The 113,714-nt window shown below is 45.3% G+C and overlaps 2 protein-coding genes across 5 annotated transcripts; both read left to right on the top strand.

Annotated features, from left to right (window-relative positions):
* The first annotated feature begins 13,071 nt into the window (after positions 1 to 13,071).
* Positions 13,072 to 92,586, top strand: PEX7 (peroxisomal biogenesis factor 7). Of its 4 annotated transcripts, XM_074990485.1 has the most exons (11): positions 13,072 to 13,332; positions 18,839 to 18,896; positions 22,319 to 22,469; positions 26,236 to 26,313; positions 27,546 to 27,654; positions 37,614 to 37,720; positions 38,101 to 38,214; positions 42,598 to 42,653; positions 67,958 to 68,057; positions 79,773 to 79,841; positions 88,557 to 92,586. In XM_074990485.1, the coding sequence occupies exons 1-11, from the start codon at positions 13,206 to 13,208 to the stop codon at positions 88,623 to 88,625; spliced, it is 1,038 nt and encodes a 345-aa protein (XP_074846586.1). In that variant the 5' UTR covers positions 13,072 to 13,205; the 3' UTR covers positions 88,626 to 92,586. The 4 variants fall into 4 exon arrangements, with proteins under 4 accessions (XP_074846586.1, XP_074846588.1, XP_074846589.1 ...); XM_074990487.1 differs by lacking the exon at positions 79,773 to 79,841 and having other exon boundaries at positions 13,074 to 13,332; positions 67,958 to 68,052; XM_074990486.1 differs by lacking the exon at positions 79,773 to 79,841 and having other exon boundaries at positions 13,077 to 13,332; positions 88,557 to 92,584.
* A 9,011-nt stretch (positions 92,587 to 101,597) lies between these two features.
* SLC35D3 (solute carrier family 35 member D3) lies at positions 101,598 to 104,491 on the top strand. The gene is made up of 2 exons (XM_074988742.1): positions 101,598 to 102,122; positions 103,533 to 104,491. The coding sequence occupies exons 1-2, from the start codon at positions 101,687 to 101,689 to the stop codon at positions 104,354 to 104,356; spliced, it is 1,260 nt and encodes a 419-aa protein (XP_074844843.1). The 5' UTR covers positions 101,598 to 101,686; the 3' UTR covers positions 104,357 to 104,491.
* Positions 104,492 to 113,714: the final 9,223 nt, after the last annotated feature.

Here is a 113,714-nt window from a genome sequence, read left to right as displayed (position 1 = left end):
CTAAGGGGCTGGGGTAGGTTAAATTAAAAAAAAAAAAACCAAATAAATTCAGGGCTTGTGCCCCTGTGAGGGCAAGGGACTGAACTCAATGTCAAGGATCCCTTCTGGTTGCATGAGACTTTGTATCTCTCTGTTTCAAACTATGTGAAATGCTGAATTGTGGAGATAAAATTTAGTAATCTGTTTACAAGACTTGCTTGAAGAGGCAGGTATCTAAGTCTCAGGCTTGGTGGTTTACAAATATTCTACCAGAAGCTAAATGGTAATATGGCTTAAATAAAAGAAAATCCTGTTGAGAAATGGATCTATATGTGGAGGTGTGCATTTCCCACTTTCCAGCCCCTTAACACTCAAGTGTTGAGACAACTAGTGTAAGAGAACCAGGCACTGAAGCTGACTATAACAGAAAGTGAAACTATTTAGTCTGTTTTCACTGCTCACATTGAATGGTCAACAAAAAGTAAACAAACAAAACGAACAGTGCCAATGATACTTTTCAGTTAAAACAATTTTCACTGTCTATACAAGTAAAATAAATTTCCAGATAGATACTCTTGGGTTATTGGTAAACCCCCATAAGCCTTATATTCTGCTTAATGGCATTTGTCTGTGTGTAATGCAGTCACTTCTGAACATTACATCTCATCAATTTAAAATTTCAGGGAATGTTTGAGGCCTCAAAGGGCAAGCAACTAACAGCTGTTTAGTACAGTCCCCAGCACCATCTCTACAACTGTCTCTAGATCAAAGCAGAGCTGACCGACAAATATAATAGTGTTGGGAGCATGGCTGAGCTTGAAGATGCCCGAGTCCTGCAAACATTTAAGAATGAGCTTACCTGCAAGGGCAACAAGTAATGTAGGCATGGAAAGGCACTGCTTTCCCAAAAGACAGTGGTAGCCCTGCTTTTCAGCTGGATGATCGAGAAGTCTGGGGCAGCAGCTGCTCAAGAAGCTGGAGTGGAGACTGGGGCCACGGTTAGGGGTAGGGATAGAATATCTGCCTGGCTCCTACGTGGGAGGTGGGGCCACATTGCTGCCAGGTTGCAGTGGGGAAGTTGGGGCTACACAGTAGCCAGCTGCTCTGAAGAGAGGCGCTAACCTCAGGCAGCAGCCAGTAGTCACAATGGGGAGAGCTGGGGCTTCTGGCCAGGGGCTAAGCAGCCGCAACGGGAGCTGGTTTCTGGTGGGCATCTGGTGAGTATCATTATTGAGGCAGAGCCTTGGGCAGAAAGGGCAACAGTGAGGCTTCCCTCCTCAAACCAGTGGTCACCCACTACCCAGACTTACCTATACTCAACTGAGGCCTCATCCTGTACATTGAAGTCAACAGATACCTTACTATTGATGCCTGTTGCCTCAGGAGCAGGCTTCTGACTACTCATGTGAGTAAAGATAAACATTTGCAGCATGGGGTTTTTGTTATTTCTGCATGTAGGTTTTAGATTATATTTATTAGAAATCTTTATTTTTTGCAGCCTGACATATTTGAACACTTGGGCTTTGTAAGCTAGTCTTAAAATGACTGCTACCAAGCAGCTTTTTAATACTGTAGGCACAGTTTTGATTCATTTTCATATTTCGAAGTGTGCAGCAAAATAATGGTTAATATCCAAGACATAATACTCATATGTAGAAATAACCCAGAAAGTGAGACACTTTGGTAAGCCTGTTTGCTCTTTGTGGCTCAACCGTTTTTTGGCAAACATTTGCGTGGCAGGGATTTCACCCAATAGCACAAACGTACAAGAAATGGAAGGAAAATAAAGTAGAGAGGGAATAAAGGAAAAACATTAATCTAGAGCATAAAATTTATTAATGATCTGGATGACAGTCAAAACCAACAAATTATCTTTAAAAGGAACAAAGCATTTTTTTCTACAATATGCTGAGCTGTCATGCAGAATCACAAGTGAAAACACATTTGTCAAATATAAATGAAAATCATTGACCAAAAGAAGAAAAATACATGAAGGGTTCTTTGTACAATGCTGGACATAGGGGAGCCCTGAATCTTGAACATGGCCCTTGTGGACGAGTGTAATGCAAATAAATAATATTTTCAAATTATTTTCTTAATTTTTCTTGCAATTGACAATCTTTTTGAAGTAAGCACAGTATGCTGGCAAGCCACTCAAGAGCCCGTATTAGTGTAATTTATTCAATTATATAATCCCAACACTACAATATAAAACAGCAACATTTTAAAAAAGTCACCCTGAAAGGACTAGACTCTAAAATACTGACATAATAGATAGTTAATAAAGTTCTTATTCTACAATGGGGTCCTAAGCATCCTGCAATCTGCACTGAGAATTGATCAAGAATGATAATTTTGTCTAAACTTTATAATGTTAAAATATGTCAGGGCAGATGTTATTAGTTCAGTAAAGAAGTATAATTTTATGTATGGAAAACAACGTTTATGACAGAAACCACAGACACAATTTATCTGTCAAAGCCAGTAGTTATCAGCTAGGAGTCAAATAAGAGGTATTTCACACTTTAGTGCCCTGAAACATAGATGCAAAACCAAAAATTTGAAACCTAGTTACAGTACATACCCCTAATTACATATTCAATACATTTTGGACAGCAAAGTTCCCAATTTCAAGTACAGCACTAAAAGATAAAATATTCAAGACAAAAAAATGATGTTCGGTTTCCCTGAGTTCACAGTTCAGGAAATTAATGACTCTAAACCTTTCCTTCCAAGCTTCAGGTTCTAAAGTTGACTCAAATCTCATTTGCACGTTAATCCAAGGACCTCTTAATTAGGTCAGGTTTTCAAAGTGTTGCTAGCATAGCTGTTGTTACTGATTGGGGGAAGAATCACACTCCTACCCACATTAGCTATGCCAGCAAAAGTATTAATATAGATACATACATACCAGCAAAATAAATAAATTAAATAATTGAAGAAATCCTCTTACCAGTCTGCATAGTTTATTTTGTTCAGGGAACGACTATACAACATACTAGCAAAAATTCTTGCCAGTGTGAACTGTATCTCCTTAAGAAGGGTTTGCTATACTAGCAAAACCTTTCAGTTTAGACAAGGTCTTAGAATATGATACTGTATAAATCTGAGAGTAGAGATTTTAGTGCAAAGTCTTCTCTCATAAGCAGCAAAATGGAGTGTGCAAAAGTGGAGTTCATTTTGACCCACCTAAACAAAAATCAGAAATGTACAGATATGGAAATCAGGAAGACTGGGTAACTTTGAAAGATGTACACAAGGGACTTTTCCAATCTTACCTCAACAGGTTTTGGATCAGGTCTCAAAACAGTAAAGACAATTAATTAAACAAGAATACTCAATTAGTCCATAAAAATGAAATATATTAATATTTTTCCACACTAAAATCTACAGTCAGTAGGTCCCTGATGATGGGGCTTAGCAGAATTTGATTTTTATTGTTTTATAATTTTAACAGATAATAATCAGATCAATCTTTTTAACTTATTTGTATCTATTTAAATTTTCAGTTTCAGAAAATTCTCAGGGTCAGGCAACAGTTTATTTGGTCAATTATAGTAGATGCTGAGATTCAAAGAGATAAAGCTTTATAACTCTAAAAAACAAACAAGTTATCAACATAAGATGTCAAAACATACAAAGTCACCTTTGCCCAGTATATCCTTGTTTGCCCCTCCACAAATTTTAGTCAATGCCACATCATTCTGTTTTGTTGCCATCATGTTCTTTCCATTTCCACACAGTTTTGTCACAGGATTGATGTTTTCAGTCTGCACAGTGGCTGCTTTTGGTCTCTGGGGTTCCAGTCACTAATGCAGGTTGTCCACCTATGGTCTTACCTACAGAGAAGATAACCTGCCCATTTCCCCTTTGCATTGTTTGTTGCATGCTCTACATCAGTCATCTCTGTACGCCTTCTATCTCCTCATTCAGCACGTGATCAGAGTACAATGGAAAGGCGAAAGTGCTAGAAATATACAAACTAAATATCTTTAAACCAAATAAATTTTCAAGCAGCATTTTACTTACTAAGAAATTTACAGCTAAGCAATTATTGATGGGAATATTTTTCATTAATTTATGTGACTATGCATCAGAGAGGTAGCTGTGTTAGTCTGTGTCTTCAAAAACAACAGGTCCTGTGGCACCTTATAAACTAAGATATTTTGGAGCATAAGCTTTTGTGGGCAAAGACCTGCTTCATCAGATGCATCTGATGAAGCAGATTTTTGTCCATGAAGTTTATGGTCCAAAATATCTGTTAGTCTACAAGGTGCCATAGGACTTCTTGTTGTATGTGAATATGGTAAAATTCATTTATACCATAATTCATTAATAAGCTATTCCTTCCAGCCCTACTTGTAATCAATAAAAGAGAAGAACTTATTTTATGAGAATGTGCCAACTGTCACAGGGAGCCCTGTGTATCAAGAGGCCCCATCCCCATTGACCCAGTACAGAGATAGTACATTCCATGATTGTATCATCAGGACTCCCCACTAAATCAGGACATTTTAAAGAGGGGAATTCAGGATCCCTGGCAGGGCCCAGCAAATGCTCAGTCTATGCCTCATAAGCTTCCTGACTGGGGCAAATAATAACAGTTGAAGGCTCTAACCCTCTGGGCAAGGCAAAGCAAACAGTCCATCTGTGCCTGAAGCCAACAGCCGCCACGCCTAGTGGCAAATACAATTGAGGGAGAAGGAGGGGGACCGCCCTTCTCCACTGGGCTCCAAGCCAGGGTCCTATGAAGCCAGGAAATTCCCAGTTAAAGGTTCAAACATTGGCTTCTAATACATTTATGGTTCACTTCCTAGTAGAAAGCTCCTCTCTACAGCTAGCAGCAGCACATCATCCCCATCAGCCTCTGAGGATGGCTGATACTCTGCAATGAAGTCAAGGTCCACAGCTCCCACTGCTTAGAGATTCACACACACCTTTATAAGAGCTTGCAAAATACATTCTTTCTCCTCCTCATCCAGCCCAGACTGAGTTGGTCTGCCACGTCTTTATAACACCCTTCCACCAGGAGCAGTACAGCATGGATGAGTGGTGATGGCGCCTGGGGCCCACATTGATAGGTCAGGCCCTGTTGGCTCAGGGTGAGGTTGGTACATCCTAGTACACTAATTCCAAAGCCTTTAGAGGGACACCAAGCAAAGGATTAGACCAAATACTCAATCAGTGTTTAAGTACAGAACAGAGGTCAAAGAAAGACAGACCGTCATTTTATGTTCTTTAGGGATGCAACTAAACAGTTTAAGCAACATGACAACAATGGGTACTGTGATACTGTGGCACCTGGAAAACTAGCTCCTCAGACCTCAGTAGGGAGTTTAAATCTTTTCAGAAGAATAAATACAAGATCACTTTTCTACTCAAATAAATCTTACAAACATATGATGGAGCCTTTGAAATCTTAAAATAATAACATCTACATGGAAACATCAGCAATTCCTGTAACAGATGAGGAAATGATAGCTGGTTAAATATATATGATCAAAGAAAGGGATCTAAAATTCATTATAATATATCAATGACTGGCCTGGCACCAATGGCTCTACCGTTAATGTTGTATTAATCATTAACCAGCACACTACACTAGATTGAGAAAACTGAATTAAGGCTTATGTATTAAATTGTACATACCTGACCTCAGTTATTCATCTATTCTTCATTACATGCTAAGTCTCACACCTCTTCCCAAATTCCTCCTTTCTTTCTCTTCCCGTAAGAAACCATACAATCTTCTCATAACTTTATGCACCTTAAATGCTCCCCTCTGCCACCCCACAAACCAGACCATTCTAATTCCTCACACTTTCCATCTGATAGTTACATTGCTTCCTCCTCCCCATATTCCTACCCCATCCCCAACTTTTTGCTGCTGCCTACTTAGTTCCAGCTAGCTGCTATCCACTCCTAGTCTCTACTGGTTACTTCCAGACACCAAGTGTTGCAAATTCTTGTGATTTTATCATAAGCCATGTGACATACACTGCTTTGTTTAGTCTTATGATTACATGAGAACCCCAGCTTGAATTACAAAAAGGAAGTTTCTAAGCTTCTACTAATAAAAGGGTTAAAATCTAGAAGGTAAATAAAAGATCATCATAGTATCTGAGTGCCTCACAACACTCCTGTGAGGTAGGGACTTACTATTATCCCCTAGGCCAAGAGAAATTAATTTATTTGTCAAAGATCACAGGGGAAGTCTGTGGTGGAGAGCCCAGAACTGAATCCAGAAGTCTAATCTCACCTTCCACTCTGAGCTCACTTAATATATAGTGCCATCAGTTCTTAGCCAATTGTTGGTCAAAACCCTCTAGCAGGTCACACTGGGGGCTGTAATTCAAAGAAGAGGAATCCTAAAGTTCTCCGCTTCCCTTGCAGCTGGAAGTTTTCTTCCTGGACTAAAAATCCTTACTTGTTATTCTTGCAATCAGCCTGAGAGCTAGCCAGTGTTCTAAGGATTAAATGTTACCTAGTTAGGCCATGAATCTGTGGAAGTGGGGTTATGTTAAGTAGCAGGGGGCATTATCAAGCTACTATTAGTGTTTGTGATCATAAACAAATTTTTCAATGTTGCTTGGAAGTTTTTCCTGGAACACCAGAATTTTACATATTCTATGGCTAGTTGGAACTTAGCTGCCACCTACTGGTCATTTCTGATGTGTTTTTTTTTTTTGTTTGTTTGGTTTTTTTGGTTGGTTGGTTAATTTTTGTTTTAGTTTTTGGTTCATATACTGTACTCATAGAATTCTAGGGCTGGAAGGGACCTCAGTAGGTCATCTAATCCAGCCCCCTGCCTAAAGCAGGATCAACACCAAGTAAATCATCCCCGCCAGGACTATGCCAAGCTGGGACTTAAAAACCTCTCGGGATAGAGATTCCACCACCTCTCTTGGTAATGCAATCCAGTGCTTCACCAGCCTCCTAGTGAAGTAGTATTTCCTAATATCCAACCTACATCTCTTCCTCTGTAACTTCATCCTATTGCTCCTTGTTCTGCCATCTCTTACTACTGAGAATAGTCTCTCTCCATCCTCTTTATAGCACCCTTTTCCCTTTTCGGAAAGTTGAAGGCTGCTATCAAATTGTCCCTCAGTCTTCTCTTCTGCAAACTAAATAAACCCAAATTTCTCAGCCTCTCCTCATACATCATGTGCTCCAGCCCCTTGGTTGGTTATTTGGTTTGCTTGATTTTGTTGTTGAAACACTGCTGAATTCAACAGCCTGTCCATAAAGAAAAGGTCTCACTTTGGCTTCCATCAGCCTAGTGACACTTTGCATGGTGACACACAAAGCCCTTTTGGTCCCAAGTCTCCCTAAATTTATCCATCCCAACCTCTTAATTACTAAATAGTAGGACTTTTACCCTCTTGCTTATCACCATCAAAGGCATGAAACTAGTCCCACAGACATCAACCTACTTTGGCACACACACTCTACACAGTGTGTACACCAGACACCCACTTGGGCTAAAAGTAAACTAAAAGTTTATATAATAGAAAAACTGTATTCAAAGATGACATGGTAAGGGGAAACATACATGTACAATTTAAACTGAAAATAAACATAAAATACACAGCCTTCATCTTTATACTTTCTTTCAAATTAGATAAAAATCCCTTTTTTAACAGAAGTTACCTATTGCCTTTGAAATGTTATCCAGTGTACTCTCTAACTGTAGGGAGGAAACCAGCATTTCATAACAAGTTAGATACTGTCTCTCAACTTCTGGGTAGAATTTACTTCAAAAGGAGTTTGCCATTTTTCCCTCTCAGTCTACAGTGTCATCAGAGCAAATTTCCTTTCCACTTGATAGCCAGTGTGTCTCAATATCTCATCTTCTCTTTCTGTAAGGCTATGTCTACTTTAGCCCCTTCCTTTCAAAAGGGACATCATGGTAATGAGCGAGGTCAGAATATGCTATGAGGCGCTACCATGAATATGCAGTACCTCATTAGCATAACAGCAGCCGTGGCAATTCGAAAGGAATAAGGGGCGTTCGAAGATTGGGGAGTCCTTTTGAAAGGCCCCTGTCTACACGGGTGGCACATGATTTGAAAGTGGCACTTTCAAATTGCTGCAGCCACCATTATGCTAATGAGGTACTGCATATTCATGAAAGCACCTCATTAGCATCTTCTAACCTCACTCACTACTATCTCCCTTTCGAAAGGAAGGGGCTAGTGGAGACGCTGCTTAAGGGTCCATCATCTGTCCTTCCTGGATTATACAATGCTAGGCACTCAGAGTCGACCTTGTCCAGTTCATGAAGCAGCCACTCCCTTCCTGACTGTCTACTGGGAGATGGAGCTAAATGACAGAACTGGAAAAATGTAGGATAAGAAGGCACCTTAAATACATCTAAACTAGTTTCTTACATGGTGGCAGGACAAAATATTATGTAGACCATCCTTGACAGGTATCTTTCAACCCTGTTCTTAAAAATTCTCCAATGATCGAGATTCTACAGCCTCCCTAGGTAATCTGTTCCAGTGCTTAACTACCTTGACAGGAAGTTTTTCTTGCTGTCTAGCATAAATTTCAAATCCACTGTTTCTTATCCTATCATCACTGGATAACAACAATTTATCACTTTCCTCCTCATAAAAACTTTGTGCGTACCTGAAGACTGTTATCATGTCCCCACCTCAATATTCTCTTCTCCAGATTAAACAAACTCAGTTGTTGTTTTTTTTTGTTTGTTTTTTGTTTTTTAATCTTTCCTTGTAGGTCATGTTTTCTAGACATTTCATAATTTTTGTTATTCTACTCTGGACTTTCTCCAATTTGTCCACATCTTTCCTAACATGTAATGCCCAGGAGTGAACACTAAGGCTCAACTTAGTTCTCATCAGTGCTGAGTAGGACAGAAGAGTTACTTCTCATGTCTTCCTTACAGCACTCCTTTAATACATCCCAGAATGATGTTCGCTTTTCTTGAAAGTAGTATTGTACTGGTGACCTGTTTAGTTTATGATCCCCTATAACTCACAGATCTTTTTCTGCAGTGCTGCTTCCCAAGAAATCATTTGTGCAATTGATTATTTCTTCTTAAGTGTAGTGCTTTGCATGTCCTTAAGGAATTTCATTCTATTGATTTCAGACCATTTCTTCCATTTGTCATGATGATTTTTTAATTCTAATCCTGTCCTCCAAAGCAATTGAAAATGGTCCCCAGGACTTATCCCAATTTTTGCCTCAGATCCTAAACCATTTACACTGATTTTCCTTATGTTACTCATGCAAAGACTGCTAAGCTTTTTGGTGAAAACTAGAACAAAAAAAGCATTTAACACTGGTCATTTCTGCATTTTCTCTTATTGTTTTTCCTCCATATTGAGAAAATACTGTACTGCAGAGAAATTATGGCCATAGTTTTATATATACACAAAGACATAAATTCATAACCACAGTCTGAACACATTTCTCATAATGATCATCAACTTAAGAACATTAAAAACTTTCAGAGAAGACTTTACTTGGTGTACGTTTATACAGCAGTAACATTGCATATAATCAGTTGAATCAACTGCTTATTTTTGGGGGTGGCTGGGATCTTGACTGTCACACCAGTTAGAGGACATGCCTAATATAACAAAGATACACACCTTTTGTGATTGCTTACTGTTTGTGCAATGTCTCTGCAGAACTTTATCATTCATATTCATCTTTCTATCAAGTATGCAAAAATCAGCTGATGAGAGTTCTTCAACTCTTTGATGTGCCAGTAGTAAGCTGTCCATGGAGTAATGTGCAAATTGCTATAGCACAATAAATAAATGTTAACTTACGCTTTTGCATGGTATTGCTCTGATTCTAAGCTCAGTGTTGCAAGCAGAGTACAGTTTTTCTTTTTGTGAAGAATTTTTCAGTCATTGATGGGGCTACCTGACAAAACATCCACCAATTTCTGATATGATTTACCTATTAAACAAACCCACTGACAAACTGGGAGTCTCCATGCTCCCTCTTGCAGTCCAGGAGGGCACTAGAGGTGAGCCCCACTTTATTCCCTAATTAGAATAGGTTTGCTTTAACAGCTTGAGGCCAGGAGAAGTGAAAACACACTAGCAAAGTACCATGTCCCTTTTTAACAGAGTTTCACAAAAAAAGCAATTACAATAAATAGTTGATGAGGTCCTCACCTCAGGACCCCACATTCAAAGTTCTCATAGCTAAGAGTGCACAAAACAGAGACTCTGAGGCTACATCTACACTACAGTGATCTTTTGACAGAAGAGATCTTCTGGAAAAACTTTTGTCAACAGATCATGTCCACTCACAAAAGCAGATCGAAACAGCAGTCCACGCTGTTGACAGAAAGCGGCCAAGCTGCCCAGACGCAGTCTCAACAGAATGGCCAACTAGAAGCATAGCAGACAGGCCTGCCTGGTGAACTGGAAGCCCTGTCTATATACAGCGGGACCCTCAGAGCATCAACATCACTTTTATGTTGACAGGAAGCTGTCAACAAAGGCATTATTCCTCAACATGAAGAGGTATAACGCTGCCAGTGGATGTGCTGGGGTTCATTGACAGTGTGTTGACAAAGTGCATTTTGTGTGTAGATGCACTCCTTTCTTTTTTTGCTCAGAAAAACCTTCTCGTGTAGACGTAGCCCATGGGTATAGCTGCACTGCACCTGAGAGAGGTGTGATTCCTAGAATGGGTAGAAAGGTTGACACACTATCTCCAAATACAATAGTTTACTACATATAGCAGCGTGAACATTGTGCTCAGGCTCAGCCAAAGAGTTTGCAGGGCCCAAGGTAGCATGCTGACAGCAGGACCCGACCAATGGTAGATGGGCGGTAATCAGCTGGAGCCCAGGGCCCTGAGGGCACAGTAAGGTTACCATGTTAGACCTTTTGAAAAAGAGGAGACCCCTTAGAGGAATCATAGAATGCTAGGACTGGAAGGGACCTTGAGAGGTCATCGAGTCCAGCCCCCTGCCCTCATGACAGGATCAAGTGCTGTCTAGACCAACCCTGACAGACATTTATCCAACCTGTTCTTAAATATCTCCAGAGATGGAGATTTGACAACCTCCCTTGGCAATTTATTCCAGTGTTTGACCACCCTGACAGTTACGAACTTTTCCCTAATGTCCAACCTAAACCTCTCTTTCTGCAGTTTAAGCCCATTGCTTTTTGTTCTAGCCTCAGAGGCCAAGAACAAGTTTACTCCCTCCTCCTTATGACACCCTTTTAGATACCTGAAAACCACTATCATGTCCTCCCTTCAATCTTCTTTTTTAAGCCCAATTCTTTCAGCCTTTCGTCATAGGTCATGTTCTCCAGACCTTTGATCGTTCTTGTTGCTCTTTTCTGGACCCTTTCCAATTTCTCCACATCTTTCTTGAAATGCAGTGCCCAGAACTGGACACAATAGTCCAACTGAGGCCTAACCAGCACAGAGCAGAGCGGAAGAACGACTTCTCGTGTCTTGTTCACAACACACCTGTTAATGCATCCCAGAATCATGTTTGCTTTTTTTGCAACAGCATCACACTGTTGACTCATATTTAACTTGTGGTCCACTATAACCCCTAGATCCCTTTCTGCCATACTCCTTCCTTGACAGTCACTTTCCATTCTGTATGTGCGAAACTGATTGTTCCTTCCTAAGTGGAGCACTTTGCATTTGTCTCTATTAAACTTCATCCTGTTCACTTCAGACCATTTCTCCAATTTTTCCAGATCATTTTGAATTTTGACCCTATCCTCCAAAGCAGTTGCAACCCCTCCTTCCTTGGTATCATCTGCAAACTTAATAAGCATACTTTCTATGCCAATATCTAAATTGTTGGTGAAGTTATTGAACAGAACCGGTCCCAATGCAGACCCGGCGGAATCCCACTTGTTATACCTTTCCAGCAGGATTGAGAACCATTAATAACTACTCTCAGAGTATGGTTATCCAGCCAGTTTTGCACCCACCTTACAGTAGCCCCATCTAAGTTGTATTTGTCTAGTTTATGTGTGTCAATATCTACCAACTCACATATTAATGTGTCATATATACTATACCACATTAATACAGTGTGAGTCGGTAGATTCTGATACAGATACACTCCCTCGCAGAAGTGTCCTCTTTTTTATATGGTAACCCTAGATCTGTACAGGGACCAAGACAACCAATTTGCTTACCTTGCCCTGAGACTGTGCCTGGTTGAGACACCAGCAGGAACTTGGGCTGAAAACATAGCAGTGTAAAGCAAAAGGCTTTAAAAGAGACTGATTTTGAAAAGATTTTATTGCTACCCTGCATACTCTGAATGATGCCTATCAGTCGCTGAGCCTGTATACAAGAAGACAGATCCTTAGCCAGTGCACTGTATGTATGTACACTGGCACAGCTCTAGTGAAGTCAATGAAGTAGGGCTCATTTTACACCAGCTGACAGAATATGAAGGAGAAGTAGATTCATAGGTGTTAAGGCTGAGTCTTGTAGTCTGACCACTTGCTTACCACAGGGCATCCCCTAGGGAGGCTGAAGTTTTCACTTCAATGACTATCTGATGAAGGGGAACCTCAGTATTTGTAGGGCAGGACCCAAACCAGAGCTGGCTGCAGAGGGGTGCGTGCACTGCTCCTCCCACCTGGGCTTGAAGCAGCATGGAGAGAATGGGCTGTGGGCCAGGAGGGCACAGGGGGTGGACACTGGAACAGAGAACACAACACAGGCGGGCAGCAAAGGGCAAGGGGCACTGGCAATACCCCCCATACGCACACACACACCCCACAGCTGTGGAGCAGAGAACACAACACCGGCGGGCAGCAAAGGGCAAGGGGCACTAGCAGTACCCCCCCCACACACACACACCAGCAGGTAGCTCCAGGCCGGTGGGGGACAGCCCCCCTCTCCACCCACCCACGCTTCATCCTAGTGAGGACCGGACGGGGACCCCCGACCTCAGGCTCCCGCTTTGCCCCCGCCTAGCCGCAGTGGCTGGGTGACGTCGGTGCGTGGTGAAGGTCAACCCCCGCGCCGGGGGCGGGGCCGAGACTTGCCTGTTGCCCCGACAACAGCCCGCCCTCGGGGACCCCAGGAGGAGGAGCTGTGCTGCAGCGTCTCGCGCGAGCTAAAGATAGCTGCGGCGCCGTACGCGCGCCCGGGCCCGCCCCTTTGTTTGGCGCTTCCGGAGCGGCCCACGTGCTCCGGTGGGGAAAGGGGACTCGCTTCCCCCAATCGGCCTGCCCGGCCCTGCAGCCATGAGCGGGGCCGCTGGGCGCGTCCGGGCCTTTCGGTTGCCGGGGCGACACGGCTACGCGGCGGAGTTCTCGCCCTACCTGCCCGGGCGCCTGGCCTGCGCCGCCGCACAGTACTACGGGATCGCCGGTGAGGGCGGGGCCGCGATTCCCCCTGTGGCGGGGCTGCAGCCCGCCCGCTCCTGAGCCTACAATGAGCCGGGGGGCCCGGGAGATGCGCGGCCGTAGCTAACTCCGAGGCCCCCGCCTGCCAGCCCCTGCTCCCCCTTCCAGTGCTACAGCGCAGCGGGGCTGCCGCCGCTGCTTCCTGGCGCCTCAGTTGTCCGACCCTCTCTTTGAGACGTGGGGCAGCTGAGACTCCTGAGGCGCCTGGAAGGTTCTTTCCGCCTCTTGGTGCTGCTTCCACAGGCGGCGCTGCTGGACATAGCTTGCGGCTACTGACTTGGTTCGCTGGCCTAGTCAGTTATTCTGCTGGGTGGGTTCCCCCATCGCCATAGCGTGGAGAGAAAGGAGTGCGCAGCTGGCTCACGCTCCATAGTGTGTGAAATATGCACGGGGCTCTTTTGACCTGTCAGGTGTTTAGCCTCGGAGTTGTAGCACAATCTCCCTGTGTTCCAGGTTCACATTTTCTTTTTAGAGAAAGCAAAGTTGTCGCCTCACACGGGCTACACGTTTTAAACCCATGCAAAATGTTAATGCTTGCTTGACTGAGTATGCCTTTCAAAGTCGGGCTGCTTGTCAAGTCCTGGCACTCACATGCAGGAAATGTCTTCTGCCATTATTTTTGGGGCTTTTCAAACATTGTCTAGTGGTTAAATTGTGTTCCGAGCTGTTCATCTAGCTTAATAAATTTATGGTTACTGTTTGTGGGCGTCCCACAAATGGTAATTTGCAATGTCTAGTAAAAATGGATAATTTTAAAACACTATTTATGAAACATGTAGGATAAATCTACAGTAGCAAATTCTTTCTTGGGAGTGGAGGTAGGGACTTTTCCAAAAGAACCCATGGAGTGTCTACACACACAAAGCTCTCTTTCTCTTTGAAATCAAAAGAATGCGGCACTTTTTCTGGCAGCCCTCTTTCTCTCCTAGATGAGGAAGAGAGCCTTTTTCTGAAAGATTCTTTTGGGAAAAAACGTATAGACACCCTGGGGGCTTTTTTTTTTTTTTTTTTTTTTTGGAAATAGCAATCCTCATGGCTTCAGATTTTTTGATCTCTTGCCTGCCCTTTCAAGAGTGGGGGCTGTATGGGTGCTTTCTATTGGAAGAGTGGATAGATTTTTTTGATCCCCTTTTTTGTGTGTGTGGACGCACTGTTTCAAAAGAAGCTTTTTTTTTTTTGGAAGAGGTCTTCTGAAAGAATTTCTTTCAAAAGATGGGTATAGTGGAGGCATAGCCATAGTGTTTTCAGTACAATAGGTACAGAAATATATCATTGTTAAAATATAATAAAAATAAAATATTGCTTGTTTTCATCACATGAGCCCATAACCTCCATTAGATACAGAAGGAATACATCCACAATAAGCCAGCCTAGACCTCCAATCATGCAGATATTTAGGGGTATGCATCCCTTTAGTCACATAACTGGGCCTACATGTGCATGGGGTATTAAAATCATCTGATGTTTTGCCATTTCATTAAAATGAAAAAAGTGGGCTCTTTTGCCTGCAGAAGAAAGAAAAAAAGACTGTTGGCTAAAGCTCCTGAGATGTAAAAGCTGCACAGCAGAGAAAGGAATACTGTTTTTATAGTACTTTAGTGTCCAGTGGTTGGTTAGAGTTTGGTCTTATTTCAGTTGCTGTGTTTAGTTTAGGGGTGCTGGGTAGTCAAGAGGTCAGATTTGATGGTCTGGTCTTAAACATTAATGCTTTAATTCTAAACTTATCTTCTGGAAATGAAACAAGGTAGACTACTGGAAAAAATACAAACACTGAGTTGTTGAGTGGAGGTAGATGAATGACCCATTAACACTTGCAGTAACATGCAAAAACTTAGAAATACATATTTAAAATAAAGTATGTTGTGTGGCCAACTAGTGTTTAGCAAATCATAGGACCTGCTTTTGAGAGAAAATTTATTCAAGTAATAAAGACATTGATGTCAGCCTTATGTAAGTTTTTTTTAAAGTTGATTTTGATGTCAAAAAATGTGACCAGCCTTCTTGCATATTCACATGGCTGGAGCTAATGCATTTTTATATGCAAATTGGGCATTATGTTTCTAACTAAGCATTTAGATAACACAAACCAGCAGTCATGTACCACTTTAAAGACTAAAAAAAATAATTTATGAAGTGATGAGCTTTCGTAGGACAGACCCACTTCTTCATCACCTAATAAATTATTTTGTTAGTCTTTAAAGTGCTACATGACTGCGGGGCCATATCTACGCTAGAGGAAAACTTTGAAATGTCCATGCCAATGGCCAAGTGGGAGAATACTAAAGAGAGGCTGAAATGAATATTCAGTGCCTCATTAGTGTGCTGGTGGCCACGGCACAGCTGATAGGAATAAGGGGATTTCAACATTTGCAGGGTCCTTTTGAAAAGGACCCCCATGTAGACAAGCCACGTGCAAGCGAAACATGGCCCTTTTGAAGTGCCATGGCTGGCAGCATGCTAATGAGGTGCTGAATATTCATTTCAGTGCCTCATTAGTATTTTCCAATTTGGCCATTAGCATGGCCTTTTCGAAGTTTTCCCCTAGTGTAGACGTAGACCTTGTGGATCCCAGACTGGAACATGCCTGCAGGAGTCAGGCACCTTAGGGCAAGACAACACTAGGGGACAAAATTGATGCAAGATACAAATTGCATAGCTGGACTCAACATACTTTGCATCGATTTTTCTGTTCCATCCCCATAGCAAGAGGACGACGGGAGCAACTCTCGTGTTGACTTCCCTTATTCCTTCTGACTGTGAGAAGTACTGGGATCGATGGCAGATCTCTTAGCTTTTGATTTAGTATGGCTCTACTGTGTGTGCTAAATCGAATCCCAGAAGATTGACTACCAGCACACTGACCTAGCTGTAAGTGTCTACAAACCCTTAGACACCCCTTGTAAAATTAATTAGATGTCTGCCTTGCTCCATTTGGAACACTGCTTTGACTCTGAGCTAAAGGAAATTCTTATGTGGGGCTTCTTCAGCAGTGTCTCTTGTCAAAGTTGTTCCGCTGTAGATAAATCACTAAATAATCTTTGGGTATAGAGGGAGAGATTGTGAATGATTCCTTAGCTTGGTGATTAGGGAGGGCACCCATCTGGGAAGTGGGACACCCAGGTTCAGTCCCACAGCTTCCAGTAATTCTTCCATTATTAATCCACAGTGGAACAGCTTCAATAGGTGATACTGAAGTTTAGGGCCAGTTTAAGTGGAAGTAAGGGAAGCAGCATTTTATTTTTATAATCTACAAAGTACCCTGATTAATCACTGTACATTATTTGTAGTACCTCCTGCCTGCAAAATGTAACAATAACATTATTGAGGCAGATGAGCATTAAGAATGTAATTTAATCACTAAACAGAGTAAAGCCTAAAAAGTCCAAAGTGTAATGCCAGCAGATACTTTTGCATGGGAGTGACCAGACTCATACAAGCAGCTCATCTGAGTTATACGTGTTGTATCAGACTGTCCCATAGCTTGGCAGTTAAAACACCTTTCTGAGTAGTTCAGTCTTTTCTCCTGGTTCCAATCTTTTCTCTCCCCCAATCCCCCAAAAGGCTGTGTCTACACTACAAGACAAATTTGAATTTAAGGCAGTTAGCTTGATATTACCACGACTGTCTTCAGTGAGAATGCCATTAGCTTGATTTACGGAGCACTAATCTCAAGATTACAAAATTGCAGTTACCTGACGGGTATAGCATCAAGCTCAGATTCAGAAGTTTGATTAAAGGCAAGAGTGGAATGCCACGTCTTAAAATGAATTTATTAGCCTCCAGAAGTGTCCCCATCTATCCCATAAAGCTATGGGCGCTGCACCTAGCTCCCAGCTACTAGCAGGAACTGGGAAACTGACCAGGCTGCTGCACTGCTGTGGGAGGGGCCAGGCACCCTGCTGCCGGGCTGTTTGAGATGCATGTGGGGCTAGGCACCCATCCACCGGGCTGCTGGAGCTGCACGCGGGGCCAGGCATCGCACTGCCAGGCACCTCAAGTTGCATGTGGGGCCAAGCACCCTGCCAACAGGCTGCTTAAGCCGCTCAGGGCCAGACACCCATGGGCAGGTGCCCATCCTGCAAGTGTCCTTGGCCACCTGCAACCAGGCGCCCCCAGTGGGGTCCAGCACCTCTTCCACCAGAGCCAGTGAGTGGAAGGGGTTTGGGTTTTTTTTGAAGAAGGTTCTTTTTTGGGGGGTGGGTGTTTTTGGGGGGTTGGTTTCGGGAGGCTTTTTGAGGAAAGTTGGGGAGGGACTGGGGCTGGGAAAGCCTGTGGGGGGTGGGAGTAAACCCTCACATTTAACAGACTATGGGGAAGAACGGATGGCCCTGTTAGTCCATTAAATGGAGGGTTTACGGTACTATTGGGAGCCAGGAAATTGACCAGAGCTGTTGTGCTCTCAGTTTCCCGCATCCCCAAAGCTGTCGGATCTGGGAAACTGATAGTGCTGCTGCTCCTGGCTCAGTATGCGGGGCTGAGGGAATGCTGGGATAGGTTCCCACAAGGCACTGCTGCAACAGTCGATGTTTGGTGATTTCAGCATGGAAGCAGTATGTTGAATTTGTTGGGAGCCTGTGGAAAGTGAGAATAGTCAAAATCGAATTTAGAAAAACTGGCATTATAACATCGATTTCAATAAATTCAAATTTATCTTGTAATGTAGACATAACCAAAGAGAGTGAATTTAACTGGGGTGTCTCACATGAGGTGAATGCTTTAACCACTGATTTAAAAGTTATAATGAAGGTGAGTTCCAGCAACATCATCATTGCCTCCAGCCAGGTTTTGAATGGGCTACTAATTTATGGTCATGCCAGAGCAGGCCCCACAGATGATTATAGATGGCTAAATGGTATCTTCCACCAGTTGTGATTCACTGCAGAGCTTAGGCAGATGTCAAATGTCTAGGCATCTAGGGTAAGACAGCAGTGCTTGTGCTCCTGGACAGAAACTGAGGCACATGGGAACAATTTTATGTGAAAACATAGGTGTCAAGTGAGTTTAGGAGCCTGTAGGGCTCAGTGGGAGTTGTGTGCATCACAGTGGAACCAAAACTGGGGCTTCGGCCCCTACACCTGAGGTTTAGGGGTTTTAAGTATCTTTGTGAATTCCATCTGTCACATCAGCCAATCGCAGCATGCAATGCATAATATTCTAAATATTTTTTTGGTCTGTAAGTGCACTACCTCTGTTCCTCAGCCTTTGTATTTAACTTTTCCTTCTTAGTAAAAGCCACTCATTTTTTGGATTCATGGGTGCAACGTGGTTGTATTAGAGTTTAGCCTATTGTTGTTTTATTGTTTGTAACATATCATAAAGGAAAATGATATACAGAATGAGTTTCAAAAGCCACGAGGGGTCTTGTGGCACCTTATAGACTAACAGAAATGAATGAGCATAAGCTTACGTGGGCAAAGACCCACTTTGTCAGATGCAGAATGAGTTTCAGGTGATCTTATTGTAATTCTCAGGTTGTGGAACTCTTGCTGTGCTTGAACAAAATGAAGCTGGGATTTGTCTTTTCAGGAGGTAACGTTACCACTTTTTAAGGCAAAGTATTTGTTATAGAAGCTTTTGGTGAAAGAGTCCAAGTTGGATATTTTGGTATTTCTGTTAATGATAAATAATTGCCTTAATATTATTTTGAATGCACACATCCCTATTTGGGTACAAAGAGTTGTTTGCATTATCTGGTTTATAATATTAAGTAATATTTTTAATGTTAAATTGATACCATCAGCATAAACCATTGAGGGGCAGCAGAGTAATGCAAGTTAAAAGCTCTCTCTCTGCCCTATCTTGCTAATGAACTTTGAGTCTTGCTGCCTTTGCATTCTTGCTTGAACTCAACACCTTTCCCTGCACGAGTTTGAATGAATGAATGAGCTCCCTGCTGCTCACAATTTTGACTCACATTATTGCAAGAAATGCATAAGTCAAAATCGTGTACGTCAGGGGCCTACTGTGGAAAGCTGATAATTTGGACTTCTCTGAGACAAGAGTTTAAAAAGAAATGTAATGAATTACCTTACTCTTGGACACAGGTAGATATTTTTCACTTTGTAATTAAGTAGCGAGTTATTTATAGAAGTTAAATATAAATATATAAAATAAATACAGAAGTTAAATATAGCGTATTGCTACTTCTGGGAACAATATACAGCAAACCCTCGATATAACAGACTAATGGGTGGGGGTTGTCCGCTATTCCTGCAAGTTCGTTATGTGCAAGGATTTACTGCCCACCCACCCCTGCCAGACTCCCCCAGCCCCAGCCTCCCCCCTGCCCAAAATCAAACCCTGCCACTCACCGGAGCCACCGCCACTGACGGAGCTGTTGGACCCTGCCTCATCACTGGAGGCACCTGGCCGTGCAGCTGGAGCTGCCTCACTACACGTGGCTGGAGGGCCAGCGCACGGCCTGGAGGAGCCACTGCCAGAGCCGCCACGTACACATGCAGACATCCATTGTTCCTGAAGTCCACTAAATCAGGGTCCATAAGATCGATTGCTTAGTGTAATAATAAATAAGTATTACGGATTGAGGAACGAAAGTACTTTCTGTCCCCGTCATTGTTTGTTGTGGGAGGTCCACTGCTCCTTGTAAGCTGAGTGCTTGAGTGGCCACCTAAGAGAGATTCAAATGCCACCCAGCTGATTAGCACAGCTCCCACAGTGCCTCCAGCCTGGAGGATGTGTTTTACGAGTGGTGCACATCCACACATGCTTTGGTGCGGAAAACAAAATGTATTCCATGCTTGGATGGAAGAATTAGAGGGAACACTGGGGATGTCCTGTGTGTCTTTGTTAGACCCATGGGGACTATTCCACTTTTATCACTTCCACCCAGGGGGCTCCGAATTATGATTATTATCCTTATGGAGAAGGGGGACAGGATGGGGCTTTTCTAAGCACTTAATGATGTTTCTGTGTCAACCACAGTGGTTGCTATAGATCGGGGTGGGGAGCCTACATCCTGCAGGCTGCATCTGGCCTGCAGCTTATTTTAATCCAGCCCCTAAAGCTCAGGATTCACCCCCTGCCACCTGCACCAGTGCTCCAGCCGCGCAGGAAGCAGTAGCACCGCGGCTGAAGCACCAGTGCAGGCAAGCTGGGACTGGATCTGGGTGGCTGGCTCTGAGTGGTGCGTGGGAGGAAGTGAATCCTGTGTGCTTCAGGGAACTGCTCCCCACCCTGTCACTCTCATTGGCTGGTTGTGGCCAGTGAGAAGGGGGGCAGGGGGCAGTCCCAGCAGGAGCTGGTTCCTTCCAGTGCTCGGATCCCTCCTCTGCCCCACGAAGCTGTGTCGGTGGGCGTCCCCATCCCCTGCTCCCTCCCACTCATCCACAGTCCGTTCCTACACCTTCCCTTCCAGACCCCATACCTCCATCCCCAGCCCCTTCTGCCTTCTCCCGCCCACTGAGACCCACACTATTACCAGGCTCTTGCACCTCCTTCCAGATCTCTGACCCCAAACCCACTCCTGCACCTTAACTCCCACCCAAACCCTGCACCCCATGTTCTGCCCAGACCCCATACCTTCATTCTCAGCCCACTCCTGCACCCTACCTCCTGCCCAGACCCACATCCCCACCCCATCCACTCCCTGGCACCCCCCTCCCTTGCACTGAACCACTCATTTTTTGCCATATCCCACAGCCGAGGAGGGACCACAGAATCTTGTAGACCTGGTCCTCTAGGCTCTGGAGTGGAGTTTGAGGGTAGTGAGGTGAAAGTTTTTTCTGCTTCTCAGTTGATGGCCATATCTGCAAGGTCTTAGCAATTTTTTTTCTCCTCACTTGGAGTCGGGGGGAGGGGGGGTGGGCAAGTGAGGTGTCTGGGGTTATTTATTTATTTATTTATTTATTTTTGCTGCTCAATTGCATGTGGCCACCAGCTGATTTTTCTGTGGATCAGTGGCCCTGACCCAAAAAAGATTTTCCACCCCGCTATAGATCAATGAGTGCCATGCTGTTCCTTCAGTGCTGTAGAAGTAGAGCTGGGCTCGAATATTTTGATACCACTATTAGTGATAAATAATGGCTTATGATATATCCATGTTGGTACTACTTCTGTAGCGCTTCTGCTCCCATTTGTGTAGGAAGCCTAGGATGGAGATCAGACCTCAGCCTCTATATCAAAGCTGATGGGCTTTTGTTCTCTTGTGCTGACCTCTTCTAACTTAAATCTTTAAAAACTTTTAAGGTATCATCAGAATTTCTTCTAAAAAGATTCTTTAGACCAGGGTTCAGCAACCTTTCTGAGGCAGAGTCCTGGTGATGCTTCTTAAAGTAACTAATAGTCCTACTCACAACAGCTTCACGAATAAATAAAGTAAGATGCTGAGCTTTACTGTTTTGGTCTTTAAATCTTTGTCCGGGCAAGTTTTTTAAATATCTAAAAATGTCCGGGATTTTAATACAGATTGAACCTCTCTTATCCTGGATTCTCTGGTTGGGTAACATCCATGGTCCAGCAATGTCCATGGTCCAGCATGATGACGGATGTTGCTGAATCAGAGAGCCCCAGCCACAGAGGTGGCTAGGGGCTGGGAGCTCAGCTGTTCTAACAGGTAGCCCCCATGGCTGGGAGCAGAGCTGCTGCTGGTCCTGGGCAGGAAACCCAGGCGGCCCATAGTGTGGAGTCATCTGCAGCCTCAGGTGGGGAGCCCCAGTGGCCAGGGACACAGAGCTGCTTCCAGCTTTGGGCAGAGAGCTGTATGTGGGCGAGAGTAAGGGTGGTGCTGTGCTCCCATTGTGTGTCACAGAAGATCAGAGCAGCACACAGGCTGGGGGTTGCTGACCCCTGCTTTAGACAGTCAAACATGCAAAAGTTATTAGGTTCAGAATGTGGTAATTTAAAGAATGTGTTGATTAATCTTTGAATATAAGGAATCTAACCCGCTATACAGTCCTTTTTCACAGATGAATGTTTTGATTCCCCTGTTTTAGTTTTGACTGGAATGATGGCCTCTTTGATGTGACATGGAGTGAGAACAATGAACATGTGCTGGTCACCGCTAGTGGGGATGGCTCTCTGCAGATCTGGGACACCGCTAAACCCACAGGTCCACTGCAGGTCTATAAGGAGCACACTCAGGAGGTAAAACAGGCAAACTTAAAATGTTTTACCAGGCTACTTTTTTGCTGATTGGTTTATCAAAGGGCTCACTTTCAGAATCACTATTGGAAAGTGTTTTTTCTTTGCTGGTGGCTATAGCCAGAATTTGCAGCTTTAAGTCTGTTGAACATGCAGTAAATTGCATATTGTGTTCAGAGTAGGTGACGTGGTCACATAAGTCATATATGTTTTTGGAAATACTTCAAAGACTTTATTCTTGATCCCTCAGAACACAGAGGAGTCATGGTAGCAGTTGGGAGATACGCCACCCTCCTGTACCCGCCACCAATATTTTAATTGCTCAGTGGAATGTGCCCATGTGCCCCTCCCTGCCCCTCTGGATGGCCCTTCCTGCACCCTCTTCCCCTGCAGGCACCAGTCACCCCTGCCTCAGAGACTGGAATAGTCATTCAGTAGAATCCCTCTGGCTACAGGAGGGGTGACAATGAACAGGCCAAGTCTCATCCACAAGGATGGTGTTTGCAGCAGTGGTACCATGAAGAGTGGAAAGTGAGAAATTACACTGAGGATTCTCTTCATATTCCGGGTGGGAAAAGGCAAGAGCCTTGAAGCATCTGTCAGGCTCTAGTCTCTAATTATTTGCACGCTCTAAGCATAATAAAAGAATCCTAAACCTGTGAAAAATAATATGCCTAACCTGAATTTGTACTGGACAGAGTGTGGGGCCCAGAGGAAGTGGCATGGAGGCGAAGGAGTTCCCTTCCAGCCCTATGATTCTATGAGAATGGAAGAGGTCAAGGTGCCCCACTCCTGCTGGAGTTCTTGGGGCAGGATATACCCGGCTGAACTTAAAGGATGACTCTGGGCAATTCCTCTGAAGCAAATGTCATTGCCCTGCTCCCTAGCCAAGCTTCTGGACAGGAGAAATGCCTTCCCAGCTATGTCTTCAACCAGGGCCATCCCAAAGTGGGGTCTGGGGCAATCCTTCTCACATGCCTCAGGCATGGGGGAAGGGAACACACACCCCTGCTGTGCTGCAGGCCCCACCCCCCCCCTTCCCTGAACAACTCTGCCAGGGGATTACAGCAGCAGAGGTATCCCCCAAATCACCACGCAGGTGGCAGGAGCTGGAACAGTGCTCTGCCCAGCCATGCTACTCTTCTCTCTGCACGCAGCTTCTCCATGGCTGCGGGAAGTGGAGCACCCTTGCCCCAGGACACTCTGCTTCCTGCTGCTGTGGAGAAGTGGGGTGCAGCTGGCAGCAGAGCAGAGCAGGCAGTGTGCTTCCCCTGAGGTCAGGAGCAGTGCGTAGGAGCAGCAAGGGGCACAGAGCTACATGCGGCCCTGGGAGTGAAGCACCATGTAAGCGTCCCACCCTGATCTCTCTCACACCCAGACCCTGTAGTGCCCTGTCTGGCCCAGCAAATTCTTTAGTCTGGCATATCCTGTTCCCAGGGTTACTGGATTAAAGAGGTTCAAGTGTACTTGGTACCACAGGAACTGTACTATCATAAATGTCTCTAGTGTAGACAAGACCTAAGAGAAACCAAAGGTGGAAGCCAAGTAGACTCTCCAGCCTGTGTAAAGATCAGTGACCTTAGGAGGTCCAGCTAACATGAAAACATCACCACTCACCTTATGAACAGTCCCCAAAATGAAAAACACTTTGAATGTATTGGTAGATGTCCTCAGTGGAGAGACAAAACTCATGGTCCCTGCACTTGCTCATGGTTCACTTTCAATGTCTGTTCGAGGCCATGCTCCTGATCTTCAGACCCATTAATGGGTTGGGATCCAATGATCAGTGTATATGTGTTAACTTCTGTATCCATTACCCACCAGGACAGCTATGCTTTCCTGGGACAACAGAGCTATCAAAACCCATAATGAAAGATTGAGGTGAAGTATCTTCAATTTAACAAAACAAAAAAGCAGTCATGTAGCACTTTAAAGACTAACAAAATAATGTATGAGGTGATGAGCTTTTTGTGGGCAGACCCACTTCTTCAGATCTATAGAATTTCTAGTCCAGACTCAGTTATATAGCACAGAAGTCTAAAAAATGGCAGTAAAAAACTGACAAATCAAATACATGGAACTGAAGGAGGCAGGAACTGAAGGAGGGGTGGGGGATGTTAAGTGTTTTGCCTGAGATAATTACAAACATCAAAGGAAGGGAGACAGTCCTTGTAATGCATGAGATAACTGCTGTCCCTGTTCATGCCAAGTGTTAATGTGCCAAACTTGAGTATGAACCTCAGTTCACAAATCTCCCTATGTAATCTGCTTTTAAAGTCTCTTTGTTGTAGGACGCATATTCTCGGGTTTTTAACAGAATGGTCCACTGCATTGAAATGCTCCCTGATGGGCTTATGTGTGTTGAGATTTCTAATGTCTGCTCTGTGTCCATTCATTCTTTGGCGAAGTGTTTGTCCTGTTTGTCCAATGTACATAGTAGAGGGGCATTGCTGGTGCATGATGGCGTATGAAACATTGGTTGAGCTACAGGAGAATGAGCCCCTGATCTTGTAATTAACGTGGTTAAGTCCAATAATGGTATCCCCAGAATAAATATCTGGACAAAAGTTGGCAACAGGGTTTGTTGCAAGGAAAAGTTCCAGGGTTAGAATATCTCAGCTGTGGAATAAGCTACCACAAGAGATGAGACCATTTTGGGAGTACATTATTTGTTTTGATTGGCTTTCAGGCAACCGCTACGCTACGAGCAAAGGCTGTGATTCCTTCTTGCATACAGACTGGTACTAACCCCCATTGAGTGTGTATATATAGTAATGTGGCTGTAGTACGGTGGGCAGCGGCGGCATGGTTTAGCTGTGCTGGGTGATTTCAGGTGTGTTGTACTTGGCATGCCAGGGGGTGAGCAAAACTTTCTTGGACAGAGGGATGGAAAAAACTGGAACTGCTTGGCCAAGGACGCTGTTACAAGGCATGTCCACAATGCAGGCAAATTAACGTTGCATTTTCAACCTTAATTGCGGCATTTCCTGATTTTTTGAGAGCTTGAATTTGCAGCTTCAGCATGCTGTTTATATGTTTTTTAATGTAACGTGCGAGAGGAGAATTCTATGTGATGAGTTCAGCTTGTAAATTTCTCTGCAGAACTTACCAATAAGTTTTCAAACAGTCCAACCGTACAGTTGTGTTTTATTTTGTGGATATAAAAATGAGAGATTTTGAGTCATTCAAGGGTTTGGCTGCACTTCAGTTAAAAACCCATTGCTGGCCGGTGTCTGCTGATGTGGGCTTTGGCTGGGGGTGCTTTTTAACTTTGGGGTACACATTCTGGTTTTTGTCCAGGGACCCTAGGAGATGAGGGAGTTCCAGAGACCAAATCAGAATACACGCCAAAGTATCTATCCTGCAATTAAATAACTCCTTAAGCCTGAGCTGTATGGGCCACCTGTGAGTTTTTAATTGTAATGTAGGTATACACTGAGAAGTGATTAATGAATTTTTCCACAGCAGATAAATAACACATCTCAAACTTGTTTGCTCATTCGTCCTAGTTCTAAGAGGAGGAGTTGATGGGTATCTATATGCTGACAAAAAGCAGTACTCATAAAGCAAAACTGTTCTGAGATGTTAAATTGAATTTTGTGCACTGTTAAGTGGCTTCATGGCTGTGCTTTAGTGCCACATGTGCACATGTTCAGCTGATTGTGATTCAGACTAAAAATCCAGGTACACTTTATGAAACTCTGGCTAGGCACAATATCAAAATGGGATGTTTATGCTATTCTAAAATACGTTTCTGTAATATTTATAGGTTTACAGTGTTGACTGGAGCCAAACTAGAGGAGAACAGTTTGTGGTGTCTGGTTCATGGGATCAAACAGCCAAACTGGTATGTCTGCTTTTTACAGCACTGGGGTTCTAGAACATGCAGTTCCTAATCTGTATTGAGAAATACTGTTCTCTTGCATACAGTTTTCTTCCTCTTCTGATTTTTCGAGTTATTTAAACTGATGCAGTCATTTCCTTACTTTTTTTTTATTTGATCTGCTGCATTGCCCCTTCATATTTGTATACATTCAGAACACATGAATTCTTTCAATGATATGTGTTAAAGGGAAGAGCCTCTATTCCACCAAGACATAGAATTCCCAAAGAAATCCCTGGGATGGGATAGGCAACCTGTGGCTCCAGAGCCACATGCATCTCTTTAAGGAGCTGCTTGTCGCAGAACTGCTGCCACCCACTCCTCTTGACACTCTGGAGGCTGCCACCACTTAAACAGAATTTAGTTTTCTTGTTAAGTGGCAGCAACCTCCAGAGCTGCTGAGCAGTCAGCTGGGAGTGGCAGGGTGGGGTTGGGGCTGATGGGGCTTAAACTTGGAGATGTGCGGTGGCGGGGGGAGCGGGTTTGGGGCTGAAGGGGTTAAACCTGGAGGTGGAGGGCTGGTTTGAGGGATTCAGGGTAAAGCTGGGGATGGGAGAAACTTAACTTTCTAACTGGTACAAATCATTGCGTGTCCACTGTTTTTAAAATAGGGGTTACAAAAAGTACGGTTTGACATTGTTTATTAAGGACGATCATGTCATGTGCATTGCGGCTCTTGAAGTATGGATTTTGCAACTGAATTTAAAAAAATGGCTCTTCTTGCTATTTCAGTTGCAGACCCCTGCCCTGGGAGGTTTGGGGTGTAACAGCTTGCAAAATGGGGTCTTTAGATAGAATTTTTTTAATTTTTGTTTCTAGTTACTATAGAAACATGCATGTATGTTCATGCACACACATGCCCATTAGCTCCTAAATATCTAAATAGTAGAAGGACCAAACACATTTCAAAGGAAAATTGAAATATTTTCAGATTTGTTGGATGCCAAGATACCATTTGATGGTCACAGAAAAAAATATTGAGAAAGTCTGGTCTCTTTGCTTATATAAACAATTTTTTAGTTTTTATGTGAATAAATATGTGAAAATCTTTTATTTTTGTTGTACAGAAGCCCCAGCAGAATAGAAGTGTACATTTCTAATAGCCTTTTTGGAAAGTATGTTTAAGCCAAAATAAACAACTGGATTTATATTTTGCTACATTCCACTTGCAGACTTTTGTTTTTCATTTTATATAGTGGGATCCAGCTGTAGGACAGTCATTATGCACTTTTAAAGGCCATGAAGGGATCATTTACAGTACTATATGGTCTCCGCACATCCCAGGCTGTTTTGCATCTGCCTCAGGTAAATACTGCATTAAAATAACATTGGAGTCTAAAGAGTCTGTGTTGTATTGAATTATTTCTCACTTTCTCCAGCAGATGGTGTCGCGCAACATAATTTTTAAAATGGAGAAAGAATAAATAAATTTATAGCCCTGGAATGGATTTGCAGGTTCTATTATGATCCTTAAATCACTTCTCTTGGTTTTTCAACTGGGATCAGCACTTATCTAGTACTTCTGCTAGAGCAGTTTTTCACACTATTGAATTAATATTATTCCCCTTCCCTCACATAATATTTTTTGTGGGCTGCTAAGATGTGCTATATGCTTTCTTGAATTTTCCGACATATTTAAAAGACTGCCTTTGAAACCATGATGGCAGTAGACCATTTGCTTTCTGAAAAACCTGAAGCCTGAGTCATCTATTTAAGATACTGATCTACAAGTATGTATTGCTGTGCCCTGTTCTCAGGAAAGCAAATCAGCAATTTTACTTTTTCTTCTCCTGCAAGTTTTGTACATACTGCTGACTAACACAAAAAGAAAAGAGTTGAGTCTTTTTGAGGCCAAATCATGACTGCAAAGTGATTTGAATAGGGGCTTGGGACTACAGCATATATCTTCACTGCAGCTAAATACTTGGATAACATAGTGGGAGCATTCATACAACCATTAAAAAGGCAAGGTTTTGCCCCTCATAGGCTGTGTCTACACTGCAAAAATAACTTTGAAGTTGCATACTTCGAAGTGCAACTTCAAAGTAAGCAACTTCGAAGTTGAGCATCCACACACACAAAACTTCAAAGTTGAACTTCGAAGTAGGGCACTACTCCATTCCTGGGAATGGAGTAAAGACTTCGAAGTTGGGCTCCCTACATCAAAGTTAACTTCGAAGTAAGGGAAAATGTGTGTAGGCACTCTGCTGGCTATTTCGACGTAGTTCCTAACTTTGAAGTTAGTTCCTAGTGTAGACACACCCTTAAAGTCTGGAGCTTTGTTTATACTGTCATTCACAGGTGGATAAACTCCAGCCCCCTCCCTCATCCCTGAAGGCAAAGGTTTTGCTGCTGCAATTGACAGTGTAAATACTCGTTGTCTGCAAGAGTGCTCTCCTGGCTGCAACAAGAAGAAGTCCTGTGGCACCTTATAGACTAACAGATATTTTGGAGCATAAGCATTCGTGGGCAAAGACCCGCTACATGGGGGGGTAGAAGTACAGATTGAACCTGTCTAGGGTGGCACTTTCTCATCCAGCAACATCTGTAATCCAGTATGATTTTTAGTTAGCCAGATGACCACTTATTGTGGGTGTGGCCAAGTTTCCTGTGATCCCATAAAGTTTCTTTACAACCACCAGTCCTGGCTCTCAGTGTTCTGTGCTGTTATTTAGATGTAATTTACCCATAAATGTGTTCTAAGAGCCCAGTAGGCAGTGGAAGTGTTCGTAATGTGCTGGACAATATTGACTTCCTGTCGTCCAGCAAATTCTCTTGTTCGGAACCGGTTGTGTCCTGAGGGTGCTGGACGAGAGAGCTTCAACCTGTGCATTTGTCAGTAAAAGCAACAACAGACAGCATTTACACTACCCGACACTTATAGATGTGTGGTGCAGAGGAAGCCTGAGAGTGTTTTGATTTTGACCTAAACAAGAGTTGCTTCAGCCCTTAAATTCAACTGCTGAACAAGTAAAAATCTTTCCATTATTTCAATTAGAGATGCAGTCAACATACACATGCATGTTCAGTCTTTCTTCTGAATAGACTAAGAATTTGGACTCTTATAACTAAGTGTATTCTGAAAGCAAGATTTATTCCTCTTGATTCATGCTGGCTGTTTCAGTTTGACTCAGCTTGCAAAGTGGAAGTAGAATTGTCTGTTGATAGTGAATTTCTTATTTGTTCTAATGCACATGAAAACCTAGTATGATCTGTGGAATGCTTCTAGCCGGTTTGCAGAGCCGTTTCTGTCATATCTCGGAAGTGCCCGTCTGTATCTCTTCCAGCAGGGACTGTGTGTGCATCTGTTTACAGGATTGGCCTCTCTCTATTCTGCACAAAACCTTTGAAATGAAACTCTCTGACACAGAACAATCGCAATGGTAGTGTGGGGATTGGAGAAATTTTGGTCTTTAACCTGCCTGATTGCCTGATGTTTATTGAGGCAGCCAGCAGGAGAGCCCTGGGAGCTTGGCTGGAAGTGTGCCACATCTCCTTCTGCAGTGCAGTATCCCAGCCCACCACCTTCTTCTGACTAGGGCAGCACAGTGGAGCACACTGCTTTATTTTCACTTATACTTTATACCACATTGGGAGATGGTATCGGGGTCATCTGCTGTCTACTATGGCACTGGGTTTTCTCCAGTTATGGTGGTGCAGGATAATAGGAGATGAGGATTCTCATTTTATATTTTCAGACTCCTCAAGCTTAATAGCAGAAAATAAATGACTAATAATCTTTGTGTCACTAGGAACTAGTGTTGTCCTGGAAACTTTTCAAACAGAGATTTTGAACAGAGTTTGGGGGAAATAGAATACTTAATCTTCCTCTTCTGCCCATTTGCTGGAACTCTACCCTCTCCCCACCTTCAGCGTTATTCAGTAGAGCGCTGAAATGCTGTAGGTCGGAGGTTATCAGACTGTAGCAACCTGAGGACCTCCATTGTCATTTAAAATTTTTCTGGGACCCCTGTGCCCTCCCACTCAGCCCTTACGCTGCCTCCATCCCTGAGGCCATGTCCCTGCCCTGCTCCCCAGTCATTGGATCCCCTCTCTTTTCCTCCCTCACTTGCTTTCCCCCACTATCACTCCCTTTCAGCAGACTGAGGCAAGGGATTGGGTGCAGAAAGGGATGTCGGCTTCAGGAGGGAGTTTGGGTGCAGGAGTGATGCATGCCCTGGGTTGGGAATCAGAGGGTCAGTGCTAACCTCAGATAGTTCCCAACCAGTATATCCCTCTGCCAGTAGTTCCTAGGCAGGTGGGCCGGGGGGCTGAACATGCTGCCCCTGACCACAGCACAGCCTGTGCAGCTCCCATTGGCTGCAGGTTCTGATCAGTGGGAGCTGCAGAATTAGCTCTCAGGGCGTGGGCAGTGCTTGGTAAACCTTTTGTCCCCGAGGGGCTTCAGAAATATCACATCTGCATCCACAAACAGCACAGATCCAAGGTCCTTGCTCCTTCCACACCCTCTCAGTGGCAGCTTCATGCCTGGAATTCCTTGTTATGAAGGAAGCGCTGATGGTAAGGGGAGGCATGGGGGGGTGGGAATTTCTTAATAGGGCCAATGGACCCGAGGGAGTACCTTTGGAGACCTCCAGTGATCCTTGGACCCCCAGTTTGAGAAATGGTGCTTTAGATATATCATTTGACTGATACACCCACCATTTAAGTCTGAGAATTTTGAACAGCAAAAAGCTGTTCCATATCCTAATGGCTGTTTCTTGTTATCTGTTAGGAAAATGATATCATCTATGGTTAACAATTTGTTTAGTCCACAATTTGGAAAAAAAGTTTAGTCCTGATACAGGCTTAATTAAACGTGAAGTGTTTTTGTTAAGCCTTTCACTCGCCTGTGGGAATAGATGGAGGAAGGAGGAGAGCTGGACTAGTGAATTTTTCAGATGTACCTTGAAAAGCGCTGACTGAGCTGATACTGTTATTTTTTTTTTTGATTCTGAGAATGCTAAATTCATTTTCAGTGTATTACTTTTCTTTTAAGAAAATGGGGACATAGAAGGAAAGAAGGGTGATACCTTCCCATACTAAGCCAAATGGGAAAAGGAAAGAATGCTGCCTGAGAAATATTTAGTTTGATTAAAAGTCCTTAGATTAATAAGTTACGTTGGTGTGGAGCAAGATTCCACTGGTGTGGAATGGTCAAGAGGATGGAGTACGTCTAATATTTCAATTAAATTAACATTTATTTACTAGCTACTACACTCGAATTTCGCATTTTGAAAGATGTGTTTGACATTTCACGGTACTGCTGTTATTGTGTGTAATGATTGTACTCAAACGGGTTACTTGATTGCCTCTTACCTGTTGCTGTTTGAAAATATTAAGAGCCAGAAACTGTCAATTCAGTGTATGTAAATAAATTCTGTTCTGGTGTCAGTAGCGGTTTCCAAGCTGATAAAATGAGCTGGGAGATCAGGTGGACGTGCTGCATCAGCTCAAGGGCCCAATAAATGCGTGGCTACATCGAAAGAGCAGTCGTGTGGAAAATGTGATTAAAGACAAGACATAAATAACAATGGCCTAATGGCTAAAAGGGTTTAATGACTCATTATGTCATTTGTCCAGAAGGTCTCTTTTTCCACCTGAAGAACTAAGTGGTGACTAGTACATAAAGGCGCCAAATGCACACATCTTTGGCTTATGCCAAATGTAAATCAGTTCAGGTCAATGACCCTCATTCATTGCAGAGCTATAGATCTGTGCCTGGTTCTTCTCCTTCACTATGGAATTATCATTTATAGTCAACAAATTCTTATTCATGTTTAAATTTGCCAGCAAGAGGAAATAAAAGGTTGCTTTTTTGTTTTTTTTCTAATTGCATAGCTGTGATGCTATCCAAGTCATGAATGCAGGAGAAAGAAATTGTCTCAAGCAGTATATGCTCTGCAATATTCTCCCTTATTCATCTTGTTTTTAGCATCATTAATTACAGTGTTTGCTCAAAAAGTCACTTTGCAAACGAAGGATGGAAAGTGCTTTACTTTGCAATTTACATTCATTGAGAGAGAAGGTTTGGGACTGCAGCTTTTCTGGTTTATGAGTTAATATAACTGCATACTTTGTAAACTCCTGTATGGGTTAACATAACTGCATACTTCGTGAACTCCTGTATTCAACACACTTTGTGTATGAGATTGACAGCATTATTAACCTTTTATGCCATCTTTGATTGCAGTGGCCTTGTCACAAAAGAGTGGGCCGTGGGGTATCTGCTTGTGTTTGAGATTTACTTGCCTGAAAACGTTAATATCTCTTGCTGGAGTCTTTGAAAACATTTTTTTCTAACTAGATTGTGTAATCCAGGGATTCCCGAAGTCTGGTTTCAGAAAACTGCCTAGTTACATAGCATTGGCTCTTCTCCTTTTCAGAATCTAAGCTAGCAGTAAAAGTTAAAATATGTAAATATATTTCCATGCAAATAATTCATATAGTTTTTGTTAATGATTGCAGAAAGGAGAAGATGAAGTCTCAAGTCAGACAATTTCTCAGTTTGGTTTACATAGTGAATGTTTCTGGTCACGACTGTGTTTTGCTAATCCATCAGACTCTCCTTCTTTCAGGAATTTCTATCAAGAAAGGAACTGTAATAATAACAATGAGATTTTGCTTTATTTTCACTCCAGAAGCGGGTCCCCAAGGCAAAACAACCCTTGGACAATTGCATTTAGACTCCAGGCTATTTGGTTTACCCAGTTTTCGACAAAACCTAAATGTGACTCTGACTCAGATACTTGTGATGGCCAGTGAGGCAGACATAAGTTCCAGCACAGATAACACTGATATACTTAAAATAAATTGGAAAGGCTGTCTTCTGTTCATAAAATTTGTGTTCTTTTTCTTTACTTGCTAGAAGTGCCTCATGCTTATTTATAGGCATTTAATTTGCTAAAGATAAAAACAAAGGACCTTGTACGTTTTTACATATGGTAGTTACTAGTCAGAAAGAACAATAAGTATTTGGACAGTGAAAATTTCTAAGAGGTGGAAAAATAATGTGCATTAATTAGCATGTGTATTTCTGTACATTGCATGCCTTTAAAAACAAAAAATTATCACTTTGCATATATTCAGTGCAATACCGAATGCCTTTTTCTACAAGCTATACATAATTATTTAACACATAATTTACTTGCTTGTTTCTGTCAAATTAAATGTATGTTAGAGAGGTTGGCCTCTTCCTTTGAAATATTATCCAACCACATGTCAGTTTGTGTGGTTGGTGCTAAGTATGCACTTAATGAAATGAAATTCTGATTTTGCAGGCTGTAAGGGAAATACCGTACCATAAATGGATGGCCTTTCAGTAGAGTGTGCCAACCAGAATAAAGGACTAGCTATAGCACTTGGTGGATAGAAAATATTCTTAAGTAAAGAATTATGTAGGAGAGATAAAATAGTGCTGAAAAATAGAGCAGGAAGATGAATTAGCTTTTTCACAGAGGAGCAGTGTACAGTAAGGGACTTGGGAAAGAGCAAAACTACTTTGATGTAATTTAGATTTTTGACATACCTGTAGAACATTTTATCTCAGACTGAAAAAATTAAGTTGTAGACTATGGATTTCTTGCAGTCAGTTGTGTTTAATTGCTTTCTAGTCTTTGTTGTGTGAAAATGGGCCTCAGGCATATATTATTGCCCTGTGGAGTGACCTTAATGAAAGCTATATATACCCTAATTTTTTTTTAATTAACGCATTGCTGGATCATCCATTCAATTTATTTCTTATGATTCAGTAAAACTGATCATTTTAAAAGTCTCTAGAAAGATTATTTTGAGAGTCAGGACCACTTGGATTCTACTCTGTGCTTTATCTTAGGTTTCTTATGTGATTTATGTGTATCTTAACCTCTCTGTTCCTCACTTTCCTCATTTGAAAAAACAAGAATAATGCTTCCCTTTAAGTAGTGTTTTGAGACTAAATTGATGTAAAGCAGTGATCTGCAACACCATAGTAGATGCTCAATTCTGTTTAGATTTTGCTGACATACTGTACATGCATACTGTATTTGTGTTTAAGGTATCTTAGGCAATGTCTACATGGCAGAACTATTTTGGGATAGCTTGGTAACCTGAAGTAGCTACTCTGCATCTTTGAAACACATCCATTATTTTGAAATATTTTTTTCAAAATAACAGGTGCACTATTTTGGCATCCCTGTACTCCTAGTTGCAGGAGGAGTAAGCAATACTTCAAAATACAGTAAACCCTCAAGATAGGTGCAACCAAGTTGCTTGTGTCTCAGGTGACACAATGTGACTAATGTGACTGCCACACCTGACAGGAGCAGGAAACATCTTGAGTCAGGCTGCTGTCCCTGACGGGGGCGGGGAGCTGCTCCTGTCATGGGCAACAGCCTGACTCTTGCCGCCCCTGACAGGAGCAGTTTCCTGTCAGGGGTGGCAGCTGTGAGTCAAAGAATCCAGCACCACCAGGGCTGGTCAGTTTCCTGGCTCCCAAGAGTGGTGGGGAGCCGGGAACCAGGTGAGGAGTTGGGAATCAGGCAGCAGCCTGGCTCCCAGCTCTCCTCCCTTTGCAGGTCCCACAAGTGGTGAGGAGTTGGGAATCAGACCTCAGCCTGGTTCCCGCTCCCCTCAGCTGGCTGGAGCCAGGAAATTGACCAAGGTTACTGCCCTGGTCGGTTTCCTGGCTCTGCAAGGGGAGGGGAGCTGGGAGCCAGGCTGCTGCCTGATTCTCAAAGCCTCGAAGCTTGTGGGATGTGGGACACTGACCAGCTCATGGCTGGTCAGTTTTCTGAGTCCCCTAAGCAGCAGGGAACTGGGAAGCAAGCTGCAGCCTGGTTACTGGGTCCCCGCTCCTCTTGGGAGCCAGGAAACTGATCAGCTTCCCAACTCCTGCAAGCCCCGGGGAGCTAGCTCTTGCCTCAACTTGCGTGAAAATTTGAGTTACGCAGGGGTTGCAGAAACATAACCCCTGCGTAACTCAAGGGTTTACTGTAGCACATTATTTTGACATTTGGCATGGTTTAGACGGTGCCAAATGCTGAAATAGCCAATTTCTAAATAAACTCAAGAGTTCAGGGTGCCATGTAGATGTAGCCTTACGACAATTTCTGCGTTCACTGGATTAAAGCCACTTTCATCCAGTCTGCTCCTTCACAGCAAACAGTTATGGTAGGTTACAATTCCTGGCAGTAATATTTACCAAGTGAGTTTCATTATTTAAGTAAGCACCTTCCAGCTAACAGTATGGAGTTATTTGAAAGCTAATCTGTAGATGCTTTGATTGGGCCCATCTTTGCCGTCAGGGCACGTCATTTTCATTAATCTCTTAAATATCTAGCCTGACTGTATTGTGAGAGTTCTATCTCAGTACACTCTGACATTGATTGCACTAAATTGTTCCTGTCTTTCTGGACTTTATGTAATGTGGTTTATAGGTTTGGGTGAAAAACACCCTTTAGAAAAGAGCCAACATATAAAGCCTGTGCACCATTTAAATCTCATTTCTTTAATTCCTTCCTGGGATTTGTGTGATATATAGGCATTGGGGAGTTCCGTGCCTGGGAATGAATTTTACACTTTGTGAACCCTTTTTAGAAATCTTTCAGTGAGTGCACAGATATTTAATTATCTTCATATTTTATTTTAACGTAGGTATATAAAACTTACAGTGAATCAAGTAGAATTCACAGACAAATCTGTGTTCAATAACCACCCAACAGACCAGTAAATCTGTTGCCTAATAAAGAGTTGTAACTAAAAGTAGAATGAGTACATGTGTTTTTATTGGAAACTTTTGGGGATCTTGGTTTTAGTTTAATATCAGAATGCTAGTTAGAGATGACCCTTAATGAATCTGATTGTACTTGTTATCCTTAAAACAATCTTTAACCCTGTTCTGTCCTGTCAATTTTACAAATGTTTATCAGCCCACTTATCAAAAAGTGATATTTTGTTAGTGATTCCTTCTGTCTACAACTGAACTGGAGAAAGTGGGAACCAGTTTTACCTTTAGAGTTGATTCTTTCATTGGACAGAGGGCTCTGTGGTAAGGTCATTTTGTAATGTATTACACTTCCTCTCTGGAATAGTGCTATCCATTGATAATACTCTTTCTGGCAAGCATAAATGCTGTATGTGTTGCCTGTGTTACCTTTAGATTATTAGGTCAAAAATAAAAATCATATGGTCAGGCGTTATTTTTTAAAACCGGGAAGATTGCATATATTCAGCCAGAGTTGTTGTTGGCTTATTGGACTAGTTTTCCAAGTGTACTTACCTCTAAAGAGGTTTCTTTGATTAACTACAAAGGTAATGGACCAGAGTACACAAGTATTTGTGTATTGTTGCTCTTACAAAAATTTGAAGAGTCTTGTTAAGAAATGTTTTAAGGAGTGTGGGTTGCAAAATGTAAATTGCCTCTTAAATTCCACATTATCTGGATGATAATGTTATTCAAAGATAAAATGGCTATTTTTTTTAAAAGGCAGCTCATTATTCCGTATATGAAACATTTAAAACCCAAAATGAAATGTGTCCCACTACAGCAAATAAAATTAGCAGGGCTTGATGGGGCTACCTGACTGCACAATCTTAAATGAATCTTGTCTTATGTAGTGAGAACCTTGGGTGTCATGTGATCTGAAGAAGTGGGTCTGCCCCACAAAAGCTGATCACCTAATACATTTTGTTAGTTTTTAAAGTGGTACGTGACTGCTTGTTTATGTTCTCTGTAGACAAACTCTCTTAGGCCCTTTTGAAAATTATACCCCGTATCCTTGTAACAAAATATACTCAAGTTGACAAAGCAACAGAGAGTGCTAGTGACAACACAAAGTTAGTTAGGTTTGATTATCTTGCTAATTAAATAATACAATCCAAATCATTTCCTCTGTGTGTTCAATGAATCCTGTGTGTATTCGGTCCTTCTTTGTGGGCGCAGGGGAGGGCAAAGTGGACAATCGCTCCCGGGGCTCTTTGACTTGCTGCAGCAGCTCTGGAGGAGGTGGCGGGGGGAGTACCATGGCCCAGGCAGCACTGAGGGCTGAATGCGCTATGCCCGGCCCCTTCCAAAGCAGCAGGGCCAGGTCCCTCTCCCACCTTGCCACAGGGCCCACAGCAGCTGTCAGCACGACTGCCTGTAAGCGATTCATGCCAGGACCTATGTTTCGTAGACGACCAAGCAAATTTTCACATTTTGTACTGGTAATAGATATGAAGTATTGGAGTTGAAATGAGGAGAACTTGCAATCACAGTTTACTCATCAATGATTCCTTTGTTTCAGGTGATCAGACTTTAAGAATTTGGGATGTGAAGACACCAGGAGTCAAAATAGTGATTCCAGCCCACCAAGCAGAGATCTTGAGCTGTGACTGGTGCAAGTATGATGAGGTATAAGGTGTGCTAATCTACAATAAATATGCCTAAGTGAGCCACTTTCCTTGAAAAGAAAAGGTCTTTTACTACCCCACAATTGTCTTTTCAGCTCTATTGGTGTGGGAGTAATGATCATGGTAGGTTGTTGGCTGTAACAAACAAGGGTTCACATGTCAGAATAAACGTTCCCAGGAATAAGTGACATAGGTAGGACTTAGTCTTTGGTTATACTTTGAGAAGTGCATAGTTTACAAAATTGTTTCTAAAACGTAAACCTCTGTAACTTACGCATCCATTTTATTTTCAGACTGTACACTGTGAATCTCATTTTTATTGTTGCAGTTTAATAGTAACTCTTTTCTTATGTGTGTGTTTGTGTGGTTTTTAATAATTAGAATTTGCTGGTAACCGGTGCAGTTGACTGCAGTTTGAAAGGCTGGGATTTGAGGAACGTCCGGCAGCCAGTATTCACCCTCTTTGGCCATTCCTATGCTGTAAGGAGAGTAAAAGTAAGTTTAGTTCTTTGTCTTATGCTATTGATGGAGTCCAATTTCTATTGAAGTGTCAGTGACGCAAACAGTATTGATGCATTTTAAGAGCTAGAAATAAAGTAAGGCAAATAAGGTCCCCAAGTGTTCTGTTTGATTAATGGTTCCCAGACTAGTTATGCTCAGAGCCACTCCTAATGGTCACACATGCAATATTTTGACATTCAAAACAAGTTGCTGGGGTGTTGTGAGAGACAGTAGCTTCAAGAGATGATACTTTAATTGTAAAGGCCTTCACAGAATGAAGAACTTAAAGAAAATCTGGTCAACGTGAATTCTTCATGTAGTTTCAGATGAAAATAATATATTACTTCATTCGTTTCTTAAATTGTGTTTTATTATTGCTCTGTGCTTTCCACTCTAGAGGTAGCAGTGTTTATATAGAATAAGGCATAGAGCTTGCTGAGTCTGCATTTCTATATATAAAGGGATTTTAGGAGCTGTAGGGGTAAAAGGCAGTACAAAGGAGCAACAAAGCCACCCCAAAATTAAGCTTGCAAACATATAAGCCCAGTTTTTCCTCCCTTTCTTGTCATTTGCCTCAAAATTGGTAGACTAGGACTGTGGCAGAGGTTAAAACTTCCCTGCTCTACCAGTTTGAAGTGAATTCACTTTTAATTTATGGCACCCTAAAAGTGGAAGGGGTCCAGGATTTTCACGTGGCTTTATTGAAACATTCTTCATAGCCTGAGAGTGCATTCAAGGTGTCAGTCCACAGTAAAGTTCGGTAGCCTGCTATATGACTATCTCAAAGGAAATACCTAACGAAACCCTGTCTGCTCCTTAAGGCTGTGTCTAGATTGCACGGTTTTGTCAACAAACCCCACGGAGCATCCAGATTCCCAAGAGTGTTCTGTCTACAGTAAGTTGACAGAGTGCAGCGCTTTTGTTGACAGCCTTACCTCACTCACCACAAGGAAGAACGCCTCTGTTGAGGAAGATCTGTCGACAAAATGCCGGTCTGAATGTTCTGTGGGTGGCCTTCTGTTAACAGAAAAGGCTTCTGGGAGGCTGTGCAGGTGCCCCCATGGACACCTTGTCCATAGCAATCAGCACTCTATGGTTCCGGCTTGTTAAAGCTGCAGGGAGCCTGGGGAACTCTGTGGCAGGAAGCTGAGAATGTGTGAGCAGCAGAGCTACAAGCTGCTCACTGCAGCACCCTCACAGCCACACCCAGCAGCCAGACGCGAAGGCAGAGGCCCCCCAAGATCCCCAAGGATCTGCAAGGGAGCAGCCTGAGGGGTCGCAGGAGCCATCCCAGGAGTCGAAATGCTGTGCTCCCTCCTGGAGCAGGGCAGAAATCCAGGCCCTCCTGGACTTGTGGGCAGAGGAGGAATGCCTACATACCCCAAGGCCTACGGAGCCAGACTTGGAGGCCAGAGGCCTCATCCTCGTCCTGTACCCATCCCCTGCCAACCGGGCCACCTCCTGGGCATTGTTGGAACTGGGCGAAGGTCCCTCTGGTGAGTACCCCGTGTGTCACATACCCCAGGCATTGGAGGCAGGCGCAGACAGCCTGCATCACTTGGCCTGCTCACGTGGGACCTTGCACCACAGTCCCAGCACATGGAACCATGTGCAGTGGTTGTGTGCACCATGCAGACCCAGCGGACAGCCCCCGAGCACAGGTGGCATCCTGCTGCCAGGCTCGTGGGAGGCTGGACAAGACCTGTGCCGCATGGGGTGGAAGGGGCAGGGGGCTGCCAGTGCCTGACATGGCTGGAAGCAGGCTAGCCACAAGGGTGCAGGCCTGATCCCAGACACACCAAGGACTGCGGTACCCAGTACATGGGCAGGCCCGCAGCTGTGAGGTAGCACCCATTCTCAGACCGTGCTGCAAGATGCAGGTGTGTCTGTGGGCCCCAGGCAGGGCTAGGCTGCTCCCAGCCCACCCCCCGACCCATGAGGGCACCCCTGTGCAGCTGGACAACCCCCTTGGCCACTAGCCTGTCAAGCAGGGGGTGTACCACAGCGATCAACACGATCCCAGAGACCCCCCACCCTGTCCCAAGTCCGCCCCCTCCATGTTCTGATTACTGCCACACCCTGTCTCAAGCCCGCTCCCCACTGTACAGTTGTTTGCACATCGCTTTCATTCAAATAGTTACCTACAGAACAGTTTCTTCCTTTTGCACAAGTTATTTTTTGTTCATTAAGACACGGTGATTTCTTCACCACATCTGCATTCCTTCTCATTGTGCGGGGGTTAGGGATGGTTACTGGGGTCCATGGGAGAAGCTCTCCCTCAGGTCTTCCCAGATCCGCAGCCCATCCTGATAGGCCTGGCAGATGGTGGCAGTGCTCAGCTGCTCATAGACACGCCCCTTGCTGCTGGTGTCTGCCCCCCACCTCGGGAGGAATGCTTTCCTTTCTGCTCCACAGTGTTTTGCAGTGCACAAAAAGTCAACACAACTTGGTAGTTGTTGCTCTCCCCCATGTTGTGGTGGGTCAGCAAGGGCCTGAACTATGCCTTGAGGCAGCTGAATGTGCACTTGGCCTGGATCCTGGCATGGTTCAGGCAGACATTCGGTAGTTCCCACCTGGGATCCAGCTGCCCATTATAGGGCTTCATCAGTCTTGGCAGGAGGGGCATCTGCGTGTTCCCAGCCAGCAGCTCATGGTGGAGTATGAATGTGCCCACCTCCAGCCTCAGGCACAGGCTGGAATTGCCGAACATGCAGGCATTGTGTGCTCAGCCCACCCACCCAAAGTAAATGTCTGTGAATTGTCCACGGTGGTCAACCAGGGCCTGCAGCACCAGGGAAAAGTTGATGTATTTGGCTGCAGTGCTGTCCAGGGCACAGATTGGAATGTGGGTCCCGTTGACGGCCTTCACACAGTTTGGAAACCCGAGGACAGCCAATCTGGCCGCAACTTTGTTAAGGTCTTTCAAATGGATGACCCTCCTCAGGAGGATCATGTTGATGGCCATCACTTCCTGCAGAGGGAGGTGATGGAACACACATGATAGGGACTGAAGGAGGGAGTCCCCAGGCCCTGGGGTAGTCCCCAGCTCTCTAGGAGACCCCCATGAGGCTGCTCCCCCCAACAGCAGCGCTGTGTGAGGGTAGGATGGTACGGTCCCCCAGAGATGGGATTTCCCCCTCCATCCTATCTCTACCCTTCACACCCCCAACCCTGCTTCCCAAAGTTTCCCCTTTGGTGACACACACGCATACACCCATACACACCCATGCAGGGACGGCAGCCCGAGAGTTCATTGCTTCCATGAGGAGGGCCCCAGTGGTGGACTGCCCCACACCGAACTGTTTGCCCACTGAGCAGTACCTGTTGGGGGTGGCAAGCTTCCAGAGGGTGACTGCAACCCGCTTCTCCACAGGCATGGGCAGCCTATAGCTGGGTGTTGTGTCTCTGAAGGGTGGGGGCAAGCCAGGCACAGAGCTCCAGGAAGGTGTCCTGCTACAGTGGAAAGTTCTGGAGCCACTGCTGGTCATCCCACTGCTCCATGGCCAGCCAGTCTCACCAGTCCAAACTAGAGCGGTACCTCCAGAGCTGCCTGTGCACTGGGAGTGTGTGTGTGTGTGTGTGTGTGTGTGTGTGTGCATGCACACGCGCGTGCGTGCACGTGTGAATGTCCTGCCAGCGCACCATCCCTGAAGGTGATCTTGGGCTCACCCTCAATGAGGCAGAGGAAGACAGTTGTTAGAAAGTTCAGCAGCTGCTGCAGCATGGTGGTGTTGGGCCACCGCAAGCCCAGGAGCAGTGCTGGTGACATGGCTCCCAGGGACCAGCTGTATTGCCCACAAAGACACAAAGCCCTGTGCTAGCTATACTGTCCCTCGAGGAGGTAGGCACGCCTGCAGCAGAGGCAGGGAACGGGCATCTGAGAGGTCCCTTTAAGTGCACATCTTGGCAGGGCTTCTGGAAGGAGCTGGTGACCTAGAATCCTGGATGACATGGTTCCAGCTGGCTGTTTTGCCGACAGAGTGGCCGGGCGGTCCAGCTACTCTCTGTCGATAGAGCAGATCACTCTTTTGATGCACCTTGGTGTCTGGATGTGATCTCTTGACTGGAGTTTTGTGGCAAGATACCTTCCGACACAAACTTCTGTCGACACAGCCCTGCAATCTAGACATAGCCTAATCTATAATATTGCCACAGGGAACCACTGCAATGAAATGGAATTGTGCCATTGTAGTGCAGTTGATTTTATATTGTTTAAAGCATAGTTGCAAAAGCGCAGTTGTTAAAGTAAGCAGCCTGTTCTGTTGCAGGGTGTTGTCATACTTTGCTAAGCAGTCTTCATAGTTATCGTTATTTATTTCTAGAAAGTTGGTAAACATGTAACTAAGGTTGTTTTAAGTATTTTTTTCTTTCTTGCAGTTTTCACCATTTCATGCAACTTTATTGGCCTCCTGCTCCTATGATTTTACTGTGAGGTACAGTGTATTTTATTACATGAGAATAGGAGGATAAATCTGTTTTTGATTGTGTCTCGTATATTAGAGAGAGGATATGTTTGTTATGCTAAAAGAAGAATGTTCTCAGCTGGACACACTTAAGGGTTTGCTGTCAGGATTATTATTCATGCTTTTCATTAACTGGCTACAAAGGTGTGGATTCTTCTCTATGCAAAGGGTATCTCAGTGGCCAACTATGAATGATATCTGCCCTAACGGATGCTGCTTGTGAACATTTTCCTAGCAGCATGCTGAAAAGGATGTTATGCAGTTGTCATGTGTGTTTTTTTGTTTTTGTTTTTGTTTTTTTGACTAAGAAGGTAGCAGCAGCACTTCATTGAATATATTTAGGTAAGTTATCTTACTTTTTTGGGACTTATTTGTATTTAAACCTGTTGTGAAGTTTCTGCCCGCCACCCCCTTTTTTTTTGAGGACGTTCACTCTTGCATGCCCTTTATCAGTACATGTCTCGAAGTTTGAGACATCACAGGCCACTGGATATGTTGATGTTTCTTGATATTGTAAAGTTTTAACCTTTGGAGTGGTACAGCGCAGTAGAGCTTCAGTAGCTACGCCTTGGCTAAATCAGTAAACCTAGTGGTGCTAATAAAGATTTTATACGAGGACTGTAGAGCACTGTCCTATTATTGAGACTTCTCTTTGTACAAGATAGATTAATTTATGGTATCATACTGTGGCATACCCTGCTAAATATTTAAATTTATTACTCAGCAGTGTGTTTTGAAGCATAATTGATTTTTATGTATAAAGTGCATTGAAAGGGTTAGGTTTAAGAATTAGAACTAAATCTCTTCACCCTTCTTTCAAACACCTTCCTCCACATGCACAAGTAGGGAGCGTCTACACTAGGAACTAACTTCAAAGTTAGGCACTACATCGAAGTAGCCAGCAGAGAGTCTACACTCATTTTCCCTCACTTCTAATTTAGGTAGGGAGCCCAACTTCGAAGTCCTTACTCAGTTCCTGAGAATGTGTAGATGCAACTTTGAAATTGTTTTTGTAGTGTAGACACAGCCATAATGTGTTAGAAATCTCTTTTAATTTTCCAAATTTTCCAAAACTGTTCATAATTTAAGCAATGTTTTAATTCAGATTGCAGGCTGCTTGGGTTATCTATTTTCATTGTAGCCTAGTACAGCGTTTCCCAAAGTGTGGTCTGCGGCCCAGTACTGGTCCTTGGGAAAAAAATACTGGTCCTTCGAAAATATACAAATTATTGCTATGTACTGTTATTAGTATGACTAAATAATAAACAGTGAAAATTTATTCATTTTTCATTCTTTTTTTTACACGCATTTATATTTTGGGGCTGTAAAAAAGGGGACTGAAAAAAAAAACGCATCCCAACTATATACAGTTTGGGAAACCCTGGCCTAGTACGTGAAGGTCACCTGTTACTGTTAGGAGACATCCCAAAAAATAACCATGCTACAGATAAAAGTATTTAATGTTCTATACATCCTGGTTCGGTTTTTCTAAATAATAGCATTAGCCATAGTCAGCTCATTCCACTGGACCCCATTTCTTTACAGTCATTCTTCCTTGTAATCGTATTAATGCAACATTGAAACAGTATTTTGAAAAAGTTGCATCATGAGGCCCAAGTATTCTGGGTACTATACAAATCCAGTACATGCTAACTTTATAGCAAGATCATTTTTTTATACTTGAAATATTGTGGTTTCATGTAGAGTTCTTATATTTTAATACTCTTTAGACTTCTAAATTGACCCTGTCTCTCACATCCTTGGTAAGAACCCTGTGTACTGGGTTAAAACATATAAAAAGGGCAGTGCCACTATCACCACCTTCTCCTCTTGCAAATTTGTGAATCTAACCTTTTTTTGCTTGTTAAAATGGTGCAGGTGCAAAATTAGAGTAAAACAAAGAATTTCATTTGACCTGAGTTTCAGTGCTTTCTAGCATCTTGATTTTTCTGAAAAATCTGCAAAAAAGCATTTTTGGTTTGCCTGAAAATAATTTTTTTTCCAATTTTTGTAATTCCTAGCAAATCAAAAAATCCACTTTTGTCTGGTTCAGTATAGAATAAACTTTGAGATCTTACCAGTAAATGTGATTAAGACCATTTTAAGATTCAGAAATCCAGTGCCCTATGACCTCCTCTGCCTCTAACTGATTACATTACAATCCCAGAGAGCTTAATAAGTGCAGCCCCTACACTTTTGCCCCTCTTTCTATTTTGTACTTATCCGTGATTAACTAAGCTTCCCAAACTTAGAGTAATTTTATTTGCTGGCACTTGCAGACATTCTCATTAATTGGAGTATTTCTCTCTTACTTGAGTCCTTTTTGCAGGTTGCATAAATGTAAGGGAGAAGTGCTGTGTGGTTTTTGTTTCTTTAACACAAGGGAAAATGTATTTATGATTTGCCAGACTATTGCAGGAGACCAGCAGGCACCACCAATTTAGTCAACTTAATGTACACTGGCTATACACACGCACATGATACATCATTTGGAAGTTTATTAGTATGTCTGTTTTAAGATGAGATATTAAGTGGTGCCATTACCATAGAAACAGAGGTAAACAATGACAACAGCAAAATATTAAAACAACTGCTTGGAAATATTTGCATTTGTTTCTGTTACTTTAATTACTGTATATTATTCTAGGACATAGAAGTTGGATTTCTTTGTGATCTCAGAGCATCACAATGACAATATGAAGGCTAAAATAAAATCTCATGAATGTGTATGCTATCACTGAAATGCAATAGCACTGGTGACATTTCTATTCAACATTATCATCTTGTTCATCGTTATAATCTTTGTCAAGAGAGCGTAGGTTGCCACAGTCTTTACATGGCATTTGTGTACTTCTGTGTAGAGAAGATTGTTCTGACTACAGACGTAGTTGATTGTTCAGCATTCCCCACCACTACAGGCACAAATAAGGTGTGTTAGAAGCTCAGATGCCGTTGGGCCCATGAGGAATACAAAAGTTCATCATCCTCATTTTTGCATCCAATAGTGCAGTAGTGGTCCAATATCTGATTTCTCTATGTGTAAAGATATTCAAATCTTTTTGCCAAGGTGCTTTTTTGACATACTCTTCTAAACTATCCTCACATGGGGGGAGTTTGGCCAGTGACTCATCTTTGCTGATGACTAGATTGAATAATTCAGGTCTGTATGGATCCCCTTTTTCTTCTTCGAGTGGTCCCCGTGGGTGCTCCACAACAGGTGTCGGGCTCGCCTGGCGCCACAGATCGGAAATCTTCCAGCAGTTTCTCCTGGATCGCGTATGTGCCGGCGCACACCACTCCCCTGTGCGCCCCCGGCCACGTGCGCAATCCGGTCCCTGCCAGTTCCTTCTCAACCGCCATCAGCTGCAGACGGAATCCACTCAGGCTAAGGCCAGAGTCAGATTAAATAGTGGTTTTCTACGTGTAATTTGTTGTTTTGGTTACTTTAAAAAAAAAAAAAAAAAGAGAGAGTTAGAAAGCAAAGATAAAGAGAATATCAGCCGAAAAGAAAAAAGGAGTGGAGCGGAGAAGAGAAGAGCGGACGTGAAGGCCATTTAGGCTGCCCGCTGCCCCTCAGGCCAGTGATCTCTATTTGGGGTGGAAAGGCACGGATTAAGTGCTAAGTACCCTATTAACAGTAAAGGACTCACTGCAATGGCCGCTTCAGGTTTTAAAAGTGTGAGTCATGCCGCGAAGCTATGCCAGGCTCCGTTGGGCATAGCGAATGCATCCGCTGCATGGGGGAATCACTCACTGTGCTAAGCTCACAGCCAGGGCTAGGAAGGATGGAGAGATGAGGCTTAAAATGCTCTTGTTGATAAGGCTCTCCAGCCGGACTTGCCAGAGAAGCCTCACCCAGAAGGGCCCTCTGGGTTGCAGAAGAGGCAGGCAGCTTCTCTGACTCCCTTGGTGCAGAAACGGAGGAAACTCTCCCTGGCTCGATCCTTGCCGGCGTTTTCAGCGAACAGGACGAGCGGCGCATACAGCCCCCAGCCGCATACTCAGGCAGGCGGCAGCGCACGTGGCAGAGGCTGAGCCTCCGGTTACACAATAGCCGGCATGCGTGGCACCCAGAGCGTCAGCGAGGCAAGCGCTGGACCCGGCGGCACCGGCCCCCGTGGCACCAATGGTGCAGGGGCACCAGGCACAGAGCCTGCAGGTGCCGGAGGAAGCTACCCGCACGGCACCACAGCTGATTGTGCTGAGCGCAGCGCCGACAGCGGGGCCGAGATCCCCGGCACGGGAGGGGGCGGTGCCAGCCCCGCAGGGCAGGGGCAAGGCGAAATCAAAAACCCGGCACTGCAGCCCATCTCCGGACAGGGCTGTACTGCTGTTAGCACCAAGCCCTCCCCCTGTGATACACACGCCACACCGAAGGCCTGTGTCTCCACCGGCTTATCCAGAACCTCCTTCTCCGTTCCTCCAACCAATGTCACCATGGCTTGGGCCACCTTCACCATTCTGGGAGTGGGTCCCCTGGAGCACTCTCACAAGCCAGTTTCACCTCTATCTGTGTCGTCGCGGAGGTCTCGCTCTCCCAGACATCGGGGGTACACACTCCATGGGTGGTCCAGGTCTACATCCCCGGACCTTTGCCCATGCTGCTATGGTCGTCCTCATCATGCTGGATGCAGACACTGCAGGCCTACATCCAGGGGCAGGTTCCCCCCCGCCCCCCGGCCGCTTAATACCCCTGTGGTCACTCTCGATCGGGAGCGGAAACAAAGCTGTCTCAAGGGGAGTTAGTTTTAGAACCCCGAGACTTTCCTTCACAATCCTCCAGGGAGCAAGTGTATCATCAACCGCAGGAACCTGAGGGCTCAAGGGAGGTTTACCCCAGTGGTTCCTCCTCATCCTTTCCAGATGAGGCCATGGCCCCTGGGGATGTCTCCCTGGATGACCTTAAACAATTTCAGGAGCTATTTAAAAGGGTGGCTTTCACTCAAGACATTCAAACAGCAGAGGTGCAGGAGAAACATCACAAACTCCTGAAAAATTTGAGACCTCTGGCTTCATCCAAAACTGCTATTCCGCTGGACGAAGCCATTACGGAGTCAGTCACGACCATATGGCAGACTCTGGCCTCTATCCCGCCTACGAACAAGAGAGCGGATAAGAAGTACTTCGTCCCGGCAAAGAGCATGGAGTTCCTCTTTAGTCATCCACAACCAAATTCCTTGGTGGTCGAATCGTCCCAGCAGAGGTCGAAGGCTTCTCAGTACAAATCGGGGAGATTGGACAAAGATGCTAAGAAGCTAGAGCTGTTTGGCAGGAAGGTGTATTCCTCTTCTACCCTGCTATTGAGAATGGCAAATTATGCGGCACACCTAGCTAAACATAATTTTGATAATTACTCCAGACTTACTCCCCTCATGGATTCACTTCTGGAAGACAAGAAGCCGGTGTTAAAGGTGATTGTTCAAGAGGGCTATGCAGCATCGCGGACGGGAGTCCAGATTGCCCTGGATGTGGCAGACACGGCGGCACGTTCAACGGCTACAGCAGTGGTCATGCATAGAGAATCCTGGCTCCAGACATCTGGTATCCCTAGGGACCTACAGGCGAAGGTCGTGGACCTTCCCTTTGATACACAAAAGCTGTTTGCAGACTCAACCGACTCGGTCCCTCACTCCAGTAAGGACTCGAGAGCTACACTTAGAACCTTGGGCATTTATACTCCCCCATACAGGAGGAAAAAATTTTATCCTCAGCAAAGACGCTACGCTTACAACCACAGCGTGCTCAATATCAATGGGGCTACGGCCAAGGGCACCATCAACAGCAGCAACAGTACAGAACTCCTAGGCGACGTTCTCAACAAAGCCGTACACCCTTGGGGCAGGCCCAAAGACAAGTTTGACGGGTATGTCGGGGGCTGCACTATCAATACCATTGCTCAATGCCACTCTCATCTCATGTTCCATCATCGCCTCAGACCGTTCCACTCCCAATGGCAAAAGATCACCACAGACAAATGGGTGCTGAAGATCATAGCCACGAGTTACATGATCCCCTTCCAGTCACTTCCACCGACGAAGCCTCCCACCAGGCCTCACCTCAGGGGCGCTGCCCATGAGGCGAGGCTCAAGCAGAAGGTGACTCACCTTATGTTCATAGGGGCAGTGGAAAGAGTGCCGGAAGAATTCCAGGGGAAGGTTTTTATTCACGCTACTTCCTAACAGTGAAGAAAACAGGAGGCTGGAGGCCCATCTTAGATCTTCGGGGCCTCAGCCGTTACTTGCGCAAGCAACATTTTTCGAATGATCACAGTTGCCTTGATACTCACGGCACTGGACGATGGAGACTGGGTTGCAGCCCTCGACTTACAAGATGCTTACTTTCATATAACAATCCACCCGGCACACAGACGCTTCCTCCGCTTCACGGTCGGCAAGGAGCACTTCCAATACAGGGTTCTTCCGTTCGGCCTCTCCTCGGCCCCCTGGAGTCTTTACCAAAACCCTGGCAGTGGTGTCAGCCTACCTGCACACACAGGGGGTGTTTATTTTTCCCATATCTGGACGACTGCCTGCTGAAAGGGACCTCGAAGGCAGAGGTCTCACACATGATACGCGTCACAGCGGACACGTTTTCTTCGCTGGGCCTAGTCATCAACCTCGCAAAGTCAAAGACCAAACCCATACAAGTTATAGAGTTCATAGGGGCACGCATACACGCTATCACAGCTAGGGTGTACCTACCCGATGCCCGCTTCCGCGCCATCAGTTCGCTGGTGCAAGTCATCACATACAGCCCCACGGTGCCGGTCTTAACGTGCTTACAGCTGCTGGGCCACATGGCGGCAGCGATGTTTGTGGTACAAAATGCCAGGTTGCACATGCGAAGCCTGCAGCATTGGCTGGCGAGCGTTTACAAACTGGCATCCCACACTGTCCACAGGGTGGTGTTGCCCACAACAGAGGTGCACAGATCCCTGGCATGGTGGGAAAACCCCAAGAATCTGCTAGTGGGGGTGCCCTTTGCACCAACCACAAATTTCTATTTTTCTTACTACCGACGCCTCCCACATAGGATGGGGAGCGCACATCGGTGACAAGGTGACGCAAGGGCTATCGTCCCCTGCAGAACAGACACTGCACATAAACATACTGGAGCTCAGAGCAGTGTTCAACGCCTGCAAACATTTTCGAGATTACCTACATGGCAAAGTAGTCGGGATCAATACCGACAATACCTCCACTATGTTTTACATCAATCGACAAGGAGGAGCACGATCCTGTGCCCTATGTGCGGAAGCAGTCCGATTGTGGAACTGGTGCACCGCCAACAACATAACGTTGAAAGCCTCGTGCTTGCCGGGCGCTCACACTGTGAAAGCAGATCAGCTGAGCAGGCGCTTCGCACTCACGCATGAATAGCAGATCCGCTCCGATCTGCTACGGCACATTTTTCGTATGTGGGGATTTCCCCAGATCGATCTGTTTGCCCCCCAGTACAACAAGAAGTGTCCCCAGTACTGCTCCAGGGCAGGAGTGGGGCGGGGGTCCCTGGGGGACGCATCCATGTTTTCATGGAGGGGCCCCCTACTTTACACGTTTCCCCCCACAGCGCTTATCCACAAGGTCTTGCAGAAAGCCAGAAGGGAGAGAGCTCACATGATACTCATAGTCCTGACTTGGGATTGGCAGCAATGGTTTCCCTTGCTTCTGCGCATGTCGGACTGCCCACCGCTCCCTCTAACGGTGGCGCCGGACTTACTCACGCAGGCTCAGGGGTCCATAGTGCAGCCGCACCCTCAGGGTCTGCGCCTACAAGCATGGCTAATCCATGGCTCAGCTCCTTAGAGAGCACGTGTACGGAGGGAGTACAACAAGTTCTGGAATGTAGCCGAAGGACCTCCACCAGGAGGACTTACAAGCAGAAATGGTCTCGATTCACAGCCTGGTGTTCCGCCAAGCAGTTAGCTCCCCTTGACGTTCCTGTACCTGTAATACTAGAATACTCATTGGACCTCGAGAGAGGTGGGTTTTCTCTATCCTCGCTAAAGGTCCACCTCGCCGCTATATCAGCCTTTCAGCATACAGAGGAAGGGCCCACGGTCTTCGCCCATCCTATCGTTACCAGGTTCTTGAAGGGGCTGGTAAACCTGTACCCGCCTCGGAAACCTCTTCCACCATCGTGGAATTTGGACTTGGTGCTCAGCACGCTATTGGGTCCACCTTTTGAACCATTAGCCACAGTTCCCCTACATCTCCTTGGGATAAAAACAACCTTCCTCCTTGTAATTACGTCAGCCCACAGGGTGAGTGACCTCGCAGCAGCGATGGCAACGCCGCCCTGCACAGTATTCTCAAAGGAGGCGGTAACCTTAAGGCTGCACCTAGCCTTTGTTCCAAAAGTCTCTTCGGAGTTCCATCTTAACGAGCCAATAGTTTTACCCTCGTTTTACCCGAAGCCTCACAGCTCTGGCAAGGAGGCACGCCTGCATCTCCTGGATGTGAGGAGGGCGTTGGCCTTCTTCATAGACAGAACTAAGTCCTTCCGGAAAATGGACAGGCTTCTAGTCTCTCTCGCTCCCAGGTCAACAGGAGAAGGTCTCTCTTCACAGAGACTCTCAAAGCACATTGTGTCCTGTATAAAAATGTGTTACGAGCTTTGAAAGACTCCTTTGCTGGCCCCGCCCAGGCTCACTTCACCAGGGCGGTGGCGGCGTCGGCGTCAACAACCTTCTTCAAGGGCATCGCGTTAAAAGACATCTGTAGAGGGGCGACCTGGTCATCCTACGACACCTTTGCCAAGCATTATGCCCTGCATCCGGTATTCGAAGAGGATACCCGTCTGTCGACAGCAGTCCTCTCGGGGGCAAGCTGCACATAAACCGATTACCCACGTCCTTACTTGGGTTACTGCTGGGTAGTCACCTATTGTGGAGCACCCACGGGGACCACTCGAAGAAGAAAGAGAAGTTACTCACCTGTAGTAACGATGGTTCTTCGAGATGTGTCCCCGTGGGTGCTCCACCACCTGCCCATCCTCCCCGCTTCGGATCTCTGTCTCGTGTTTTTCAGGAGCATCCAAGGCGGTTGGTCAAGGAACTGGCGGGGACCGGATTGCGCACGTGGCCGGGGGCACGCCGGGGAGCGGCACGCGCCGGCGCATGCGTGATCCAGGAGAAACTGCTAGAAGATTTCCGATCTGCGGCACCGGGCGAGCCCGACACCTATTGTGGAGCACCCACGGGGACACATCTCGAAGAACCGTCGTTACTACAGGTGAGTAACTTTTCTTTCTTTCTCATGCTGATTTTACTTCATCTGTTACCAACTCCCTTGTGGCAGAAACTGCGGGTTGTACATCATTCTCTCCCAAAGTGGCAAGATCTCTGAAGTGACAAGTTCCCTTTGACAATATTAAACATATTGGCTTTGGTTACACTCACCTGAACTGCTGGCGGCAGTATGCAAATGGGCAGTCTTGAAAATGCAAATGGCTGCATATTTGCATATTTGCTCACCAGCAGGAAAAAAAAGCAGTGTAAACATGCTTCTTCCAGTGAAATGCCCCCTTTGTTGGCAGCCTTTTATGCCTGTTTTTTTTCCGGGCATAAGAGACTGTCAACAAAGTGGAAGGAGGGGGTGTTTCCACCAGCAGAACCACATTTGCACTGCTTTTCTTTTTGCCAACAGCAGCATCTGCTGATGAGCAAATATGCATTTTCGAGACTGCCCATTTGTATACTGCTGCCATCAGTTCGGTTCAGTGTAACCGTAGCCATTGGGTTTTTTCCAGTACCACGCAAAGGTGACAGATAAGCTATCAATACATGTACAGCAGGACGTATGTTACAGAAGTCAAGAATAAGAGTATAATAAATTGCATGCACAAGTGAAATGAAACTTGTTGGTTGTGTTTCAATCCACATGAGTTATCTGTGTGTTCCTTTTTTGGAAAGTAGTGTACTGGAAGTGCCAAAACATGTGTATCAGATGACTTAGTCACTAGAGTACCATTGACATGAAGAGACCTGAAAGCCTAATTTGCACATACAGCATGGAGAAACATTCTTGTGTCCACTTTCTCTTGATAACTGTACACATTTTTGAGTTTCTTCAATACCTCTACTGGTGCTGAACGCTGCTCTTTCACCATTGGAAAGGCCTCCAGTAAGGAGTGTTTGCGTTGGGTGTGCTTCTTTTCTTGTGTGCATTTTTGAACTGTATATTCAGAGGAATTTTGCAAGTGACTGTATGGATGCCACACTTAGAAACTTTTCCCATGGAGGTCACACAGCATCCCTCAGTCACCTGGTATTTCTCACATCCAAACTTTGATCCTATCTGGCAACCTCTTTCTGCACTTTTGGAAGGAGAAGGTGGATGAGATAATTCCTTTTATTGGACTAACTACTGCTGCTGACAGACAAGCTTTGTAGCCTCACAGAGCTCTTTAAGTCTGGGAAAGGAACTCCCAGAATCATGGCAAAATGCAAGATGGAACAGAAATTATTTCGCATAAGTAGTTATCACATATTGTAAGGGACCATTCAAGACAGAGTGGTCTGTTAACACATCTGGGCTACGTCTACACGTGAAGCCAACATCGAAATAGCTTATTTCGATGTAGCAACATCGAAATAGGCTATTTCGATGAGTAACGTCTTCACATCCTCCAGGGCTGGCAACGTCGATGTTCAACTTCGACGTTGCGCGGCACCACATTGAAATAGGCGCTGCGATGGAACGTCTACACGCCAAAGTAGCACACATCGAAATAAAGGTGCCAGGCACAGCTGCAGACAGGGTCACAGGGCGGACTCAACAGCAAGCCGCTCCCTTAAAGGGCCCCTCCCAGACACAGTTGCACTAAACAACACAAGATACACAGAGCTGACAACTGGTTGCAGACCCTGTGCCTGCAGCATGGATCCCCAGCTGCTGCAGCAGCAGCCAGAAACCCTGGGCTAAGGGCTGCTGCCCACGATGACCATAGAGCCCCGCAGGGGCTGGAGAAAGAGCATCTCTCGACCCCTCAGCTGATGGTCGCCATGGCGGACCCCGCTATTTCAAAGTTGCGGGACGCGCAACGACTACACGGTCCCTACTTCGACGTTGAACGTCGAAGTAGGGCGCTATTCCTATCCCCTCATGGGGTTAGCGACTTCGACGTCTCGCCGCCTAACGTCGAAGTTAACTTCGAAATAGCACCCGGCGCGTGTAGCCGTGACGGGCGCTATTTCTAAGTTAGTGCCGCTACTTCGAAGTAGCGTGCACGTGTAGACACGGCTCTGCAGTCATAGAATAAAAGCAGGGATTCAGTGGGTCACAGAATAAGCTAGAATTTGTGATAAGCCATAAATTGAGTGTGTCTGTTCGCTCACTGAATTGTGTGTGTGTGAGAGAGAGAGAGAGAGAGAGAGAGAGAGAGAGAGAAATTTAAGTCACCAGGATAATCTTTTGAAAGTGTTGTGCAGTTTTCCCATTAGACTGAGAACTGATGGGTCAGATATAGAGTGATCACTTTGTGAAAAGTATTTACCTACAGGTGAATAGGGTGTCTTTGTCTTGTCCTGTGAGTTCATTTGAGAGTATAATGATTGTCTGATTTCAGTCACATTGAGGCTTTGTGCACACCCATGGTGTCCAACCAGTTTTGAAGCAGTAACCACTATAGTGGCTAATGCTGTAGCGAACTAGCCACGTTGTTCTGAAAATATGTTTCTTGTTCAAGCCAATGAGCCAACACACAACCGGCCAAATAGCCACTAGTGACTAGTATGTTGGATACCACGGGTCTTCACTATGCAGCTTTTAGCAACAACGCTGCATAGACACAGACCTCTTGCTGAAAGTTGGCTTGTGTAAATGCTGTTTGTCAGAATTTTTGATGACAGAATACTCCTAGACCCCATAAGCGGCTTTTGATTTGTGAACAGGAGAGCGCTCCTGCCAACAAAACAGAATTTATAGTTGCACGTTCTGCAGCAAAACTTTTTTTGGGGATGCAGGGGTCAAGCACCAATGAATAATGTAAGTTTTATCATTCACTTGCAAGTTAGACATAGACTGAGTGTATCCTCGTCCACTGTTATCTGTAATACTGAGGGCAAAAAAGAATGGAAAAGTCATCAAATCACTCTGAGCCAAATATACAACAACCCTTATGATACCGAATAGTAAGAGAGGTAACTGACAGAGAGATAGCCGTGTTAGTCTGTATTGTCAAAACAAACGTCTGAAGAAGTGGGTCTGTTCCACAAAAGGTCATCACGTAATAAATTATTTTGTTAGTCTTTAAAGTGCTGCATGACTGCTTTTTTTGTTTTGAGAGGTAAACGTGTTAGTTTGGATTCCAACAAAACAAAACAGCAGAAATGTAGCAATTTAAAGACTAACAAAATGACTTATTCGGTTATACGGCCTGCGTGCTCAATAGTAACAGAGAGGTAGCAGTGTTAGTGTGTACTCCATGATATTTATGATACTGAGTTAACCCTGTTTGCACTGTGTCCTTAGCCTCTGTCTGAAGCTGGGAATGGGCAACAGGATTGATCACTTCATCATTATTTGTTCTGTTCACTCCCTCAGGGGCAGCTGGCATTGGCCACTGTTTGAAGACAGGATACTGGGCTAAATGGACTTTTGGTCTGACTCTGTATGACCATTCTTATGCTCGTCAGGTCATCCTCATCATTAAAGGGAGCATATAGTGGAAAGCAAGTGTGTTTTCTCTAATACTCAGCATTTTTCTAAATTCTAATTCTTTTAGAGCCTTAAGGGATATTAAATTAATTTGACAAAACTTCAGTCAGGTATGTCCTGTAGGGGAACCTAGGGACTTACCTTCATCCATGTGGGCTGTCTGCTGTTTGTTTACAGCATCCTCCATCTGATTTTCCTCAATAAGCATCATAGAGGAGAATTTGTATAAAAAAATCTGATCTGCTCGTAGTCAAAATTCGTAAGATGTGGAGAGGGCAAATGGAAATCTGAGCAGGATGATTGCAATAGGATGGGAATAAGTGCTTATAATTAGGACTTACTTCCCTGTGTACCCGTCACTTTGTCATGCAAGTTCTAAAAATAGTTTAAACGTTATTCACTTTATATTTGAACACAGCTTTCATCTTAGCTCTTTGAACCATTTTAAAATCTTTTCAAACTAATTTTTGTCTGAAAGTTTGAAGCAGTCTGAATATTTCAAACCAGGAAGGTTCTCACACTTTTTTTTATATTTTACTTCATGTGGACAAACCACTAAAATCTTCTAGATGCCCTGTTCCTGATGTTTCTTTCAACTAAATTTGTGCTGTATTGATGACCCATACTTTGGGGGATATAGAGTGGCTTTATAAGCTGCATTGGCTTCTAATACATGAAAGTGTTGAGTTTAGTTTGTATATTCTGTAGTTATCCTAAAATAGCTGAGTCCTAAGTATGTCTACACCGCAGTTAGACACCTGTGGCTGGCCTGTGCGAGTTGGCTCAGGCTCGCAGCACTTGGCCTAAGGGGTTGTATAATTGCAGCGTAAATGGTTGGGTCTACACTGCAGACAAACCCGGTCAGCCTCAGCCCCACAAGCTGGGAGCAGCCAGCTGTGGGTTTTTAATGACTGAGTAGACATATGCTTAGTGATTGATTCTCCCTTCTGATACTGCAGTAGTTTTGGTCAGCTGAGACATCCTGACTGACAAGACTGCGTTCCTCAGGAGCTTCCTTTCACTTGGACTTCAGAAGAGGGCGATACATAGGTCAGTGGAGAGATTCTTTAGTGCATTAGGAGTATCTTTTTCAAAAAAGAAAAAAGAGCATTTTAAACTCATAGATTCATAGACCTTGTCTACACTACAGTAAACCCTTGAAATACGCAGCTTTAACTTGTGCATAACGCACTTTAACAGGAGTTAACCACAACTTGAAGCTGCTCTGTGGCTGTCAGCCTGCCTGGCTGCCCACAGCTGTGGGCAGCCAGGCAAGCCAAAAGTCTTCTCCCTGCCTTCCTCCAGTGGTGCCTTTGTCAGGCTGACGGCCTTGCAGCTGGCGGAAGGCAGCGAGAAGCAACCAGGAAACTGACCAGCCCTCGTGGGCTGGTCAGTTTCCCAGGTTCCACAAGTGCGCAAAAATTTGAGTTACGCAGGGGTTGCAGGAACGCAATCCCCACATAACTTGTGGTTTTACTGTACTGTCTTTTTGCCAAAAACTGTCTTTTGGGAACAAAACAGTGAGCACTTACACACTACAGTGTGACTTTTGTTGGGGAAAAATGCCAGTTTTCAGCAACAAGAAACTTCCACCCTATGAGGTCATGTCTAACGTGCCCCTCCCTTTTGGATGGGGCATGTAAATGACACAGATTGGAAGTGGTTAATGAGGTGCTCATAGGATAAGTTGGCCACTCGCGCTTTGAAAGTGCTGCTTTTGAAATGCAAACTGGCCATGTAGACGCAGGTGCTTTGAAATAAACCCCAGACTTGGACATTCCTTTATTCCCAATTGGGTTGGAAGGGGCAGGATCTAGATTCACAGGGACTGGGCAGACAGTGGGAGCAGCTCCGTGTATACTGACCCTTCCCCATCAGGAGCCTGCTGCACCCAGAGCTCGCCACTGAGCTCCCCAGACTTTTATTAAAACTTGAAAAAAGTTGTCTGTAGGCAGTCCTCATGATGTGCTGTAGTTCAGTAATTCAGCCTCATAAGTAGAGAAGGGATCATCAACCAAGTGTGAAAATGAAGTTTCAGTGAATGGCCACTCTAACTATGGAAAAATACAATCCACCATTCTTGTATTTCCTTATTTATATTTATAGTTATATTTTTCTCTTTCCTTAAATATTGTTAATATTTAGGAGATTTTATAAATGAGGTTATTTCTGAACTATATCAACCTCTGAAATAATTTTCTTACGAAAAGTTTATCAAACTTTTACAGACAAAATATTAGGGGTTTTGTTACATCTGTATTTATGAGGTCGATGACTTTAAACCTTTCACTTATGCCTTGTCTGCATTAGGCAAATGATCTTGTTTCAATGAAAGGTAGAACTGGCTTTCTGTAAGGCATGTATGAAAAAATTAGGATTGTTAGCAGGTATAGACTACAGTGTTGTCTGTAGGCCGGGGAGACTCAGCTCTGCAATCTGTTTTATCAGACTTACTCATTTCAGCTGTACCTACACATAGCTCTCTTTGGGGTTAAGTAAGGACTGGGCATAAACCACTGTTGATTTGTTGATGCTCAATCCAGAAAGGCCTACGGTGATTTTGCTATTTTGGGCAGAGACAAAGTATCCCTGAGGTTAAATCCCACATTTATTCACAGGGTCTGCGTCTACACTACAAACTTACTTTGAAGTTAACTTTGAAGTAAGCTGCTGCTTGAAAATAGCAAGCAGAGCATCTACACACACTTTCCTTTACTTTAGTAACAGAGAAGAAGCCGTGCTAGTCTATACACTATCAAAACAAAAAGCAGTCAAGTAGCACTTTAAAGACAAGCAAAATGGTTTATTAGGTGAGCTTTCGTGGGACAGACCCACTTCTTCAGACCATAGCCAGACGAAAGCTCACCTAATAAACATTTTGCTAGTCTTTAAAGTGCTACTTGACTGCTTTTTCCTTTAATTTGAAGTTAACTTTGAAGGAAGGGAGGCTAACTTCGAAGTCACTACTCCATTCCTGGGAATGGAGTAGTGCCTTACTTTGAAGTTAAACTTCAGAGTTAAGTGTGTGGAGACGCTCTGCCCTCCTTACTTCAGTGTAAGGAGCCTACTGATGAGGCAGCCCCCCTGGAGGACAGAGACGCTCTGGCCAGCCCAGGGAGGGATCTGTGGTCCTGGCCAGCCACCTTAAAGGAAACAGCTCCCCGGCAACCCCAGGCAGGAGGCTGAGACTGTCACAAGCAGAGGCAGCATGCACTCCCACTCAGACTGCCCCTGCTTGAAGCACCAGCCTGCCTCTGCACACCCTGGTCCTCATGGCAGCATGCCAAGACCTCCCTGGCCCTTCCAGGGGCCCCGGACAAGGAGTCCGACGGGTCACAGCACCCGGGCAAGGGCTATGCCATGAGGGGACCATCCTGGACTGAGGACGAGCTGAAGGACCTCCTCGCTCTATGGGGGAAGGAGGAGGTCCTTTGGCAAACCAGCACCCAGCAGAGGAGCGCAGTTGACCAGCTGGCCATCAGCCTTGCTGTCAGAGGCCAGCCTGACTGCACTGGCAGTAGTGTGCGGATAAAAGTCAAAGAACTGCACCAGATCTACATCTAAGACTGCGATGCTGCCAGCTGCTTGGAGGCACGGTCCATCCACTGCCCCCACTACCAGGAGCCGCACAGGCTCTTGGGGCCGAGGGAGGCAGCCACCCCAGAGCATGTGGTGGACACTGTCGGTCCCCTCCCCCCCACGGACAGCGAGGATGAGGCAGGCCCCTCCAGCACCACCAGTTTGCTGCACGGGGAACGGCCAACTGAGACCGAAGGTGATGATGAGGGCTCTAGTGATGGGACCCTCATCGTCGCCCTTCCTTCTGGGACACCCAGCAGAGCCTCTTCCAGATGAACCTTGCCAGAGCCCTGGGAGGTCACAGCCGGTATGTGCGGGATGTCACCAGGGACAGGGACAGGAACACCCCCTCCTCCACCACCCCCAGAACAGCCCTGCAGCCCACATGCCTGGGAACAGGGGAAGGGGCAGGAATATGGCTCAACCCTCGTCGGGCGGGAGCCCCTGGTCAACTGGGATCCTTCAGGGCTCACAGGCCATCGGGTGGCAGGTGAGCAGGGTGAGGGCCAGCGGAGCTGGGGCCCCGCCCCCCTAGGGTTGGGACATAAACTAATGGGTCATCCTCTTGTCCCCTTCTGTCTCCATAGGTCCCTCATGGGGAAGGTGCTGTAGCCCACTGGAGTGGGCCACAACTGCAGGGGGCTTGGAAGCTGCCCCATCACCCCAGCCTGCATCCGGCCGCAGCAGGGCCTCCCGCAGACAGCACTGGAGAGACAAGGAGGTCTTCGCCAACTGGGTGGTCATGCGGGAGATGAGCGGGGTGCTCTGGGACTGGCTGGTGATGGAGCAGGGCATGTGGGTGTGTCTGGCTGGCAGCCTGAATGCCATGGCCCAGGCCTTGGCTGCCCACCTCGCCCAACCGCCTGCCCCCTCACCAGCCCAGCCCACAGACAGGTCCCCCCCACCTGTCCGCAGTCGCTTCTCTGGCAGCTGCCCCCTGCAGCCACCCACCTCCCAGAGGACCTGTCACCGTCTGCCCACCTGGAGCTGGCATGGTGGCTGCTGGCCAAGGTGGGCGCACCTGGCCAAGCCCCAGTCCCCCCACTTCCCACACACCCTGCAGAGGCTGAGCCTATGGCACCCCCACCTCAGCCCTATCTCCTTGTAGTCCTGGCCCCATCGCAGCCCCGCTGGGGGCCCCAGACCCAAGGTGGTAGGGGCAGCCATGGCCAGCACAGCTCCCAGCCCCTCACACTCCTGGGCAACTGAGCCTCCCCCCACCTAGCCCCCCTCCCAGTTCAGTACCCACACCTAGTCCCACACCTCCCTCCTGTGGACCATTCCCCCTTGTGCACTGTAAATAGTTTCACATATTGTTCTGTTTCGTTTTGCAAAACTGTTTATTTCCCCAATACTACTAAAGTTCAGTATTCCCACCCTAACCCCATGTCCCTCATGCTTGGTGGGAGAGCGGTGAGGGAGGGAGCATGAGGGATGCGGGACATGGGGGGCCGTGGTGTGGAGAGTGGCTGGGAGGGTCAGGGCAGGCCCTGGGTGAAGGCCTGGCACAAGGCCTCCCAGCCCCTGACCCCATCCCTGTGTGCCTCGCAGCACAGAGCAGCAGGCGGCTGTTCATAGCCAGCTCCCGGGTCTGCAGCCCAGCCCTGGATGAAGGGCTCCCACTGGCCCTCCACACAGTTGTGGAGGGCACAGCAGGTGATGATGACCGAGGGGATGTTTGGGAGGCTGACGTCCAGCCTGAGGAGGCTGCAAAACCTTTGCTTCAGCCTCCCAAATGTCTGCTCGACTGTGCCCCGGCATGGTTGAGGCGACCCTTAAAGGTGTCCTGGGCTGGCATGGAGTATCTGTTGTAGGGCCGCATGACCCATGCGTGCAGGGGGTACGTGATGTTGGCTATGATGCAGGGGGGCATCATGATGTCCACGAGTAGGAGCTCCCATGGGGGGACATACATGCCCTCCTACATCCAGCTTCCCAGTCACAAATTCTGGAACACCTGGGTGTCATGAGCCCTGCGTGGCCACCCCATGCACACGTCCAAGAAATGGTCCCCCAGGGTTAGGACTTGTGGCAGGAATACCCTGTTGATGGCTTGGACAACCTGTGGGCAGGGTGCGGGGGGTGGGAAGGAAGACATGTCCATGAATGCCTGACTTGGAGGGCCTCCTGTCCCCATCCCTACTAGGGACCCCCTACCCCTTGCCCAGTAGCCCTCTCCCCAGGGTGGATCCATGGTGGGGGCCAGAGTTACCTCAATCATCGCCACTCCAACAGTGGCCTTGCCGATGCCGAATTGGTGGCCCACAGACCAGAGGCTGTTGGGGATGGTCACCTTCCACAGGGCAATGGCCACCCTCTTCTGCACCAGGAGTGCTGGCCACATCCGTGTGTCCCCGTGCTGGAGGACTGGGGCAAGCCAGTGCAGAGGTCTTCGAATGTCTGGTGGGTCATTCTGAAGTTGCTCAGCCACCACCAGTCATCCCAGTCCTCCAGCACCAGTCGGTCCCACCACTTGGTGGTGGTGGCAAAGGCCCATCGGGGAAGCCCTGGGGGAGGAGAAGCAGTGCCGTGGCCACAGCCTGCAGGCTGAGTCCCAGGCGCGCGACCCGGCCGTGCCACTGAAAGATCAGGGCAACCAGCATGGCCAGCAGGCTTGGCAAGGTGGAGAGGACCTCATCCTCGGGGAGGGTGAGAGCGGGCATGTTGCTTGGCTGTTCTCCCCGGCACATGCTCTGTTGCTGTTTGCAGCCTGGCAGCCTTGAGCATGTGCACGGTGGGGGAGTTGGGAGGGGCCTTTTAAGGGGTCGGCTGGCTGTGAGCCAGGAAGGTCTTGTCAGCCGTGTGACCTCGTTCCTGCATCATTTCCTGGCCCCTTACTTTGAAGTAGGGGCTGATTGTGTGTAGACACTTAACTTTGAAGTAGGGGGAATCCTACTTCGAAGTAAGAGAGGGTGCATTTTGTGTGTAGATGCTCTACTTTGAAGTTGTTTACTTCGAAGTAAGCAACTTAGAAGTTATTTTGTAGTGTAGACACAGCCAGGGTTATCTGTTATAGTCACACCCACTTGTCTTTTTAACCTGAAACGTTGCAAGAATAAGAAAGTAAGGGAGCTCCATGTACTGGACATATGCAGAGCTTTAACGTTTTCCCTGGGCAGGGCAGGGCAGGGCCCTTTATAAGATTTCAAAGGTTATTTGTCTTCACAGCAGAAAGGATGGAAGAAGCTCTCTCTTTCCAAGGAGTCTCAACTTGGCTTTCTAGTTGCATTCTTTTCTTCTGTATGATGACAGAAGCCCCTCCTCAGTCCATACGGCTCACTCTACCAGAGCTCAGGCTTTCTTGATGGCTTCCTCTCAAGGAATCAGACTTCTGCAGATTTATAGAACTGCGGCTTAGGATTCCAGTCACATGTTTACCAAACAATAGTTCTTCTTCGAGTGATTGCTCATGAGCATTCCAATTTGGGTGTGCGCCAAGCACATGCCCAGTTGCTGGAAGCTTTTTGCCCTAACCGGTAGCCCTATGGTCAGTGCAGTGCCCCCTGCAGTGGTGCCCGTATGGCCGCCCATATATGCACCACCTGACCCGCCACCCGCTCAGTTCCTTCTTGCCGTGCTGTTGGTTGCTGGAGCTCCTCATTGTTGAGAGTTCGTTGGTAGCCTTTATTGTTTTAATTAGTTGTAAATAGTTTAGATAGTTATAGTCATAGGTAAATAATTCCTCTTAGCACCTAGTGAGCCGAGGTGGGTCTTTAACCCCCTCGGTGCCTCTGCGCCCCAGCATTTAAAAACTGTTCCAAATGTGGCAAACGTATGCCCAAAAGCGACCTGCATAGGGCGTGTTTGAGTTGCCTCAGTGAGACTCACCTCTGGGAGCTCTGCTCTATTTGCAAGGCCTTCAAGCCCAGGACTCTAAAAGATAAAGCTCAATGGCTGAAAGTTCTTGTAATGGAATCAGCCTTGCGCCCGGACATTTCCCCAGCAGGAGCTCAGAGCGCCGCATCATTGGTGCAGAGCACTCCGGCACCATCGGTGCTGTCAGAAAGTTCCCAGCACTGAGGGCTGGACTCGGCGCCTAGCGCCACCCGGCGCCACAAGAGCCAGTCTCCGGTGCCTTGTAAAAAGAGAAGATGGGACTGGGGTCGATCCCAGGAGAGAAGAAGGCGAGGACAAGCTTTGGGGGAGTCCGCCAGATTGCACTGTAACCGGGGTCATGAAGTGTGGGTGTCGACTCCAGCGCGAGGCGGGAGCCTGCGCTCTCCCAGGCTGCCCTCGATGCTGGAGACCGTTAGCGCTGCACAAGGTCTCCTGCAAATTACGGTGCCACCACAGACGCTGCACCGGGAGCTTTTATTGCCCCTGTTCCAGGCGCCTGGTCAGAGTCTATGGATCCCGGCACGGTTCCTGACGCTGGTGAGACCCCAGCAAACGGTCGCCTCCTTCGGTCCCGTGCAGACAGTGCAGAGTGCGCAGGAACCGGCGGGAGCTACAGGACCCTTGGCACCACCATGGTCATCGGCGTCAGGGTCCGCATCGGAGTCAGAGTCGGAGTTGGACTCGTTTTACTCCAGCTTGGCTCAGAGCAGGAGTACGAGGTCATCCTGATGCAGCAGGCACTGACACCTCTCCCAGCGCCCTTTAGAAGGGGAGGGGTAAAGGCCCCCCCAAGGGGCACTGCAGTGGCCCTTCTGGACTCCATGGACAATCCACGAGGCACAGGGGCGGGATGCAGGACTCCTGTTCAGGGCGCCTGGCACCCCCAGGTGCCGAGATTGGCACCAACCGCTGCTCTGGGAGCCCCGCCAAGAGAGCAAGAGGAGTCGTCAGCACTGGTACTGGCACCGACGACAGCAACGGCACCGACATCAGCATCGGTGCAGTTGGAGGCGACCCAAGCATGGGCACCGCTCCTTCAAGCACCACGAACTGTGGTGCAGTGGGCACCAGCACCTACAGAACTGGTGCCATCCCAGGTGCAGAGTGGCCCTGTCTTCGTGGCGTTGTACCAGAGACCCCTAGGGGTCCCTTCACCCCAGGTGTCAAGCATGCCACCGCACACCACAGTGCCGGGGACTCAAATGGAAGTGCCAGAACCCCCCACGCCAGTGGGCTTGGAGGGCGTAATGCTCTCATCTTTGTCCTCCCCAGATGAGGCATTAGCTAGATCCTCTGCATCACCGGTGTTGGAGGATGGAGGAGCGTGCCAGCAGCTGTTGAGGAGGGTGGCCCAGAATCTGGGGGTGCAGGTGGAAGAGGTCAGGGATGAAATAGACCCTGTTACAAACATCCTCTCAATCTCTGGACCATCCAGGGTGGCACTGCCCGTTGTAAAGACAATTGCCAACACAGCGAAGACAGTGTGGCAAACCCCGGCCTCAGCCTTGCCCACGGCTAGGAAAAATGAATGCCGGTATTTTGTCCCAGCCCAGGAAAATGAGCATCTGTTCACCCATCCTCTCCCTGACTTCCTTGTTGTAGATGCTGTGAACAAAAGGGAGAGGCAGGGGTTCAGGGCCCCCCCGCCCCTAAAAACAAAGATGCAAAAAGACTAGACCTGTACAGTAGGAAAGTTTACTCTACAGGTGGCCTACAGTTGAGAATCGCTAACCAGCAGGCCATGGTTAGCAGGTATGTGTACAGTACGGCCAGCTCTATGGACCATTTCGCTGAACTGCCCCTGCCAGACACTAAGTCAGAATTTACGGCTCTAGACTCATATCTAGAGCAGCACTGCAGGTAGCCCTAGATGCAGCCAATGCGGCCACCGGGGTCATGGCCTCAGGTATAGCCATGAGAAGGTGGGCATGGCTTCAGGTCTCGGGACTCTCACAGGAGGTGCAGCGGCCCATTCAGGACCTCCCTTTTGAGGGCCCCTCCCTATTCTCGGAATAAACTGACAAGAGACTTCGAAGTATGAAGGACTCACGGACCACCCTACGCTCACTGGGTCTATACACACCAGTGACCCAGAGAAGACATTTTACCCCAACGGCCCAGTTCAGACAGTTCCCACAACAGCAACAGGATGGGAACAGGAGAAGGGGCCATCATAATAGGAGGCGTCAGGGTCACCAGGCACAGGACCAGAGCCACCCTAAACCCCCACCAGGGTGTAAACACCAATTTTGATGGGGCGGTCGGGAGCGACACACCGGCCACCCACACGGTTCCAGCTCAGTGTTTATTTCCATTCTGCCTATCCCCATTCTACCAGGCAGGGTGCAGCATAACTGCACGGTAACAAAGGGAAACGCTATCCCATTTTCTTCTTATCCCATTCACAACCTCCTTCCCCGTCCCTCTTCAGGGACCCGTCTCACAAGATGGTTCTCAGGCAGGAGATGGGAGCCCTCCTTCAAGAGGGGGCTAGAGAGGAAGATCCCCAGGAATTCCGGGGACAGGGATTTTATTCCCACTATTTCCTAATCCTGAAAGTGAAAGGGGGACTACAGCCAATCTTGGACCTGCGAAACCTGAACAAATTTGTGAAGAAGAAGTGAATATGACTGGGAAATATTTATTGCCTAAGAATAGGAAGTTGCAGAAAGCAATCAACTATTTTAATAAATGAAGGTGCTCTCACTACTGTGTTAGAAAATGTAGAAATAATTTTAAATTGTGTTCCTCTGACTTTCCTTAGATTTTACGTACTTTTGAGTCTTCATCTTTTCTCAGATATTCAAGATCAGAATGCGTATGTCCCCACAAAAGAGTTATTTCAAAATAATAATAGCCCTTATTTCGAAATAACTTTATTAGCGTCTACACAATGCAACCACTATTTCAAAATAATTTTGAAATAGCAGTTGGATTCTTTCAAAATAGGTAAACTTCATTGCACAACTAATAGTGCTTATTTTGAAATAAACCATAGTGCATCCAATGGCTCCTTTTTGAAATAGGTTCTATTGTGTGTAAATTCTGTATTTTGAAATAGCAAAGTGGTGTTCTAGCTAGATGCATTTTGTGTCTCTTCCACAATAGTTTATTTCGGAATAATGTTGCTCTGTAGATGTACTCAAAGTGATTTGGTTAAACAACACAATAAAAATAGCACAACTTACTTTACATATATAAAGTATCGATTAATTCTGTGAGGTATTATCATCATCATCATCAGTTTTACAGATGGGAAAACTAAGCTGCAGAGTTATTTGTCATCTATCCTGCAGTAAGTTGCTATCAACCAACTCCAGGAGTTCCAGGCTCTCAGTCTTGTGCTCAGGCAGCTAAAGTTCAAATCCTCTCTATAATTCTATGTTTAGAATACATTTATATTCCAGTAGGTCTGTTCAGAATATCTTCTTTAAAAATTTCTATGAAACTTGCACTGAACTTTGAAGGATCTGAAATTGTATGGTAGATGTGATCTTTTGTTGGCGTAATTTTGTATACTATGATGTAGACTGTGCTATTATACTTCAAGGAGTATACAGCTCAGTTTTTGTTTTTACTTGTTTCCACATAAAAGCTACAGCTCCCTCTTCATCTTAAATTTGAGCTAAATTTAAAGAGAATGCAAAGCCAACACAGTAAGAGTGGCTACCACTGATTTTTATAAAGTATGAGACTTGTTTCCATAACAGAGATTTAAGAGTGAAATTTGTTCATCTGCGCTTAGATCTTTTATTTCCATTTCCCTGTAAAAGCAACTGTTTATATTGCCTCTCTGGTACTAGGAAGATGTAAAGAGGGTTGTTGCTAGGGCTTAGCTATTGTGTCAATACCACTCTGCTCATTTATTAAGGAAATAACATGAACAGGTTAAACAAATGAATTTTGTTGGCTCCCATATTTGCTGTTCACCTGAACTGATCTGTGGAACCTATAGTCCTTTCTGTGTAACTAGTGCCAATGATTATTTTTCTCATTCATTATTATCTGGTTCACTGGGGGAAGAGAATATGTGTGTGGTGTACAATTGTACAAAACCAAAAGACTATCTCAGATTGCTGTGGGAAACAGTAGTATGTATAGAGACTAGTGCTGGCTGCCAAACCACAGTAACCCAGCTTGCAGCCCCTGGGTTTTGCTACACATTTTTCCCCTGTAGACAGTATCACAGACCATGCTTTTTTTGTACTGGCACCTTGGCAGCCCCAGCCATTGGATTGGCTGTGGGGGAGGGGCAGGGAGCTGGCTGAGTACCAGTTCTTTTTTTTTTTTTTTTTAAACAAGAAAGCCACTTATCACAAAAGCAAAGAAGTTTGACTCTTATTATTCTGTCCTTATTATAATTTAGAGTCCCTCTCAATTTAATCATCTCAAAATTTCATCACCATGCTGAATTAATTTTTCCAGATCACAGGTAGCAGTCTTTATGGCAACACAGTAGAAACTGCTTTCCCCTCGCACCTTTCCTAAGTTTCAGCTATTATTATTATGACTTTTTTTGCTTATATTATACCCGGTATGGTTCATGCCATGTAGTGGGGAGTGACTGTGATTAAAACTTTAGAAACAGAACAGTTTAGAATTAAATTATTTTCAGATGTCTTAAATGAGTGAGTTATCAGTGAAATTAAAATTAAGCTGCATTATTCTCTTTAGTGCATAAATCAGTTACAAAAATACAATGGCGTAGTGCGTTTTATAGAAGACTGGTCCCAAGTAAATCTGGGGTCAGAAACAATTAGTATTCATAACCCATTTGTAATTTTCAGTAAACAGCTGGACAGTGCAGAAAAGAAATGAAGTATTGAGTTGCCCTGAAGTTTGTGTCATAGATAGAAACTGGCAGATAGTAAAAGAAATTGGATCTCAATAAAGAAGGCCAGCCTACCATTTTTTACATATTATCTGCAGGGCAGATCATTGGTGCCAGCTGTTATCTCAGTTTCCCTAATGGGATAAAGGAGATGGTTTTCCTTAATGAAGTCCTTATTTATGTAGATAAGCAGAGGGTTTTGCAGATATGGGATTAATTATATTCCTTTAGTGGTTGAGTTGGCTTTTTAAAAGGTTCTGGCAGCATCAGGCATGTTAGGCTCCTGCATTATATTTTTTTTTAAAATGTTCTTTCAGTGACCATTGTTTGTTGTTTTTTTTTGTTTGTTTGTTTGTTTCTTTCTATAGATTCTGGGATTTTTCCAAACCTAGCCCCTTGCTGGAGACTGTGGAACATCATACAGAATTTACATGTGGACTAGATTTAAGTCTTCACATTCCCGGTCAGGTAACAGAGAAGATGATTTTGTGTTTCACTTGTCTGTTACAACTAATGCAATCACAGTTGTATTGCAGACTCCATCATGAGCAGCAGCCATTGATTTGTGGAATGCCTCAGGCACAGGGTCTGGCTGAAGGCAGGTTAAAATAAAACACACAAGGTTCCATTTTTATTTGAGAAATGATTACTTGTCTGTAGAGAGGGGACTGGGAAGAAGTTGCAGAAGCAGAGTAGAATCCTATATTGGTTGCAGGTGAAGCAAAACAAAGATTACATTGATTTGGGAACAGGTGCTCTAGAGACTATCCCAAGGTGCCAAGATCAGATTTAGGGTTCAGATCTAGTTAGAGATGGGCCATCCTTTAAGCATGGATCCAGTTCTAGAAATGAACTTCTCCAAAGTTCAAGAATGCTTTGATGTTACCTTTGGCTTTAAGACCACCTCTAGGGTAGGCCAAATATATTATTTTAATTACAGAAATCCCAATCATTAATATCCTGGGTGAGACTTGGTAAAGCAAGGCTAATTATTTGACTATTGATTGTCCCCGAATTTCTTTATAATTTATGTCTACATTTGTCGCTGCATGTCTATAATTTCAAAAAATGAGGGGGGTTGTTAACATATTTGCCATTCTTGGCAAGGGAGAGAGGCAGAAAGAAATTAAACAAATAGTTTTAATGTTTTTCAAAAGCAAATCCCTCACTTTCACAGAAGAATTACCACACATCTGATGAAGTGGGTCTTTGCCCAGGAAAGCTTATGCTCCAAAATATCTCTTAGTGTATAAGGTGCCACAGGACTTCTTGTTGTTCTTGAAGATACGGACTAACTCGGTTACCTCTCTGATACATGACAAAACCATAAGTCCCGTGATATTATTATGCACATTACATAAAACAATCCCATTTGTATTCTGTTTTAATGCAGAGTAAAATGAAAGCTCTAGGTCTAGGTATCACTGATTTATGAAGAAATTAAATTCTAATTTCAGATCAAGTAAAAACCTCAGTAAATTTGAACTGTGGTTGGACGACCTAATGTTGAACTGAATGTTGCATGTTGAGACATTAGTGAGTAAGATCTCAGTTGAGGAAGGTGCTGAACTTTGATCATATAACTGGGCCCCAGTTGAGCACAGAAGAAGTGCCATACTGGCTCAGACCAATGTTCCATCTGCCCCGTGCAGTGTTTCCAACTGAGGCCAGTTACCAGAGCTACAGAAGGTCTTAACAAAGCAGGGCGATTGGGAGAGCTACACCTTTGTGTTGTTCTCTTCGCATCTGGTGGTCACAGCTCTAGTGTCTCCCCATCTCTGGTGACTATCTTGTCTAATAGGCGTTGACAAACTTCTCTGTTTCTTTTGTAAGGGCAGTTATGTTTTTGGCCATCACATTGTGCCATGCCAATGAATTTCACAGGTTGACTGTACATTATGTGAAGACAAATTATTTGTCTTCAATGGACCACCTGAGTGACCCTGGGTTTTGTATTGTGAGAGGAAACAATTCTTCTTCTTCGACTGGTCCCTGTGGGTGCTCCACAGTAGGTGTGGGGCTCGCCCAGCGCCGCAGATCGGAATTCTTCTAGCAGTTTCCACTGGATCGTGCATGCGCTGATGTGCACCGCTCCCCTGCGCGCCCTCGGTCATGTGCGTGATCCGGTCCCCGCCAGTTCCTTCTCAACCGCCAACAGCTGCAGACGGAATCCACTCCGGCTCTAAAGCCTGAGGCAGATAAGACAGTTGTTTTACTTGTTAGCTCGTTGTTTTTACTATTATACCAAAAAAAAAAAAAAAGTGAAGAGAAAAAAAAAGCGTACAAAATAGTAGAGAGAAGAGGAACAGAGGAGAGAGGGGCGGACAAAGAAGACTGTTTAAGCCGTCCGCTACCCTGAAGGCTGTGAATATTATTTGGGTTGTAGAACACACTGATTAGTGTCTAAGTACCCTATTAACAGTAAAGACTCACCGCGATGGCTACCTTGGGGTTTAAGAAGTGTGAGTCATGCTGCGAGGCTATGCCAGCCTCTGATAGGCATAGTGAGTGCATTCGTTGCCTGGGGAAGTCCCATGTTACCCAGAAGTGTTCGCACTGCGCTAAGCTTACAGCCAGGGCCAGGAAGGACAGAGAGATGAGGCTCAAATGATCTTGTTTGATAAGGCCCTCCAGCCTGAGCCGCTGGAGAAGCGTCACACAGAAGGGCCCGCTGGGTCACAGAAAAGGAAGGCAGCGTCTTTGACCCCCTCTGTGCAAAAGAAGAGGAAACTCTCCTTGGCTCGATCCTTGCCGGCGGTTCCAGCAAGCAGGACGAGCGGAATGCAGAGCCCTCATCCATGGGCTGATGGAAGCAGCAGCGCGGTTGCGCACGGGGCCGGGGCCGGGCCTCCGACTATGCAGCAGTTGGCACAGGGGGCGCCGTGGGCGCCAGCGCGGCAAGCGCTGGAATCGGTGGCGCCACCTCATGCGGCACCAGCTATCACGGCGCTGACGGCGCAGGGGCACCCAGCACGGGGCCCAGCGGCGCCGGAGGAAGCTACCCGCGCAGCACTGCTTGTGACGGTACCGAGCGCGGCGCCGACAGCGGGGCCGAGATCCCTGGCACAGGAGGGGGCGGCGCCCACCCTTCAGGGGCAGGGGAAAGCTAGAGCCAAAACCCGGCACCTCAGTCCATCTCCAGACAGGGCTGCAATGCCCTTATCACCCAGTCCCACCCCGCCCCGAGATACACACACCACGTTGCCGGGTGGCAACTCCACCGGCTTATTTTGGATCTCCCTCTCCATTCCTCCAACCACCTTCGCCTTGGCTCAGGCCTCCTTCACCCTTTTTGGGCATAGATCCCTATGAGTACTATCACAAACCAGCTTCAGTGGTCCAGGTCTCCATCACCGGGCCCTTGTCCATGTTGTTATGGCCGTCCTCATCATACTGAACACCGACATCGGAGGTGTAGATCCGAGGCAGATCCCCTCCCCCTCCTTGCCAATACTCCTGTGTACACTCTCGCTCTGGGAGAGGAATGCAGCTGTCCCAGAGAGAGTTAGGTGCAGAGTCCCGAGACTTTCCTTCACAGCCCACGAGGGAGCAAGCATACCAGCGAACTCGGGAGCCAGAGGACTTGGGGGAGGTTTATCCCAGCGGTTCCTCCTCATCCTCCCCAGATGAGGCAGTTGTCCCCGGGGATGGCTCCCCTCCAGATGACCTTGAACAATTCCAAGAGCAGTTCAGAGGAGTAGCACACACACAGCACATTCAAATAGCAGAGATACAGGAGAAGCATCATAAACTCCTGAAAAATTTGAGACCCCCGGCTTCATCTAAAATCACTATCCCACTGGACGAAGCCATTATTGAGTCAGCCACTAACATATGGCAGACTCCGGCCTCTATTCCACGCATTAATAAAAGGGCAGATAAGAAATACTTCGTCCCAGCCAAGGGCATGGAATTCCTGTTTAGCCACCCACAGCCCCATTCTTTGGTGGTTGAATCGTCCCAGCAGAGGTCAAAGACGCCTCAGTACAAATCAGGGGGCTCAGATAAAGATGCTAAGAAATTAGAGCTGTTCAGCAGGAAGGTCTACTCCTGCTCTACCTTATTATTGAGAATGGCAAACTACGCGGCACATTTATCAAACCATAACTTTGACAATTATTCTAGACTCATCTCTCTCATGGATTCCCTCCCGGAGGACAAGAAGCCAGTGTTAAAGGCGATCGTCCAGGAGGGCTACGCGGCCTCACGAACGGGAGTTCAGATTGCCCTGGACGTGGCGGACACAGCGGCATGCTCAACAGCCGCAGTAGTGGTAATGCATAGGGAATCCTGGCTCCAGACATCTGGTATACCCAGAGATCTACAGGCAAAGATCGTGGATCTTCCCTTCGACAAGCAAAAGCTGTTTGCAGAATCAACCGACTTGGTCCTCTACTCTAGCAAAGATTCGAGGGCCACACTTAAGACCTTGGGTATCTACACTCTTCCATACAAGAAAAAGGAGTTCTATCCTCAGCAAAGGCGCTACGCTTACGGACCACAATGCGCACAATATCAGTGAGGCTATGACCAAGGGCGCCATCAACAACAGCAACAGTACAGGGCCCCCAGGCGGCGTTCTCAACAAAGTCGCACAACCTCGGGGCAAGCCCAGAGGCAGCAAGTTTGACGGGTATGTCGAGGACTGCACTATCAACACCATCGCTCAATGCCACTCTCACCTCATGTTCCATCATTGCCTCAAACCGTTCCACTCCCAATGGCAAAAGATCACAACAGACAAATGGGTGCTGGAAATTACAGCCACGGGTTACACGATCCCCTTCCAGTCACTACCACCGACGAAACCTCCCACCTGGCCTATTCTCAGGGACCCCCTCTCACGAGGCGAGGCTGAAGCAGGAGGTAGATCACCTCATGTTCATAGGGGCGGTGGAAAGAGTGCCAGAACAATTCCAAGGGAAAGGTTTTTACTCACGCTGCTTCCTAACAGAGAAGAAAACAGGAGGCTGGAGGCCGATTTTGTACCTACCGGGCCTCAACTGATACTTGTGCAAGCAGCGCTTCCAGATGATTACAGTTGCCTTGATACTCACGGCACTGGATGATGGAGACTGGCTTGCAGCCCTCGACTTACAAGATGCTTACTTTCATATAACAATCCACCCGGCACACAGACGCTTCCTCCGCTTCACGGTCGGCTGGGAACACTTCCAATACAGGGTTCTTCCGTTCGGCCTATCCTCGGCACCCAGAGTTTTTACCAAAACCCTGGCAGTGGTATCAGCTTACGTACACAGGTAGGGTGTGTTTATTTTTCCATATCTGGACGACTGCCTACTGAAAGGGCTATCAAAGGCAGAGGTCCTATGCATGATACGCGTCACCGCGAACACGTTTACTTTGCTGGGCCTAGTTATCAACCTTCCAAAGTCAAAGACCAAACCCACGCAAGATATAGAGTTCATAGGGGCGTGCATAAACTCTATCGCATCAAGAGTATACCTGCCTGACACCCGCTTTCGCACCATCAAATCCTTGGTGCAAGTCATGATGCACAGCCCTGCGGTGCCAATCCTAACATGCCTGCAACTGTTGGGGCACATGGTGGCTGCCACGTTTGTGGTACAGAATGCCAGGTTACACATGCGAAGCCTGCAGCACTGGCTGGCGAGTGTTTACAGACCGGCAGCCCATTCCGTCCATAGGGTAGTATCACCCACAACGGAGGTTTGGAAGTCGCTAGTGTGGTGGGCAGATCCCAAGAACCTGCTAGTGGGAGTGCCCTTCCACCAACCACAAATTTCCATTTTCCTTACAACCGACGCCTCCCACATAGGACGGGGAGTGCACATTGGCAGGAAGGTGACGCAAGGGCTATGGTCCCCTGCGGAACAGACACTGCACATAAACGTACTGGAGCTCAGAGCAGTGTTCAATGCGTGCAGACATTTTCGGAAATACCTGCACAGCAAAGTAGTCGGGATTAATACCAACAGTACCTCCACTCTGTTCTACATCAATCGACAAGGAGGGGCACGGTCTCGTGTGCTATGCGCAGAAGCAGTCCGAATGTAGAATTGGTGCATTGCCAACAACATAACGTTGAAAGCCTCGTCCTTGCCGGGCGCCCACAACGTGAAGGCAGATCAACTGAGCAGGCGCTTTGCACTCATGCACGAATGGCAGATCCGCTTCGACCTGCTACGACACATATTTCACACCTGGGGATTTTCCCCAACTCGATTTGTTTGCCTCCCAGTGCAACAAGAAGTACCCTCAGTACTGCTCCAGAGCAGGAATAGGGTGGGGGTCCCTGGGGGACGCCTTTATGATCTCATGGAAGGGCCCTCTACTCTACGCGTTTCCCCCCCACAACACTTATCCACAGGGTTCTGCAGAAAGCCAGAAGGGAGAGAGCTCACATGATACTCATAGTTCCAGCTTGGGACCGGCAACAATGGTTTCCCCTGCTTCTGCGCATGTCGGATCGTCCACCACTCCCCCTACCGGTAGCGCCGGACATACTCACGCAGGCTCAGGGGTCCATAGTGCACCTGCACCCTCAGGGACTCTGCCTACAAGCATGGTTAATCCATGGCTCAGCGCCTTAGAGAGCACGTGTACGGAGGGAGTAAGGCAAGTCTTAGAGTGTAGCCAAAGGACCTCCACCAGGAGGACTTACGAACAGAAATGGACACGCTTTGCCACCTGGTGCTCTTCCAACAGTTAGCTCCTCTTGACGTTCCTATAACTGTAATTCTAGAATACCTGCTGGACGTCAAACGAGACAGGCTCTCTCTGTCCTCGCTAAACGTTCACCTCGCAGCTATATCAGCTTTTCGACACAAAGAGGAGGGGCCCACCGTATTCGCCCATCCTATCGTCACAAGGTTCTTGAAGGGGCTGGTAAACCTGTACCCTCCTCGAAAACCGCTACCACTGTTGTGGAGTTTGGGCTTGGTACTCCACACGCTATCGGGACCAGCCTTTGAACCATTAGCCATGGTACCCCTCCGACTACTTACCATGAAAACGACCTTCCTGCTTGCGATTATGTCAGCCCACAGGGTGAGCGAGCTCACAGCAGTGATGGCGACGCCGCCCTGCACAGTATTCTCAAAGGAGGCGGTGATCTTACGGTTACACCCAGCCTTCGTTCCGAAAGTTTCCTCAGAGTTCCACATTAACGAACCAATAGTATTATCCTTCTTTTACCTGAAGCCTCACAGCTCCATCAAGGAGGCGCGCCTGCATCTCCTAGATGTGAGGAGGGCGTTGGCCTTTTTACATAGACAGAACTAAGCCCTTCCGGAAAATGAACAGGCTTCTTGTGTCTCTCGCTCCCAGGTCGAAAGGGGAAGGCCTCTCTTCCCAGAGAATTTCAAAGCACATTGTGTCTTGTATAAAACTGTGCTACGAGCTTCGAAAGACCCCTTTGGTAGCCCCGCCCAGGGCTCACTCCACCAGAGCGGTGGCGGCATCAACGGCCTTCTTCAAGAGAATCGCGTTGAAAGACATTTGCAGAGTGGCGACTCGGTCATCCTACGACACCTTCGCCAAGCATTACGCCCTGCATCGGATGTTCGATGAGGATACCCGTCTGTTGACAGCAGTCCTCTTGGGGGCAAGCTGCACATGAATTGAGTACCCACCTCCTTACTTGGGTTACTGCTGGGTAGTCACCTGCAGTGGAGCACCCACGGGGACCACTCGAAGAAGAAAGAGAAGTTACTCACTTGTAGTAACCATGGTTCTTCAAGATGTGTCCCCGTGGGTGCTCCACTACCCGCCCATCCTCCCTGCTTTGGATCTCTGTCCGGTGTTTTTCAGGAGCATCCGGGGCGGCTGGTCAAGGAACTGGCGGGGACCGGATCGCGCACAGGACCGAGGGTGCGCAAGGAAGCAGCACGCATCTGCGCATGCGCGATCCAGTGGAAACTGCTAGAAGAATTCCAATCTGCGGCGCCGGGCGAGCCCGACGCCTACTGTGGAGTGCCCACGGGGACACATCTCGAAGAACCATCGTTACTACAAGTGAGTAACTTCTCTTTCTCTAGTTGCTTTTTTCACACTAGTTATGGTTTTACAGATCTCTGTCATACCCACTTTATTGTCTCTTTTTTAATCTGAACAGCCCTAAGCTTTTTAACCTCTGTTCATATCGAAGCCACTCTGTATCTTTGATCATCTTTTGTGTCCTGCCCTGCAACTTTTCCAATTCCACTGCATCATTTTTGAGATGGGGTGGCCAAAACTGGGAACACTTTTCAAGGTCTTGGGTGCACTGTGGATTTATATAGTGGCCTACTTAAATACCTTTGCTGAATCAGAGCCATAATGAGTTGAAATAATGGTAAAAGATAAGGGTGCTGAATCTCAGCGCACTGTACATGGATCCCAACCCGACTTCCCACTGAAGTCAATGAAAGTCTTGACAGTGACTGTTTCAAAATGTGGGCAGAAGCAGGCCTTGAGATTTGTTTATTTTGTGATTGTAATTTAGTTTAATTTGTATTTTAATTATATTCACATTAAATCCATGAGTTTGGGCTGCAGGACTGGACCTAAATCATCAGGGCTGTACGAAGGCATACACAGAATACATATCTGCATAGGGCATTACTAAATTTGGGGCACCTGATGCCACCAGCTGCATGCTGCATGCTGCATGTGCCTATGACCATCTCTGCGGGACAGGACTGCGAGGTGCCAGCTTCATCCCTCCCTCCGACTGTGCCCACTCACTGCTCATCCACTCCACCTTGCTGGAGTCAGGAGCCAGGGCCATGTATGTGGGTGGAGGGGACCCTAAGAGGGCTAGGGACCAAGGCTTGGGACAGGCATGGGGCTGGGATTGGACCCAGCATCCCAGACCTTGGACACAGGGCTTGACAGCAGCTGGGAATCCATGTAAAACATAGGGGTGCTGTAGCCCAGCCCCCAGTTCTTATACATATGCCTCTTTGCCCTGCTCCTGCCCCCACAACCCTGAGTGTACCCCCATCCCATGGATTAGCTGCTCCTCCATTTCCCCCACCACCACATAGGGGACTGTAAAGGGACTTTCTGGGTCCATCTTGTCAAACTCCAGATCCTTTGTAAAGCAAATATAAATTTTCAACTTTGATGGCAACGTACATAATAGTTTAGCAACTAGAGTAAAGCCAAGTAAACACACCTGTTGGCAGTGGATAACATATACTGTATAATATAGAGAGAGATGGTTTTACAATTAACTGCTCCTGAGTTTGTGCAACAGAAAAAGGGGAAGTGGTGGCTTAAAAATCCACCTGTAGAAGTGACTCATATGCCTTATATATGTTTGGTTTTAATCTGTTGTGTGACATTCGGCTGTCATAGCAATGAGTGCCTGTAAAATGCTGAAAGAAATATGTAGAAAGAAATCGAAATGTGACTTAAGAAGTAACTAAGAGAACTATTTGAAATGATCACCTATAGGCTCTCACTGGCTTCCTATTTGAAAATCTGTTGCCTTTCTCCAGCTTCCACTTTGAGCCTTTCCTTGTTAATCTGAAGATTTGGAATGTGAATTGAAGACCAACATCATTAGTATGGTTGTAGTAATTTCAGCCAAGAGAATAAGTGAGCTGTAGAGCAAATTGCATGAATCAGTTTGCTTTGTCAGAAACACTAAGGATACTGGGTTTATTTAACCAGACCTCATTGGACTTTTTAACCCAAGGCTGTATTCAGAGATCTCAGGATACTGAAATAATAGAAACCTGATTCTGTTTACTGTACAGCGGGGACAGGTAGAGCATGTTGCCTACTGTACACAAATCAGATCAATGTGGTATTCTGATATATAATAAACATTATTTCTCCCAATATCCACAGCAGGGGAAGGCTCATTGGTAACAGAGATAAATATGCAACGTGAACAAACAGAGCTCACCTTAAACTTAGGCTACACTAGTTTTTAATTTCATTTTATTTATTTATTTATTTCTGTATTTATTACAAACTGTGTTTATCTATCTGGACATTTAAAACAGCTGCTGACATGGGGTGGCCAGCTAGTGTCAGGACAGGTCTGCACTTATGTTGCAGCAATGAAGGTTCTTTCAGTGGCATAGTTAATTCACTTCAGAAGGAGGCAGTAGCCATACCAGTAGGAGAAGCCCACCTATGGACAATGAGATAATTACACCTATGTAAGTTTGTAGCATGCACCCAGCGTCAATGAAGCCAAATGGTTATAAATGTTTAAAAACCCATGAGCAGACTGGGTAGAGATTTTTATACTAGGGTTTCTTTCACGTATAATATTTTTCTTCTGTAGTTTTTCTGCTTGTAGTCCCAGCATTCTTTTGAGACTTTTATTTAAACACTACTTAAAGGAAGGTGCCCTTCAGACTTGAATTCAAACCATGTCAGTGAACCACCTGTGGCTGTTATGACGCTCAACAAAAACATTACTGCAAATTGAGCAGCTGTGTAGTTTGTTCAGCATTCAATAGGTCTGGCTTCATAGGAGGCATTCTGGCATATTCTCTTCTAGGGTGGGACTTCATTGATGAATGCACATGCCTGGGATGATTTTCACCTCTAAGAATAGTAGCACCTGCATATGAAAGAGATAATGCACATCTTACAACCATATCATGTTCCAAATGGTATCATACGGTCCCCACTCTTCTTCTTTAGTTGGTTTTGTATTGTGATAACTCAGGAGTTCTCATGATGAACCATCACCCCATTGTGTGAAGTGTTCCACAAAATAGAACATGGAGTGGAGTGCCTATGTATAATATCTTAGGGATGTGCCAAATGTCATTTTGTTGGGGCATTCTGTGTGAGGTAATTGAACATTTGAACTTGGGGCAGGTTACATCAACAAACAGGGAGATGGTCACACTCTGTGAGCCTTTCAAAGAAGTGGCTATTGCCACCAGGGTAAGTAATCTTAAAAATTTGTTAGGAGGCAACTGCTTTGAAAATCACCAATTTTTTATGTGTTGCAGTTTGAATGGGAAGCTGTGATCACGAATTAGTATTTAATCATCTCTTATTTGTGTGACACAGACAGTAGCCACAATTGGCCAAGTAAAAAGTACAGCTACATTGAATATGTAATTTATCTTGTCATAGCACTGAAATTATTTCAACAAGAATATGGAGAAATAAGAGGAATATTACTTTGCATACCATAAATTCCATGAAATTGTGAACTTTTGTTATTCTGTAACTACCTAATGCTTAAGGCAAACGTGAGAAAAAGGAAAGCCGTGGATTTTGTTTGAAACCATTTATTCATTTCTGTGCTTACTTATCAGGTCTGCTCCATACACCACAGAGAGCATCCATTGCAATGTATGAATGAATGCTTTCTATGGAGTAGGTTCTTTCTTTGGTGGCTGCCTGAGAATTTTAAAAGGGCAGAGGGAATCTCTTCAGCTTCTCTCTACCAGATCCATGAACTATGAACTGCAATTAATTGAGTTTCCAAAATTATAGTCCTGTGTGATTTTTTTTTTAAAAGGACAACGGTAACAACAATTTTTGAGGACCAGCTGTATGAAGACTGAATTAAACATAAGTGACAGCAATATATAAAATCAAAACCGAACGTTTACAATGTCCAGTGCTGAAAAGTACAAACTGGTGATTAGATATGTTTTGTATTAAATATGAAGAGGAATAAAAACACAATATTTCAGTTTGATCTATCACCTAAATGCATGATCAGGCATGGAATATTAAAATAGCTTGCATGCAACCAGGCACACAGTGTACAAGCTTGATTTACATACTTGTTTTTTCTGGTGGTATGCATAATCATTGTAATTGCATGTACAAGCAGATAGGTGTCTAGTGGTTACTTGTACATTTGTGCAATTCTGGTAGATGTGGAGCCAGATTCTCTTGTTTTCTCCGGGCCTTTTGTGCTGCAGTTGCATTTCCACAATTTTTGATTTCTATGACACAGGTCAGGCAGCATAGATCTGGTTCCTCTTCTAACAACTCAGTACCTGATGTAAAGAGAGTATGAAGGATGAGAGATACATGGTCAGAGAGCTGTTGTGCTCCAGGTAGTGTGTGGTTGCTTAAAAGCCATAACTAGCCCTTATAGATTATGCTCAGAGGTCTGGCAAAGAATCTGGGTTTGTGTTGGAAGCCTTTTCAGCTGCAGCAGGACACTGTTGATCACATGGCACAAAGTAGACTTTTTCCCCAGTTTCATTTTCTTTCCTTTAGACATCTGACTATTGGACACTAAACTTGCTGCACACCGGCTGGACTTGTGCCTCCCTCCTCTCCAGGGAAGTACGTGTGTTTCACTGGGATTGTTTGCATATAATTTGTGAAGTTGTCTGGGTTCCTTCTGCAGAGAAAGCACTATACAAATAATATTTTGCATGGTTCTGTAAATATCTTCTAATTTCTGGGACTTGGGGTGCAGTATTTAATTTAAAAAAATCAAGAGGACAAGCAGGCCCAACTCATAAATGGCAAAAGGCATGAAGGTGCATGTGACAGCAGGATACAAAGGCAGCAGTAAGGTAAGAGGAATGAGCAAGGGCATAGTATAGGAAATGGGAAGCTGGTAGATCTGAGACCTCGAGATGCAGAATAAGATTGTTAGGATCGCTGCTGTGTTTTGGTTTTAAACTCCTGCAACTTTCTGTGGCTACCCCTGCAGCTTGGTGGCCAACTCCTCACAATGAAACAAAATCTGATTATTATGATCTGTCTTTCAATGGCAATTATATCCAAATAATCTCCCAGGGCATAAGGCAGCTTAATGCATTTCATGGTGATATAGTTCTTTGTTCTCTGGCGTGGCACTTACCTCTACCAAAAGAGCCTCTGACTTTGCTCTATCTCTGTATATTTATAAGGATTTCAGTGCACGTCCAAATTCCACCAGAAATGCATTTTTATTGGTACCTTCACCAAAGAACAACCCCAAAATGTAAGTCAGTTCTTCTTCCCCTTGCTGTCAACAATGAATAAGGGCCATTGGTGGCTGTAAGTTTTACCATTTTGCTGACTGTATCTTACATGGCACAGAGTAGAGGTTGTCTCTGTTTTTCATTTTCCCCATCCCCCAGAATGCTGTGTCTGAATGGGGTACTCCTTTCACTCTAAAGGGTGTTCCATTTCATTGGTATTGTTTGCAGTGGCCTCACTACAGGGCACTCCAAATGGTTGCTAACAGTCACGTTCATGTGTTTCAGTACCTATGGAATTGATGAATAATAGCTCTTTTGCAGAAAGAAGGTCAGTCTTTTTAGGATCAAAGATTAATTCAAACAGCGTCAATAGTGGAGAAGGTGTATTAGGTATTCTGCTTGCTTACATTAATTCCAGCCTAGTCTGAGGAATTAACTGTTGCAGAGCTAAAATTGTATTTTATGGAAATTTTACTAGCAGATGCATAAACTTCCTTTTTCTTTTTTTGGAGGGGCAGTTTTTGTTCCATGTTCTACCTGACAGGCCAGCATGCCCCCAGAACCCTTTCACTAAATATATTTTTCCCGTCTATTTTTTGTTTTTTTCAGCTATGTTTTTGAATCTCTCAAAACATTCTAGAAAAGTTTTACTGTTCGAAATTGCTTGAGATAAAAAGATCCCATTTTTTGTTTAATTTGTTCATGGATTTTCTAGATGGCTTTCGTAGTCATTATGAATGTTACTGGTGAATCCCTTTGTAGGGCTTTGCAGACATCCCTTTTCTTTGGGTAAAATGCATCTTTGTGCACAAGGAATGAATACAAGACAACTTGTGCCCCCCGATCAAGGCTGCTAAAATGAGGCTTACATGATGCATACGCCTTGAGCTGGCCCTCTGACAAGGGTAAATTTCACCCTTTGTTATTTCCTATTTTAAAATACCGAGACTTTTTCAAAAAATTGTCCCAGTATAGGGAGTCCTTCACCCATGAAGTGAAATCAGCAAATTTGACATGAGTTTTGTAAAAACTGTGGTTGCTACAGCAAGAATAAAGTTTTGTGAAAGCTATAATGTCACCATACTGTAGAGGTTATCATATCAGCAGTCATATTTCCATCTCTTTGATTACAGTGTTATAAAGAGTGACTGCAAGGAGCCCTTCTTATTCAACAGATTTTTCAGCTTGTATATATGTTCTGAGTCATCTGATTTAGTGACTTAAATGCTCTGGGCAGCTTTTTACATTGGTTACTCATTCCAAGCCAAACCAACAGGTAGTAAGCTTGGTTGTGAATCTTTAGCAAAATTGTTTGCTCTATTCCAGTGAGTTCTACCAGTGCAACTGAATGGGGGACAGCAAAGTTTTGTGAAGAGAACATTCGGTCTGAACAATTCTTATTTACTAGTGAATATTAGGAAGGAAGGAAGGAGACACATGACTCCTGTATACAAAGATGGATATGGCAGGGCTGGCGGTGGTTAGGAGTGTGGTGTTTTGCTTGGGAAACAACGTGGACCCTGGCACTTTTAGAATGTCACATGTGAGCATACAATAGGAAATAAAAATTAGGATTCAGCCTTTCCATCTCACAACATTGATTTTATCAGTACCTACAGGATGACCCTAGAATTCTTTAAAATAGCTCTTTGAAGATTCTTTCATTTACGTTATCCAGCTTTGTGAGAACGTGTCCGTTGCTGCACATAGTTTTGAGAATCCTCTGCACTTCACTGTCAGACTCTTTCAGACCTGCAACTCAGGAATATGTAGGCCAAATCTATGCTAAAGGGCAAGGGCGAATTAAGATGTGCAACTCCAGCTATGTTAATTTTGTAGCTGGAGTTAACATACTTTAATTTGAACTTCCATGCCTACTCCACGATGGCACATGGACAGGAGCAAACATTGCCATCAACTTTCCTTGCTTCTCACAATGAGCAGGAGTACCAGCACTGACCGGGGCACCCACTGAGTTCCATTTAACACATCCTTACCAGATGCACTAACTCAGGGTCTGGAAGATTGACCGCACAAGCATCCATCTTCCCCGTAGTGAAGGCATACCCATAGACAGCATATCCTTCACCATTAAGTAATAATGACTGTTGTGCTTAGGGGTTTTCACAAGAACTCTTTTGTGAGACTATTGCTGGTAGCCACTCTGACAGTTTTTCCTGAAATATGTAGTTGACTTTATGAAAAACCAATACATATGCACATATACATGTCCAAATCTTTATAATTTATTTATGTAGGTTATTTTCACACATTCAATAATAAAAACAATGTGCAGTTTTCTGTGTTCTTTAGTGGACTAAAGCAGATCAGAAAAAAGTAATGTGCTTTGCATCTTTCTGTCCCTTGTTGTTTTTTTCTCTTGCTTTCTTAGCTGCTTTTTCTTTTTCTAAGAGTAGCTAATGACATTTCACAGAAAAAAAAATACCTTGGTATTTGCTTAAATACAAATATCACTTTTGTTGGAAGTGGATGGAGAGGCAGCTGGAAACCAAGGATAATGGAGGGAGTGTGGGAACTGAAGCCCTGTAGCCACATAGCTAGGACTGAAGACTGGAGGACACAGTGTGGGACTAGGGGTGATGTTGGGAGCAGAAGGTGATCTTGGGGATGGCAGTCACAGCTGCATGGCTGAGGGCCAGGGCTGGACTGTATGGCCTGTGACTGGAGTCTGAAACCCTTTGGCTGGGGTAGGATTCTCCTGGGATTCTCCTGCCACATAGCTAGAGCTCAGGGCCAGAGGAGGTGGCAGGTGTGTGGGGGCTGAGCCTGGGACAAGGGTCAGAACCAGGGCTTAAAGCCTGCAGATAGGGAATGGATCATGCTGCCCACCACTCCAAATCTGAAGCCTGAACCCCATTGGCTAGCTTCAGACAGGGACAAGGCCCAAACTCTACTGGTAGCCCTGGGGCAGGGGCACTGCTTCCTCTGCCCCTCATCCCCTCTTCACCATCCTACCTAGGCTATGGCCACATGAAAAGCCCCTGGTTTGCTCTGGCAACTGAGAAAGATGGGCCCTATAGCCAAGGGGATGGAAGTCTTAGAATTGATTATAAGTCAAAATTCAGCTTTCCAGAGAAAAAGGAAGAAGGAAAAGTATTCCAGATAGGAGTGAAAAGGTGGTGATGCTAACTTTTAAAAACTCATTGTGAAAGAAGTAGTGGTATGGGTTTTATTGAAACTCGTCAGGGCGGAGACAGATGTTCAGCACTATTTCCACACTTGAGTGCTCCCCACGTAAGAGAAAATTGCCTGTCAGCCTAAGATTTGACTGTGGAAACCCTCCAAGAATATCCAGTGATAACCACCGCTGCTGTCCTGACTGTTACTCAAAAACTTACTCAGCTGTGGCATCGACTTTTCTTTGTCAGAGCAATGAAAGTAGATGCGCTGGAGCCAATTGAGAACACAATATCATTATCTACAGGCGTGCATATCTTGCTGAGTTTCAGTCAGAGCTTCACGTTTTTGCAGCTTTTAGTTATTTTCTCAAAAATTGTCTTTGGTTATTGGGTTTGAGGTTTTAGAGCCACTGTCAAATACAACAAGCACTGCTTTGAAGGATTTTTTGTCTTTTCTTGATCCTAAACGGTAAAGAGACGGATGTCATCTAGGTAATTACAGTGGGCTGAGTGGATTGCCCTGAGGGTCTGGAAAAGGTCTCTGTCTGTTGAAGAGCATGGCTGTAGTGATGAACAGGAAACTGAGGAACTGAAGTAAATTGGCTTGTGGGACAACTGAAATGGCTGTGATAAATTTAAAAAAAAAGTGGTATTAAGTCAGTTGGTGGAAAACACCCTTGCTGCCAGAAACTTGGATAGACACTTTAAAGTGAAATAGTCATCCCCTGTTTTATTAGTCAAACTATGAATGTCCAGTGGAGAATCAGCTGTCTGAGACTGCATATGCACAGTTCATATTTTCAGCTTTACGTAAATCCAGTTTGATTTATGTGTTGCCAGTATATTTGCCTAAATATTCCAGAAAATTACCTGGCATAGCGTTTATACTGCAGCAATTATAAAGGTACGGTACACTAACTTAGGTGATGCTGCTGCAACTTCACTGGTGAAATGAGAGGGCTAGAGGCCACTGTAATGGAGTCCCAAAGATGCAACCTGGACTGTGGGACCACTGAACTCTCCAAACCCACCAGCCTCTTCCACATGGGCATGCCAACATCAGCCTACAGGCCTCTGACAGGCACTGCACATGCACAGTGATGCAGGGACACACCCAACTGTGTTACATGAATGGTCTCCAGCTACTTATGAGCTCCAGCCAATTCCCCCCAACTCCAGTCCTACACCGCAGAACTGAACAATCTTGCACTGATTAGAAGTCTGGCCAATGGAGTTCTCCTCTTCACTGGAGAGTGCACGTGTGTTACCTTTTTTAATTTAAACTGAGATTCCCCAAGCACATCAACCAAAAAATGCTGTTATAGGTAAAATATAGAACAGATTTATTAACTACAGAAAGACAGGCAAACCTTCCTGAATAATTTTATTTTCTTACATAAAACATGGGCTGTTACAAATACAGAAATCTCTTTAGTTGGCATATTTTTATTGAGTAAATAAATCCAGTAAGGCCACTCCACTCCTAAAACTGATCTCCATCTCCAAGTCCACCTATACAATGTAGAAATAATTTATATATGTGCCTAGCTCTTACTTTCCATCGTCTATTTTGGAAGCACTCTATCCCATTTAATTTGAGAGGACAGAATGACATTATGACAAAGCCTATGGTCTGGATTAACTCAAAACTTCCCATTCTTATCTTGCTCAAAAAGGTTTGCCGTTTGTTACTGCTGGCAGATAAAGACACTTGGACTGAAAATTCTACAACACAGTGCCCTGCCTAGAATTGATTTCAGCCCTCTTGCTGGCCTTTGAGATGTGTAATTTTTGTGGACCTTTCCTTTGTTGAAAATCATTTGTTCTTTTTGTTTTCCTATGTATATGTTCATGCTGAACTCTTAATATGGCACAAACTGTAAGTAAAAATTTACTGCTCATCTAGGCTACATGTACACAGGCAGCCTCTGTCAACAGAAACCTGAGCAGTACCTCTGTCAACTGATTATATCTACACATAAAAGCAGATCAAAAGAGCAATCTGCTCTGTTGACGGAGAGCAACCACACTACCCCACCTCCTCTTGACAAACTGTCAGACCAGAAGCTCTGCAAACACTGTCAACGGAGGCGCTGTTTCTAATCGGGAACAGGGATAACACTGCCGACTGAACAGCTGAGTTTTATCAGCAAACTCTCAGTAGAGCATTTTAACCGTGTAGATGCTCAGCGAATTTTATCAACAAACGGGCTGTTCTGTCAACAGAAGGTGACCATCCCATCAGCCTTTTTGTAGAGAAAGGGCAGGGCAGTCTGGCTGCTCTTTGTTGACAGAGCAGATTGGTCTTTCAATCTGCTTTTGTGTGTAGCCACTACCTGTTGACAGAGGTTTTGCCGGGGTTTGTCTCTCGACGGTGACTTTTGTCGACACAAGGTGCCTGTGTAGACGTAGCCCTAGTGAACAAGAAATCCATCAGTCAGTACACATTTAGGCCGCATCTATACAGCAGTGCCCTTCCAGAGCGAGAGAAAATTCAAATGAGATGTGGATTTACATATCCTTATCTTCAGGAAAAAGGGTTCTTCTGAAAGGGGCGGGGGGTTTCTTCTGAGAGACCCCATCTACACAGTTGTGTTTGCTTCAGGAAAAGGCTCTTTTGGAAGTGAGATCGCGTGAGACTATGCAAATGAGGTACACAATATGTAAATCTGCACCTCATTTGAATTTTTGCTCTCGCTTATTAGCATGCCCCTTCCAGAAGGACAGTGCTGTGTAGATGCAGCTTCTGTGTGTGTTTATAGTTAGCAGAAAGAATCACCAAAGATAGTGTAAAAGCCTAATCCCATTTTAGCCTTTACCAATGTTAATCAGCATTTTAACCATTACAAAAGAATCAATCTTTTTTGAGGGAAAGAACTGAAAAGTACAAATGCAAACCAAAATTCAAATTTGAGGCTTTTAATCAAGGCTTTCTGCTGACAATTTAAATCAGTGATTTTAAGACATTTTGATTTAAATCAATCATCCATGCTCTTTGCATAGAATTTGTTCATCATCATTTCCAAGGTGAATTTAATGTACAGACATCACTCTGCACTGGAAGAGATGACCCACAGTCATTTGTTGTTGGTTTATTTTCCTTTTCCCGATAGCTTACCTTTATGCGCTAGCAGAGAAAATCAGCAAGTTGGGCTGAATTAGCTCTCTGGTCCTTTTATATAGACTATTTATTCTTATTATCACTAAATTAAATGGTTCTGTAACTATATTTATTCAGAGCCTGCTGTGGAATACTAATTAACCTGATCAGAGTTGGGAATTCCCCAGGGATTTTTCGGGTGCTATTCCATGTCTTGTTTCCTCATGAAAGAATGTATTGACAGTTTAGTACCAACCCATACCTTTGGAAAGATAAAAATGTTTACTGTGTTCTATACAATTGTCATTCTCTGCACACCCTACCTGGAAGAAATCAGATTTTGTGCATGTGTAAAATTTTGGAGGAACTGCAATACAGCAAAATGTTATATCACACAAAGTTTTGATATGCCATGTGAACATGAGATTTTGTTCCATTCTATTTAGGATAGAAGGTATCTCAAATAACAAAGCAGTTGCACCCAGTTAATAAAATACAACAATGAGCAGTAATGAGGGAGTGGGGCAACTACAGTGTGTATCATACAAAATGAAGTTTGGTTTCCCAATTTCTAGTGTGCACTGGAATACTCTTGAAAAATGCATGAACCCATAAACTCAGTGTGGCTTATAGTGCCAGAAAACAAAAGTTGTTTTGACAAAGTTTACTAACTCTAGTGAAAGCAAGTAGAAGTATTGGAGCATATATAAAATTACATTACATTACACATAAAATAAAATCCTGGGACACGTTCTAGAATCTAGATATTCTTAGTGAGTTATTGTCATGGCTTTTAGAGCAAAAACTCACCCATATCTTGCCAGCGTAGAGCAGCCACGGTTGGCTGTTATCTTCCATTCATGAGCCATGCTGTCCTCTTTCCTTCTCAGTGGAAAGATATAGACATGTACCTCTGGCCTCCACCCAATGTGCATGCCAGTCTATTTGTAAACAGGGCTTTCCTCCTGCTCTTTATTTCACAGTCTCTTTACTAGCACTTTGGTTCAATATGTAAATAGACCTCTGTTGTGAAAGGGGGAATGCCACAGTGCCCAGCCAGGGAAAGAGATTCCTATTACCCCCTTGCTGGAAGGAACAGGTCTGAAGCTCATTTCCTGTTGTTTTACATGCCTTAGTTCCATGGTTTTGAGAACCTTCTGTGCGTTCTCGTGAAGACACATAATACTTTAAATTTTACCTGTACACACATTTAGAAATGATTACGATACCACTGGGATAACGGCTTTCGGTACATGCCTACATGCCATGTTTTGGTGAATTATTCTGGGTACACCTCACAGAGGGGAGCTGTCCGAGCTATTGGTGAGGAGGCTGCAACAGGATTTCAGGGGGCCATCCAAGCATGACCAGGTTTAGGGTCCAAGCAGAAAGCCAAAACCCCACTGCCTGGGGGCTGAGCCTAGCCATTGAAGTCTGAAGCTATTCAGGTGCTCCACACCCCTAGTTGAGAACCACTTTTCTGAGGGACCTTTCAAGATGACTCTGTCCTGTATTTAGTTGTGATGCTAAGTGCTTTTCCCAGATCTGAAGAAGAGCTCTGTAGCTCAAAAGCTTGTCTCTGTCACCAACAGAAGTTTTCCCAACAGATGTTCCACCACCCATCTTGCCTCACCAATGTCATGGGACTGACATGGCAATAAACACACTGTATTTTACAATTTATATCAGAACTTAAGAAATTATATTTAAAAAAAAAAAACAGGCACCAAATCTGAACCCTACACCACACACACTGTTTTAATTCCCAGTGCTTTGATCCTTCTCATTTTTGTAGTCAAAACTAAATTCCTAGTAACTCTTAACGTGGACTATGTTTGCTTTGCAGGTTGCAGACTGCGCTTGGGATGAATTAGTGAAGATTTATACCCCTTCCTGTCTGGCTGTTCCTGTGTAGAGAACACCACACTTCTCAGTGAACAAAGAAAGTTGACTTGTTGGATAGCTTTCTCGGCTCCCAGGAAACTAAACTCATACTAGATGTGTCAAGAATGGCATTTGAATCCTCAAATCACCTTTTAAATGCACTTCGTAGTTCTAACTGAAGATATGCAGTTGAGGATACCTTTTCAGTGCAGCATGTGAGGACCTATATTAAGGATGATTCAACTGTATACACCATTCTTGAGGCAGCAGAAAGAGGCCTAGCTAATCAAAGGACTGGTGGGGGCAGAGCCACTCCTATATTTGTCTTCGGGGAGTTACATGGGTAAATGTCTTCAGTGGGAGATGTGAAAAGAATTCTCTACTCCTGATAAATGAAGACAAATGGCAGTTTATTTTGAAATACTGTCACTGTTTTTTTTAAAAAGAATGAGGAGGAATATTTATTGTAAAATAATCCAGCATCAGCTTGAGGCTTGTGTCACTCTGATAATTTGATATTGATACGTTTTGCTCTAAATTCGGGTTGCATTATTGTCTTGTATAATATGATGAATGCTGTTGATAGACCATTCATGTCACACATTATAACAAGCTGCTTCTTGTGACCTTTTTGTTCACTGTTTCATGATGGCAGAAAAGCTCATTTTCATTTAGTCTTTTTTCTTTCCCCACCTATGTTTTCAGATAAAATGCTTGACGGAGGCTCATAGCAAAAGGAATTCAGTTTTAGATAATGCTTGGAAATCACAAAGGCTGTGTCTACACTAGAGGGTTTTGTTGAGAAAATTAGTGTTTTGTCAACAAAACCCAGGGAGCTTCCAGATTACCAAGGCATTCTGCTGGCAGTAAATCAACAGAATACAGCACTTTGGTCAACAGCCTTATGATGCTTCCCATGAGGCATAAAGCGTCTGTCGACAGCCTGTCTGGACGTTCAACAGGGAGCTCTCTGTTGACAGAAAGGGCTTCCGGGACATCGGGAGGCCCTGTCTGCTGTGCTTCTGGTTGGCCATTTTGTTGAGAGTGGCCAGGCAGTCTGGCCACGCTCTGTAGACAGAGCAAATCACTCTTTCAGTCTGCTTGGCCGTGTGGCTGCGATCTGTCGACAGTAGTTTTGTTGTAAGATATCTTTAGACAGAAACTTCTGTCAAGAGATTGCGCTAATGTAGACATAGCCAATATAGACAGAGATTGTGATGGGAAACTCTGAAAAAGAATTGCACTTTTTTTTTTTAATGCCTGTCCAAACTTCCTTGAGGTTCTCAGACAGACTTTGTAATAGTTCTCTTGCATCTCTTTGGCTTTCCTGTTATTTCCCTAGATAACCCTCTACTTGCCTGTGTCACACCCTCTGCCTGCAGAGACTCCCTCAGAGGGCCCAGCACTTTCATCACCCTCTCTGTAGGGCCATAATTAGTACTGAACTCAAATGTTGTTTGCTCCAGGATTCTGTATCCCAAAGTTGGTGAGATTTGCATTAAGCCAGGGTTGGGGAACCTAGGACCTGAAGGCCAGATCAAGGCTTGAGGCGCTCTCCCACACCGTTCCACAGTGGGATGAGCCGATATTGCTGCATCAGCCATGTGACATGTCTCCAAGCCCCAGTAACTCCTGTGTGGCGGAGCACCAGCACTGGTTCAGCACTGTGGGTCGGTAGGGGGAGCCCTGAGCCTTATGGGCCGGGTCAAGTAAGCCAATGGCTGAATGTGACCTGTGAGGGCTGCCTGGCAAGGGAGGAAGTGGGTCTGCATTCTGTCGTTCCCGCTTTCTCTGCCCCCAATTAGAGGAATGGCAGCACAGGGAACCATCCCAGTGCTGCTTTCAGGCTCCACCCCTGTTCCCATTGGTCAGGAATTGCAGCCAGTGGGAGCAATAGAAGGGCAGTATGGTGACATGGAGCCGCCTGTGCCCTCTGGGGAGCTGCACCAAATAGGTGACCCAATTCCTGCTCCCCCATGCCCGGATCCCGTACTCCCAGCCCAATTTTGCACCTTACCTGTTGCTCAGACTTTGCATCCTTACCCCCAACCCACTCCATGACAGCCTCCTCCTGCACACCGAACCTCCCCTTTTTAGCCCCACACCAGACTCTAGTTGGGCTTCTCAAAATCTGTTATATCCAGGCTTCCAGAAAAGTTAATCCAGCTCTGCGGGGAAACTTGAGCCTCGGTGCTAACCTTACCCAGGGAGCTGGAGCATGAAGGGGATGTCTGTCTTTTCTTTTCCTGCCTCTCAGTTGGGGTCCAGGTCAGTGAGGTTTTTTTGTTTGCTTGGTTTGATTTTTCTGTGGGTCTGTGGCCCCCAGCCCAAAAAAGTTTCCCCATCCCTGCATTAAGCCATGCAGACATTTCAGAGGCTGACAACTGTGCTGGACTGTTTGAAGGTATGAAGTGGGGAGAGAGCATTCATAGAAGAGGAACTGTATGTTATTTAAGAATTACTGGAAAAGGAGGAATGTGTCCTATTTTAGATATAAGAGCCAGGGGCTACTGGACAGCCATGCACAGAGGACTGTGCCTTGATTAGCAGATAGGGTGAAATGTTAAACTCTTTTCCTCTTCTAAGACGTTTGGATTCTGCATGGGTCTTAACTGTGTAAGGTAATCGTCATACCAACCCCTGTAGCTAAATTAGAAACAAAAGTTTTGATTGTGTTTTGTTATAGACTATTACACAGGTTTTAAAATAAATTTTGTCATCTTTTCATTGTATGTGCTGAGAAATGACACAACCCTAAAGCTATGTTACTTGTAGTTTTACTAGTACCATGAGCCATAAACCCACTCATATGCATTAATATTATTTCTAACCTTAACAGTCCTTTCCTTTTATCTCCCTTTTCTGCTTAATATGCAATCAACATGTCCAAGTGTGTGGAGGTCATGGAATATCTATATATATTGTGTATAAATACGAAGCCTGTTTTAATAAGGCACAGTTAAACTCTTTCATATCTGGTATTCTATTTTCCAGAACTCTTAAATAACCAGCATTTTAACCAGAAGTAATTTTTAGTTACATTTTCCATAAGTACAGTATAGCAAAAGTAAATATATATAAATACAGGATAAGTATACAGTGTACAATACTATAGTTGTTGGTAAATAGAGCACTCTGCATACAGTTTTGTTTATTTCTTAATATCTAATCTTGTTTTTCTTTGGAGCTATGCATGGATTGGTATATATCTCTGTTATCCAGAATATTTGAATATCTGGCAACCTCCCAGTTCCATGACTGCCGAATATGAAAGTGTTTACTGTATACTAGTGCACTACATCCATTTGAAAGCTAAACATGGAAAAGCTGGTATGAGACTGTAAACAATCTCAGCCTTTCATTTGGATGAAAAGCAGCTTTCAGAGTGTAACATGTTCATCCAACAAATGGACTGAATTTTCTCCCTAGGTACCTCTTCCCCCTTGTGTGCTAACTTCCATTTCAGAGCTGCTGTATCCAGATTTTACTCTTGAAAGATGAGTAAACCCACATGCTCAGTGTAGCTTTTAACCTTGCCATATAATCATTAAATGGGAAGAACGTGTTGTTATAAACGTTTCTGCGATGCAGTGAAAAATGTTTCTTTTTTGGTAGTTGTAACTAACTTTTAATTCTAAGGGTATGCTTTCTACACATGTTCACTTAAAAAAACCTGCTTTTAAGAATGACCATGCTATCTTCTAATTCTTCACTAGTTATATTTAAAATAGTCCTTTAAGTACAACTATGTTGAATATTTAATCTGTTCATTTCATTTTTAAGGGTGTTTTAATTCCTTCTTTAAGAGGCATTTCCTGTTAGTGCAAATTTGTTTCTTATATCAGGAGCAATAATGTCAATTTAGAAGAAGAGTATATTTATTCTAGTGTGCTTTAATAAAAGGCACACTGTGGTAAATATTCGGTTTAGCATTCTTAGAAGGACTCTTTTACTTGTTTTATCAGTAATGTTTCACCTGTAGTGATCAGAAGGGCAAATACAGTAAAAATGTTCTGAGGGTGAGCTAATATTCATAAGTAGTGTCTTTTGGGTGAATGATAGAGATCATATTTTCCTCACAGTTGTTCGAGACCCTTCTATACAACTTTTTCTAAGTGTGTGTAACCCTGACTTTGTTTTGATAACATGGTGCTCTTTTAATCTATTCTTGTGCAACCAAGTACCAAGAGTGCGCACTGTTCAATATGATATGCTGGCCTATAGTACAGTGTGTCCCCCTACAAGTTCCCTTCACAATGAGGGCATGAGATAAAATGGGGTTTCCTTCTGCAACAGTAAGGAGATTCTTAAACTCTAACACTACTCTCACAGCTAATTTTCAGTTAAAGCTATCCTTTCTTTTTCCTACCATTTTCATTACAGAAATTGAGTTTAAAATATGAAGTCACTGCCACAATTAACAATTATCTGACACAACGATTTTCCCCCTAAACATCTTATCTGAGCTTTGTTTGTTTTCCTTCCTCATCTCACCTCAGCCATTGGGCTCAGGATCCTATGAAACGCATGGCTGCAGACATTTTGTTTGGTGAGGGAACTCCAAACCAGCTCATTACTGTGGGCTGAAGAAGAGCTAAGGTGAAAATCTCCATCCTGGCTGCTTGCGTCTGAGCTAACTCATCCACTGATTTTCTGTGGTCATAAGCTCAGAAGGAGAAAAGCTCATGAGGGTGAGGAAACATCTTCGCTGGAAGTGTTAACTCAGATTGTTACCCTTGAATTAGCCCAGCTCTAGTGAGACAAGTATTGCAGCTGTGTGATATTAGACAAGGTAGGTGAGGTAGTAAAATAACTGCAAAATTACATGTATTCACATGCACTCTGCGTTGATCTTTGTGAGGTAGTAAAACTTCTGGGGGCACATCCCATGATGCTTAATACTGCAGCAACCTGAGCAACTCTGATTTTTTCTCAGTAAGTTGTGTGTGTTCCCCTGGGCCCATGAGGGAATGACAGGAAAACAGTGGAGGACTTACAGCACTCTAATGGCACTAGCCTTGTGTCCACACTGCAGAGTGGTCATGTTAGCTGACAAGTTGTGCTCCCTTGAGCTGTAGCTGGCCAGCCAGCTTGAGTTAAAAACAACACTGCACTCAGGGGCTTTTTGTACATGGATGTGAGTCGAGTAAGGGGCAACACCTGAGTTATAACTTCAAGTTTGCTTTGCGGTGAAGACAAGCCCTGAGGGGACTATTGTGGACTGAGCATGGGGTTGAGAGTTCTTGCGGCCTCATCTTAGCTCTATCACTCACTTCTTCTGAGGCCTTGAGCAAGCCACTCCACCCCTCTGAGTTGCTGTTTGCTTGAGGCATCAAGCATCTTCATCTGATATTGACATCATTGGCTCAGCCGTGTGTGACACAGATAAGTAATTTAGGTACGTTAAATCTTGGGTTACTCCTATAAGCCCTAGAAGTGGCTATTGCAAAAGTGTTTTTTTTCCCCATTTGTCCCAGTGAGATGAGTTGGACCAATCAGACTTCGTCACAAATATGCTCACCTTTGCCACAAGATTAGATTGCTGCAGTGTGTTCTATGTGAGCATGAGATCATTGGAAACTGAAGCTGGTGCACTAAGCCATGGCCTACATATATAGTGGAGTTTTCTTGCCAACAGCACACAAACTGTGGCTCTGGCATCTACAATGGCCACAAGTAAGTGTCTGAATGAAATCCAGCGTGTTAATATGTAGATCTCTACATATCTTGGGCTGTTTAATTGTGAATTTGTGCCTCACCTCTCCGCAAACTGGGCTGCTGACATTAAGCAGTGATGGCATTTGATCTGGAACTCCTTTGCTATAAAAGGGCAGCAGATGCTGCCCACAGGACCTATTGTCTTAAAGCTGTAAGGTTTTGACAGTCATTCCCAGCATTGGTTCTTCAGATTTAGAATCTTCTAAACATGCTGCTGAAGCATCTCTTCCCTTTGAATAGAAAAGTGTTGTTCAGAGTTGTATTATGCCCACTTCACCAAGTGAATGTTGGTCTGTCTCCCTGAAGATGAATAGGCAGTCATTTATACTGTGATGTATACTTTAATATTCAGAAAGTGCACTAGTAAACAGCATGGGTGCCCATGGATCCTACTATAAATACAAATATTGATAGTAAAAGTGTAAGCACAGGAGATAATCATTTGGGTACAGACCAAACCAGAGTTGAAAATGTGAAGAGCAAAAGCAAACATAGAAAGGAGGAAGGAGGCCAGAGTGGAAGATGAAAGATGGGAGAGAAAAGCGGGGGGAAAGGAGATGAGGTAAAATAGGAAGGGAAAGAGAAAATTCGAAAAACAGTAGACGGAAAATGATGTTGGGGTGTGTAGGATAGGTGAGACAGTAAGCAAGATGTGAAGGCTGTGTCTACACTACAAACATAACTTTGAAGTAAGCAACTTTGAAGCTGAGTGCCCAGACACATCCTACTTCGAAGTTAAACTTTGAAGTAGGGCACTACTGCATTCCCGGGAATGAAGTAAGGACTTCAAAGTTGGGCTCCTTCGAAGTTAACTTCAAAGTAAGGGGAAAATATGTGTAGACTCTCTGCTGGTTACTTCAATGTAGCGCCTAACTTCAAAGTTAGTTCCTGGTGTAGACTCACCCAAAGAGATGGAGGAAGAAAATTTAAAAAAGATACAAAGTTGAGTTAAATTGGTGAGAACCTTGTCCCATTATAATCAATGGGAGTTTTGTCCTGGATGGGGTCAGGATGTCACCCACTAAATGGGCAAGGGCAAATGAGGGTAAGGGCAAAGATAAAATAGGACAGAAGAGAAGGCAAGTTACAAGAGACAGAGATAGGGAGCAACAGCCAGAGAATACAAAACTCTCAGTCTCTCTCTCTCTCGCACACAAACACAGGAATGAATGCCACTTGACTTCCATTGAGCTTCCAGAAATGTATGCAGTAAAAAAAAAAAATGAAGCTGGTGTAATTTATTTGTTCTCACTGTGTTCACATATATCTACTGGAAAAGAAGACACTTTGTGTCAAGAGCAAGAGTACCCTGTTTTCCCTTCCTGCAATTTCTGTCCATTGTCTGGTTTTGTTGATTCTGCTTGATTCCTTCTCTTCATTCTAAACAGTTACCTATTCTAATTATCAAATGTTTAGCTGAAAAGCACACCCAGAATTTAATAGCTTCCTGATGTCTTACTCTAATTGTGCAAATCTGGCCCTGTACACCTATGCTTTATATGTAACACTGGTGAATCACCCTCTGGGGCTGGTCTAATATCTACTATATATTTTGAAGTAGGCTTCTGTCTGTGCTGTGTTGGTTTTTAAATCGTAAGACCTACAACCATGAAATTTGGTATGCAACTTCCTCTTACGCTAACCTAAACCAAGGCCAGGATTTGGTTGTGCCTGGAAAGTGGGAAATGCCTGAAATCCCAGGATTTCCCAGAAGACAGGGAGGGGCAGCCACAGGAGCGATGATGTACTTCAGACTCACCAATAGGGGCAGTGAGTGCAGGGAACAGGAATACAGCAGAGTGACCACTGGGAGCAGCCACAGGAGGAAAACTGCCCATGTAACAGTGGCTCGCCACCCTGCTGGGAGAGGTAAGTACCCTCTACCCCAAACCCATTCCTCAGCCACAGTGCTGTGCAGGGCCAGCTCTGCTGCCTTACCACAACTCCCCCACACAGTTAGCCCCCAATCATTTGCATAAACCATATCCTTTTATTTCCTAAACAGAAAAACAAACAAACAAACAAACTTTATTTCACTTAAATGCCTGCCTAACACCTGGTCAATGTGCTAGTCTATTTTAAATAATATATTTTGATCAAAAAATCTTCATAAGCCATAAGAGATAGGATGGCCAAATTTGGTATACAGCTTCCTTTTATATTACTTGAACAGGGTGGCCATCTGTTCCATTTTTACCAGGACAGTCCCTTATTTGAGCTGTCTCACAGGCATCCCAGCTTTTTTAAGAAAATGGGCAAATTGTCCCATATTTTGCAAGACTCCTGTTCCCTGGCACCCGGTGTCTTGGGGCAGCAGTGTCTGGTGCAGGCAGCTGTCCAGTTCCCTGCTGCCCTATACCTTGGAGTGGCAGCTCTTGCTTTAGGGGAGTTCCTCTGTGGGGCAGCTGCCCCATTCCCCAGCACACCATGGCGGCAGCCCCCTCTGCCAATGAGCTCCGCCACAGGGTGGCTGCCTCATTCCTTGGAATGCTATGCCTTGGGGAGGCAGCTCCTGCTGCAACAAAGCTCTTCTGTGGGGCAGCTGCACTGTTCTCCAGCACGGCAGCCCCTGCTGCCAGGGTTCCCTGTTCCAGGTCTGCTGCTACATTCCCTGGCCCTGCCTGCCAGGAGGCTGCAGAGCCCCTATTTTCAGCACCTGCTGCCAGGAACTTGTGGAGCCCCCATCCTCCACTCCATCTCATTGGAAGGCTGCAGAGTCCCCATTTCCAGTGATCCACCATGGGGTAATATCCCCCATCACCAATGAGCCCTGACATGGGACAGCAGCTCCCCGTCTTGGGAGGCTGGTCTCCCATATTTGCTATAGGGCAATGTGATCACTCTAAACTTGAACAAACATATGAGTGTGGTTGTGCCAAGAAAACTGGCTGTGACTGGGATGGGATTGCATCTCACAAAACCCATCAGAAAAGGGACAATCACCAAATGAAGCACAGTCCTCAAAATTGACATAATTGAGTGATTGTTCAAAGAGACTGAACCAAGATGAGCCAGAAAAATGGGATGAACCTGGAATAGGATTGCTTCTCAATTAACTTTACAGAAAAGAGATACAACAGAGAAATTTGGAGTAAGGCTCTGTTTTGGCACAGCTAAATTGATGCTTAAGGTTTGACAACTAGAAGAAAATGTTACTGGAAACCAAATTGATACAGCCTTATTTTTTAAAAGGTAGTGAATGGTAAGAGTTTATAGGGATGAAGAAAAAAATACACTGGATAGAAATCCCATCTTGTAAACTTTACTAAAACAATTAAAGGAATAATTTTAAACAATCCTTTTTTTAAGAAATCCAAAATAAAGATTAACTTCATGAAATACAATAATTAAGTAAAGCACGTTTATTTTTGTTCTGTTCCATCCACAATTAAAGAAAAATTAATTAAGTTAAGGACCTGAGCAACACCGTGTAAATCTGATAGTAAGGATACAGCCAGTTACAGCTATCATGTTTTTTGGTGCTGAACATCCTATATTTGTATCCCTACTGCGGGCGGGTCAGACATGATGTCGGTTTCTGGGAATACTTGCAGAAGTCTGGAGGATACTATTGTCTTTCCAAATCTTCCATTTAAACTTTTACCACCACTGGTTTTGTTCTCACCTCCACTGGCAATCTGTAAATATTGAGCTGGATTTTTAATTAGTATTTATTCTCATGTTGGTACACAAGTATACGCTTATATTGAAATGATTGTAAAAGTCTTTGTAAAAGGCCAAGTCTTTGAGTCTCTGAGCCAGAAAAAAGAGATACCAAACTACTTTTCTGCAGAAATGTCAAGTTGATGTAGAAGTGGTTGGTTTGATTGTTTTAATGCTAGTGGAATAAATGTTACTTATTTCTTTAACACATTGTGTACTCCAGTGCGCTGGTACTAGGCAAGCCTGTAAGGGTTACCCTGCAAGATACGACCAGTAAGCCCTTCATATTTACTGGAAGTCCACGTCTCAGCTGATTTCATAGGATGAAAGGGGCAACTGCAGTGGGGTGGGCCTTCTATATCGTTGGTCCACAGCCATGGAAACCTGTTTGAACGACCCCCTTCATAACAAACTGTAAGGGTTGTACTAGTTTTGGCAAATAGTCTTAGAAAGGCAGCGTGACTTCCTTGATATTTCACTTTAGGTGAGAGAAACCAACAGCACTTTATGAGAAACCAAGAATATCCCACTTAGAGGTGCTTTGCCGAAATCGCGGGAGAAAGTAGATTCCTGGTTTGGTAACTTGTCTCAATTTTTTCTTTCTTTACCCACACAGAGTGTGATGACAGTTATATTTAAAAAATCTGGAGACGGGGGGACGTATTCTTGTTTAGAAAATATCACATTGTGAAGAGTTCCAGCTCTTTCAGGAAAAGTAACATGCTTCTGCTATCAGCTATTTCTTTTCAGGCAAGTTTAATTGCAAATGTTTTACATCTCAATCGGGAGAACTACTGCACCCATCAAAGCAATTACGGAAAAGTTCCCTTTGGAAGTGACAAGTGTCAGAGAGGTAGCGTGTTAGTCTGTAGCTTCGAGAACAACAAGAAGTCCCGTGGCACCTTATAGACTAACAGATATTTTGGAGCATCAGCTTTCGTGGGCAAACGGGTCTTTATGGTCCAAAATATCGGTTAGTCTGTAAGGTGCCGCAGGACTGGTTGTTCTTTTTGGAAGTGAGAATCTGTTGTTTCCCCCCGAGCAGGATTTCATTGCTGGCAATAGACATTGCAGAGGCACTAGCCCATAAGCATTAGCAGGTGTTGACAAATGAATCATCCATCAGCCTCTTCCATGCACGTTGAAGTGTTTCAGGTACAAAAGTTTAAGGATGGCGAGAAGATTTTCCAGTTCCTGTTATGTAATAAGATGAGTCTGTTCTGGTCTGGCTATGGTCTGAAGAAGTGGGTCTGTCCCACGAAAGCTCACCTAATAAACCACTTTGCTAGTCTTTAAAGTGCTACTTGACTGCTTTTTGTTTTGATAGTGTATAGACTAGCACGGCTTCCTCTCTGTTACAAGTCATTAGAAGGTGTTCCCCGTGCGCCCACACTCTCTAGCGAAAGCAAAGGAGTACAGAATCAGGCCCACGCTAGCTAACAAATAAGCGAATCGCTGCAATGAAATTTGAGATAAACGTAGAGCCCTGAGGTCCCCATTCCCTATTTGTCCAAATAGGAACCTTTCTCATACAAGTTCTTGTGAAATAGAAGTTTATTTACCATGCCCTCATCGTTAAGAATGTGTTCTTAACTGCTAGTGAATGAGACCCGGACATGTATCATTTGCAAAGGGTGAAGACTGAAAAATTACAATGTTCCAGCACTTTTCCAGCCCTCACTAATTCCTGAAAAAGTTGGTATTGGGCAAAAGGTTAGAACTTCCAAAGATTCAAGGTCATCTATTTCTGCTCCCATGAACGGAAAATGAAAAATCGCCTTGAGTACGTCTGAGCGTTCAGGAGCAATGATGGGCTGTCACTCCCAGCAGAGTTTTCATCCAGCTGCAAAACATGGAAAATGCGTGTAACCACCAACCTTCCCAATGCGCGTCTCGCACAGTGCCGCCTTCTCGGAGCGCGGCTCTGGGCCACTTCTGGTGAAAATGGTTTATGCGCCTCTATATCCACCCAGAGAAGTGATGGTGCTAAGCGATTAAAAGTTCTCTTCATGGTTTCAAGGAGAGAGAGCTCTGTAGCGTGTCACTTAGCTATACCAGCGGGGATCCCTTTATTTACCATTTTTGAACCTTCATTTTTTACCGATGACAATGTAGTTAAGAGCGAACATGGAGCAGGAAAGCAGGAGGGGAATTGCAGCTCGAGGGGTTAACTATCAGCTCTTCCTAGAGAACATAAAACTATGATCAGCAGAATGAGCCTAGTGCGTCTGGCCCGCCGCAAGCCTGCTTTGGGTGGGCTCGAATTAATGCTTTGGCTGGTGGTGCCTTAAAAACCTCGGGCTTAGTACTGAAATTAGGGAAACGGGGCAGTCAGAGCTGGACTAGCAGCGCGATTCTTAGATGTGACAAGATCTGAGACGGATCCGTTGTAACCAGCTGCCGATTTTCACCAGCCCAGGGATCCAGCTGCGCCGTGGAAATGCCCTGGCACGCAAGCGGTAAGATGTCCGAGCTCCGGAGCCCACTGCGATTTCTCAGAGCGCCCGAGGAGCTACGCAGGACCGAGCGATAACACGTGCTCGGGCCGCGTTAAGCGCAGAAGCCCCCGGCGCCTTGCCGGGGAAAAGAAAAGAAAAACCCAGCCCCTTGCTGGACTTCTCCCGCGGGCGCCTGGCCCGCTCCGCCGGCCCGGCCATCACAGCGGGGTAGCGGTGCTTTGGCTGCAAAGCGGTGGCGCGGGGCTGGGGTGCGCGTGATGCCTGGGCAGGGGGCAGCGCTTCGCTGCGGGCTCCGGGAGCTCAGCCCTCCCGGTGCAGTTCGCAGATGCTCTGCAGCGCCCGGGGCTTGCCGTCCCCGCGTGCCCGGGCGCTCCGCTCGCAGCTCGGTTTGACTCTGAGCTGCCGCAGGTCGAGGCCGGCGGTGTCGGTCGCTGGCACTCCGGGCGTTTGCGCCGCAGACCATTTGCGCGGCCGGTCGACCCCTGCCGGGTGCACGCCGAGGGGCCGCTGATATCAGCGGGTGACTGGAGGCAGGAGGGAGACTGGCACCCCCCCACCCCCACCGGGTCACCGGCTAGGGAGGGAGGCGCGAATAATTCCCCCCCCCCCCGAGTCGGGGTGTGGGGGGCCGAGCGGGCGCGGGGCGATCTGAGAGCCCAGCGGCCGCGGCAGGGCAGGAGGGCTCGGCGCCCCAAGCGCTTGCCCGCGCTGGCTGGGGAGGCGCTGGTTCCCCCCGGGCCAGCGCTACGCCCGCTTTCTCCGCGGGCGGGCGGTTGGCTAACCCCGCCTGTGGCTACTCGAGGCCCTGGGAGCGGTCAGGCAGCGCAGGTGCTGGACCCGGGCGCGGAAGGGCGGGAGCTGCAGCCTCCCCCCTCCCCCCCGAAGCGGGTGCCACAGACACGGGCTGTGCAGCGTGGGTCGGTGGCTCTCAGCCCCCCCCCCGCGCTCCAGCCCTTGAAGCAGCAGAGGCGGCGGGCTCGGGTAAAGCGCCGGGCACCAGCTCCGCGGGCTCCCGCAGGAAGGCGGCTCTCCCGGGCCGGGGCTCTCCAGGGGCTGCGGGGAGATTTTCTATGGGATCCCCCCGCCCCCCGCCCAAGAGACCAGCCCCCCGCCCCCGCGCCTTGGCTAGCAGCGGGCGGCGCTTGCAGCCAGTCACTCGCCGGGCGGGCGCGCAGAGAGCGGAGCTGCGGCGGCGGCGGCTCTGGCGGGAAAGGCACCGGCAGTGGGACTCGCCCCCGCCCCCCGGCGCGCCATGCGGCTGGGCCAGGGCCGAGCGCTGGGCATCGGGGTGGCGGTGGCGCACGGGCTCTTCTCGGGCTCGCTCAACATCCTGCTCAAGTTCCTGCTCAGCCGCTACCACTTCGCCTTCCTCACGCTGCTGCAGTGCCTGAGCAGCGCGGCCGCCGCCCTCAGCCTGGCGCTGCTGCGGCGCCTGGGGCTGGTGGCCGTGCCCCCCTTCGGCCTCGGCCTGGCGCGCCCCTTCGCCGGCGTGGCCGTGCTCGCCACGCTGCAGTCCAGCCTCACGCTGTGGGCGCTGCGCGGGCTCAGCCTGCCCATGTACGTGGTCTTCAAGCGCTGCCTGCCCCTGGCCACGCTGCTGCTGGGCGCCCTGCTGCTCAGGAACGGCATCCCCTCGGCCGGCGTGCTGGGCGCCGTGCTGCTCACCACCTGCGGGGCCGTGCTGGCAGGTGAGCCCCGCCCCGCCGAGCTCCCCAGTCCTCAGCCCTCCCGGCCCCTGCTCCCGCCCGATCTTTTCCCGCCACCTTCCCCGCGCCCCCGGGCTCCTCTTTCCCACCCAGTCCCGCCGCCCGCCCGCCCGCCACTGCTCCCCCATCCTCAGCCCGCCCCGGCCCCGCACAGCGACCCCAGCCACTATCAACTCCTCCCGGCCCCATCGCCCTATTCCCGCTTCTGCCGCGCCCCTGCTCCAGCCCCCCGCCCCCCAGCACAGCTGTAGCCCCCTCCCGCCCTGCCCCGCCTCAGCCCCTCTCCCCTCCTCACCCCTCTGGCCCCACCCTCCCTGCGCCCCGCTGTCCTCCTGCCCCCTGCGAGCTGCCTCGCGCGGCTGGTGCCGGGGCGGCGGCGGGGGAGGGGGAGAAGGTAGTGCACGTCGTTCCCAGCTCCCTGCGGCTTGGGAACAGCGACCCCTGGTAGCAGGCGGGACTGGGGCCGGCTTCCCTTTGCCTGGGGTACGGGGAGCCAGGAGCGCCCTGTGCCCGTCACACTGGCGGGCTGGAAGGAGTGGCTGAGAAGGCGATCGCCCTTGTCCAGCTCTCCCACCCGCCAGTTCTGCGCCGCGGGGAAGCAGCGGATGGGAAAGAAGCCGGCAGCTCCAACTGGGTCTGGAGAGGGAAAGTCAGACCCTGCCTTCGGATCCTCACGCTTTACCCCCATTGACTGCCTGGGTGACCTCCATGGGTGGGCTGGGGGTGGGGGGTGAAGGCGGCAGAAGCTGGCTCTGCTGGGGACATGGCAGTGCATGGATTTGTGAGCCATCCATGCAACCGGAATGAAAAACATACTGTTGGTTTTGCACTGAAATCGAGGCTAAGGCTACATCTCTAGGCTCTTTCTCTGCAGGCCTGGGGCGACCTGATTTGCTGGAGGGAGGTGGGAAGGACAAGATCAGAAGACTGTACACTGAAAGCTAACTGGCACGTCCCAGCTGGTACTCAGCTCTGGGGGTAGTTTGAGGCAGAGACACAAGTACAAAATATGCTCCTGCTCTGATTATATTATCAGTTGTATGTTTCTTTCCTTCCTTCCTCCCTCCCCCCAAAAAAGTGGATGCTAACTAATTTGAGGGTTGGGATGTATCTGGAGAATAATATGTTAAAGGGACAAATTGGACGTATGGGAGGACAAAATAGATTTTGAATGCAATCCTTGACTCTTTATCTACCTATTTGTCAGAAGACAGGGTAAGTAAAGATAGTAATCAGAAATAATAGGATTCAGTGCAGTTTGTTTAAATGGATGTTGTCTCTCTGATCTTAAATAATGCTACAGATAAGAACATGGTCCCTCTTCCCTCTCACTTTCTTCCTCTCACTCTCTCTCTCTGCTAAATGCATTTTCCTTTCTGTCTTTTCCGGCAGGGGCTGGTGACTTGGCTGGTGACCCCATAGGGTATGTGACAGGAGTGCTGGCTGTTGTGGTACATGCTGCGTATTTGGTTCTTATTCAGAAAACAAGTACAGAGAGTGACTATGGACCTCTGACAGCCCAATATGCCATTGCTGTTTCTGCTACTCCTTTTCTCATCATCTGCTCCTTTGCCAGCATGGATTCCATCAACATCTGGTCTTTCCCAGGCTGGAAGGACCCTATTATGACATGCACCTTTATTGCTTGCATCTTCTTTGGCTGTGCCATGAACTTTACCACCCTTCACTGCACCTACCTTAACTCAGCTGTGACCACAAGCTTTGTTGGGGTGGTGAAGAGCATAGCAACCATCACTGTGGGGATGGTGGCATTCAGTGATGTGGCACCCACAAAACTCTTTATAGCAGGTGTTGTGGTCAACACCTTGGGGTCTGTCATTTACTGCGTGGCCAAGTACATTGAAACCAGAAAGCAGAGCAGCTATGAAGACCTGGAGAAAGAAGTTAGTGAGGAAGCAGAAAAGGGATATGCTGGAGGCCAACTGCCATTTGTAAAGGAGGAGATGTCCAAGGAAAAAGGGACTAAGGAGGCAACTATAAAGGAGGCAGCAAATGGGGACAGTCAGTATATAGAGGAACAGAAGGACAGATCTGTGGAGGCAGCCAAGGTTCCCATTACGCACAAAGAAGATAGAGCTGAGGAAGTTAGGAGGTCGTTAAAAGAGGCCTATCTTGGAGTATGGAGGTTGGTTAGAGGGACTATTTATATAAAGAAAGATTATTTAATAGAAAACGAAGAGTTAGCAAGTCCCTGAAAATCAGAATATTAAAAATATATTGCTAGTTGAGGATACATCTTGTTTCCTTGTGTAGGGAAGGAGGATGGGATGTATATTTCACGCACCTTTATGTGGTTATACTTTATACTGTTGTAACAGCGTCCATGCTAAGAACTGTACAGGTTGAACTTCTCTAGTCTGGCACTCTCTTGTCCAGTAACAGCCATAATCTGGCACAATTTGTAATTAGCTAGACAACCACTCATCATGGGTGTGGCCAAGTTTCCTGTAGCCTCATAAAGCTAGTTTACAGTCACTAGTCATGGCTCTCAGTGTTCTGTGCTGCTATTTAGCTGTAATTTAATACCTAAATATCTTATAAGACCCAAGTAAGCAGTGGAAGTGTTGGTAATGCTGCCAGACAACGTTGACCTCTTGTGGTCCAGAAAATTCTCTTGTGTGGCACTAGTCAGATCCAGAGGGTGCTGGACAAGAAAGGTTCAACCTGTGTGACATTTACTATGCTAGTATAAAATCACAACCATAGCTGAAACAGTTAATTTGGTACATAATCTGTGTGCAGAGCAGGATTTAAAGTTATTTTATGCTAAATGTAATTCCATTCTCTTAAGTGGAGTTACTCCTTATTTACAATAGTGTGTGAGATCAGAATTCAACTTGAATTGTTGAGAAGCTCTGATCAGCAAAATAAGGATCTCATCCCACAAATATTGACTTCGCTTGTGAATAACCCAACCTCTAAATGAAGTTGGTATTTGGGATTAGATGCCCACGGAGCATCCTTTAGTGAAGTCAGTGGAATTACTTAGGACCACTAGTGAGTATTTTTAAAATCAGTTTCTAGAGAAGTTCATTTGTTTTAGATTATGTCCATATATTTGTGTGTGTGTGTGTGTGTGTGTGTGTGTGTATATATATATATATATATATATATATATATATATATATATATATATATATAAATATCTATCAGTATGCAATAACATTTTTAATGTAGCATACAGAAGAATGACATTTTAAATATATTTTTGGAAAAGATGGTGTTCAGGGATAAAGAAGTGATATGTCAGAGCTTAAAATTGCTGAACTGTTAAGGAAGAGGCACACAGAGCTGTAGGTTGCATTTAATGTACAACTGCACGGAAGTCATGAGGGTCATTTACTGTGATCAGAAATACCATGTTTACCTTCTGTTCAACTTTATTTATTCTGTTCAACCTTATTCAACCGTATTTTAAATAAATACTCTATTTATTGTTTATAAAGTAAGCTAACTTAAAAAATGCATTCTTGAATAATGAAGTCAGCTTTTCTTATTGATAGTTGGTCTAATATTAAAACAAATAGAATAGTCAATTTCATTGTAATCCATGCAGGTCACTGAAACCCGCATTATTGCCAGTCTGTTCTAATTGTGTTCAGTATTTTATGTATACAGGAGTGGTCATCACAGCCTTAGATTTCCTTGCATTATAACACTGTTACCTGTTTGGCATATTTGAAAACACACTGTGGAAAGTGATATGCTTGCAATTATAACACCTTTTCCACATGCCAGGTAGGCAATGTAATGGTTTGCTGCTTATTGTTAAAGTATGGTAGTAGAAATATATGGGAATTCTAACAGTATTTAACTGTTAAAAGCTGCTGTTACAATTTTGCAAATTTGAATACAGTATGATTTTAAAAAGTGGTTATGTTATAGCTTGTATATAACTAATCCTGAGTTTTAAGAATTCCCTACATTAAAAATGGGGATTTGGTAAATGAAAATTGAGTTTCCCAATGAAGGAGACTGTTGCAAAATAAAATAAAAATACTGCCTCATGCTGAGGCATGGTAGTTGCATTAATGGTAGACTTCAATTAATCTGGAGAGTGACACATGGAAATAAAATGCATTGCTTTTCAGAAATGTCCTGGTTTTCTTATTGCAGCTATTCCAGCATGCTCATTTTTATTTCACTTTCATAATTCCTACACCTGTATCCCTTCTAAATGTTCATCAACATATTACACCACTGTCATAAGCATTGTCAGGCATCACTGGTACAAGAATTAGGGGCAGGCAGAGGAATACGAGGTTTCCCAACTGGCTGCTAAGCTGAAGGACTTCAAGTGTTTGTTGCACTAGGCAGTGATTTCCTGACCAAATGTCTATGACTGATTTGGAAGCACAACTGTCAGTATGCTACCCATTTAGATAAGATAAGTGAGATAAGTATTATTTCCACCCCTGAAGTTTAGACCAAGGTAATGAATGGGTTAGTGTGGTGAGTATGTGAATATTGGACTTACTCAGTGCAGTTGAGGGGTTGATTATATTCGGATGTTTTCCTCAATGTCCATAGAAATGTGTATTCAGAAATCTGGTAAAACAGAAACTTTCCTTGTGTCAGTTATGATTATGGTGACTAATGACTTATTTCAAAATAAACATTAATTTTAATGTCAATAGACCAGTGAGCAACACCTGCTGTAGAATTACAAAGCAGGAAATTAATGGAAACCAAGCCAGAAAAGCCAGATCGGCATCTTTATTTTATCTGTGTCTAAAAGAAATAAAAATGATGCCAGATAAATGTGGAAATGATAATGCAGTTTTATTAAGATCTATGGTTTAATTTGTTTACCATAGTAAATTGGATCTTGATGTGCTTATTTTGCCATAAGAAAATCACCACAGCTTGTAAATAAACAGGTAAAGATGAAAGAATATCTACTTTAAAGATGTATTCACTTATTTATAAACTACATACAGATGTTCATGGGCTGTTTATTGTTATTGTTTAATAGTCTCCATTAACCAAACATTTAGTAACTCTGTTTGTTGCAGGCAAGGGTTTAAGAACCTAGAAAGACAGTTTTTCTTTTCACCCAGCTCTGACCTTTAAATTACCTGATGGAAATTTAAAGTTTTGGTAATGAAAATCTGAAGCCACACATCCCACCCTCCTTACTTTTATTCCCTGTCTCAGATGTTTCTCCATACTGCTTTGATGTTTCCCCTTATTGACAGGGTTTTTAATCTAAACCCTCTGTAACTGCAGAGCAGACAGTCAACTTTGCTCATCAATTTACTGTAATATTCATGCTTCAGTAGTTTGCTGGAGGCCATTGGAAAGTGGTTCACTTGCAGCATACTTGTTTCTGTAATTGATGAGCATGTTGCTATCATTTTTCTTCTCTCCCCATTTCCCCACTCTTTTAACTTCCCTTGGGGCAAATCCAGTTGCCAGTCCCCAGACTGAGTATCTCTGCTGAGTGCAAGTGAGACCTTATGGGAAAACTCTTCTTCTTTTTAAGTGAGTGGAATGGCAAAGAGAACCTACTTCCTTGATGCCTCTGAGGTACTGCACAGAGTCTGGGGCTGAAAGGGATTTCACTCCTGCTAAAATGGTGGCATGGAGAATTAAAGGACCCTTTTACCCACAGATCCTCTGTCCCCATCTTGTGCATGTGGCAATACATGGAGCTGGGCTATTGTCTGAGGAGGTGCAGGGAGGAAGATATACAAGAGAAATCCAGCTCTGCCAGCCTCTCAGCAGCAGAATCTTCTTATTTACACTGCTGCAGCATGGAATCAATTTTGTTATGGGCACCAAGGCATGTGTAGATGTGCACTACCAGGAGGAACAGATGCTGCTGGCTTTGGGTGCTCTCCTAACCAGCTGGGCAGCATTTGGATCTCTCCTGAGTGCAGGAGTGACACATGGGATTGTACAGGTGGTCACATGCACATCCAGCATCCTCCTGCCTCCATCTTCAGTGTCATACTGCTTTGAGTGCAGTGACAGTTCAGCCACTACCCTGGAGTGATGCACCCCTAGAGCAGTGCTTCCTAAACTTTTTTATCTCTCGGCACACTTTTAAGATCCCACACTTTTCATGGAACACCAAAATTTAAAACATAGCATAAAATATTGCAAGAAGTCTTATTTCAAAATGAAACTTACAGATATTACAATATTAATGAAAACAATATTTGACTTCACATTTTTTACTAGAATTTTAATGTGCAATATGAACTTTTAGTTAACATAGCTGTTTAATATTCAGTTCAATGCCGGAAAGAGCTACATAGAGGTCCTGATCCACACTTTTTAAACATGATCTCTTCCCATTTTTTGGTAAGTGATAATGAAGAAAAAAAAGTTCACAATGGTAGGTGGTCAAAAATGGCAATAGACAATTATTTCTTGATTTGATTAAATCAACGGATATTCGTTTCTCACTTGTAGCCAAAATTGATCTAATGGAATCTCTCTAAATTTGAGCTCAAGGGTGTGATCATTCCTGACTGCCAAAAATTCTTCCGTTTCCTTCAAAGATAAACTATGGTTGATTTTTGTGAAGAAGACATAAAAGGATTTAGAATCCAATCAGACTGCTGCATTCCAGATGATTTGAGATAATGCCTGAGCTTGCCCAGAAGCAAATTCAAATGTTATTCCACAAGTGGGAGTAGCCTTTCATCTTGGTCTGATCTAGAGGCTTGCTTTACCATCTGGAGTGAACTATGACCTACTTCTTTCATCAAAGTTTAAGTTTTGATTGAAACCCATTTAAGTTGCCTGTGCATGTGTATTCCCATTGCATCCTTGCAGGTTCTGATTCAGTTAATTTAGGTGTTCAAATACATCAGCCAAATAGTCCAGTTTTCCCAGCTAGTATTTATCTTGCCGTTACCTTGGGGACAAAGGCAACTATAAAATGAAGCAAACCTGGAATTTGGGTTGTCTCTGTCTCGGAAGTGCAAGCCTCTTGGCCAATATTGTATATCACTGGCAAGAATCTTGTCCCATTAATGTAAATTAAATGAAACCAAACACTAAAATAAGTTCACACATGTATTGAGGGATAATTAACAATAACTAGGAAATGGGAAATGATTCAAATAATCAATAATAATAAACAGCCAGCATCCATAAAATATAACACTTTGAACACAGGACTGGAACTCTTAATAAGGCATAAAGGCTAAAACCCAAAATATCCAAGTGGAAAAGAATGATAGTACAGATCTTGGATAACAAGGAAGTTTACACGACAGTATTCATAGAAGTGAGCTACAGCATGAAGCTTGGGACCTCAACCATTGTGCTAATTGAAAGCTCATCAGGAGGAACACTAGGGAGATCCCAGTGGAGAGAAGGTTGACAGCTGTGGAGCTGCTCCTTTCTTCACTATAGCACTGCTGGAGTTCCTCAGTGCTGCAAGTCTGGGCCACCCGAGGAGTCACACTGCCTTCACCTGGTCTTAGATGGAACGAAGTGGGATTCTGCTCTGACTCTCTGATGGAACTGAGACTGCTGGAACTCTGAGTCTCTCTCAGACTCTCTGGGGCTTTGTCTATACCAGAGAGTTTTGTCGACTAAGCCTGACGAGTGCCCACATTCCCAAGGCGTTCTGTTGACACTTCTGTTGATACTTCTGTCAACAGCATTCTGCCACTCCCCAGTTTCTGTCAACAGCCAGTCTGGACATTCCAGGGGGCCCTCTGTCAACAGACTGTGCTTCTCGGACACCAGGCAGGCCTGTCTGCTCTGTCTGGGCAGCCCACTCTTTTGATCCACTTGGCAGCTTGGCCGTGATCTGTCAATAGAGGTTTCATTGGAAGATATCTTCTGACAGAAACTTCTGTTAACAGATCACTCCAGTGTAGACGTAGCCTGAGACTCTGCCCTTTGATTGACAGGTGCAGGATTTTTATCAGCTTAGGGGTGTGAAAGTTCATCTGATTGACAGTTCTGAAGCACGCAACTTCTGAGGTAAAAGAATGTTCATAAACTTGTGGTGGGAAAACTGGATTGACCCAGGTTTACCTATGGTGATGTTATCAGGCACCTCATAAAATGGAGTTTGATCTTACAAAATGAAGTCTTACAGAAACCATTATGTAATATTACCATTTCCAAAATCACCCACAACATTGCAATAGATTAGCATGCTGGCTCTCACTGTGCATATATTGCTTCAGTTCTTCCCTCAGTTAATAAACTCTTGACAGAACTTTGCCTCTTGAAAGCCAGCAAACGTCAGTATGAAGGAGAAAGGATTGATGTTCTGCTCCCATTGCTTCACATAAAACAGGAAAAAAGCATGACTGAAGCGGTCTGGATTTGATGAAACTGACCATTTTCACAACTTCATTTAGTGTGGATCTCAGCTCAGCAGGCAACCTAGTTGATACTAGAGTCTCCCTGTGTAGAAAGCAGTAAGTGATGTGGACCTCTGGATTTTCACATTGTCCTTTGGACACAAGGCCTTTTAAATTCCCTATCACTGCTGCCACACCATCTGTAAATATGTTTATGCAATTCTTCCACGAAATTCCATTTATTTTTAAATATTCATTTGTTACTCTGAATATTTCCTCCCCCGCTGTTTTCTGTAGAAGCTTCCTGCAGAATAAATAATGCTCTGTCACGCTGTTCTTCTCAGTAAGCTGAACAACTGCAATTGGCTGTGCACAACTGTCAGGACATGTCTAGATTACAGCAATTTGTCAACAGAAGTTTTGGTCAGAAAAGATCTTCCAACAAAACTTCTTTCCACAGATTGCAGCCAAACTGCCAATCGGATCTCAAGAGCAATCTGCTCTGCCAACAGAGAGCAGAAGGACTTCCTGGCTGGTCTCTCAACAAAATGGCCATGAAGAAGCACAGCAGACAGGGCTGCCCGGTGTCCCAGAAGCCCTGTCTGTCAACAGAGGGCCCCCCCCGGAACATCCAGACCAGCTTTCTGTAGACAGATCTCTTTTGACAGAGGTGTTATACCTTGTGGGACATGGGATAAGATTGTCAACAAAAACACTGTGTTCTGTCCATTTACTACCAACAGAATGCCTTGGGAATCTGGATGCTCCTCAGGTTTTGTTGACAAAAATGCCAATTTTGCTGACAAAACCCTCTAGTGTAGACCTATCCTCAGTGTCTGAGATTTGTCACTTTTCAAGGAAATTAAATCTAACGTAACTAATCGATAAAAGATTTACTTTGCAAAAATTCTCTTAATGATGGAAAAATTTCCACAGCACAATTAAAACTCCTGTGTGGTACACCAGTGTGCCATGTCACACAATTTGGGAAGCACTGCCCTAGAGGAATAGAATGTGGAGCGACTGTTCCCAGGAGCCAGTGTCCCAGTGCTGGCGTGAGGCATTGGCTCCCTGGGAATGGTGGCTCCATGTTCTGCTCCTTTCACTGCTGTGGTTCCTGAGAAACCCTTGAGGTTCTGCGGATACCAATTTATATCCATGGATATCTGCATTTATAGATATAAATTTGTATCTTTATATCTGTACTTGGACCATTGCTGTTCAACATCTTCACTAAGTACCAGGAAAAGGCGGTGAACAGAGAGGTGACAAAGTTTGCAAGTGATAAAAATTAACTACGTGAAGTGTAAAGCTGACTTCAAAGGGTTACAGTGATCTCACAGAACTAGGTGACTGGGGAGCAAAATGACAGATAAATTTCAACATTAAGTGCAAAGTAATGCACATTATAAAAATAATCCCAAGTACCCATATATAGTAATAGCTCTGAATCAGCTCTGACCACTCAAGAAAGAGATCTTGGAATTGGTATGTATCGGCCCCTGAAAATTTCAGCTCAGTGTGCAACAGTGGTCAAAAGGCTAACACGATGTTAGGAAAGGGGTAGCAACTCAGACAGACAATATCGTAGTGCCACTACGCATATAAACAGAAAGTCCTTGAATACTGAGTGCAGTTTTGGTTATCTCAAAAAAGAGCTAGTGGAACTGGAAAAGGTTCAGAGAAGGGAAGTAAGAGTGATCAAGGGTATGGAATGGTTTTCATATGAGGGAGATGAAAAGTAGGTCACATAAGCATGGGACACAGAGGTGAGGCACCCTTAGATTTTGCACCCAATGCTATGGTCCCCACTGCTAACACATGCCCAAGGGCTCTGCAGCCACCCTGAACTGTGGCCCCAGCCTGGATGGTGAAAGGTGGAGATGGGATGGGGGGCCCAGCTCAGCATCCCTGCCCTAAAAATTGTTCGAAAAAGAGACAGTGGAGCAGGGGGATATGATAGAGTTCTATAAAAAATCATGACTAAAGAAATGCTCTTAACCCTTTCACAGAAAACAAAAACCAGGTGTCACTCAAGGTAAAATAGTCCACTGAAGACAACTGAGAAAGAGTGAGTACTTTTTCACACAATGCACTGTCAACCTGTAAACAATATTTCTATGGGCGGACGTGATGATCAATGGTACAAATAAAATTAGCTAATTTCATGAAGGACAGGTTCAGCTATGGCTAGTAGCTAAATTAGTCAGGGATCTATACAATCACATGAATGCAGGATCCTAAACCTCTGCCTGGCAGAAGCCAGAAGACGGAGGTAGATCACCCCAATTGCTCTGTTCTGTACGCTCCTCCTGAAGTGCTAGTATTGACCACTGCCGGAGACAGGATACTGGGCTAAATGGACCATTGGTCTGACTCAATAGCCGCGTCTACACTAGCCGGCCATTTCGAAGTAGCCGTGCCAACTTCGAAATAGTGCCTGCCGCGTCTACACGCGGTGAGCGCTATTTTAAAGTTGAAATCGACGTAAGGTGGCGAGACGTCGAAGTTGCTATCCTCATCAGGAGATGGGAATAGTGCCCTACTTCGACATTGAATGTTGAAGTAGGGTACGTGTAGATGATCCGCGTCCTGCAACATCAAAATAGCGGGGTCCTCCATGGCGGCCATCAGCTGAGGGGTTGAGAGACGCTCTCTCCAGCCCCTGAGTTCTATGGTCGCCGCGTGCAGCAGCCCCTGAAAGCTCCCCGCCCCCTTATTTCCTGTTCAGAAGCTGAGAGCTTGTGCAGGCAGCAGCACAGCCACGTGCCCAGCCTGCACGTTGCTCTGCAGCCCCAAGCCACCATCCTGCACCCCATGGCAGCCAGCCAGCCCCCCAAGTGCCCACAGGGCACCCCCCCCAAGGGGACCCAGGGCTCCCAGCCTGCCAGACAGAGGGGGAAGAGGCAGCAGGGCCCCTTCTGGACGGAGGCCGAGATCCGGGACCTGCTGGGGCTCTGGGGCGAGGAGGAGGTGCTTCAGGTAATGGGGAGCAAGAGGCGGAACGTGGATGTGTTCGCTCGGCTGGCCGAAGGCCTGGCTGCCTGGGGTCACCCTGCCCGCACTCCTGACCACGTCAGGAGTAAGTTGACGGAGCTGCGGCAGGGTTACGCCCGGGCCCAGGACGCAGCCACCTGATCTGGGGCCGCCCCCGCCGCTTGCCCCTTTTACAGGGAGCTCAGGGAAATCCTGGGCCCCCGGTACACCTCCTCCCCCGCCCCGGCTACCCTTGACACATCGGGCGACGAGCCCCAGCAGGCCCCGGAGACGGAGT

Source organism: Carettochelys insculpta, chromosome 3 (genome assembly GCF_033958435.1).
Source record: "Carettochelys insculpta isolate YL-2023 chromosome 3, ASM3395843v1, whole genome shotgun sequence".
NCBI classification, from domain to species: Eukaryota; Metazoa; Chordata; order Testudines; family Carettochelyidae; genus Carettochelys; species Carettochelys insculpta.
This window is presented reverse-complemented; position numbering and strand designations above follow the sequence as displayed.

Excerpts from the sequence above, each read along its gene's own strand:
- PEX7 (XM_074990485.1), top strand. The coding sequence starts at position 13,206 with ATGAGCGGGGCCGCTGGGCGCGTCCGGGCCTTTCGGTTGCCGGGGCGA. Across the intron at positions 42,654-67,957 it reads TCCTATGATTTTACTGTGAG|ATTCTGGGATTTTTCCAAAC; the intron begins GTACAGTGTATT and ends TTCTTTCTATAG. Across the intron at positions 79,842-88,556 it reads CCTCCCTCCTCTCCAGGGAA|GTTGCAGACTGCGCTTGGGA; the intron begins GTACGTGTGTTT and ends TTTGCTTTGCAG.
- SLC35D3 (XM_074988742.1), top strand. The coding sequence starts at position 101,687 with ATGCGGCTGGGCCAGGGCCGAGCGCTGGGCATCGGGGTGGCGGTGGCG. Across the intron at positions 102,123-103,532 it reads CTGCGGGGCCGTGCTGGCAG|GGGCTGGTGACTTGGCTGGT; the intron begins GTGAGCCCCGCC and ends CTTTTCCGGCAG.